The sequence below is a fragment of the Acomys minous genome (assembly GCF_964271855.1).
Source record: "Acomys minous genome assembly, chromosome: 20".
Classification (NCBI taxonomy): domain Eukaryota; kingdom Metazoa; phylum Chordata; class Mammalia; order Rodentia; family Muridae; genus Acomys; species Acomys minous.
Window position 1 is genome coordinate 21,067,869 of NC_140502.1, and position 137,357 is coordinate 21,205,225.

The 137,357-nt window shown below is 52.6% G+C and overlaps 7 protein-coding genes and 1 long non-coding RNA gene across 18 annotated transcripts in view; 5 read left to right on the plus strand and 3 right to left on the minus strand.

The window, feature by feature from the left end:
* Positions 1 to 6,693, plus strand: part of IRGQ (immunity related GTPase Q) — a 9,547-nt gene extending 2,854 nt beyond the window's left edge. For both annotated transcript variants that reach the window (XM_084771393.1, XM_084771392.1), the window contains one exon: positions 1,040 to 6,693. In XM_084771393.1, the coding sequence (XP_084627519.1) occupies positions 1,040 to 2,264 (1,225 nt within the window). In that variant the 3' untranslated portion in view covers positions 2,265 to 6,693. The remainder of the gene's footprint in view (positions 1 to 1,039) is intronic.
* A 2,698-nt stretch (positions 6,694 to 9,391) lies between these two features.
* On the minus strand, positions 9,392 to 16,686 carry PINLYP (phospholipase A2 inhibitor and LY6/PLAUR domain containing). Of its 3 annotated transcripts, none has more exons than XM_084770682.1 (6): positions 16,542 to 16,686; positions 16,165 to 16,314; positions 15,136 to 15,252; positions 10,151 to 10,303; positions 9,903 to 10,046; positions 9,392 to 9,688 (listed from the first exon to the last, which is right to left on the minus strand). In XM_084770682.1, exons 2-6 carry the CDS (start codon positions 16,232 to 16,234, stop codon positions 9,534 to 9,536), a joined length of 639 nt encoding a protein of 212 aa, XP_084626808.1. In that variant the 5' UTR covers positions 16,235 to 16,314; positions 16,542 to 16,686; the 3' UTR covers positions 9,392 to 9,533. The 3 variants fall into 3 exon arrangements, with proteins under 3 accessions (XP_084626808.1, XP_084626810.1, XP_084626809.1); XM_084770684.1 differs by having other exon boundaries at positions 16,626 to 16,644; XM_084770683.1 differs by lacking the exon at positions 16,542 to 16,686 and having other exon boundaries at positions 16,165 to 16,477.
* A 1,049-nt stretch (positions 16,687 to 17,735) lies between these two features.
* XRCC1 (X-ray repair cross complementing 1) lies at positions 17,736 to 51,254 on the plus strand. Of its 2 annotated transcripts, none has more exons than XM_084771389.1 (17): positions 17,736 to 17,932; positions 18,378 to 18,470; positions 31,788 to 31,904; positions 42,699 to 42,857; positions 43,300 to 43,374; positions 43,470 to 43,581; positions 44,143 to 44,252; positions 44,324 to 44,429; positions 44,526 to 44,802; positions 45,557 to 45,673; positions 47,904 to 47,997; positions 48,144 to 48,273; positions 48,730 to 48,781; positions 48,874 to 49,010; positions 50,015 to 50,105; positions 50,795 to 50,870; positions 50,967 to 51,254. In XM_084771389.1, the coding sequence occupies exons 1-17, from the start codon at positions 17,882 to 17,884 to the stop codon at positions 51,078 to 51,080; spliced, it is 1,911 nt and encodes a 636-aa protein (XP_084627515.1). In that variant the 5' UTR covers positions 17,736 to 17,881; the 3' UTR covers positions 51,081 to 51,254. The 2 variants fall into 2 exon arrangements, with proteins under 2 accessions (XP_084627515.1, XP_084627514.1); XM_084771388.1 differs by having other exon boundaries at positions 17,737 to 17,932; positions 48,727 to 48,781.
* A 5,712-nt stretch (positions 51,255 to 56,966) lies between these two features.
* On the minus strand, positions 56,967 to 65,248 carry ZNF575 (zinc finger protein 575). Of its 5 annotated transcripts, none has more exons than XM_084771461.1 (5): positions 64,833 to 65,248; positions 63,333 to 63,522; positions 58,684 to 58,789; positions 58,179 to 58,346; positions 56,967 to 57,670 (listed from the first exon to the last, which is right to left on the minus strand). In XM_084771461.1, exons 4-5 carry the CDS (start codon positions 58,255 to 58,257, stop codon positions 57,024 to 57,026), a joined length of 726 nt encoding a protein of 241 aa, XP_084627587.1. In that variant the 5' UTR covers positions 58,258 to 58,346; positions 58,684 to 58,789; positions 63,333 to 63,522; positions 64,833 to 65,248; the 3' UTR covers positions 56,967 to 57,023. The 5 variants fall into 5 exon arrangements, with proteins under 5 accessions (XP_084627587.1, XP_084627585.1, XP_084627584.1 ...); XM_084771459.1 differs by having other exon boundaries at positions 63,333 to 64,543; XM_084771458.1 differs by lacking the exons at positions 63,333 to 63,522; positions 64,833 to 65,248 and adding an exon at positions 59,063 to 59,286.
* Positions 65,249 to 65,345: 97 nt separating this feature from the next.
* On the plus strand, positions 65,346 to 81,406 carry ETHE1 (ETHE1 persulfide dioxygenase). Its single transcript, XM_084771457.1, has 7 exons — positions 65,346 to 65,514; positions 65,831 to 65,975; positions 66,281 to 66,429; positions 78,719 to 78,848; positions 80,418 to 80,507; positions 80,899 to 81,015; positions 81,233 to 81,406. Exons 1-7 carry the CDS (start codon positions 65,434 to 65,436, stop codon positions 81,283 to 81,285), a joined length of 765 nt encoding a protein of 254 aa, XP_084627583.1. The 5' UTR covers positions 65,346 to 65,433; the 3' UTR covers positions 81,286 to 81,406.
* Positions 81,407 to 83,124: 1,718 nt separating this feature from the next.
* PHLDB3 (pleckstrin homology like domain family B member 3) lies at positions 83,125 to 104,125 on the plus strand. Of its 3 annotated transcripts, none has more exons than XM_084770864.1 (16): positions 83,125 to 83,565; positions 83,847 to 84,306; positions 85,185 to 85,373; positions 85,576 to 85,716; positions 90,661 to 90,780; positions 91,285 to 91,443; positions 93,082 to 93,192; positions 93,360 to 93,449; positions 94,037 to 94,150; positions 98,516 to 98,615; positions 98,740 to 98,830; positions 98,921 to 99,008; positions 99,259 to 99,315; positions 100,878 to 101,103; positions 101,731 to 101,816; positions 103,689 to 104,125. In XM_084770864.1, exons 2-16 carry the CDS (start codon positions 84,067 to 84,069, stop codon positions 103,821 to 103,823), a joined length of 1,947 nt encoding a protein of 648 aa, XP_084626990.1. In that variant the 5' UTR covers positions 83,125 to 83,565; positions 83,847 to 84,066; the 3' UTR covers positions 103,824 to 104,125. The 3 variants fall into 3 exon arrangements, with proteins under 3 accessions (XP_084626990.1, XP_084626988.1, XP_084626989.1); XM_084770862.1 differs by having other exon boundaries at positions 83,126 to 83,565; positions 90,661 to 90,789; XM_084770863.1 differs by having other exon boundaries at positions 83,126 to 83,527; positions 90,661 to 90,789.
* On the minus strand, positions 99,322 to 107,694 carry LOC311591361. The gene is made up of 3 exons (XR_014777083.1): positions 107,210 to 107,694; positions 106,488 to 106,567; positions 99,322 to 99,820 (listed from the first exon to the last, which is right to left on the minus strand). It is a non-coding gene; the product is annotated as an uncharacterized lncRNA (long non-coding RNA).
* A 5,721-nt stretch (positions 107,695 to 113,415) lies between these two features.
* LYPD3 (LY6/PLAUR domain containing 3) lies at positions 113,416 to 118,019 on the plus strand. Its single transcript, XM_084770877.1, has 5 exons — positions 113,416 to 113,611; positions 114,018 to 114,149; positions 115,096 to 115,266; positions 115,604 to 115,765; positions 117,059 to 118,019. The coding sequence occupies exons 1-5, from the start codon at positions 113,518 to 113,520 to the stop codon at positions 117,547 to 117,549; spliced, it is 1,050 nt and encodes a 349-aa protein (XP_084627003.1). The 5' UTR covers positions 113,416 to 113,517; the 3' UTR covers positions 117,550 to 118,019.
* The last annotated feature ends 19,338 nt before the right edge of the window (positions 118,020 to 137,357 follow it).

Sequence of the window (137,357 nt, forward strand, 5' to 3'; positions counted from 1 at the left end):
GCTTCACTTGCCCCACCAGTACTGTGTGAGATCTCTCCCATCGCATGCCCTTCCTAAAATCCACTCCTCAAGAAAACGCCCTTGGGGACACCATAAGCCACACTGCAGCTGCTGTTACGGCCTTGCCTTCCTCTAAGCCCCAACCCGTAGAAAACTTGTCCTACCCAGCACATATTTGGAAAAGCCCTGGTCGGGCAAAGTCGTTTTTATTTGTTTATTTTGTTTTTTGAGACAGGGTTTCTCTGCGTAGACTTGGCTGTTCTAGAACTTGCTCTTTAGACCAGACTGGCCTTGAATTCAGAGATCCGCCTGCCTCTGCCTCCCCAGTGCTGGAATTAATGGTGGGAGCCACCACCCACCCCGTTCAGGAGGAAAGTCTTAACAGGGTCTTCATCTTACGGTCTGTTGGAAACCTGACCTCAAGGTTAGCTTCTGGATCAGACCTCTGGGTAGCCTTAAGCTCCTCCCTTAACTTTATGGTCATGCCCCACTTTATTTAGGTGTGTGTGTGGTTTTGTTTTTATCTTTTCTTTCGTGGTTTGTTTGTTTGTTTGTTTGTTTAGACCTGGTTTCTCTGTATCTCTGACTGTCCTGGAACTCGATCCGTAGACCAGGCTGGCCTTGAACTCACAGAGATCCGCCTGTCTCTGCCACCCTAGTGCTGAGATTAAGGGCGTGCTCCACGGCGCCCGCCCCACCTGGTTTGTATTTGCTTTAGTTCCCTACTAAACTTCCCGGGATTCAAAAAGCCAGGTCCTTGCTCACCCAGGCCAGCTTTTCCTGCTTTTAAAGGTCTACTGCCGTGCCCGGGCCTGGTGGCACACGCCTTTAATCCCAGCACTCGGGAGGCAGAGGCAGGCGGATCGCTGTGAGTTCGAGGCCAGGGCTACACAGAAACCCTGTCTAAGAAAGAAAGAAAGAAAGAAAGAAAGAAAGAAAGAAAGAAAGAAAGAAAGAAAGAAAGAAAGAAAAGAAAAGAAAGAAAAAATCTCTACTACCTTTGACCGTTTCCCACCCTTTCTCCCCACAACTTCCGCAGGCTCCTGCCTCCTGCCCAGGATGGCTTCGAGGTGCTGGGCGCAGCAGAGCTGGAAGCCGTGCGAGAGGCCTTCGAGACTGGTGGCCTGGAGGCGGCGCTGTCATGGGTGCGCGCTGGCCTGGAGCGCCTGGGCAGCGCACGACTGGACCTGGCTGTGGCCGGAGCCGCCAACGTAGGCCTTGTGCTGGATATGCTACTGGGGTTGGATCCTGGCGACCCAGGTGCTGCGCCTGCCTCGATGCCCACTGAGCCCACCCCTTATCCGGCTCCAGAGCGCCCCAACGTAGTGCTCTGGACTGTTCCCCTGGGCCCCACGGCCACATCCCCTGCCGCCACCCCTCACCCGACTCACTACGATGCCCTGATCCTCGTCACCCCTGGGGCTCCCACGGAGAAGGACTGGGCCCAGGTTCGCTTATTGGTGTCACCAGAAGCTCCACTCGTCGGTGTGCGCATGGACGGCCAGGGCGAGGATCCACCCGAGGCTCTGGAAGAAGAAAAGACCAAGAGTGCTAGCGACGGGAGCTCTGGGGATGCAGGCAGAGAAGGAAAGGAGAAACCTAGAGTCGGGGACTCGGGGGACACGGACGCACGGAGCCCGGTGGACGAGCCATGGGAGGTGCTGGAGGAGGCGCCTCCGCCTGTGTTCCCGCTGAGGCCAGACGGCTTCCCGGGGCTGAGCACCTGGCTGCAGCGCGCCCTGCCCACCGCTCAGGCCGGGGCACTGCTGCTGGCGCTGCCACCCGCATGTCCCCGCGCGGCGAGGAGGAAGGTGGCAGCTCTGCGGGCAGGAGCGTGGAGGCCAGCTCTGCTAGCCAGCCTGGCGGCCGCTGCCGCCCCAGTACCAGGATTAGGCTGGGCTTGCGATGTGGCGCTTCTCCGGGGACAGCTGGCTGAGTGGCGGCGCGCGCTAGGCCTCGAGCCCGCGGCCGTGGCACGACGGGAGCGCGCCCTGGGCCTGGCACCCGGGGTATTGGCCGCGCGCACGCGCTTCCCGGGCCCGGTGACTCGAGCCGAGGTGGAGGCCAGGCTGGGGTCTTGGGCAGGCGAGGGTACCGCGGGAGGCGCGGCGCTGGGCGCGCTCTCCTTCCTATGGCCCGCGGGTGGCGCTGCGGCAACAGGTGGCCTGGGTTACCGTGCAGCCCACGGTGTACTGCTGCAAGCCCTGGATGAGATGCTGGCTGATGCTGAGGCGGTGCTGGGCCCCCCAGAGCCCAACCAATGAGGGGTGTGGTGGGGGCTAAGGAGGTGTCTGGTGACTTGGTTGCTGGCCCCACAGCCTCTGGGATTGAGGGGTGAAGAGTGGTACACCCAAACCCGGGGACTTGAAGGAGACTGACTTCTCGTTGAAATCTGCGACTCACGGTCACCTGATTTCCTGGGTTCTGACGCCAGAAGCGTGTCATTCGGATGCAAATATAGCAAAGGGAGTTTGGGGGCCTGGACTCCTAGAAATGGGAGCCCCGTGGCCTCCAGCTGGTCCTGGATCTAGAAGCCTTGATTCCTGCCTGTTTAGCGGACCTAGGGCTGCGGAGCCAGTGCTGGCTGCAAGGCGTTGGAGCCCTTGGAGTGCAAGGTACCAGAGTATGCTGGCAAAACAACAACAACAACAACAAAACAGGTCTGTGGGAGCCATGCGTCTCAAGTGTCCGAATCCTAAGGCGGCTCTGGACGTTGTCAATTCTCTAGTGACGGGGAGTCAGTCCTGTGGAGATCAGGGACCTGCTGCAGACCCTCTGGTCTCTTGGAGTGTGGAGGGTTGTCCACCGTTTGCCCTCCAAGGCTTCGGTGTGGAGAACACTGTCCCACAAAACTGAAGGGATGGGACAGGAGGTCTGGGCAAGGTAGTCTAGGATGGGGTCTTTAGGGTGTGGAAGAATGGAGCCGTTGGTGTATTGGGATCCCGGCCATTGCTTTTGCTCTATTTCCTGGGATGGGGTGTGACGCCCCCACTTCACAGGTGCTGGGTGACTCAGGGTCTCCGGCGTGTGTGCTCCTGGTCCGCTTTAGCTATAACTGGTTTCTTCTGTCACACTGACCTTAACCCCTGGGCCTCAGGAGTCCTGCTGTAGCAGCCTGGCTTTCTGCGTGGCCTCCAGTTTCCCCCAGCCTGCACCTGGTCTATACAGGACACAGCTGTGGGCAGGGCCTCCCACAGGAGAGCCAGGCAGGGCCTGTGATGCCGTGGGAAGGGTTCCAGGAGGGGGAGGCAAAGGCTTAGAAGCCAGGGTGCCCTCAGCTTGGTGTAGGTGGGACGTGCCATGGGTGATGCTTCGGTGTCAAAAGCGAAAAAGGAAGGCCTGGTAGATGCGACCACCAGGGGCTCATCAACACAGCAGGGTAGCGTGTGGCTGGCCCCTGCCTCTTTTTCACCCCAGCCTGTCTCCAGCCAGCCTGGTTTGTTTTTCTGAGGCTTAGGTCCCGCCTCAGAACTGTTGTTTTTCTGTGCAATGCTCTGCCTCCCCATCAATTTTTTTTGATACTGTGTCTGCATCTATCAGGTCTCCCTGAAATGGCCCCTCTGGTCATCCTAAGTAGGTAGTGCTGATTCCGGCCACCTGATCCTCCATGTGGCAAACATTACAACCAATAATGGCCTCATTCATTCGTTCATTCATTCATTCATTCATTCATTCACTTGCTTGTTGGCTCTTGCCTCTTGCCTGTCCTTTTTTTTCCTTAGGTACACCCTGGTGCCCAGAGCAGTGCCTGATGCACTGTAGGTGCCTCGGATTTATTGTTTCAGTTTATTGGCCATTGGCACATGGTCTGGAATTCGGATTGTCGATATCTTGTTACAAAAAGGGACAAGCTAGGGGAAAAAGATGTGAGCACCTGCTTGGAGAGCAGATGGCAGCAGGCACAGCCTGGCCACTGTCACCACCTGAATGAGTGCTGTATATGTCCATCTGGTCGATAAAAGGACCAGTCATGAACTGTAAAAGCCGAGGGCTAGTAATCAGAGGGCTGCATAGTTCGGGGGTCTTTATCCCCATCCAACCTTGAACTCTCACCAAGGACACCATTTGCCTCCCCCATGGAAGTTGAGGCACCTGGTGTGGTGATGCATGCCTGGGACCCCAGCTCTTGAAAGGTGGGGGCAGGAGAATTAAAAGTTTGAGGCCGTCTTCGGTGACAGAGGGTGGCAGGCCCACCTGAGCTACATGACCGCTCTTCACTGCCTAGACTGGCCTTGAACTCCATGCAGTCTGGCCATTGCCTCTCCTCATTCCTTGTCCCCGCTCATCACCCACCAGCCTGACACCAGGCCCTCGGATGCTTGAGCTGGCCAGCTTTGGCCCTGCCTCGACCTCCCCAGGGCTGGGGTTACAGTTACAGATAGACCACAGCATCTGGCTCCCATCGCAAGGCTCTCCGTGAGACCTGCCTGGCATTCCTCTCGCTCAGCCGTCAGAACCAATGTGTCGCCTCTCACCTGAGCACACCTCGGCTCCCACGAGACGCTTGATTAGAAATACTTGAATTCACAGGTTGGGGAACCCAGTTCACAAACCCATGTTGCCTCAACCCAGGGAGTGCCTGGCATATTCGAGGCGAACACCGTATGCTTGAACCATGTCCCTAGCCCTTCACTGGGGGTGGGGTGGGGGTGGGGCTTGGGGAAGGTGTCCTACTACTGAGCCACACCCCCAGCTCCTCACTGGTGGATTCTAGGCAAGTGTTCTACCTCCTAGCTACGTCCTCTCAGCCTGCTTCTTACCTTTCCTTTTGAGATTAAGGGTCTCACTTAGTTGCCCCAGGCTAGCCTTGAATTTGGGATACCTTCTCCCTCAGTCCCCTGCAGAGCCGGGATCACAAGCCAGCACCACCTCATGGCTCCGAAGTCCTCCCAGACCCGCTTACGTGTCGATGAGTCTAATACAGATAAAGTTTGAGATTGACTTTCACAGTGGCCTTAGCCACAGGTGGTTAATGGCCACGGCGAGTGACAGCCCAGTTGTGGGGCGGCGTTGGTATTGTGGGAGTTCTAGAGACAGGAGGCAGGGGCAGAAGGTCCTACTGAGTTGGGGCAAGTCACCCAGCAGATGCCATCTTGTGAGGTGTATTACGGTTTTGTTGTTGTTGTTTTTCCTTTTTCTTGTTGCTGTGTCAAAAATGACCTGAGAAAAGCAATTACTGAAGAAATTATTTTGGCTCATAGTTCAGGGACACAGGCCCATCATGGTGGGAAAGCTATGGCAGGCAGCCACATTTGGGAAGCAGAAAGCATTGGTTGGCATCCCGTCTGCTTTTCTCCATTGCCTTTGCCCTGGGACCACAGCCTTTGGCCCTGTTCTTCAAACAGTAGGTGACGTCACCTCATTTAACCGAGTCTAGACACCTCTCCATAGCCATGTCCAGCCAGCGAGTGTAGATCCTGTCAGTGAACGGTACCAGCCATCACAGACGGCAGGTCACTGGGAATTGGCTGCGTTGCACGTGCACTGTGTCTGAGCATGCGCACCGACACATGAACGGGCTCAAACACACACACCCACCTCACGAGTACTGCAGCTCCTCCTGAGAAGCTCTGAACACAGATGTTAGTCCTCTACTTGCCTGGGCCCCCACTTCCCTTGGCCTGGCGACCTGGGCCACCTGGGATTTCCTCTCAAGTGCCCTGCTGTAACACCGTGGTCCTTTGCTTTCTTGTGTGTGTATGTGTTTTTGTTTTTGTTTGTTTGTTTTTTGATGTCTTGTCATAGCCTAGGCTTGCCTTGAGTTAGAGATGTAGAGGGTGATGGCCTTGAACTCCTGATCCTCCTGCCTCCACCTTTTAAGTGCTGGGATCACAGGCATGTGGTACCCAACCCCAGCTCTGACTGTGTCTTGCTTTGGGGCCCCCTGGCGTCCCTTCTCTGGGCAGCAGGCATATGCTAGATACATCAGAAAAAGCATGTTGTAGCCATGGCGTGTTCTGGTCAGCTCCGTAGATGTGTTTTGTGACTCCTTAGGGGACAGATGCTCATCTCCTCTTGTTTTGTTACCTGGAGACGGGGGTCCAGGCTGTCTCAAACTCTTGAGGCCAGGTGGTCCTCCTGCTCCAACCTCTCGCATCCTGGATTACAGGCAAAGGTGGATGCCTTTTGAACTATTGCCTGCTCTATCTTTCTTTCTTTCTGTCTCTCCATCTCTGTCTCTCTCTTTCTTTTCCTGAGATAGGGTCTTACTCTATAGCTCAGACTGGCCTCAAACTCATGATGTCTCCGCCTCTGAAGATCTGGGATCACGGGTGACTACGTACGGTGCCTGCATAAGGATTTTCAGGCCTTTCCAGGGTGTAAGTAAAGCTGAAAAAGAAAGAGGCCTCTGGAAATCTCCACACAGAAGCTCAGTCTCCCTAGTCACAGGCCACTTGCTGCCAGCAGGGTGCTCCCATGAGGCCCCTCAGGTCTGGAAGAGCCTGGGCACAGGAATTCTGGGAATTGTCAGCCTTCCGTGCTGGCCTCGCAACTGTATAGTGAACCTTGGCGTTGCTCTTGTCAGAAGCGCAGGGTTCTGAAAACTGCTGAGGGGACACTCCACTTGGGGGGGGGGACGTCTTACACTTCCGGCTCATGAAGGAACTGTCTGTTGGAATGGGAGACAGTTCTAAGAGTCTGCTCAGCCTGTGCTGTGTTTCAGAAAGATGAATTAAAAGAGTAGAAATCCTACTGTTTGTGTCTTTTTAAAATTTTTAATTTATTATCTTAAGCGTCCGTGTGTGGGTATGTGCCGTGGAACGTGATTTCGCCTGCTGAGCCTTGACCTTAGTGATTCTCAAATGCTTCCATGTCCGTGATGGCGGGCGGGCGTGCAGCTGAACTCTGGAGCCAGGGTGACCCACTGCTCCCCAGTTTGGCCTCTCCATTGATAAGCACTTGGAGGTGCCCTCTTAGCCTGACTGGATTTTAGCCGCTGGGACAACAGCAAACATGATGCAATCCGAGGCTTGAGAATGACTCATGGATTGGATTTCCTGTCCAGCTGGCCTTGGGCTCCCTGGAGGCACTGCCACACTGAAAACCCTAGGCCAAGCCAGGTGTGGTGGCGCATGCCATTCGTCCCAGCACTCGGGAGGCAGAGGCAGGTGGATCGTCTTCCTGAGTTCAAGGCCAGCCTGATCTACAAAGTGAGTCCAGGATAGCCAAGGCTCTACAGAGAAACCCTGTCTCAACCCCTCCCCCTCCAAAAAGAAAAGCCCAGTCTAAGGGCTGGGATGTATCTTCTTAGAATCCCCCAGTAAGGGGCTGGGGGCATGGCTCAGCGGTAGAGCCCCTGCCTAGAATCCCCCAGTGAGGGGCTGGGGGCGTGACTCAGTGGTAGAGCCCCTGCCTAGAATCCCCCAGTGAGGGGCTGGGGGTGTGGCTCAGTGGTAGAACCCTTGCCTAGAATCTCCCAGTAATGGGCTGGGGGTGTGGCTCAGTGGTAGAGCCCCTGCCTAGAATCCCCCAATGAGGGGCTGGTGTGTGGCTAGTGGTAGAGCCCCTGCCTAGAATTCCCCCAGTGATGGGCTGGGGCATGGCTCAGTGGTAAAGCCCCTGCCTAACATTTTTGAGGCCCTAGGTCTATCCCCAGTACTGACAAAAAATTGATCAAAGCTTCTGGTATGTAGCCTGGACTTTAAATTCATCATTCTGCCTCGGCTTCCCAAGCATTGGCTTTACAGGTGCACTGTAGAAAGGGATTACTCTGAGCTGGCCAGTGGTGGCACAGGCCTCTCAGCACTCAGGGAAGCAGAGGCAGACAGGTCACTGTGAGTTCAAACTCACTGAGATCAGAGTGAGCTCCAGGACAGCCAAGGCTACACAGACAAACCTTATCTGGGGGCGTGGAGCTCCGTTACATTTGAGCTGTCTGATCTTCAAATTAACACACACACACACTCACACCTTAAGACTCATCTTCCTGAAAACAAGCATGAGAATGCTAGTTAGTGCCCGTTTTGCAGTTGCCAAGGAGACAAAAGGAGAAGCAGGCCCTTGGCGGCCGCGGTGATCACTCTCGCTGCTTCTGAAGTCGCCCAGCTCTCCTCAGCCTTCTGACTGGGGAAGGAGTGTTCTCTTCGTTAGGTGTGGCCGTGTGAGCAGCTCCACGTACGGAGCTGAGACTGTGGTCAAGTCACTTCAGTGCTTTGTCATATAGGTGAGGCAACCCTAGGCACTACTCTTTGGCAAAGGAATTGGCTGATCCGTAGCTGGAAAGGGCAGAAACCAGCTTTGGATTATGCTGAACTTGTAGAGTGAAGGAAAGCACCAGCCTTTTGTGGACGGGTGCTCACTCAGCAAGTACACAGCCCGCCCTCCCACTGAAACTCCCCGTGTGAATGTTGGCTTTGACCTTGGGAGTGAGGGCTACCAGGATTAACCTCAGCAACAACAGAAACCCTACGTGCACTTGACTTTCATGCTATGCCAGCCAGGGAAATTCATGAAGGAGCCAGTCAGTTCTAAATCCAGAGCCATCCCAGGCAACCTCCACGCCCTTGGAAACAAGAAGGCTTGTTGTCTTAAATCTTAGTTTGGGGATGGTTTGTTACGTGGCATTATTGCAGCCCTAGCTGACTCATACACCTTTGTTGTTTACAGCTACTGAGATTAGGAAGTTATTACTACAGCATAACCTAGCCTGCCCCCCCCCCCCGTTGGTGCCAACGTTAGCACCTGCCAACTAATGGCCACTCTGTAAGTGGCAGCTGCCACAATGATTAGTGTTTACTGAGGTGTACTGTCTGCCTAAAGGTGGCACCCACTGCTGTAAGTGCTTTCTGCGTAGCATTTTTCACTGTACAACCAACGAGTCTGAGGATCTGGCTGTTGATAAGCCATACGCTGCGGAATATGACATGGAAACTTCGAAGTGTGTCACAGACCAAGGTTCAAAGCAGGGTTCACAAGCATCCTAGCTATTTGACTCAAGGCAAATGCCATCCACAGCTGGCCTCAGTTTTTCCACGTGTAAAGTGGGATAACCTAGGATCTCTCTCTCTCTCTCTCTCTCTCTCTCTCTCTCTCTCTCTCTCTCTCTCTCTCTCTCTCTCTCTCATTGTATGTCTCTGGTTGTCCTGGACTCGCTTTGTAGACCAGGCTGACCTCGAACTCACAGAGATCCGCCTGCCTCTGCCTCCCGAGTGCTGGGATTAAAGGCGTGCGCCACAACACCCGGCTTTATTTTTATTTTCTTTTTTTCTGTATGTTTGTTTTTGAGACAGGATCTGGCTGTGCAGCCTGAGTGTAGGCTGGGTCCTGAACTCATGGTCCTCTGACCTCAACCTCAGCCACCACATAGGGACCCTCTCCTCTTTGAATTGGGGACGAGGGGTTAGAAGAAGAAAAAAAACAAAAAACAAAAAACAAAACACCAAGACCTGTACTGTGGTACAGCCCACCTTCCCAAGATGCCTCGGGGCATAATGAATGAGGTTTGCTCTTTTTATCTGTTTTAATTTACAGGCACGTGGAGAGCTGCAGGCTGAGAACAGACAGGCACCTCAAGTCACGCCCTCTTCAGTTCTTCATTCACCCCTGCCAGGGGGGTACGGGGCTGGAAGGCAGTCGGCCCGGCGCAGGAAGTACACATAGTAGGCGGAAGGTACCTCAGCTCCTACCTTGGTGTGGCAGGCGCTCTCCGTAGCACAGCCCCTCGTGGCAAATTTCGTGTTAATAATACCTATGACGACATTTCAGAAGGGAGTCAACACAGAAGTCTAACGCGCACATGGACGCAGAAGCGCATGCGCGTACCCACACACCACCCGCCCCCTGCCCCCCCCCCCATCATTTCATCATCCTGGTCTCCCGAACTTTCTCATCACCTGGAAAGGGGAGTGTGGGGGCTCTATTTCTGAGACACCCCCTCCCATCAAAGTCTATGCATCGCTCACCAGCCTGCACGTTGCCAGCGAAATAGATGCAGTGTGTTTCCGGGCCCACGCACCGGGCTGCCTCGGTTCCTGGGCACGTCTCCTGGAAGGGCACAATGCAGGAGGGACACATCAGGCCGTTCTCGGTTCGATTGTTCTGGGGAGCTGCGAATGAAAATAGAGAATAAAGCATGTTGGGAGACTTGAAGGAAATGGAGGCCCGAAGCCACCAAGGGCATTGCCAGATGTCACAGGATAGGCACACTTACGGGGCACAGGGCCACTGTTGCAACCGTCACTTTGACAGCAGTAGGCGTTGGACACCATGTAGTCATTGGGGCTCATGGTAGTGGATACGAAGCCAGAGTAACAGTCTTTAAACTTCGAGCAGGCCTTGAAGGTGGTCACTGACTTCCGGCCCTCTGCAGAGTGGAAACAGGAGCGGAGGGCAGGTGGTGCCGTCAATCGTTGCCTGCCTCCCCCATCGGTCACCATCTCATCGCTCCCTAACAGAGTCTCGTGCCTCCCCTCCGCCCCCCCCCCCCACAGACACTGGGGCTGGAGAGCTGCCTTGTTGGTTAAGCGCACTGGCTGCTCTTCTAGAGGAACCAAGTTCGGTGCCCAGCGCCTACACCTGGCAGCTTACAACTGTCTACAATTGCAGTTCCAGGGAACTGTCACCCCCTTTCGGCTTCTTAGGCATCTGCACTCATGTGCACATACGAACACACACACACACACACACACACATATATACACGTAAATGAAAATAAAACTTTTCGAGACACGGTCTTATTATGTAGCTCTGGCCATCCCAAAACTCACTACTACGTTGCCTTGACCTCACAGTGTGCCTCTGCCTCCCTAGTGCTGGGATTGAAGGTGTGCGATGCTAAAAAAAAAAAAAAATAAGTAAAAAAAAAAAAAATTAAAGTTTGTGTATGACTTCAGGCCTGGAAGGACGCTGCAGCCTCCTGGTCAGCACCATGAGCTCCACGGGCACAGAGACCTGTTGGGCAGCTTCTTATCTCCTGATGGAAGAGTTTTCACACGTCAAGTATGCCGTGAGGCTGGGGGAACAGTGAGCAAGCGGGATGAGCTGTAAAAGACAGCACTGTCTTTGACTTAGGAAAGCTAGTCATTCCTGGAGTTTAGGAAGCCCTCCTCATGTTGATTGACAGCTTGGAACAGCGGCAACAGGCCCGTTGGCAGATGCTCGTCGGGTCGCAGACATAGCAAGAGAAGACGCAGTCGACCTGAGATCTAACTTTGCCTATAACATTCCTCCAAAGCATCTTGCTGTCACGTACACGCTTACACATGCCATGGTGCCGTCGGGTCTTTGGACCGCAGTTTCCTGTTAAGGGTCTGACAGTGTGCATGATGGCACACACAGCTCCACAGGACCGACCCATCCGGCGTTTCGTTATTGCGGTTGTGACATTGGCAAAGCCAGGCAAACCGCAGACACAGAAATAGAAGGGCTTCGGGTGAAACAAATGACTTGCCGCGATGGAGTTCAAGAAGTTGCAAAAAGAGTTTACAGAGTGCGCGATGGAGTTAAGGATGGGGCTTTTGAACACGAACTCAGCAGGACTGGTGAATGGACTAAAGAAAATTGTGAAATTCTAAAAGATATGGGGGAGAAGAAGGGGAACGGGGGAAGAGGACAGAAGGCCTGCAGAGAAAAGAAAAACTGTGCACGGGAGCATTTCTGGGACAAGCTGCAGACCTAAGTCAGGCCAGGTTCCTGGGAGGACATGAGGGGGGCTCTAGCAGAGACTCTTAGTAGCAGGGACCATAGACACTGAAGAGGACATGTCAAACAGGGAGGGGAACACCGACCCACGCACAAAAATTTCAACCCAAAACTTACCCTGCCTACGAGATGTGCAGGGATAAAGATAGACCAGACAGAGTAGAGATTAAGAGAAAGCCCAACCAATGCCTGGCACAACCCAAGACCCACCCAAGGAGAGAGAGAGCCAACCCCTGATGCTGTTAACGATGCTCTGCTATGCTTGCTGACAGGAACCTAACAGAATTGTCCTCTGAGGGGCTCCACCCAGTAGTGCTTTGAAACAGACGCTGAGATTCACAGCCAAACATTGGGTGATGTGTAGGGACTCTTGTGGAAAAATGGGGGGGGGGGCAGGAAAAAAAAAAGGACCTGGAGGAGACAAGGGTTCCACAAGAAGACCAACAGAGCCAACTAACCAGGTCCTGGAGGGGCTTGCCGACATTGAAGCATCACCCAAGGACCACGCATGGACTGGACCTCGGCCCCCTACACAGATGTAGCTGATGAGCAGCTCAGGCTTCATGTGGGTCCTCTAGTAAGGGGAGCAGGGGCTGTCTCGGACATAGATGCTGTTGCCAGCTTTTTGATCATCTCCCCCTGGTGGGACTGTCTTGCCAGGTCACAAGGGGAAGAGGCTGTTGCTGAAGAATTGGAGTGGATTGGAAGTGGAGCTCCCTTTTTTCTGAGGAATAGGGAAGGGGGAAGAGGAAGGGTGGGTGGGGCTGGGAGGTGAGGAGGGAGGGAATGGGGCTATGACCAGGATGTAAAGTTAAGTCATTCATTCATTCATTCATTCATTCATTAAAAATTCTAAAAGATATAAAAGAAGAGGCAGAGAAGCAGGCTGAGGGATCTTTGAAGGGACCAGAGGGGGACAATATTTAACATTTTCTTCTACACCATCCGCTCTGTTTTACATTCCTATGACAGTCCCCTGTGACTGGCACCAGGGACTGTACATACCCGCCAGCCAATTTTCATTAAATTTTTGTCATATATATATATATGTATATATATATATATAAAATAAGCCAGGCAATAGTGGCACAGACCTCTAATAATCTCAGTACTCAGGAGGCAGAGGCAGAGGCAGGCGGATCTCTGAGTTCAAGGTCAGCCTGGTCTACATAATGAGTTCCAGGACAGCCGGGGCTACACAGAGAAACCCTATCTTGAAAAACCAAAATAAATAAATAAATAAATAAATAAATAAAGTGTACGTATGTGCACACATGTCCCGGTAAAATAAAGTGTACATATGTGCATACCTGCCCCCAGTGAGTAGGTTAAGAGGCCAGCTCCCAGGAGTCATTTCTTTTTCCATCACCTCGTAAACTCAGGTCCTCCACACCTGGGTCTCTACCTGCTGGGTCTCTATCTCGCCCCCCTGCTTGTCTGACCTGGTCCCTTCCCAAGCCACCTCAGTCCACCCTGCGTCTTTGTGAGGTGGGCTCTTCCTACCTTCAAGGCATTGCCTTATTGTCCCTCTTGATAAAACCCTTCTGGCTTACAGCACTCAAAGCTTTCTCTAAAGTCATTCACCTGACAAAACTGCTGGCCTGGCAGGGCGGAGTCGGCCTTCATTCCCACCTTCCTTTCACACCTGCCTTCTGAATAGGCTTTTATTGTCCTGCCTTCAAAGATGCCCTAGGGCTGGAGAGATGGCTCAGTGGGTAAGAATACTGACCATTCTCCCAGAAAGGCCAGGGTTCAGTTTGCAGCACCCACATGACAGCTCTGTCTGTAACTCCAGTTTCAGGGGATCTGATGCCCCACAGCAACGCACATAAAATAAAATAAATTATCTTTTCTTTTAAAGGTGACCTCAGGACTGTCAATATGACTCAGTAGATAAAGGCGCTTGCACCAAGCCTCACGGTCTTCCGAGTTCGGTCTCTGAGAACCACACGGTGGAGGAGAGAATTAATTCCACAAGTTGTTCTCGGACCTATACACACACACACACACACACACACACACACACACACACACACACACACTCGTGCGCGCGCACACACATACACACACGCACATGCACACACATAACACACATACATACATACACACACATGCACACACATAACACACATACATGCATACACATACACACATGCACATACCTATACATACATACACACATACACACACACACACACACACACACACTTTTAATGTTAAAAAAACAAAAAGACATGGCCCTCATTTGTTAGAGCCTGCAGTCCCTCTCCTGGCTGGGAATCAGCCCTCTTATAGTTAATGCTCTATCTTTCCACTGAGACTAAACACCTGCCCCACGTTTTTCTATTTCCTCCTCATCTCTGAGGTCTGGGATGCTCTTTTGGATTTAGGCCAGGCTCTCCTCACCCCCCTCCCCTTTCTTCAGCCTCCCCTCCACCTCTCCCTTCCCCCTTTCCCTCTCCATACCTTCCCTTCCTTCCTTCCCCCCTTCTCCCCCACCCCCTTCTCTCCTCCCCCCCCCTTCTCCCTCCTCCTCTCCTTTTCTGCTTGCTCTTCAGTCAGGATCTGGTTGTGCAGTCCACGCTGGCCTCAGACTTGTGACCATCCCCCTGCCCATCACTGTGTCCCAACATCTCTGCTTTCTCCAGACTGCTCCATCCCTCAGGCCTATGGTCCCCCTGACCCCTCCTGTCTCTCCTGGCTTCTGCCTGACCCTCCCCTCTGCCCTTCCCTTGTGCTTGAGAGATGAACTGCATTTCCAAACGACTCAAGGTCAACTCGCATCGCCAGTATCTCGGAACCGCCTTTAACTATTCCCGCCTTCCCAGGCACAGCACTTACTCGCATGGCGCCCCTCCCCCCATAATTACAAATAAAATCTTTCTTTAAAAAGACACTCTTTTGGGGGGGGGCAGGCGTGGTGGCGCACGCCTTTAATCCCAGCACTCGGGAGGCAGAGGCAGGTGGATCGATGTGAGTTCGAGGCCAGCCTGGTTTACAAAGTGAGCCGAGGCTACACAGAGAGACCCTGTCTTGAAAAATCCCCCCCTCAAAAGACACTCTTCCCTCCCTGCTAGTTTCTTGCATCCTCTCATCTTTTCCTCACTCAGCTCTCTACCCACCCCACCCCCATCCATTTTATTTTATGTGTTTGGGTGCTTAGCCTGTGTGCGTATGCGCACCACAAGTGTGCAGTGCCGGTGAGGGCCAGAAGAGGGCGTTGGATCCCCTGGCATATTAGTTACAGACCAGTGTGAGCCACCATGTGGACTTGAACACAGGTCCAGTGCTCCTGACTGCTGCGTCCATTCTTCATTCCCCCATCTTCCTTTGTTTAGGACCGCCTCAGTTGCAGAGTCTCTGGCGCACCACAACCCTCCTCTGAGCTTCTTCCTACGTCATTGTGACCACCCCCCACCCTACAGGGTGGGATCTTCTACCATGAGGGCGCCCCCAACCCTCTCCACCCCCTTGGCCGAAGCCACACCCTCCTACTTGTGCTGGATTCGCTCACGAGAACCACGCATGCGTCTTTGCCGGCATCGCAGGTCTTCATTTTCCCGCTGCATGTGTGCCCCGAGCCCCTGCACACCTCGCAGCTTAGAGGGCACCCTGCAACAAGGAGAGCAGGGAATAGGCCGTGTGGTCGTGGGGGCGGGGGCGGGGTGGGGTGGTCTCCAGATCATGACGTGGGCATTGGATCTCACAGGGGACTAGGAGAGATGACTTTTGGGGGGAGGGACCCGTGTCTTGCTAGGTTTTCATGGGCGGGGCAGCAAGGAACTGTCTGGAGTCTGATAGTCAAGCGGTGGCAATGCCAGCGAAGTGGCTTCCAGGGCGGGAAATGACTCTACCACAGAGCCTGTTTTACTTAATAATTACAAGGCTTGGGGACTTTGGACGCCAGGGTCCTCTGAGAAAGCTCAGAGGCAGGGAGGGGTCGCGGCAGAGGTTTCTACGGGGCTTTTTGTAAAATTTCAGGTCCAGCTGGTTTTTGGGGTGTGGAACTCGTCTCCTAGAAGGTACCACGGAAGTCTGGTAGCTCAGGCGGGGGTACCTGACTCTGAGGTCTGTGTCCTAAGTCAAAGAGGAAGACAGACGGCCAGAGGGATTCACGGGCGCCTATACCGTGGTCCTGGCAGAGGAGGAGCCAACCATCTGAGTCTCAGGGACAGTGAAGAAAGAATCTCTCTCTCTCTCTCTCTCTCTCTCTCTCTCTCTCTCTCTCTCTCTCTCCTCTTCTCTTCTCCCCCTCCCTCTTATGAATTAGTTACATTTTAAAGATTGCCTCGGGATAGTCAAGCTGTCATCTGCTTTCCTAGGATTCAGATGTCATGTTTTGAGTCCCTTCCTAGGGGACAGCCCATGCAGAGCCCATCAAACCTTCTCAGACCCCAGGTTTTCTCCTCCCTACCTCCCCCCCCCCAAATCTGGTTTCTTAGGACACTCCTCTCTCTCTCTTGAAGACTTTGCTCAATGCCATCTGAGGCACCAGGAACAAGGCCAGGTCCCTTTGTCACTTACCGAGACCCAAGAGGGTGCAGAGCAGTGTGCCAGCCAGCAGGAAGGTCCTGTGTCTCCTAGACAGCCTCATGGTGGTGTGTGAACCTGTAGTCCCAGGTCGGCTGCCCTTATAGGAAGCCGGGGAAGGGCGGGTCTGCTCCCACCTTCACCCTGGGGTGAGAAATAGCTGAGGTCAGGATCCATGGCAGTCCTCCACAGCCTCCGGCTTTGGAGCCATGGAATCGCAGGAAAAACTGAACCACTTGGACCCAGCACTTTCCTGCACTGGGACCCAAGGACTCTAGATTTTTGGTGTCTCTTTCCACTGGGACCCAGAAGGTTATTTATGTATCTACTCCCCCCCACCCCCAAGGTTGGAGTTCGGGTCACGTGATTACTTGCGGATGCAGCGCAGCTTTGGAGGCTGGCATCCCCCTCTTCTCTTTTCCCAAGGAGGCGCCCAGCGTGGGTTGGGTCCTAACCTGGGAGCGCCCAGCATGTCTAGGCGCGTCCTGCGGGGGCCGGGCGCCTTGGTCGCCTTTCCTTTCCCTTTCGTGTGTGGCTGCCTCACACTCACTCTTCTGTGTCTGAGCTCTGAACAGCTCCAACCCCGCCCTGGGTGTTGAGGGGACCGAACAGAAGACAGCCTGTCAGCGGCCGGCCGGGAGACGGGAGAAGAGGGAAGACAAATGCTCTCAGAGCTTTAGGAAACCAAGGCACTCGTGGAAGCATGCCGGGCTGGTTGTGCGCGCACGCGAGTAATACGTGGTGCATAATTTTTAAAATACATTTTCTTTTTAAAAAAGATTTATTATTTATACAGTATTCTGCCCACATGTGTGCCTGCTCACCACAAGAAGGCACCAGATCTCATTACAGGTGGTTGTGAGCCACCATGTGGTTGCTGGGAATTGAACTCGGGACCTTCAGAAGAGCAGCCGGTGCTCTTAACCTCTGAGCCATCTCTCCAGCCCCCCCCCCCCGTGGTGCATAATTTGTGTGCAGGGTCTGTCTCCCTCTCTTTTGGTGGTCAGGTCAAGGTCTGAGATCTCTGTCATCTATGTATTCTCATTCTCTCTCTCTCTCTCTCTCTCTCTCTCTCTCTCTCTCTCTCTCTCTCCCTCCCTCCCTCCCTCCCTCTCTCTCTCTCTCTCTCTCTCTCTCTCTGTGTGTCTGTCTGTCTGTCCGTCTGTCCGTCTGTATGTCTGTGTTTGGAGAGAGAACGGGAAAAGAGCGTGTCCGCAGCAACAGGTGGGAGAGATCGCATCGCAGGCAGGATACAGGCTCCGGGACAACTCTCAGCTAGAGCTTCGGCGTTTCTAAGGGCTTCGGTTTGGTTGGTAACCGCGCGGTCCAATGAGGGCGGCAAATTTCCCGCAGGGACCCAATCAGTGAGGCCGCCCCTGTTGCTAGGCTCCCGGAAGCCGAGTCCCTACGTCATCGGGAAGGCAGGCCTGGGAGTGGTGGAGTCAGAGAGAGGCGGGGCCGGAGGAAAAGCTTGTTGCTAAGGGGACCGGGCGCCTCGGCTGGAGAGGCTCAAGCGAGCATGCGCAGTGCCGACGTGTGCGCCCGCGCGCCGCGGTTTGAAAGGCCCGAGCCCCGTGCGCTTGCGCAGTGAGTCCCGTGCAGGGCGAGCTTCCCTCAACCTTCTCCTTTGCCTTGCTTTCGCCCCCCGCCCCCCCCCTCCATAAACTGGAACCCTTCTCCTCTGGTCAGTCGCGCGTCCACGGGCGTGGACATGCCGGAGATCAGCCTCCGCCACGTCGTGTCCTGCAGCAGCCAGGACTCGGTGAGGGGCTGACGTGGGAGCGGCGGGAAGACTGGGGCTTCCCCAGGGAGGCTGAGCAAAGGGGGGGACGGACTTGGTAGGGTTGCAAGGGGGGCCGTGCGTGGGGTTTCCACAGGCTGCACATGCAATCCGGGAGAAATGGGCAATCAGGGAAGTTTGGGGCCACTGTGGAGAGTAAGGAGAAAGGGGGGCCCTGGGCAACTTCTGGGGGGCGGGGGGGGAGCTGAAGAAAAGCTCGGTGTGAAGAAAACTGGGGGGCAGGGGTGTGAGCGGGTGTGGGTGTGTCTCTGTGAGTCGGGGGGGGGGCGTGGACTGGCAGGAAGTTAAGTTGTGTAGAGTCGTGTAGCTCTTGGGAATTTCAAGTTTGAAAAGTTACTACTATTAAGTTTTAAAATGAGCTTTATTTAAAGGCCGTCCACCTTTCTGTTTCTGCTCTTGCCTGCAGACCCACTGTGCAGAAAACCTCCTCAAGGCCGACACTTACCGGAAGTGGCGGGCAGCCAAGGCAGGCGAGAAGACCATCTCTGTGGTCCTACAGGTGATGCTGCCCTCTCCCAACCCTCTCTCCCACGCTCCCGGGGCTGTGAGCCCCTGACACTCCCGAGCTGTAGGTTGAGTCATTTTCCCTTCTACGGTAGAGAGTACTTGCACAGCTAATTTGCCTGGAAAATAGGCTTTGGAATCCCTGTGCCCCCTCCACCCCCACCCCAGCGGAGGAGAAAAGAGACTGAGCCCAGAGAGGACTAGGTATCAGTGGGTGCTCCTGAGTAAATTGATTCTACCTCTGGGCCTCAGTTTCCCCCAGCAGGGACAGTGTCAGTCATAACTGTGTTTCCTGTGACCTCAGGGGCTAGAAGGTGGTCATGAAAAGTATCTACATAAGTCAGTGTCATTGTACGAGGGCAGACTTGGAGGGGCTGGTGGCTCAGGCCTATAATCCCAGTTGCTTGGGAAGTTGAAGTAGGAGGGTCACAAGTTCAAGGCCAGCCTGGACCATTTCGGACCCGTCTCGAAAATAAAAAGTAACTACCCCCGTGAGGATTACTAACAGAAGGGTTAGAATATAGCTCAGCCGTACAGGGCTTGCTGGAACATGTGAGACCCTTTGTTCTGTTCCTGGTACCACAAATAATAAGTAAATGGGACAAGTGCAGGGAGGGGAAATAAGTAGCCAGCTGGCTGGTTTCTTTCTTTCTTTCTTTTTCTCCTGTTTTGTTTTGTTTTTTTTGAGACAGGGTCTCCCTGTGTAGTCTTTGCTGTCCTGGACTCACTTTGTAGACCAGACTGGCCTCGAACTCACAGTGATCCACCTGCCTCTGCCTCCTGAGTGCTGAGTAGTTTTGATTTTGAGACAGGGTCTCTACCCACCCCAGGCTGACCTTGAATTCAGAGATGTGCGTGCCTCACCCTCCCGAATGCTGGGATTAAAGGCGTGCGCCAATATATCCTGCTTCCCCACCCCCCTTTTGGTTTCTTACATTGAAGCTAGCCTTGAACTCCTGATTCTCCCGTGACCGTCTGGGGCAGAGGGATTCCAGGTGGATACCATCAAGCTAAACACCTGTTGTTTGTCTGTCTTTCCTTTAACTTACAACACTCTCACACTCACTATCACACACGCTCACGCAGTACTGAGGTACGAACTGAGGGCCTTGGACAGGCTAGGCAAGAAGTCTACTCACTGAGCCATGTCCCCCAGACTGGCTGACTTCTTTCTGACTGCTTTTTACATTTTTTATTTATTACAAGCCAGGCGAGGTTGTGCACGCCTCTAGTCCCACCACTTGGGAGGCAGAGGCAGGCGGATCTCTGTGAGTTCAAGGCCAGCCTGGTCTACAAAGTGAGTCCAGGACAGCCAAGGCTACACAGAGAAACCCTGTCTCAGAAAGAAACACCAAACTACTACTACTACTAAAAAAAACCCAAACAACAACAACAACAACTACTACTACTACTATTATTACTAAACAGGCTATGGTGGTGGTATTATTATTATTATTATTATTATTATTATTATTATTATTATTATTCTACAGGCTATGGTGATGCATGTCTTTAATCCCAGCACGTGGGAGGTAGAGGCAGGTGGATCTCTTGAGTTCAAGGCCAGCCTGGTCTACAAAGTGAGTCTAGGACAGCCAGGACTATACAGAGAAACACAGTCTTATAAAAACAAACAAAAGGGTTTTTTGTTTTGTTTTGTTTTGTTGTTTTTTATTTTAGCTTGTGTGCCTGTGTATGGGTACTCATGTCCCAGGGCGTCATACATGCGGAGGTCAGTGGGCAGCCTGTGGGCATTGTTTTCTCCTCCTGTTGTTGTGTGGGTCCTGGTTCCCTGGATCACACTACAGGTCATCAGTGTCACCTCAGACTCAGTCTGTTGCAGTCACCCAGGCGGACCCAAGGCCTAGCGTTTGCTTTTATAACGCTCCCACTGAAGCCAAACCACAGCTCTGCGGGTTGGGAGACTTTTCCTTTCTTTGTGTGTTGATAGGGGATAGAGGTAACTTTTCCCCGCCCCACCCCCCTTTAAGACAAGCTGGTCTCAAAACCCCAACACTTCCTCCATCCTGCTACTGAGGGTCTGGCATCAAGACGTGGAAATAATTGGCTAAGGAGTCTGTTCCTGACAAGTAGGCGTGGTGGTGCACTCCTGTAACCCCAGCAGGCAGGAGGCAGAGGCGGTCAGATCTCTGAGTTCCAGGACACCCAAAGCTACACAGAGAACCCCTGTCTTAAAAAGAAAACAAACAAACAAACCTAAGTCCCTCCCCTCCCCCCCCAAAAAAAACCCCTGTTTCTGACAGGAAGTATAAATCTGGGTCTCTGGTGAAGAGAGCAAACTGCTCCCAGCACCTGTGTGTGATGGCTGACGTAGCCCAAATGTCACTCCCCTGGGGAGCCTGACGCCTCTGCCCTCAAGGGCTACACCCTCCTCCAATACATATTTTAATAACAGGGCGGAGACTTGAGTGTTGGTGCTTTCGACAGTGTTGTCAGTCTGTTTTGTGTTCATACACCGCCCAGCTCAGGCCCCGCCCCCACCTCTGCCACCACCACCACCACCACCACCACCACGGCTGACTCTGCCCCTCCCCCCTCCCCAGAATGCTGAGGTCCATCCTACCCCCCACCCCCACCCCCACGTCACGGTGTCCAGCTCTCACACTGTCTCAGGGGGACAAGGCTTACCTGACTTTCTAATACTGGACATATACTTTACCTCTTTCTTAATCAGTAGTTCTGGGTCACAGAGTCTTTTGAGGATTGTACAGAATTTAAAAAAAAAAAAAAAGCCAAGCAAACATGGATCCATGACATTTCCTGGCAAATTTTAGGTGTTTAATCATTTTTTAAAATTTAATTTAAAATATTTTATTATTTTACTTTTCTGTTGTAAGATACAGTTTCTCTGTGTAGCCTTGGCTGTCCTGGACTCGCTTTGTAGACCAGGCTGGCCTCGAACTCACAGAGATCCGTCAGCCTCTGCCTCCCAAGTGCTAGGACTACAGGCGTGTGCCACCACGCCTGGCTGTGTTTAAGCGTTTTTAAAATCCCTAATCAGAGACTGGTAATGAAAACTAACATTATTCCCCATGATAACCTGCGAGTTAGTATCGTACACACCTCACATGGCTTGATTCATTCGTAAAGCCCCACGACCTACAGACTGTCATTATCCCCATTGTACAGATAGGGAAACTGAGGCCCAGAGAGATGACACAGCCAAGAGGCTGCCTTCTGAACTGTGTGAGAACCAGGTTGCTTATCACTTAGTCTGAGGATCTGGATTCAAATCCTAGCTCTCCCTCTTACTCACCCTGACCTCGGGCGAATGTTTTCATTTCTCTAAATGTACCCATTGAGAATAAAAACACCCAAGGCTGGGGTGGTTGTAAAAACCTGGTGACATCATGTCTGCCCGAGTGCCCTGTCAGCCTGTAGGAGTTGGTATGTGAAGGGAGGGATTGGTGATCTCACTATGGTATGGTGATCCTTCAGGCCTGTCTACCATCAGGTGACGCCCCCCCCCCCCCCCACATACACACACCACACTCAGGAAAATGATGTTCAGTTGTGTAAGAAGCATTTGGTGGGACTCAAAAAACTAGGGACAGAGGAAACAGGACTCTGATGGTTAGGGAGCCAGGGACGGTTTGGCCTGGGGAATTAGGAAACCAGGGTAGAAGCAACCAGGAAGAGCATGCGCTTTCTTTGGGGCTGTGACTCCGGGACTTGGAAGAAGCAAAACACCCAGGGCCGCCAAAAAGGCTCGGTAGGGAAGGGTACTCGCCTCCCAGCCTGGCAACCGAAGCTCAGTCGTTGGACCCCGCTTGATGGAAGGAAAGAACTGACTCACAGGGCTCATCCTCTGACCTCCTCATGCATATGCCGTGCGCGGGCCCCCACTTACGTACATTAGACAGATAAATGACGGGATAAAGGTGCTCGGTGGATAGGAGCACAGGCTGCCCTTTCTGGGAACCTGGGTTTGATTCCCAGCACCCACATGGAAGGTCACAACTTTGTGTATCTGCAGATGCAAGGGATCAGATGCTCCGGGCCTCCGAGGGCACCAGCCGTATGCTGCACAGGCACACATGCAGGCAGAATACCCATACGCTTGAAAACAAAAGCTTTAAATGTAAAAGAGACTAGGAAAAGCAATTAGAAGTCGCTTGCGGACCTGGGGACAGGTGGAGAAGTTGGTGACCTGGTGTGGTTCCTTCATCGCGTCTCAGCTCTTTGGCTAAGGTCAAGCGCAGCATCCTTTGTCTGCTCATCCGCTTACCCCGGAAGCGTGTGTTAAGTGCTTTCTCTAAGTGGACACTGAGTGGTCCTGGGTCTGTACAGCAGTGGGCAGTGTGTAATGAGCATATTGGTACCTGAGGCTGGGAATGTTGCTGGGTGGAGGAGGCTTGCCTAGCACACCCTAAGCCCTGGGTGTGAACCCCTGCAACCACGAAAACTGGGAGTCCCTGTCATCCCAGTACTCAGGCGCAGGAGGGTCAGAAGTTCAAGACCATCTGATACGCAGTGACCTGGGCTACATGAGACCCCGGCAGGGAAAGGCTGACAAAGGCGAGGGGCCGTGAATGCTGTGGAGGGAGTGGAGCAGGGCGGGTAGGCGTGTCCAGCCGGAAATGGTGAGGTCAGGATTTTACTTAAATATGAGATCTGGTGACTTTAAAAAAATACATAATTTAAAAAAAAATCTGGGTGTGATTGTGTATGCCTTTAAGCCCACTTGAATGGCAGAAGCAGGCTGATCTCTGAGTTCAAGGCCAGCCTGGTGTACATAGCAAGGTCTATAACAGCCAGGGGCTACATACATTGTGAGACCTGTCTCAAACCACCCCAAATTAAATATATATATGTTATGTGTAAGAGTGTTTTGCTGTATGCATGTACATGCGCCAGGGGCGTGCCTGGTGCCTTCAAGGCCAGAAGAGGGCTTTGGATCCCCTGGGCCGGGAGTTAGGAATAGCGGGATGAGCTATGTGGGTGCTGGGAACCACACCCCAATCCTCTGCAAGAGCAGTGAGTGCTCTTAACCACTGAGCCGTCATCTCCAGTCCCACTGGTGGCTTTTAAAAACTTTTTTGGTGCTTTTTTTTTTTAAAGATTTATTTATTTATTATTTATACAGCATTCTGCCCGCATGTGTGCCTGCATCAGATCTCATTATAGATGATTGTGAGCTATTATGTGGTTGCTGGGAATTGAACTCAGGACCTTTGGAAGAACAGACAGTGCTCTTAACCTCTGAGCCATCTCTCTAGCCCTTTGTGGTGGTTTTTAAGACAGGGTCTCTCTGTGTAGCCCTGGCTGTCCTGTGACTTGCTAGGTAGACCAGGCTGGCCTCGAACTCCTCTGCCTCTGTCTCCTGAATGCTAGGACTAAAGTTATAAAACTTATTTTTTAACTATGTTTATTTAATGTGTGTTTGTGTGTGTGAGCATACGCGTGCCATGGCACATGTCTGTGAAAGTAATTTTATTATCCTGACTCAATTGTTGTCTGGGAGGCTTACTACTTCCTTCTTCTAACCTAGGCCTAGTCCTGGAAACTTCTAGCCTCTGTACAACCTAACCTAGGCTTAGAATGTTTTCAGCCTCTGAGACTTACTGCTTAATAAGCTCACCCTTACTTGTTCTTTCTGAGCTCTGGGCTGCCTGGTTCCACTCAGCTGTTCTGGCTCAAACTCTTCTCCCCACTGACTTGTTCAATCTGGCTTCTCTCTCAGCCCAGAATTGCTCTGCTTGGTGTCAAACTAACTCAGCAATCTGCTCTAATCTTCTGGCTTCTTCTCGTTTTCTGGTCTGTTCTGTCTTCACCTGAGTTCTCTTTCTGCAACCCATCTCTCTATTACTGTCCTGGTAAAACTGCCTCTTAAGTAGCTTCCCTTTCCTCTCTCCTGTCATGGGAGTTGGGCATATCCTATTCTGTGAAATCACCGATTTTTCACCTTTTCTACCACTCAGCTGGACATCACTTTCAAACATGGGTGCTTCCTTCTACAAGCTAACTTTACCTTCGTTTGGGATTAAAGGCGTATACCACCATGCCTGGACCTAAGCTTTTCTTTACCTGATACTTGCTCTATCCCAGGCTGGCCTTGAACTCAGATCTGCTTGCCTCTGTCTCCTGGATGAAAGGCGTGTTTGTATTCCCTCTGGATCACACAGACCTAGAAGGTCTTTGGATGTGATCTCTTGCCAGAGCAGCTGTGTTCTGAATTAAAATTCTCTACCCATGTGCACAGTTTTAGAGGTCAGAGAGCAACATGTAGGGGTCGCTTTCCTTCCACTGTGTGGGTTTTCAGGCCAGCATCTTTGCTCACTGAGCCATCTCTGCAGCCTGGAGCCTGGCTACTGGGCTAAGGAGGCTGTGCATCCATAGGGAGGAGGCAGAGAAGTCATCGGCTGTGTCCATCTGGCACATGAGAGGTAGGTCAAGGAGGCTAGGGAGCTAGGACCACCGTTCCCACCAGGGAAGGGTGGGAGCCTCAGCACTCAAGGCTGGGAACGGACGGGTTGAGATAGGAGTCCCCGGGCCTCTCTGCAGAGGGAAGATAGGACCCTACTTACGCCTGTGCGGGCTCCTACTTGTTCCCTGTTGAGGTAAACAATAGGGCGGGGCTCAGAGGCAGAGAGGTCAGCTCCGCCACAGTGTTTGATTCCATCACATCAGAGACCCCTGAGAAAATCCAGTTACCCTTGGGGGTTTGTGGGTGACTCTGAGTTCATCCATCACTAGCCTTAGTTCCTTTCAGTGACAACAAGGGAGAGATTTCTAGATGCCAAGACAGTAGACTCTGTGTGCTCTCTGATTTCCCTGTGTGTCCTCCAAACACTGTTACTCAACACTGGTATTGCCACACAAGGCCCCTGTCAGCTCCACAACACATCTTTTTGTCAGCCGCGGCTACTCTGTGCCCAGCTGGTCACCTGCTTCCAGCCAGGGAGTTGATCCTCTCTGTCAACCGCGCCTGGCCTGGAGGGGACGCTGGGATAGGTCCGGACTGGTGTGTCACCTGAGTGTCAACAGCACGGTGGAACACATCATACCTGCTCTGTTTTGTTATTGTTGTTTGAGACGGGGTCTCATTGCGTAGCCCAGGCTGGTTCCAACTCTCATCCTCTGGTCTCTCGCCTCTGCATCACAAGTGTTGGGATTTCAGGCATGAGCCACTAACTTGGTGTGATTTTTTTTTTTGATATTCATTTTTTTGTTCTTTTATTATTTTTTTTAAAGGGTTTATTACTATTCTTCTGTATACAGTGCTCTGCCTGCATGTACATTTGCAGGCCAGAAGAGGGCACCAGATCACATTACAGATGGTTGTGAGCCACCATGTGGTTGTTGGGAATTGAGCTCAGGACCTGTAGAGGAGCCGCCAGTGCTCTTAACCTCTAAGCTATCTCTCCTGCCCCCATGTTTTGTTTTGAGACACAGAGTCTTACTATGTAACTCTGGCTGGCTTAGAGCTTACTGTGTAGACGAGGCTGGGCTTGTACTCACTGAGACCCTCCTGCCTGTTTTCTGAAGGCTGGGAGTAAAGGCATGTGCCACCAGGCCCGGCAGATTTTTATCTCACATGTAAGAAAATCAGAGATACAAACAAACATGCAGGTATAGAATACGGGGTTGGGGCCGTTTGTGTCGCCCGCTTGGGATGGTGCTTACCTGGCGTGATTTTGAGCCCTAGCACTGCCTTATCCTGGGAAGAGAAGGAGGCAGGATCACAAGTTCAAGGACATAGTTGGCTACATAGGAAGTTTGAGGCTAGCCTGGGCTGCATGAGACTCAGTGTGTAAAAAAAAAAAAGTTGGGGCTACAGGTATTGGCTCAGTGGTGTGGCCCCGGGACGTGCCCACCACCACAACCAAAAGCCCAGACTCCAGATCATAGTAGTGGAGAAAGATGAAGCAGGCACAGGAAGAGAGGGACCCCCTTGTGGGAGGTGACAGGGGCCACTTTGGTCTGAAGCGTTGCCATCTGAATCCTGTGCAGAAGGCATGGCCAGTGGCGAGCTGTGAAGAGCGTTCCGGACTCTGTCTGAGGTAGCGGCTGCGAGCGCTCGGATTCAGGATGGGTAAGCTGGAGAGGAATGGCTGAACACACGGGGTGTCTGCTGGGCTCAGTGTCCGGACAGTCCCGTGCTGGCCGGCGCTGTCTGCGTCAGTGCTGTAAGCCCAGGACTGCGTGGTTGTCTTTCTGTTGGCCTTTGCCTGCACAGCTGTGGCATGACCACTTCCTGCCCAAGGCCGCTCGTCTGTGCACTTGCCCTGGTAGGATAGTAGCTCTTGCATTGTTTCCGTTGCTAAAGCACTTGGTTTTGCCTTGTTTTCTTTGGTGGCGCTGAATAGTGAACCCTGGACCCTGTGCAGGCTAGGCGAGCACTCCACATCCCGGGCCACCGTTCTTGGAGACAGGGTCTTGCTAAGTCACGCCTTCTGCTCTTGGACTCACTGCGTGGCCCATGCAGGTTGTGAACTCTGGATTCTCCCACCTTCACCTACTATATATATTTATTTTATTTTATTTTATTTTATTTTGAGACAGGGTTTCTCTGTGGAGCCTTGGCTGTCCTGTACTCCCTTTGTAGACCAGGCTGGCCTCGAACTCACAGCGATCCACCTGCCTCTGCCTCCTGAGAGCTGGGATTAAAGGCGTGCGCCACCACACCCAGCCACCTACCATATTGATGGGGTTGCTGAGCTGGCTGCAGTTGTTCCTCTGGGACATCTAAGCTCCCTGTGGGAGGGACGCAGCCACCGCCACCACCAGGACTCCCCACTCTCACCCAAGGAAACTGCCTCTCGGAAGTACTGCCTGTGGTTTAGGAGTGGCAGGGCTGTGGCTGGGGAGATGGCTCAGTGGTTAAGAGCACTGTCTGCTCTTCCAGAGGTCCTGAGTTCAATTCCCAGCAACCACATGGTGGCTCCCAACCATCTATAGTGAGATCTGGTGCTCTCTTCTGGCCTGCAGGGGTACATGCGGGCAGAACACTGTGTGTGTAATAAATAAATAAATCCTTTAAAAGAAAGAGGAAAAAAAATGGCAGGGCTGGGTTTGAACACAGACCACTTTGCTCAGGTCAAGGCTCCTTCCTGCCGTGGAGCTATGGCATCGTGACTGGTCTGACTGAACAGAAGGGAGCAGCAGATGGCCCCAGGGCAGAGGAGGGCCGTGCTCAGTGGTACTAGATAGTTAAAAAAGAAATTTATTTTGAAATCTGTGTATGAGGAGTAGATGCATGCTAGTGTGGGTGCCTGCAGCGCCGCAGGAGGCTGTGCGTCCAGCTGAGCCATCTCTGCAGCTCTGACCTTGAACTTCTGATCCTCCTGCCATTGTAGCCAGGCTGTTCTCATTCAAGAGAAGCACACCAGGGCAAACTATGAAAAAAGTTTTTATTGAGATTTTTATTGAGCCACAGACCTGGCTTGGGCTGGGGGAGGGGGCTTGGACATGCTCCTGCGGCTGCCGGCATGTCTGAAGAGGTGGCCCCTAGCGCAACAAGGAGGAGGTTATAAAGGTAACAACTACAAGTTGGTACATCCTGTCAGTGCAGCTGTGATGGCTGTTAGCACGCATGACAGGATATGAACAGGATATGAGCTTCCTCCCGCCCCCCCTCCCCACCAGACAGGGTCTCTCTGTGTAGCCTTGGCTGTCCTAGGCTGGCTTTGTAGACCAGGCTGGCCTCGAACTCACAGCGATCCACCTGCCTCTGCCTCCCGAGTGCTGGGATTAAAGGCGTGCGCCACCACGCCCGGCTAGGATATGAGCTGTTAGTAAGAACAGGGCACATCTGTGTCGCCGAGAGAAGCCGAACAATGGCGAGCAAGTTATGGTTCCCGGAAATCGCTCCGCAAACCCGAAGGTCAGGCTGACCTCAGCTTTAGCCAGAGGTCAGGTCAGGATTGAGCAAATGCGGTTTTCTCATTTCACGGCCTCCTCATTCAGAGTGCTGGCATGACAGGTGCACTGTGCTGAGCTCAGGGCTTCCTGGATCCTAGGCAAGCACTCCACCAACTGACCTGCACCTGAAGCCCAAGGCCACCTCTTTGAGGGCCCTAAGTCTTCGTCCTAGGACCCTATGAAAGAGCCCCAGACCGGACAGCTGGAGACATCATTGCCTCTCCTGAGCGCTCCACCCCCACACCCCTATCTGTGTCTTCAGCCCTCAGGCCAGAGCTGCGGTTCCTCTGGGGAGGCTTCATAAATAGCTCTTTCTTTCATCAAATAATGAGCCTGTATCAGCTAACACTCCTGCTACTGGACACCAGGTTCATTAGGAAGCCTGGGGCTGTTCTAGGCCAGCAGCTGACAAAACAGCTCCAGACAGAGGGAACCGGGCCAGGCAGAGTGGCTCCTGCCTGTAGGCCCAGCACTTGGGAGGTGAGCCAGGAAGATCCCCACAAGTCCAAAGTGTGCTTGGGGTGCAAGGTGAGAGAGACTCTAACACCACCACCCCACCACCCCCCCCCCCCCGCCAACACACACACATGCCAAAAGAAAACTAAAAATAAGCTAAAAATAAACTAAAAAAGCAGCTGAGTGAGGTAGCTCATGCTTGTAATCCCAGCTTTTGGGTCATATTTAGCCTGGAGTACTGTGGCCATGTCTAAAAATGAAAATGGAGGCTGGAGAGTTGGCTCAGCAGTTATAAGCACTTGTTGCTTTTATGGAGGACCAGGGTTTGACTCCCGGCACCCACGTGGCAGCTCACAACCATCTAACTCCAGGCCCCAGGCTCTGCTGTCCTCTTCTGGTCTCTATGGGGCCCAGAAAGCACATGGGCCCAAGGCAAAGTGCTCATAGACATGCACTCATAAATACACTTAGAAAGAAAAGGAGAACTGCAGCTTCATGTTGAAGTGGATGGCTGTCTGGGAGAGAGGACTTTCTGTGCTATAGGAGAGTGAACTCAGCCACCTCTAACTGTCACCTGTAGCCAGTTCTCTCTCTCTCTCTCTCTCTCTCTCTCTCTCTCTCTCTCTCTCTCTCTCTCTCACTCACTCTCTCCTTTTCTCTCTCTCTCTCTCTCTCTCTCTCTCTGTCTCTCTCCCCCTCTTCTTCCTTCCTTCTCTATTTCTTTTTCTTTCGTTTTTTCGAGACAGGGTTTCTTTGTATAGCCCTGGCTGTCCTGGAACTCACTCTGTAGACTGGGCTGGCCTCAAACGCAGAGATCCACCTGCCTCTGCCTCCTGAGTGCTGGGAGGTGTGTGCCACCATCCTGGCTTGATGTTTTTGCTTATTATTTAAACAAGTACTAAAATTGGCTTTGCTCTTTGTTTATTTTTAGGTCTAAAATCCTTAGCAGAACAAAAATATCCTTGAAAGCTTTTTTATTACGTTTTTGGAAGAGTACTTTTTATTTATGTGTGTGTATGTTTCTGCATGTATGCCACATGAGTCTTGTGGACAAAAATTCCTGAAAAGAAGCTGTGTCTGTAGAGATGTGGCATTAGAGGGTGGGATTTTGTAGGCTCAGAGGCTAATTAACTACTTTATCTTGGGTTGGTTTTAGCTTCTGGGACATGCATGCCTTGCCCCACTCTCTATCTGAACTGATACCTCGGGATAGTAAGTAAAAACCTCTTAGACGCTTTAACTTAGTAGAGCACTAGCCTCGTCCAGTCCTAGAGCAGAGTCATCAGATGGCACCTTGGGCCTAGCAAACAGTTCCCCGACTCGTAGCCACCTCTCTGGTGAGGCCACCAATGTATTTTGAAGTCATCTTAGTTTATGCCTTTCTTTGTTCTGCAAAACTATAGTAAACTTAGCGAAACTGCTTCCACGTCAGACCATGGAGTTGCAGTAACCCGAGTCTGTGTTCCTGGGCCATGGTCATTCCTAACGGCTCCAGATAACCCACTTCTTCTTCCCTCTAAGCTGAGAGCTGTGGTTTTTACATCGCCTCCGTGTGTGTGTGTGTGTGTGTGTGTGTGTGTGTGTGTGTGTGTGTGAGAGAGAGAGAGAGAGAGAGAGAGAGAGACAGCACACAGAGGACAACTTTCCTTCCTCCCACCGTATAGACCTTCGTGCTTGACTTCAGGCTTGGTGGCAGGTGCCTTGGACAGTTCTGGACCTGGGGATGGCTCAGTGGGCAAGGAGTGGGGACCAGAGTCAGGATCCCAGTGCCCTAAGGAAAGTTGGGTGGCCACAGCAGCCTTCCTGAAACTCCAGAGTGTCCCTGGGACAACCTGGCTAGGCTGCTCTAATCTATGAGTGGTGGATTCAGCCAGAGACCTACCTCAGTAAAAACATGGAGAGCCACTGGGGAAGCCTTCTGTCGCCAACCTCTGGCCTCTGTGTGTACTCAGATGTGAACACAGACATGCACAGTACGCGCATGCACCCGCTCACCACTTCAGTTTTGTTTAGTCTATTCCTACTGCTGTCACCTCTTTTGCGCTCTCTCTCTCTCTCTCTCTCTCTCTCTCTCGCTCTCTCTCTCTCTCTCTCGCTCTCTCTCTCTCTCTCTCTCGCTCTCGCTCTCGCTCTCTCGCTCTCTTGTTCTCTCTCTCCCCTCCCCCCTCTCATGTGCTGTACAGCCGAGGATGACTTAAGCTTGTGTTACTCTGGCCATCACCTCCCACATGCTGGGGTTCCACATGGGTGACACCAAGCCTCAGCTTTATCCCCCTCCATGTCTTTTTCAGTGAGAGAGTAATGTCACAGGAGTGACTGACATCACAACAACTCCTGACTGACAGCTGTTAAGTGCCTACTGTGTGCCCTGGCCTGTAGCTGTGCTAGTTATATGGGCGGCCCTCGATTTGGTGAGCCCTGATTTATAGATGAGGGAGTAGGGGCTCCCGGAGGTTAGCCAGCACGGCACACAGCTAGTGTGTGGCAGAGCTGGGATTTAAGCGCAGGACGCGGTGGCGAGCATGCCCCTGGCGTGCATCTGTTCGTCCAGGAGCCTCTAGTGTCCGTCCTTTGTATGACAACTTTGAACATAGCTGTGCCTTTGGCTGTTGCCACCAAGGAGGGCTCCGTGGCAGGCAGTGAATGGACTGGTCAGTGTCGGAATGTGGAAATGTTTTTTGGTGAAGCAGGTGTGTAATGGGGCTGGTGTGTGTGTGTGTGTGTGTGTGTGTGTGTATGTGTGTGTGTGTGTGTGTGTGTGCATGCATGCACAAGCGTGCACAGCCACTCAGTGAATCCTTGGTGTCATGTCCCAGGCTGCCTGCCAGAGACACGATGACCAGACTCAGTTCTGGTCCTGACACACAGGCTGCGTTCCAGCCCAGGTGGACGTCATCCCTTTCTGCCCCTCATTCCAAAGCAAGCCCGGGGCGGAACCAGGCACTCACGCTGGCCTCTCTTTGCCCCGCAGTTGGAGAAGGAGGAGCAGATACACAGCGTGGACATTGGGAATGACGGCTCCGCCTTTGTGGAGGTGCTGGTGGGCAGCTCGGCTGGAGGGGCCACAGCTGGTGAACAGGACTACGAGGTAAGCAGGGCTGGGAGGTGCTGACACCCCCGTATCACCGTCACACTTACATGAGGGTGGAGGTGAGCCACGCAACCTGACTTTGGAGGGTCCTGGGTGTGCAGAGGAGACAGAGCAGGCACGGGGTGTGGGTCTCCACATTGTGGGAGAGCCATGCTGTCTGGATCATGGTTGAATAAGGAACAAGAGGCGCTCGCTCACTGGTTGTAAGATCCAGTTGCAGGTTAGGCCTCAGAGTCTCTCACAGGGGGCCTGAGAACTGGTCCCACATTGTCTGTCACGTCTCTGGGTAGCCTGTCTACTTGAGAAAAAAACGCAGCGTCTTTGTGACTAACACTTTAACTTTCCACTTGTTTGAGATGGGTCTCCTCTTTTGTCTAGCCTGGCAGTCACTCCTAGACCCCTGCAGCTCCCCTGCCTCACCCCCCAGGAAGCTGGGATGCCAGGCGCACTCCGCCAAGCCTGGCTCGCAGGACCTTCCTGACTGGTGGACTTCACTGTAGCTCAGAGCCCACTGCTTTACCAGTGAAGTGATGGCGGGTGAAAGTTAAGCTCACCGGGATGGCATTGACAAGCGCGAGTCTAAGCCAGTTTCTACAAGATGTTTTCTCTTTTCAGTGAAGATTAAAGTGTGCGTGTGTAGTGAGGGTGTCTGAGCCTTCCAGATCTTAGGCTATACCAGCCTTGGTCTTTGCCACACAGACCATGCAGTCAGTTGGGCCATCTGCCGCCCCAGCCGGGTTCTGTAGGCACCTACACTCACACGCCCACATCCACGCACAGACACCTAATTATAAATAAAATAAATCTTTAAAACCTTACTTGGGGGGCGCTAGAGAGATGTCTCAGAGGTTAAAAGCACTGGCTATTCTTCCAAAGGTCCTGAGTTCAATTCCCAGCAACCACATAGTATTTCACAACTATTTATAATGAGATCTTGTGCCCTCTTCTGGCCTACAAGTGTACATGCAGACAAAATATTGTATATATAATAAATAACTTTAAAAACAAACTAACGTCTAGGACAGCCAAGGTTACACAGAGAAACCCTGTCTCGAAAAAACCAAAAAAAACAAAAAAAACAAAAAAAAACAAACTAACAAAAATCCTTACTTGGTTCCCTTCACAAAACAGATCGGAAATACTTCATAACAGCAAACACAGAACGGGGTGCACTTTTCACTGCACTGTTCGATTTGCATGTGGGCGTTCATTCAGTGTTTGTCCTTCTGGAAGGCGGTGTGGCCAGCTCAGGCCTTCGTGTTCCCACGGTCTGGAAACAGCTGTACTCAAGTCTTCACTTGCTGGGATAAGTTACAGTCACAACTAAGCTCAGGGGCTTAAAATGTTTGGTTTCCACCCAGGAACTAGAGACAGCTGGAGGAGCAAAGAAGGAAGAAAACGGGCGGACCGAGTGGTCAGTCACGGCGGCCACTGCCACCTCCTCCTCCTCCTCCTCCTCTTCCTCCTCTTCCTCCTCCCAGACCGTGCAGGGAAGATGGGCTTGGGAGAAGAGGGCTGCCAGCCAGCACCAGTTTGGGCTACTACCCAGAGAGAGTGCTTGAGGCCAGCTTGAGAAACTTGGTCAAAAGTTTCAAAATTAAAAACAAAGGAAAAATGAGGCTGGGATTCAGGCTATGGTTCCATGGTGGAGCGAGCTTGCTTAGAAGTCTTCAGTGGGAGCCAGGGGTGTCCCTGAGCAGCACTTTTCCCTTTCTCTATGTTTGTGCCTAAATTTCCTTTGTGTTCCTGCTTCTCATTATGTACATGTTACCTGTCTCTCAGTTCAATATAAAGTAAATGGAGTCATAGATTATTGAATTGGAAATAATCCCTGACTGCAATGTAGTCTCAGTGGTAGAATCCCTGCCTAGAACCCCCCAGTGGGGGGCTGAGGTGTGGCTCAGTGGTAGAGCTCCTGCCTAGAATCCCCCAGTGGGGGGCTGAGGTGTGGCTCAGTGGTAGAGCCACTGCCTAGAATCCCCCAGTGAGGGGCTGGGGGTGTGGCTCAGTGGTAGAGCCCCTGCCTAGAATCCCCCAGTGAGGGCCTGGGGGTGTGGCTCAGTGGTAGAGCTCCTGCCTAGAATCCCCCAGTGAGGGGCTGGGGGTGTGGCTCAGTGGTAGAGCCCCTGCCTAGAATCCCCCAGTGAGGGCCTGGGGGTGTGGCTCAGTGATAGAGCCCTGCCTAGAATCTCCCAGTGAGGGGCTGGGGGTGTGGCTCAGTGGTAGAGCCCCTGCCTAGAATCCCCCAGTGAGGGGCTGGGGGGTGTGGCTCAGTGGTAGAGCCCTGCCTAGAATCCTCCAGTGAGGGGCTGGGGGTGTGGCTCAGTGGTAGAGCCCCTGCCTAAAATCCCCCAGTGAGGGGCTGGAAGTGTGGATCAGTGGTAGAGCCCCTGCCTAGAATCCCCCAGTGAGGAGCTGAGGGTGTGGCTCAGTGGCAGAGCACTTGTCTAACATGTGTGAAGGTCTAGCTTTCATCTCCAGAAGGAGACCTGTGGCTAGCGTTACCGTCTCATCAGCAAGAACGACGCTGCACACACAAACAGGATCCTTCTGCAGTAAAGCTTTACTGCCTCTTGAGAGGAAGGGCATAAGCTTACAACACGAAAAACGGAGACAGAGAGCGCAAACAGCAGAAACCCCTCCCTCATATAGGAAACTGTCCTCCGCTTAGGATGTCAGTCCCTGATTGGCTGTTGCTCATCGGGCGAGATGATGCCACGGGAGAGGCAGAGCACAACGAGTGGAAAATCCCTTCGCACATGCGCAGATTAGTTGTTTGTCAGCATGGGACACAGGGTGTCAGCGCCATCTTGTAATGGCGAATGTGGGCGCGGCTTCCCACATCTCCCCCTTTTCATTTTATTAAGAAGCAATAAGACACCCAATAGGGAGAGTGGAGACAGAGGTCAAATCCCCAAACAAAATATCAGGCCTGCATACAGAACTCTCCCCTAAGCTCTTTACCCGGAGAGGTCATAGCCTGGCCCTGTGCCGTTTTTTCTGGGGGAAGGACACTGGGACACGCAACCTTCATGCAAGATGACATGCCTCCCTAGAATTAGCTCATATATGCCGCAGAGCCATTCTACTGCAATGCTTCGCTATGCAACTCTCCAGGGCTGCTGAAGCTTACTCACTCTACCTCGTGCAATGAGATGAGACTCTGAGGGTGCAAGAGCTGAGCAGCCAGCGACTTATTGCTTAAGCATGGTTAACCATATATCAGGGGAGGTCCCAGACTCTAAAGCAGCAAGTGCTTGGGTGATAACCACCTTGTCTCTTTTTGTTTGAGCCCTGAGTTTACAGACCAACCATAGGGTCAACACTAATCCACAGCAGATTACAGCTCCAAACAATCCAACCCCAACCCATTCTTTAAAGAAGGAGAAGGCTGAGGATATCCACGACGAGAATCCCTCAGTAAGTGACAGATCCAGCCGTGTGGAATTGACTTGAATGATAGCAGTCCGCAATTCTCTTAAGGTCTGTTCAAACTCCGCTGTCCAATTCTGTAAAATAAACTGAGAGAGACTCTTTGACAGATTAGCTGCTTTAGTGAAATTTTCATATTGAACCGAGGTAACACATAGTCCAGGGAGTTTTTGTTCACAGCCCAGTTGGGCCAGTTAAAACCACTTGTCGGCGCCGGACCGTCCAGCGGAAATAAGAAGCCAACAACCAGACTTCTCGAGATCTTTACTCAGGATTAAGCTCAGTGGGGATGGCCCCGAAGAAGGGAAGGGCCAAGCTTAAGTACAACTCAAGGGCCAATCAGCTCATGCCAGGTGTCACCTCCTCATAGGTCCGTGTCAGAGCAGGACTGCTCGTCATCAGATCACCAGTTACCCTTGCACAGCCTTTTGCCACATAAGGACTTGTTTATCTTAGAGAGCGCTCGCCTTCGGGATGGCGGAAGGCGGAAGCCTGCGCCTTGTTAAGGCATGGCACATCGCAGCTCTCCACAGTCCCCCCTGTTTTATTTTGTAAGAACAGGACGAAACGGGTGAGAGTAGAGGTCTGATCTCCAGAGGGCACTGATGTATGACCACCCATAACCCAGGTTATTCACCTTGATCATGTGCGGAACCCGCCCTGAAGTTTGGCCACTGATGTACAACAGAACTCAGCTAGGGGCTCGGCCCCAGCCTAGCTCTGGACCCGACCGACACCTTTTTCTGGAGGTGGGATTTTGGGTGTCAGCCCACATGCAATCAGATGTGCTCTCCAGGAAGCCATTAACTGCAAACAATGTACCTCCTGTGCAGTGCTTCGCCTTGCACCCCGAACGTGATGAGGATCAGGACTTAAAGGCCGCCAGCCAAGCCTGAGGGGACTGTCCAGCCTCAATAGCATAGAAGGCTTGTGCAATTAGGGCACGGTCTCTGTTTCGGGATATGACCAAGCGCCGAAGGAACACAAGGCAGAGGAAGCTGATAATCAGAAGGGCCATAGCTAAAGCCCCGATACCTGCCCACTCCTTAAGATGATGCATAGCTTGTTGAATCCAGGAGGCAAGGCCTTCAGCGGTGGATACATCCACGCATGTAACAATGGCGGCAGTGCGCAGATCTCTTCAAACTCTGCGGACCAGTTCCCCTGGAGATAAGCTGAAAGACTCTTAGACAAATTAGTAGCACGTGTAATATTGTTATATGGCACAGATGTAATGCATAACCCTGACATTTCCATTCGCATCTGAGCCGAACCACCTGTTAGAAGTTTCAAAAAGGTCAGATGTATTCCAGCTGAGAGTAGCATTACCAAATGCTCTTCCATTAATCATGGCCATTGGTATTGGCATCCTCAAACACTGGGAAGGTGGCTCGAGCCTGTTTCCAAACCTCTGGGCACAGAGAATGATAGTTCCCCTGTGGTGCTGATAAAGGTGAAGTGTCCGCATAAGGCGGCGGTGCCAGTTCCGAGGCACGCCAAGATGGCGGATTATCTCGTTTGGGCGCGGCCTCTTCCGCCTTCTTCCTCCTCCTACCCTCCTTGTGCTGTTTCTGCGCGAGCGACTCCATTTTTAGCATGAGTCTCTCAAGTCTTTAGTTTTCAGCAGCCCTTTCTGAGCCGCCCTGATCAGACATGACGAAGAGTTTCCCACTTTTAAAGGGTCTCCGAACGTCGCCCGCTTTACCGCGGACTGAAAAACTTGTCTCAACAACCTGAGAACCCTCCCCCGCTCTACCGAGGACTGAAAAACTTGTCTAATTGTAGTTTGTGAAATCCGAGCATAAGCTCCCCAATGGTAATTTACCTGATTTGCAGTAAATTGACCTTGACCTGTTAGCAAATCAAAGGTCCAATCCCTCTGTTCAGGGGTAAGTGCAAGGACATTGGCCCGAGCCTGTGTTTGAGCGGCCTCGAACCACAGGGCTCTCCATTCCATATATTGGCCCATATCTGGAAGTGCGGCCTTGGCCACCATCTGCCAATCAGAAGGAGTTAGGGCACTAGCGCCAATTCTTTCTAACATTACCAGGGTGAAATTTGCATTAACCCCATATTTGCGAACAGATTCAACCAAGTCCTTTATTAGATTGAACTCCACTGGAGCATGGACTCGACCCCTATTCTCTGTTTCAAACAGAGGAAAAAAATTATGTAATTTTTTACGAATCTTTTTCGGCCAGAAGGAAAATCCAGACTGCAGTTCGTAGGGTGGAGGAGCAGTGGGCACCACCCTGCGAGATAAATTGAGGGAGGGTTGTTTATTACCCTCTCGTTCGTCTAGGTGGTATCTCTCTTCCTCATACCTGACTGCCTTTTCCTCTAATTCGGCTTCTTCCTCCGAATCAGGAGTCTCATTGTCAGAGGTATTAAAGCTTGTAGAGCTATCAATATTCAATGCCTCAAGATCCTTTAAAGGATAAAACCTTTGCGATATTTTTCTCGGCGGTGAACTAGGTCCTGAGGGGGGTTGCACTCCTTTTACAGGAGGGTCCTGAGCTTTTTTCTTTTTACGGGCATTCTTCTTCCCGCCCGCTTTTTTCTTTTTACGGGCATTCTTCTTCCCGCCCGCTTTTTCCTTTTTACGGGCATTCTTCTTCCCGCCCGCACCCAGCCTCTCACTACGTTCGGTTTCTGACATGCTATCCTGAACTTCTAGGGTGACCTGTCCTTCATCTACTGCCCTCTTAACAATTACGGCAGCAAATATTACAGCTAGAATCAGCCCAAGAATTTCAGAAATATGCATACCTCTCCGAACTTACCAACCCTGCAGTTCTGAATCCTCCCTGTAGTCAGGGGCTCTCTGAAGGTGCTGACGATGGTGTAGTCTTCCCGGGTTTCGGCACCATATGTGGCTAGCGTTACCGTCTCATCAGCAAGAACGACGCTGCACACACAAACAGGATCCTTCTGCAGTAAAGCTTTACTGCCTCTTGAGAGGAAGGGCATAAGCTTACAACACGAAAAACGGAGACAGAGAGCGCAAACAGCAGAAACCCCTCCCTCATATAGGAAACTGTCCTCCGCTTAGGATGTCAGTCCCTGATTGGCTGTTGCTCATCGGGCGAGATGATGCCACGGGAGAGGCAGAGCACAACGAGTGGAAAATCCCTTCGCACATGCGCAGATTAGTTGTTTGTCAGCATGGGACACAGGGTGTCAGCGCCATCTTGTAATGGCGAATGTGGGCGCGGCTTCCCACAGAGACCCATTATATTTAGAGATAGCCCAGACTGGAGAGTTAAGGTTAACGTTGGGAGCCTAAAGGCAGTATGACAACCAGAGAGGTATTTACAGTGAATAAGATGACATTTGGGATCCCTGCCACTTAGTGTTGGTAGCATCTCACAGCTGTCAGTTGCATTTCTGTGTGTGTACAGACACACACACACACATACACACACACACACACACACACACAGACACACACACACATACTCTCTCTCTCACACACACACACATACACCTCTCTCTCTCTCTCTCTCTCACACACACACACATACACCTCTCTCTCTCTCTCTCTCACACACACACACACACACACATACACACACACACGAGTGGCTTTTGTTCTGTATGATTTCCTTTGTCTTTGTTGTCTCTTTGTCATGATCAGAGCTGGGCACTGAGAGATATATTGTTGTAATCTGCTTTTTTTTTTTCCCTCAGTTAAAAAAAAAACTTTATTTTCTAACTTTATAAATTTTACAGTATATCAGTTATAAAAGGGATGAAATAAATAAAATAAACACATGGGAACATTGCTTGCAGCATCAGGAAACAAATGTGTTCTCCCCTCAGGAGGTAAGCCTAGCTAGCCTTAGGCAGACCCAGCTCTGAGCTGACAGTTTGGGGCGGGGAAGGAGGCTTGGTTGACACTTTTCTTTGGATTTGGCCGAGTGGTCAGAAGTGATTGTTGTTGCTCTGGCTATCACCAGTCCTTTGAGCAGCAGCAAGTACAGGAAGTGGCCTGGGGGAAGTAAGATGGCTTTGATTCGCCTCTTCCCCTTCCCGGCCTCCTCTGACTCGCCCTCTGAGATTTTGAGGAAAGGTCTTCTGTAGCCCAGGCTTGTCCCAAACTCACTGTGTTACTAAGCCCTGCCTTACTCATGGCAGCCCTCCTGCTGGCACCTTCCACGTGCCAGGGCCAGGCTGACAGGGGCATGCCGCCACACCCGGCTCCCAGCCCCTCCTGTGCTGACTTCAGACCTTGCTATGTAGTTAAGAGCGACCATGCATGCCAATCCTCCTGCCTCTACCTCCCAAGTACTAGGATTACGAGTGTTTGGTAGCGCACCCAGTTTTATGCTATACAAGAGACTGAACTCCAGCTTCCTGTGTGCTTGGCAAACCCCTGCCAGCTGAGCCACACCCCCGTTCATGAGAGAGCTTCTCTCTATGCAGCTCGGGCTGGTCCTGAACTTACGATCTTTCCATAACCTCCTGAGTACTAGGACTACGGGCCTGAGCCCCCACCACACGTGCCTGGCTCTTCCCAGAGCCCCCAGCAGCCTTGTGCTCTCTCTGATTGGCCAGAGCTATGCCATGGTCCAGCTCCTGGCAAAGGGGCGGGGCTCGCCTTGGACCAGTCGTGATTTTTTTTCCCATTGTGTAGGGCACACAGCTGTCACTGTTCAGAACTACTTGGTCAGTTTTGATTGTCATTTGTTCCTTCATCTGCTCTCAGTATCTCCATTTATTTTCTTGAACTCTAAGCATGCCAAGTGCATGTTTGAATATATGCTGCCTTCCTGAGTCAGAGTTTTCAGTTTGTGGGTTCTGGGACCCCTGTCATGGCAGCTATGTCCTCATAGGTGTGTGCATTTGTTTGTTTATTTCTTCTTCCTCCTTGCTGTATTATTACTACTACTACTGCTACTACAACAGAGATTCTCACTCTGTAGCCAGTGCTAAAATTATAGTTATAAACCACCATTCCTCCTTATTTATTTATTTTTTTAAGATAAGGCTTCACTAAGTAGCCCAGATGGACCTCAAACCTTTATCATCATCATCATCATTATTAATTATTATTTAGGGTTTTTTTTTCAAGACAGGGTTTCTCTGTGTAGCCTTGGCTGTCTTGGACTCGCTTTGTAAACCAGACTGGCCTTAAACTCACAGAGATCCGTCTGCCTCTGCCTCCCGAGTGCTGGGATTACATGTGTGTGCTACTGCGCCTGGCTCAAATTTTTTAATCCTCCTGCCTCAGTTCCTCAGTGCCAGGTTCGTAGCAGCATGCCATAGGGCTGTTTGGAAGAGCACCCTTCCCAGGAAGAGTTAACCCAGGTGAGGCAGCTCCATGCTCATGGAGACACCAGAAATAGTCACTTACTGAATTCTCTGTTTATATATTATATTTTCCTTGTTTATTATGTATGCTAATGTATGTGTGTGTGTGTGTGTGTGTGTGTGTGTGTGTGTGTGTGTGTAGGTCAGAGAACAGCTTTCGGGGTCCATTCTCTCCTACTGGGTGCCACCCAGGGAGGGTCCTTGGGCTCCTGCCCTGCTGAGCCACCCCCGCTGCCCTGCCTCTGTGAGGCTGACACAAGCAGCCCTTCTCCACCGCCCACTGACTCCCAGAGACACGGTCCCCTGGCTTAACTCCTGCGGCTGCTGCCTTCCCCCAGCTCCCTGCCAAGTGCTAAGGGTCCCTAAGGAGCCAGGACCACCCCAGGAGGCTTCTAAAGTCTCTTCAGGGGCCACCCTGGGCGGCTACCCATGTTCTTGCTTCTGCGGTGGCCCCACCATGACTTGGAGCCAGAAACTGCCCATTATTTTGGGGACACAATTTTATATAAGAATGTTGTCACCAACTGTTACTGTAAGATTGGGGTCTGATGAAGAAAAGGCAGAGCAGCTCCCCACTAGGGTGAGGAACAGAAGGCAGGTGGGGATGGCGGACCCCTCTGTCACAGTGCGGCAGCGTCATGGGGACGAAGCAGAGCTGAAGAGCAGCTGTGCCCCACTCCTTCTACTGCTGGTGTCCCCAGGAGAGAGGGGTTGGCATGGGAGGCTGCAGACCGGGCTCATCTGTGCATCAGAAGACCTGCAGGGGGCAGGCAAACCCGCTGTCCTGTAGTGTGCAGCTTCTCCGATTCCTCCTCCCGGCACAGCCGGGTATGGCACAGCCGGCCCTCAGATGCCCTCCAAGCTGGCACCTGCCTGTGGGCGCGGGCGGGGAAGCACCACTTAATAATTGACGCCGCTCTGCTCCGTCTTCGGATGTGTATCTCTCTCTTTCGGCATCCTGTAATTCTCATGGCCCTCGAGCTGACGCAGCGTGCGTTACCCAGGGGCGTTTGACTGCGCCTCTCACCTGGACTCCTCAGCTGGGAGGGGCTCTTAGGGCCCCTGACCCTCTGTGTTGCCTCACTTTACATGGAACCTTTAGGGCCCGGTGATCCCACTTCTGGGAAGTAAGATCGTGTGTCTGGTGGATAACCCCCAGCAAGGAAACAGACCCGCTAAGCTCAGCAGGCCATAACAAAGACATGGAGTCAGAATTCGTTAGGAAGAAAAAGGGTCCAGAGGGAGCGGGAGAGGATCAAGGAAGGGTGGAGGTGAATATGGTCAAAATAAATTGCATACATGTATGATACTGTGTTGGAGGTTGGTCTGATGTATTTTGATGCTAATTAATAAAAAGCCATCCCACCTGGGCAGGGGAGATGTAATAGGTGTGCCTATGTTTCCCGGGCTTAGAGAGACAGAGAGGAATCCTGGGAAGAGGAGGAAAGACCCCAGGGTCCCGAGAAGGGAAGAGAGGAGGCCGCCATGGGTTAGATGGAGGAGAAGCAAATGGCCGGCGTGGATGGAGGATTTGGCCCAGATGAAGAACATGAACAAGTATTTGGGATTATGGATGGGAGGTAGCTTGATAGAAGTTATTAGAAGCAGATGGCGTGGGATTGGGCCAGGTATGTGATACCTGCCTCACTATGGGAGGTAGTTCAGGGGATTGATGTCTGCCCTGCCCAGGTTAACTAGGGCTATTTTAAAATATAACAAGTGTCTGTGTCTAGATTGATTGCTAGCCCTGCATACTGATAATACAGATAATAAACAGTTACTAGGCCTGTACTGATAATATTGGCAATTTTAAAAACAACAATATTATCCAAGAACACATATAAAAATTGGAAGAAAACTGTCATGGCAGCAACGTGCGTGGGCGCGGAGGACATGAAGTTGTTACTAAAGTCTGACCTGTCAGGCAGAGAGCAGTGGAGGAGGGCCCACACACACGTCTCCCACCCCGATTGCCCCCCTGCCCAGCCCCCCGCCCCCAGGTGTCACGTAGCTCCTGCCCTCATCGCTGCCTTGTCTTCTACCTAGGTCCTTCTGGTCACCTCCTCTTTCATGTCCCCCTCCGAGAGCCGAAGCGGCTCAAACCCCAACCGCGTTCGCATTTTTGGACCTGACAAGTTAGTCCGGGCAGCAGCAGAGAAGCGCTGGGACCGTGTTAAAATTGTGTGCAGCCAGCCGTACAGCAAGGTGCGTGGTGTGGAAACTGAGGCATGGCCCAGGATGGGGGCGGGGCAGCTGCTGCCCCTGTCGGGCATGGTCTCTACGGTGCCGGCAGTGGGTTCGAGACCTTCTTGTGGCAGGCAGCTTAGTTCTCCAGAGGGAGTGTTAGGGTTGAGCTGAGGCCCCTCAGGCTCTGTTCAGTGTCACTGTCTTTGTCTGTACTGGGGACAAGAGCTCAGGCTCCTCCTACCTTCTGGTTCTATGTTCCAGAAGTGACTCCAGACAGATTGGGGCCACAGAAGTGGATCTGCTGCTCTCCGCCATTTGCAGTGAGGTTTAATATTACCATCCCCACCATCCTTACCGGGCACCAGCTTCAACTCTGCCCGAAGGGGCTTCCCAAAGTGAAGGGACGTGAGAGCCCAGCTCTGTCCTACCCAGGCCCCTCACAGCCACCTCTGTGTTCCAGGACTCACCCTATGGCCTAAGCTTTGTGAGGTTTCACAGCCCTCCAGACAAAGATGAGGCCGAGGCTGCATCCCAGGTAAGCTGCACCTGTCCCCCCCCGCCCCCCCCAGAGCCTCTCCACCCCTGCCAGCCAGCAGCCTGCCCACAGCACTGACCTTGCGGGGGCCTTAGAAGGTGACAGTGACCAAGCTTGGCCAGTTCCGTGTGAAGGAGGAGGACGACAGCGCCAACTCCCTGAAGCCAGGGGCTCTCTTCTTCAGTCGCGGCAACAAGCCGTCTTCAGGTGCGTGTGGGACATGCGGGTGCTGGGGCTGGCAGGGTCGGCAGAGCGCTCACCTAGCGTGGAGGGCTCTCAGCACAGGGGAGACGAGGCAGGAGAAATCAGGCGTGCGTTCTTCCCTGGGTAGGTAGAGACTCTGAGTTCAACCTAGGATGGATGATGCCTGGCTTGTCTTATTATTTTTTTTTTAATTATATATTTATTATTATGTATACATTGCTCTGCCCACATATACACATGCAGGCCAGAAGAGGGCGTCAGATCCCATTATAGATGGTTGTGAGCCACCATGTGGTTGCTGGGAGCTGAACTCAGGACCTCTGGAAGAGCAGTCAGTGCTCTTAACCTCTGAGCCATCTCTCCAGCACCGCCTAGCTTGTCTTAAAAGCAAACCTGGGTGCCGAGGGGCATAGCTAGGGCTGGGGGCTGGGGGCTGGGGCCCAGGGGCATAGCTCGGAACCCTGGGTCACATCTGGCTGTGAGAGTCATATGCTACCCTGTAGGTAAGGCTGAGGTGTCCGCGGCCTTGGCCTCTCACCCTCGGTCCACTGTCTCCCTCCACAGCCTCTGCGAGCGACCCAGCAGGACCCAGCTATGCAGCAGCTACACTGCAGGCCTCTAGTGCAGCCCCCTCGGCCTCTCCAGTCTCCAAGGCTGTGGGCAGCTCTTCCAAGGTGAGATCCTCAGGCCCTGGGGCAGTGGAGAGTGAGGAAAGGCAGTAGCCAACCCCTCCCTACCTCCTCAGCCTCAGGAGTCTCCCAAAGGGAAGAGGAAACTGGACTTGAGTCCAGAAGATAGGAAGCCTCTCAGCAAACCCTCAGCAGGCCCGCCCACCCTCAAGAGACCCAGATGTAAGCAGACTGCCTTCCTTGGCTCTGTCGGGACCCTCATTTCCTGTATGGACAGCCCCAGGGTACTAACTGAACTGCCGTTCTTTGACTCCCCAGTGCCTGTTCCTAGCCATACTCCAGCCGCAGCCCCGGCCTCTAGCCCAGCACAGAAGGCCGTCCCAGCACAGAAGGCTGCCCCAGTGAAGCCCCGGGGAGAAGGCCCGGAGCCCAGGGGAGCCCGCCCTGGCCCCCAGGAGCTGGGCAAGATCCTGCAGGGTGTGGTGGTGGTGCTCAGTGGCTTCCAGAACCCCTTCCGCTCAGAGCTCCGGGACAAGGCCCTGGAGCTGGGGGCCAAGTATCGGCCAGACTGGACCCCGGACAGCACACACCTCATGTAGGCCTCTTGTCCTGCCCCGCCACACCCTCCATGCCCGTCCTGCTTCCACTCTGTCCCTGTCCTGCTGCCCTTTCTTTCTCCCTGCCTCCTTGTTTCTCTGCGTCTTTGCCTCAGTTCTCTGCTATCTGTCTCTTTATTACAGTTTTTTTTTTTTTTTTTTTTTTTTGGTTTTTCGAGACAGAGTCTCTCTGTGTAGCCTTGGCTGTCCTGGACTCACTTTGTAGACCAGGCTGGCCTCGAACTCACAGCGATCCGCCTGCCTCTGCCTCCCGAGTGCTGGGATTAAAGGCGTGCGCCACCACGCCCAGCTATTACAGTTTTTTTTAGTTTATTATAATTTACTCACATTACATCCCAATTGTTATCCCCTTGCTCATATCTTCCTGTTCCCGCCCTCCCTCCCTCTTCCACCCTACTCCCCTCCCCTAGGCCTCTGACAAGGCGGCCCTCCTCCCCCACCATCTGACCACAGCCTATCAGGTCTCATCAAGATAGCCTGCATCCCCTTCCTCTGTGTGCCTGCAGCCTCCCTGCCAAGGGGAAGTGATCAAATCTCAGGCACCAGAGTTCAAGTCAGAGGCAGTCCCCGATCCTCCAACCTCCCCACCCCCCACCCCACCCCACCCCCCGACACACAAACACATACACACACACACACTGCCTCCTTCTCTTAGCTCTGCTGTCTCTCTCTCTAACCCTGTCCCACTTGCCCATCAGATCACATCTGACCTCCATGTTTTGCGTTCCCCAGCTGTGCCTTTGCCAACACCCCCAAGTACAGCCAGGTCCTGGGTCTCGGAGGCCGTATTGTGCGTAAAGAGTGGGTGCTGGACTGTTACCGCATGCGGCGCCGGCTGCCCTCCCGGAGGTGAGACGGCACACTCTGCCTCTCAGGCAGCACACACACCCCTGCCCCTCTGCCCGAAGCAGGCAGTGAAGAGCTGGTGCCTGCTACACAAGTTCAGGTGGTCTCAAACCAACATATGCTGCTTTCAGTGATGGGGGCGGGGCCTGCAGGCCAGACGGGACTTGCTTGGGTGGGTCACCAATTCTGCTGCGTGCAGAAGGGAAAGGACACTGCTGGGTGTGGCTGTGCAGTGGTAGATGCCAGGAGCTGGTCAGGAAGCTTCCACAGGGCCAGGCAGAGCTGTGACAAGCGATGAAGACCCGGATTTTGAGCCGTGTGCTAACAGAGCCACTTCAGTGACGGGTCGGAAATGTTAGAACCCAGCTCCGAGGGGCTCAGGAAGGCCGCAGTGAGAACTGTGGATAAGAGGCATGTGAGGCAGTAGACAGAGGGCACGCTGGGCTACAGAACAGGCAGAACGGGGCAGCCATGACACGGTGCAGTGGGAGGTGGAAAACCCACCGGGCTGCCAACAACATGAGCTATGGAAGACTTGAGAAAAGCGGATCCCAGGCTGAGGACCGCAGACGAGACCTGGGTTATGTGACACGGCTTGAGTTGTGTCCACAAGCAGGGCCAACCCTGGCATATTTGTGTCAGGGCCTGAGATGGGGAAGGTGGTCATGTGAGTCAGCTGGGTACCAAGCTTCAGTCTTGATCACAGCATCACGACCATCCTGAACGGATGTGAGGGTGTTCGTGGGCTTACCCACCCCCTGAGCTGTGTCATGATAGTTACCCAGCATGTCACAGGAAAGGCTTGGTTTCGGGACACGCACACAGTCTACTGACGATGAAGAATCTGAAGGTGGCTGGTTAAGGGCACTGCTTGTTCTTCCAGAGGACCTGGGTTCAATTCTCAGCACCCACACGGCAGCTCACACTGTCACTTCCGTCTCAGAGTATCTGTTGATTTCTGGCCATTACTGGCACTAAGCACACATGTGGTGCACAGACACACTTATAGACAAAACACTCATAAAATAAAAAAACTAAGTCTTTAAATATGCATATGCACAAACTGCTTATACAAAGTGACAGTATTTATATAAAAACTGCACGTACTTTACAAAAGATGTGTTGTTAAGTTATGTGCATGTGTATATATCTGTTGGGGAGGGGTATGCACATAAGTGTGTTCAGGTACCTGAGGAGGCCAATGGTGTCAGATCCACTAGAGCTGAAGTTACAAGCAGTTATGAGCTCCCTAGTGTGGGGCTTAGGAACCCAAACTTGGGTCTTCTGTGAGCAGTGCAAGCGTTCAACCATTGAGCCGTTTCTAGCCTCACATACATGTGTGCATGCGTGTGTGAGTGCGTGCATGTTGCTAGGCACTGAACCCAAGGCTTGCCATATGCTAAACAACTGCTAAGCCACGCCCCGCCCCCAGCCTCTCACTGTTGATTCTAGTCAGAGACCCCAGCACTGTGCCTTTTCAGTTTCTGTTTTGAGGGAGGAGGGTCTTACTAACTTACCCAAGCTGGGCTTCAGCTCACTCTGTAGCCCAGGCAGGCCTTGAACTTGCAATCCTCCTGCCTCAGCTTCCTGAGTAGTTGGGATTATAGACCTGCTCACCAAGCCGGGCTCCTCTCATGTTTTGAACCACCTCTAGATGGTTTGGTTTTTTTTTTTTTTTTTTTTTTTTTGGTTTTACGAGACAGGGTTTCTCTGTCTAGCCTTGGCCATCCTGGACTCACTTTGTAGACCAGGCTGGCCTCGAACTCACAACGATCCGCCTGCCTCTGCCTCCCGAGTGCTGGGATTAAAGGCGTGCGCCACCACGCCCGGCCTCTAGATGGTTTGTAACCAGCACTGCGTAAATGCACGTAAACCGTCCTCACAGCGTATTGTTAGGGAGCAATGAGCAAAAGACGTCTGGGCATCTGGTACAGCTGCAGAGACCCCAGATCCGGAGTTGCACCGAATTTGCTTATGAGGATTTTCCCCTATTACTTGGCATCCTCCTGTGATTTTCAAAGGAAAGACCGCCTCCCATTGCTCTTTTTACTCTCAAATGGAACCAGACCTTCCCCCACAAGGAAAAGAGCCTGGGGTGGCCAAGCTGTCTGGCATACTGTGGAGCCTCTCTGGGGCTGGGAGTGGACAGGAGGCAGTGGGAGGGTCCTACTATACCCCCCCCCCCCCCCGCCGAGTTCTCAGTTCTGTGCCTGAGCCCCAGTTCCTCCCCTAGGTACCTCATGGCAGGCCTTGGATCCAGCAGTGAGGATGAGGGAAACTCGCACGGTGACAGCGGCGAAGATGAAGCTCCCAAGCTTCCCAGAAAGGTCTGGTGTCCCTGCTTGGCCAGGAGAGAGTGCTGGGAATTAACCAGGGTCTGCTGAGCTACCTCAGCCTCCCCACCTCTGCCCCCTGCTGGTTGTCCACAGCTTCACGCTGCCCTGACCTCACTTACCCAGCCCTCCTTCCTTAGCGGCCCCACGCCAAAGCCAAGACCCAGGCAGCAGGACCCGGCTCACCCCAGAGGCCACCAACCCCAGGAGAGACCAAAGCACCATCACCAGGACCCCAGGACAATAGTGACACTGAGGGGGAGCAGTCAGGTTAGAGTCTGAGTGAGGGAGAGGTCTCTATTCATATCTCAGAGGGAGAAGGACTCTGATGTCGTAAGTCCTGGGTCTGAGGGAGGAGGCTGGGCCTGGAGCCCTGGGTCTGAGGGAGGAGGCTGGGCCTGGAGCCCTGGGTCTGAGGGAGGAGGCTGGGCCTGGAGCCCTGGGTCTGAGGGAGGAGGGCTGGGCCTGGAGCCCTGGGTCTGAGAGAGGAGGGCTGGGCCTGGAGCCCTGGGTCTGAGGGAGGAGGCTGGGCCTGGACCCCTGGGTCTGAGGGAGGAGGGCTATACCCAGATGAATGGAGTGGAGGAGGAAGGCATTGTGTATCCAGAAAGCCGGGTTGAGAGGGCAGCTGAGGTTGAGGTCACAGGCCCTGGCTATATTCTGGGAGGGGAGTTGCCAGACTTCCCAGGAGATAAGCATGGCTGACTGAGTTGCTGCTGGCAGAAGGACAGGACAATGGGGCAGAAGATTCCGGTGACACTGAGGATGAACTGAGGAGGTAGGCTTGGAGGGGTGAGGTGCGGCTTGGCTTTGGTGTCATGTGTCAGCTCCCTGAGTGAGTGCTCACCCTGCACAACTCTGACCACTCAGGGTGGCCAAGCAGAGGGAGCAGAGGCAGCCCCCAGCCGCAGGGGAGAATGGCGAGGACCCATATGCAGGCTCCACAGATGAGAACACCGACAACGAGGCAACCACAGAGGCAGACCTGCCAATTCCAGAGCTCCCAGGTTAGAAACCCCTCCCCTCTGATGTGTCACCTAGTCCCCCTGCTCCTTGACTTGGCCACCTCAGTGCCCTCCTGCCCTGCTTGCTCCCTTTCCTGTGACTCCCTCTTCACCCCCTGCTCACAGCTTCCTGCTCTCCACTTCCCTTTCTGGCCTGCAGTGTGACCTTGCTGTGGTGACCCTCCCAGGGTGAGCAGGACTCCCTGCCCCACCCCCACACTCAGCTCTGTTAACTCAGCCCCTGCACACCTGAGTGCCAGGCACGTGGTCTGCTTAGCCCCCATCCCTGGTCCTGTTAGGCCAGCTCTGTGTGTGTGGGTGCCCTCTGCAGCAGGCTGCTTTCCTGTTCTGGTTTTTGAGACAGGGTCTCAGGTGTGCCAGGCTAGTCTCAGACTTGTGGCTCTCCTGCTCAGCCTCCCAAGTTCTTAGATTACATGTGTGGAAGGGTCAGAAGGAGAGGCAGGTGTGGCGGTGCTTGCCTGTAATCCCAGCACTCGGGAGGTTGATCACAACTTTACAGCAGCCTGAGGATGACTCCTTTTCAAAAAAAGAAAGAGGAGGAGGAGGAGGAAGGAAGGAAGGAAGGAAGGAAGGAGGGGCAGGAGAGCACGGGAAATCAGGATGAAAGAGTTATTTGCTGGGCAATGGCAGAAACATAGTTTAAACCTCCCAAAATGAGGCCAGTGAATCAGTGACCTGGGACAGCGTGTGAAAATGGAGAGAGAACCAGCTCAGAGGCCAGAGTGGCAGCCAGCAGAGGCAACGTGGTGGCTGCCTCTGGGCCAGCCTGGGCCAGGCCAGCTGAGCAGCTGTGGCCTGACTATGTTTAGCCCCTGCCAGCTTAGATGGTGCTAGAGTAGACCGTACTGGTCAGGGGCCCGCACTCTCGGAGCACTTTGCCCTCAACTCTGGTGCCTCGCCCTCCCTCTCTTCCAAGCACTCAGTGTTCCTGGTCAGTGTCCCGGGACTTGGCGCCTCATGTTTGCCTTTCCCCATCTCTCCCACAGACTTCTTCCAGGGCAAGCACTTCTTCCTGTACGGCGAGTTCCCTGGGGATGAGAGGAGGAAGCTCATCCGATACGTGACAGCTTTCAATGGGTCAGTTGTGGGGCTGGGGCTGGGTCCAGGGACAAGCTGGCATCTTTGCAGAGGGCGTGGGCTGTGAGCTGAGGATGGCACAGGCTGCAGGGTGCAGCACAGCCCTGGCTACTGTGCCCGTAGCCCTGAGGGCTGCGCTTCTTCCCCCCTTTTGAAGGGTTAGCACTGTAGGCATTGCTGCCGTGGCTTGTCAAGGCTGCTTCGTGGGAGGTGCAGGTCTCACAGGCAGATCCAAGGGCAGGGATGAAAAACAGAAAGAGGAAGAAGAGGGAAAGAAAAGTCCAGACGGGACAGTGCATACAAAAGTGGAGAACAGCTATTGGGTTCATGCTGGAAATCCTCAAGCAGAATTGGGCTGTTAAAATATACTTAAGAAAAAAAAAAAGATTGATTGATTTATTATGTACACAGTGCTCTGCCTGCATGTACACCTGCAGGCCAGAAGAGGGCACCAGATCTCATTATAGATGGTTGTGAGCCACCATGTGGTTGCTGGGAATTGAACTCAGGACCTCTGGAAGAGCAGCAGTGCTCTTAACCTCTGAGCTATCTCTCCAGGCCAAAAGATACTTTTAATAGGGATCTCAGCATGGGAGCTAAGAGAAAGACGGCACTCTAGCACACAGCCTGACCCACCTGAGAGTGCGGACAGGCCGCTCACAGTCACCCCACCTCTCCCCTCCCACCAGTGAGCTCGAGGACTACATGAGTGAGCGGGTACAGTTTGTCATCACCGCCCAGGAGTGGGATCCCAGCTTTGAGGAGGTGAGCCCTGGAGGGGCAGAGACGGGGAACACCAACCCATTTTGTGTTCCTTCTGTCCTCTCATTATATGTTCCCGTGTGGGACCCCTCTCCCCAGGCCCTGATGGACAACCCTTCTCTGGCATTTGTCCGGCCCCGGTGGATCTACAGTTGTAATGAGAAGCAGAGGTTACTCCCCCACCAGCTCTACGGGGTGGTGCCCCAGGCCTGAGAGTACACCTGGGCACATGCGTACACCTGCACACGTGAATACACCTGCGCAGTGCATACACCTGCACATGTGAATACACCTGCGCACGTGAATACACCTGCGCACGTGAATACACCTGAGCACGTGCAAATACTTGTGCACACAGATGAGTTTAATAAAGGAGACTTTGACTCAGTTGCTCTTTTCTCTGAAGACTCCAGCTTAGGTTCAGCTGGATTCTGCTTGCCCTCAGTGCTGGCCTGGGCTTGGGCCTGCTCCCTGTCGCTGTCCTAGGGTCTGGGAAGAGGTGAGTGGGGCCCTCCACCGGAGATCTGCCAAGAACCAGCACTCTCTCTCCTAGCTCTATAGTCCTGTGCTGATAGGAGGCAAGGAATTGGAACTGCAACTCAGCCCTGCCGTGTGAGGTGTCTCTGGGGGCTCTGAGTGCTCATCACATGTGCCGGACACCCAGGCTCCTTCCCTGGTGTCACTGTAGCATTGCCAGCATGGTTCACATCCAACCTGGGAGGCAGGACAGGCAGGAGGAAGGCTGTTCTCACCAAGTTGCCCAAATCCTGCAGCCCCTTTCAAGGCTCCAAGTGGAAGCTGGGACTGGAACAGAGCTGTTAGGGATCAACGCAGAAGAAGATGAATTGGGACCGGCCAGGGCGGTAAGAGTGGCCTACAGCTGCTCTGAGGGAGGGGCTCGGGTGGATAGCCTGGAAATTGAGCACCACCTCAGATGCTGACCTTTGTGGTAGCCACCAGAGGTGGCCATTGATGTAAAGGGATAAAGGAATATGACCCTGGCGCCGGGCGTGGTGGCGCATGCCTTTAATCCCAGCACTCGGGAGGCAGAGGCAAGCGGATCGCTGTGAGTTCGAGGCCAGCCTGGTCTACAAAGTGAGTCCAGGATGGCCAAGGCTACATAGAGAAACCCTGTCTCGAAAAACCAAAAAAAAAAAAAAAAAAAAAGGAATATGACCCTGGTTCTTAAGTGCGGAGGCAGGAGGATCACTAAGCATTGGAGGCCAGCATAGCGTGCGTTGTGAGACTGCCCTCAATAAGAAGCCAGGAATAGGGAGTGAGAGAGAAAGGCAGGCAGGGAGGCTGATTTCCGGTCCCAGCTCCCAGGGTCACCAAACACTGTCTCTGGGGAAAGTTCCTTTGGATGGGGCTGCCCTGCAGTGCTGTGAACTCAGGCTGAGGGGGTTGGACTTCGTTCTGGGGTGGGACCAGAAGGGCCTCTAAGCAGGCAACGGTCAGGGTCAGTCAGAATTGAGACCAGGCCCTTGGGTAACCTAACATTGACCAACCGAGGGTTACCGATCTTCTCCGCCCCGTCTGTCTGTCTGACTGACTGGTCACACTAAGCTTCGTGCACTCGGTCAGCAGGTCAGCGGGTTGGCGCCTCATCCATTCCAGCTGCACTGGCTGCTCTCCTGGCATCGCAGCCAGGTGCCACAAACTTGGCTCAGGCGGACACATGTTCTCCAGCGGGCCTGGCAGGCTGAGATCTGGCATGGGTACCTGGGCTGGCACAGGTGTGATTGGAGCAGGCCTTCCGGAGGCTCCAAGGTCCAAACTGCCTGTATGTCCAGCTTCCAGGGGCTGCTCACGGTCTCTTCTCTGCTCAAGGGCAGCTGTGGCTGCTGCGTCTCTCCGCGTTATATCACCGGGCCCTTGTCTTACCCACCATGTGGGGTGGTGCTTATTTGTGTAGGAGCAGGGGGATCTGGAGTGTACGTTTGCAAGGGGCTTCCCTCGAGGGCTGTGTTAGCATCTTTAGCTACATAGCAAGTTTGAGGCCAGTGTGGATGACATGAGACTCCATCTCAGTGAACCTAAAAAAAAAGAAATACCAAAAGCCACTAGACCCTTGGTGACATGATCCCCTCCTAGACTAATTAGTATTTCTGTGACAGTACTGGGAACTGAGCCTCTATTTAATGACCTTTGGTTTCTTTGTGGTTGGTTGGTTGGTTGTCTTCGTTTTTCGAGACAGGGCTTCTTTCTGTAGCCCTGGCTGTCCTGGACTCTTTTTGTAGACCAGGCTGGCCTTGAACTCAAGAGATCCACCTTCCTCTGCCTCCCATGTGCTGGGATTACAGGCGTGCACCACTGCTACGCCCATCTGGCTTCTTTGTTTTTGAGGCCATCTCAGCCCAAACCATATGTAGCTGGGCGTGACTTTGAACTCCTGATCCTCCTGTCAGAGACAAGAGGCAGAACCTCACAAGTGCAGGCATAAAATATGCGCCACCATGCCTCACTCGAATGAGTTTACTTTTGTGCAACCACTGCCACTGCTGTGGGAGCCGCAGCCAGTCCTCTTAACCACCAAAGCCATCTCTCCAGCCCCCTGGAAGGACACTTTACCAGGGCAGGTCTCTGTCACCCCAGATAAGAGGCCCCAATGCTGGGATGGGGCAGGGAGGATCCTGACCCCTCCTCCAAGGCCTTCCCCAGCAGCTTACAGCACAGCATCCTGCTCACTTCCGGAACATTGAGAGCTCCAACATCACCTGAAGACTTTTCCTCACCTTTCCAAGTCTTGGGGTACACTAACTAAAATGCTCCTGGAGCGAGCCTGCTCATGGATGTAATAACTAACCTGCTTGTGGTCAGACTCACTGAGCCTCTGTTCACAGTGTTTTGGCTTCAGATAACTCTCTGCCTCTGGTCTCTTAAAATAATTCTCCTTTCCATCTAAGTATTTTGGGATTTTACTCTTTAGATTTGTTTCTTAACCCAGGTCCAGGTGGCATAGATATGCATTTAGCGGGCAGACTGTGGGCTTGGTGCTGGCCTGGACTACATAGTAACATACCATCTTTGGGCGGGAAAATAGAACTTGGGCTGGAGAGTTGACTGTGGTTAAAAGCACTGATGACTCTTGTAGAGAACACAGGTTCAATTCCCACAGTCATAGGCTCACAACCACCTGTAACTCCAGTTCTGGGGGATCCGATGGCCAAAGGTGCCAGGCATACACTTGGTGCACAGACATGCACTTGCTATGTGACCCTGACAACCTGACTTTGATCCCCAGAAGCCACGTAGAGGTACAGGCAGAGAGCTGACTACACAAAAGTGTCTTCTGACCTCCGTGTGCATGATGTGGCACACTGTCTCTCTCTCTCTCTCTCTCTCTCTCTCTCTCTCTCTCTCTCTCTCTCTCTCTCTCTCTCTCTCTCTCTCTCTCACACACACACACACACACACACACACACTAAATTAAATTTAGCCAGGCATGATGGCTCACGCCTTTAGTTCCAGTAGGCAGATCTCTGGATTTTAGACCAGCTTGGTCTACATAGTAAGTTCCAGGCCAGCCAGGAGTATATGGATGAATGAATAGTCCCACTTACCTACATAATGCATTTCAGACCAGCCCCAAGACAACTGTCTTAAACAAAACAGCTCTTGCTTCTTGATCCAGGGAGAGCACATAAGCAGGCCGTGCTACAATCTTGAATGTTCTCCCTGCCACGGACCTACCACCCCTTGACTGCCTCAGTCACCCTACCTTAGCCGAGAAAACCTCTCCTCTCTTTTCTTAAACAAAACAAACAGATGGCCTGGGAGATGCCTCAGTGGGTAAAAAGAGCTTGCTACCAAGCCTGATGACCTGAGTTCAGTCCCTCGGCCCCTCGTGTTAGAGAAATACAACTGATCCCTGCAAGTTGTCTGGCTCCTCACGGGAAGATTTTGCTCTCCCAGGCAACAGGTAGGGCCCAGCATATGTCAGTGCAAGCTTAGGACTGTAAGCTTTTGAGACCTGGGAAGGTGTGTGCCAGGCTGCGCAGACTTGTTCTTGCAAATAGGCCTAGCATGTGTGCTGTCAGTATGTCTTATTGACAGGCCCCCACACGATAGCCCTGCATGGCCTGGAACTTACTATATAGGCTAGACGGGCCTTAATATGCAATCCTCCTGCCTCTGCCTCTTGAGTGCTGGCACTACAGGTGTGTGGTGCCACTCCCAGCTTGGTTTTTTGTAACATTTATTTATCCAGCGTGTGTATGGAGAACATGTGCCACAGCATGCATGTGGAGGTCAGAGGGCAACTTATCAGAGTGGATCCTCTGCCCACCTCATGAGGGTCCCAAGTCTGTGTTGGTAATAAGTGCCCGCCCTTTCTGACCGATCTTACCAGCCCCATCTTGTTTTGACTTTGGCCACTACTTGACTAGTGTTCACTGTCTCTAGACCAGGTCATCACTGTTGTACCCTTAGCACCCCATGCTGGGCTCAACACACAGTAGGTGCTTGATTCAGATCTACAGGACACAGCTATAGGCAACATCAGTTCTACAGACTCCAGGTTTCAAGAGAGAACCCAACTGTGCTGAGGTGACAGTGCCCCTTCCCCATGACCTACAGCAGCCCTGTTGTGCCAAAAGCGGTGGCAAGCCCGAGGACTGCCATAAACGTAAGGCCAGCCTGGGCTACAGAGTTAGCCTAATCTTAAAACATCAAAAGGGAGCCAGGTGCATTGGCCTTTAATCCCAGCACTTGGGGAGGCAGAGACAGCCTCTGGTCTAAAAGAGAGTCCAGGACAGCCAAGGTTACACAGAGAAACCTTGCTCAAAAAACCAAAACAAAACATCAAAAGTGGGACCCACTTTGTTGGCCACACTTAGGAGGCAGAAGCAAGCAGGTCTCTGAAACTGAAGGCAGCCTGGTATACATAGTGCATTTCAAGTCTACACAGTGAGACCCTGTCTTAAAAAGTTGCCAAGGGTTTGTGTGTGCGTGCTGGAACTTAACAGATGGCTCTGTGATTAAAAGCACTTGTTGCTGGTCCTGGGTTCTGTACCCAGGACCCACACGGTGGCTCAAACCATCCCTAATGTCCCAGGGAATCTGACACCCTCATATCAACAAGCACCAGGCTTGGACACATACACAAATGCAGACAAAACACCCAGATACATACAAATCAAGAGAAAATAAATGCCCCAAAAGTGTGTGTGTGTGCCTGCATGTGTAATGCTTGCCTAACATGCATGAAGCCCTCAGCACCATGTTAGTTCAAGGGCAGCCTGGAGATATGAGGCAAACACTCCACAAACTCAAAGTGCTTTCAGATAATGCACCCAAGGTCTGAGAAGTCACAAACCTTGTCCAAGGTTCCCAAGAGATTCGGAGGCACTCCAGCCTTGAGCGCTCCTGTATGCGCACCCTTTGTTCTGCCCCCCCCCCACCCCTTGCACACACACACACACACACACACACACATACACACACACACACTGCCTCCTGTGCTCACGGCTCTACATTTGCACAGTGCAGGCCTCTTTCCTGTAGCCACACGTTCCCCTCGGTACATTGGTCCCTGGTGGTGGGCATGTGATGGGCTTCCCCCAGTGCAGCCACACTACAGTGTTGTGGTGGGCATCTCATGCCTTTATCACAGGCTTGGGTGTGCAGGATAAATCACTGCCGCAAATAAGGATGTGTTGTAAATGCCTTATGGCCAAGCAGGGGCACTGAGTTCGACTTTCTTTTGCCTCCCCAACCAAAGATGCCAGCAGGCTTTTTACCTTTGCCATACGAATGTGTGTGTGTGTGTGTGTGTGTGTGTGTGTGTGTGTGTGTGTGTAGAGGAACAGGCCTGACTAGTGTCACCACAACTCCACAGTGTCCCCACAACAGGGATCAAGATTTGAACACAGTGCCAAACCGACAACGCTTGCCTCTGCCCATAAACAGAATTCCTCAACCTTCTAAATCAGATTCCAGTATCGCCGATCCCAAATGACCCTGGGTACTTAAACGAGAACACGGGATGTGGACGGCTGCCGCAAGAGGACAAGTTCCAGGCCAGCTTGGGCTACTTGTATCATGACCCGACCCTCTCTTTTTCCCTGTTAGAGGGAAGTCCACACAAACAGCCGCGCTTAGAAATCCCAGGTCTTTATTGATAGGCAATGGAGGCCGAATGGAGGCTAGGCCAGCTCACTCCCTCTCTCCCTGGCCCTCGGTCTGGTGGTGGCTTCGTTGATGAACCAGGAGGAGGCGTCTCTGGCCAAAGGCCTGGTCGCAGCTGGAGCATCGGTGGCTGCCAGTGGCCTGGCTGCTGGGCGCGGTAGGGGGGTCGTGACACAGGCGATGGGCCGCCAGCTTGGAGGGAAACGAGAAGGATTTGGGGCAGTGCGGGCAAGGGTAGGGGCGGGCGTCGGTGGCGTGGTGCGTGTGGCGGTGGGCCGCCAGCTTGGACGGGTAGCAGAAGGACTTGGGGCAGTCGGGGCACGGGTAGGGGCGGGCGGGCGCGTGGGTCCAGAGATGCGCCGCCAGCTTGGAGCGGTGGCCGAAGGCCTTGGGGCAGTGCGGGCAGGAGTGCGGGCGAGCTCCACTGTGCGTGAGGCGGTGCGCAGCCAACTTGGACGGGTAGGAAAAGGCCTTGGGGCAGTCGGGGCACGGGTGCGGGCGGGTGCCGCCGTGCGCCAGGCGGTGCGTGGCCAACTTGGACGGGTAGGAGAAGGCCTTGGGACAGTCCGGGCAGCGGTGCGGGCGCTGGGGCGGTGGGCGCCGGCGGGGCCGGGAGGGCACGCCGCTCCCAGATACAGCAGGCTGGCTGGGCTTCGGCAGGTCCTGGTGGGGGCCTGGGGGACAGGAGAGCTGGTGGGTTTCCGGAAAGAGGCACGCCCCGGACCCAGGTCTGGCTCTGCATCCTCCCCTCACCCTCTCTGAAACGGGGCCTCACTATGTAGCCCTGGCTGGCTTGGAACATGCTCTGTAGACCAAATAGCCCCAAGCTCACAGGCATCCCCCTGCCTCTGCCTCCTGAGTGCTGGGACTGAAGGTGTGCGCCGCCACGCCGGTCCCTGCCATCTCTTAATACTAGAAGGGCATCTCAAGGTTTCTGAGCAGGCAAGTGTCACACTGGTGTCCCATTAAAGCACGTTTCTGCTGGTTTCTGCTCGTCCTTTGACCTTACATTCTATGAGCGCCTCAAAGAGGTGCCAAGACGGTCCTGAAAGCTTCCAGGACTACCCATAATACCCCACAACCTGCTGGGTAGGGGGGTAGGGGAGTGTACCAAATGCCCATAGCATAGATTCTCCACAGCTCCTGGGGATTGATCTCTCTGAGAACGCGGGCTGCTCTCACCTCCTTGGGCCACTGAATCCTGGCAAGCGGGACTAGGTTCCGAGACTCTGGCCTCGGACTTCACGCTTCCACCCAGCATCTTGCTAGCAGAGGAACCGAGGAGCAGTCGGGCAGGGGGCGAGGATGACAGCCGGTGATAACCAAATTCATGGAGACAGGGGTGGCGGCCTAAAATCAGAAGGTCAGTCTGTTTAGGACCAGGGTTTTGGATAAGTCTGATCCTCACTCAAGAGGGCTGGAAGATGGAGCCTAAGCGCACACTGGGACGGGTGTGTGAAAATAAAACCGAGGGATAGTCTTTTTGCTAGGTGAGGTGGAGGCATTTCGGAATGGGCTGGGACCGCAAAACCTGAGATGGGCGGGGCTATACAAAAAGGACCACAGTCAGTGACCAGGCCACCCAAGCGCTGGGGCGGGTCTTTGAGCGCAGTGGGCGTGCCACTCTGTCCCAGTCGTGGGCCCTCTGAGTGCAGTGGGAGGGATTTAAGCGGAAAGGGGGGCTTACCCTGCCTTTAGTCTCAGTCTATTGATGCGTTTTCCGCCCTGTCCTCCTGGTCGCTAAATCGCATCTCTGGCGTAGAACTGGGGACCTCAGAGAAGACTGGGGAGACCTGGAAAAAAAGACGAAAGGAAGGTGTGGTGTGTAGAGCCACCTGGAGACCCAGAACGGACGTTCACTGGAGGGAGTCCCAAATGTTTGGCGTCGCATGCACTCCTCCAAAACCAGGGCACCCAGACTTATACCTACGCCCGGAGAGATCCTGGCGTCCAGTCCCCAATGCATCTCCGAGGGACCAGGACCCTGCCCTCCTCACCTGCAGGCTGCCCCTCCCCAAGGGTAGGGCTCCGGAACCCTCCAGTCTCGACTAAGCCTCTAGAGCTACCTTTCAGCCCTCGGATCTGCACCGCCCAGCGGGAGCCAGGAGACGCCGCTGCCGTAGGGAAGGAGAGCCGGGAACGGAGCCCCGCGAGCCGCCGGACCCAGCCTCACTTCCATCCCCTCCTCCCATCCGGGGCTGGAGGGGGCGTCGGCACGCATGCGCAGTCATGGCCAGCAGGAGGCTGCAGCTAGGGGAAGACCCCGTGGCTGAACCACCCAGCTGCCAAGTTCGTCTGTCCGATAGCACGAAGCTATCGGCCAAAGGAACCCAGGGAAGTGCACAGCTGGAAGGAGAGAGAGAGAGAGAGAGAGAGAGAGAGAGAGAGAGAGAGAGAGAGAGAGAGAGAGAGAGAGAGAGAGAGAGAGAGAGAGAGAGAGAGAGAGAGATGGGGGGTAGGGGGGTTCAAGTAGCCCAGGCTAGCCTCGAACTCTCAACATAATCGAGGATGGCTTTGAACTGGTGATCCTCATGTCTTTACACCTCCCAAGTGCTGAGACAGCCGTGCACAGTAACGCCCTCCCCCAACACTTCTTTTTGTTAACGTCCCTGTTATTTTCTTTCAAAACTTTATTGCATTTTATCCATTTATTTGTTGTATATGAATGTGTTTGAGTGTGGAAATCAGAGGACTCAGTTCTCACTTTCCACCGTGTGGGTCCCAGGGATCGAACTCAGGCCTTAAGGCGGTTGTGCCGCAGGCCTTTAATCCCAACACTCGGGAGGCAGAGGCAAGCGGATCAATTTGAGTTCGAGGCCAGCCTGGTCTACAAAGTGAGTCCGGGACAGCCAGGGCTACACAGAGAAACCCCATCTTGAAAAACAAAAACAAGCCGGGCGTGGTGGCTCACGCCTTTAATCCCAGCACTCGGGAGGCAGAGGCGGGCAGATCGCTGTGAGTTCGAGGCCAGCCTGGTCTACACAGTGAGTCTAGGACAGCCAAGGCTACACAGAGAAACCCTGTCTCAAAAAACCAAAAAAAAAAAAAAGAAAAAGAAAGAAAGAAAAAAAGAAAAAGAAAAAAAAAAAGAAAAGAAAAGAAAAACAAAAACAAAAACATAAAACAAACAAACAAAGAGCTTTGGGTCCATTCTACTCCACTTCTCCAATCATTTACAGAAAGTCTGGCAATTTCTTCCAGAAAGGGAGAAAGGGCAGGGATCAGGACACTGGGCTCAGCGAACTGGGTGATACCCAAAAGCATTTGCATAGTACTTTGGGCACCCTTCACCCCTGGGTGACGGGAGTCTCAGGCCACACCCAGGATCTGGTACCACCTGCCTCCCTTCCCTAGCCTGGATGGTCTGGGAGCGTCAGGCCAAGGGTGACATTGAGTGCTTGGCCTTCTTCCAGGCTATGATGGTGCAATTTCCTGCCCAGCGTTGGTGTGACTATGGAGTGTTTGTAAAAGTCCTCCATACTGGTAAGTCTCCAGCAGAATGACCCACAAGATCTGGCCAGCCCTGGGAGCCAGAGGAGTTATTTGGCGGGGCTGAGTTACTGGTTTGCACTGGGCTCTGCCACTTTCTAGTTGTGTGACCATGAGGAGGTCATTTTACATTTCTGGGCCTCAGTGTCCTCATATATAGCATGGAGGTCTCCCAGGGTTAAATAGTCAGTGGAAACTGCTTACAAAGTGCTAGTATTCAATCAATATTGCCTCTTTTTCTTTTGTTTTCCTTTTTTTGTTTTTGTTTTTGTTTGTTTGTTTGTTTTGTTGTTGTTGTTGTTGTTGTTTTGGTTTTTCGAGACAGAGTCTCTCTGTGTAGCCTTGGCTGTCCTGGATTCACCTTGTAGACCAGGCTGGCCTCGAACTCACAGCGATCCGCCTGCCTCTGCCTCCCAAGTGCTGGGATCAAAGGCGTGCGCCACCACGCCCGGCTGTTTTGTTTTTTTTTGAGACAGGGTTTCTCTGTGTAGCCTTGGCTGTCCTGGACTCACTTTGTAGACCAGGCTGGCCTTAAACTCACAGCAATCCACCTGCCTCTGCCTCCGGAGTGCTGGGATTAAAGGTGTGTGCCACCACACCCAGCTTTCTTTTTTCTTTCTTTCTTTCTTTCTTTTTTTTAAAACAGGGTCTCACTACATAGCTCTGGTTGTCCTGGAACTCCCTCTGTAGATCAGGCTGGGCCCGAACTCACAGAGATCTGGCTGCCTCTGCCGCCCAAGGGCTGGAACTAAGGACATGGGGGGGAGGGGGTTAAAGAGATGTGACACTACACCTGGCTTTTGCCAACATTTTTTTTTTAATTTTTTTGAGACAGGGTTTCTCTGTGTAGCCTTGGCTGTCCTGGACCCGCTTTGTAGACCAGGCTGGCCTCGAACTCATAGTGATCCACCTGCCTCTGCCTCCCAAGTGCTGGGATTATAGGCGTGCACCACCACACCCGGCAACATTTTTTTTTTAAAGATCTATTTTTATTTTTATCTATGTGTGTCTATGGAACGTGGGGTATTGAATGCCCTGGAGCTGGGGACACTGGTGTTTGTGAGCCATGTGACATGGGTGCTGGGAACCAAACTCTGTTCTACTGGAAGACTGGCAAGCATTTTGTTTTTGTTTTCTGTTTAGTTTGTTTGTTGTTGTTTTTTGAGACAGGGTCTCTCTCTCTCTCTCTGTAGCTCTGACTGTCCTGGAACTCGCTATGTAGACCAGGCTAGCCGCAAATGCACAAATGCCTGCCTGCCTCTGCCTGCTCAGTGCTGAATCAAATGTATGAACCACCAAGCTATGATCTATCCAATGCTGTTAGGCTCTGTTAAGCGTTCTCTCTCTCTCTCTCTCTCTCTCTCTCTCTCTCTCTCTCTCTCTCTCTCCTTCCATAATCCCAGTGTCCCCTGATTGTACCCACTGTTTCTCTCTGCAGTGTGTCTGGTGACTGTCTTGTGGGTCCTAGCTTCTTCAAGCGCGGGCCAGGCCTTCCTGAGTCCTTGGAAGGATAAACAACGCTCTCTGCCTCTTGGGTCATCTCTTCTTTCACCCCTTTATGACTCCATATTTCTTCCCTCTCTGGTCTCCTCTATTTGTCCATCTCTCACAGTCTTCCATACCCCAATTGTTACATTTTGACATAGAGTCTCTCTCTGCAACCCAGGCTGGCCTCAAAATCATGGCAAAGCTGAGCATGGCCCACATCTATAATCCCAGCACTTGGGAAGCAGAGGCAGGTGGATCTCTGTGAGTTCGAGGCCAGTCTGGTCTACAAAGTGAGTTCCAGGACAGCCAAGGCTACACAGAGAAACCCTGTCTCAAAAAACAAAAAACAAAAAATCCCAAAACCTAAACAAACAAAAAACAAACAGACAAGCCACAATAACAACATTTTACGGCCGTCCCACTTTTGCCTCCCGGTTGCTGGGATTACGCAGGTCAGTCAGTGGCCACCCCTGGCTTCTCAGTCTTCTGGGGTCAAGTGAACCTGGGTGTCTTTATTTCACTGTTACACATCCCATGGTCTTCTCTCCATTCTTTCGTGTGTCTCTGTAGCCCTCTGGCTTCCATCTTCCTGCCCCATTCCAGTTTCTAAGCATGACTGCGTCTCTTCAGTGATGAAGGCCACCAGGGAGTGCTGAGGACTACAGCAATGGTGCCCTGTGTGTGTGTGTGTGTAACAGAGGTTTAGGGTCAAAGCAAAGTTGGCTGCGTAAGGGAGTTTACGTTGTCAGGTCCAAAAGAAACAAGTGGTACCTATTTGCATAGGAAACAGATGCTGGCCTCCAGGCTCCCTCAGCATCACAAGCTCTTCTCGCCCTGCCCTCAATGCTAACCGTCTGCATCTCACAATCTTCCCTCCCTCAGCATCTCTTTCTTTAACTATTCCGGCCACATGTTCCTCCCTCTCTCAGTCTCCTTTGCCCACACTTTTTGTCTTCCTCTCTCACTAACACCCCACCCGACCACCACCACCACCACCCTATCCCCCCCACCCCACCCCACCAAGTCCAGTCTCTGGGCCATGTTTTTTCCAGTCTGTTCTTTCTCTATCTGCTCTGAACTCTTGTAGATGCCTCTGGCTGTACTCTCCCTTGTATCTACAATAAAAAAAAAAAAAAAAAACCTTCCCCTCAACCATACTTTGGAGGGGTCATGTTCTTTCTTTCTTTCTTTTTTGGCTTTTTGGTTTTTGGAGACAGGGTCTCTCTGTGTAGCCTTGGCTGTCCTGGACTCACTTTGTAGACCAGGCTGGCCTCGAACTCACAGCGATCCTCCGCCTGCCTCTGCCTCCCGAGTGCTGGGATTACAAGCTTGTGCCACCACGCCCAGCTATATACTTACTTTCCACGTGCAGGGTTTGCATGGTGAGAGCCCCAGGGTGCAGATAAAGGTGCAGTGTTGTTGCTGGACCCTCTCAGAATTTCAGTGCCTAGACTGCCTAGACTAGGCACCATGGCTGCATCTCTGTGACAAAGGGCACTGTGACTTGGTCCATTGGAATGGGGAAGCCTTGGGTGTCTCTTCCTGGCTGCTGGGGATGGAAAGCAGGGCTTTATGCACGTTACTTTATGTTACACAAGGGTTCTGCCGCTAAGCCACGCCCTTTGCCCTTACCCTAGGCGTGTCCCCACTCTGGATAGGTTCCAGGAGCAGAATGAGGTCTGTGCACTGAGATAATGTAGTTTATCAGCTCTAAGTTCCTTTGTCTTTGAGACAGGGTTTGGTGGGTCTGTGTGCTGGCTAGTTTTATGCCAACTGGACACACTCTAGAGTCATCAAAGAGGAGGGAATCTCAGTTGAGAAAATGCTTCTATAAGATTGGGCTGTGGTGGAGCACGCCTTTAATCCCAGCACTTGGGAGGCAGAGGCAGGTGGATCTTCATGAGTACAAAGCCAGCCTGGTCTATAAAGAGTGTCCGGGACAGCCAATGCCACACAGAAAAACAGTGTCCCCAAAAACCAGAAACCAAAACAAATGAACATACAATAAACAAACAAACAAACAAACAAACAAATCGGGCCACAGGAAAGCCTGTATGGCATTTTCTTAGTGACTGATGGAGAGGTCCCAGTCCATTGTGGGTGGTGCCATCCCTGGGCTGGAGGTCCTGGGTTCTATAAGAAAGCAGGCTGGCCAGGCGTGAAGATTAGTATGTAGCGTGTGTGAGCGCGCGCGCATGCGCGGCGTGCTCACAAGCGCCGGTCCAGGTCATTCTATTATATGGGAATTTGAATCCAGCTTGGGCTACAAAGACCCAATCTAAAACAACGACAGCGGGGGGTGGGGGGGTGGGGGGAAAGAGGGAGGAGGGAGGAGAAAGAGAAAACAAACAAAAAGAGAAGAAGGAAGGAAGGAAAAAAGAAAAATAACTATTTCTGACAAAGGTGCTTAGGTAACTGTGGTGAGGACCCAGCAGATGGCTCTGTTGCTAAGCAACCATCGCTGCCAATCCTGAGGTCCTGAGTTTGGTTCCTGGAACCCATGTGAAGGTAGAAGGTGGAAACTGACTGTACGAAGTTGTCCTCTGACCTCCGTATGCACACATGTGTCCCTTCAAAAAAAGAAATTAAAAAAAAAATTAAAGAACTTTGGGCTGGAGAGATGGTACATACATAAGAGCATGTAGTGCTTTTTGTAGCGGACCCAAGTTCTGTTCCCAGCACCAACGCTGGGCAGTACACACCCGTAATGTCAGCATTTGGGAGGTGAAAATGTGCGTGTATGTACACAACCTCTTACGATTCCAGCTCCAGGGGATCCAATGCAGTCACATGCTGTCATCCGCACACACCCCAACACAGACATACACATAATTTAAAATAATACAAATAAAACCTTACATTTCGTTGTTGTCGTCGTCATCACTGGAAGGCGTAGGAAGAATTGCCACGAAGTTGTGGACAGCCTGGGCTATATAAGACCGTGTCTCAGTTGGCATGGTGAATGCTAGCCCTTAATCCTAGCACTCAGGAGGCAGAGGTAGGGCGATCTCTGAGTTCAAGGCCAGTCTGGTCTACAAAGCGATTTCCAGGACAGCCCAGGCTTTGTGGTGAGAACCCGTGTCAAAAAAAGGGGTTGTAATCAGACACTTATCCAACAGTTCCTCAAAACACTAGTGATCTTGAATTTCAATTTTTTTTCCCTTTCGCAGGATGACTAGCCCACCACGTGTTTTCCTGGAAAACGTCCCTTGTCTCTAAGTGTCTGGGGGCTTTCTTCTTCTCTCCCTGTCTCTACGGCAGCATGGCAGCATCTCCGAATGCCTTGAGCCTGTGGTTTCTGGGTCTACCCGTCACCCTTGCCCACTGTTTTCCTGAGTCTTGTCCTATGCGTCTCCTTTAAGGCAGGCCCCGCCCCGGCCCGCCCTCCCGGGTCAGCCCCGGTGCGCAGGGCTTTGGCGGGGGACGCAGCTGGGCTCAGTGCTGAGCGGGCCCTGGCGCGATGGCGAGCACGGCCCTCAGTGTCGCCGGGCGGCGGCTGAGCCAGCAAAGCGCATCCAGAGCCCCGGTCTTCCTTCGGCAGGTGCAGTGAGGCGGATACCCAGCCCGGGGCGGCGGGAGGGGCAGGACTCCTTTAAAGGAAGTCTGGAGTGTCCTTCATGCCTGGCTGTTAGGGGGGAAAAAAGCACCCGATCTTTTAAAGTGGGATGGTTAAGGGGACCCTGGCTTGGAGACGTGGTCTGATGCCTGTTACCGGAGGAGGGCGGGGTCCTTGACTTGGGGCTTGTTTGAAGATGGAATTCCTTGGTTCCGCTGGAGGGAGCTGGGTGGGGAAGCCTGCCCAGGCATGGTGGGTCAGGTCCTGGAGCTCTCCCCGGTGCCACACCCCTCCCTCCCAGATGTTTGAACCCAAGAGCTGCACCTACACCTACCTGCTGGGCGACCGGGAGTCCCGAGAGGCCGTTCTGATCGACCCGGTTCTGGAGACGGCGCAGCGGGATGCTCAGCTGGTTAAGGAGTTGGGGCTGAAGTTGCTCTTCGCCGGTTAGTCCGTGGACCAAACTTGGGCATGAGAGAGGCGGGGCCACGGAGAAAGTGCGTCCACCCGGAAACCAGCGGCCTGAGTTTGGGGGAGGAGGGCTAGAGTCTGGACCCCTGGGTGAGGGAGGAGTGCTGGGGGCTAGACCCCAGGGTCTGAAGGAGGGTTAGAGTCCGCATCTCTGAGTCTCGGGGGGGGGGGGAGAGTTGGGGTCCCCGACCTCAGGGTTGTGAGGGTCTGCCTCCTTGGGTCCGAGGTCTGGGTGCTGCAGGCTGAAAACACTAATTTTTCTATGCCCTGTTCTTCTTAGTGAATACTCACTGTCATGCTGACCACATCACCGGCTCGGGCGTCCTCCGGTCCCTGCTCCCGGGCTGCCAGTCCGTCATCTCCCGCCTCAGCGGAGCCCAGGCTGATCTGCACATTGAGGAAGGTGATTCCATCCGCTTTGGACGCTTTGTGAGTTGCGTGCTGGGGCTTAGAGACGAAGGTGTGGGCCTGGATTCCTTAGACTTTGAAGAGAATTAGGTACTGGGGAAATGGGCTGCTGCCACCCCACCCCCCATAACCGCCCCCCCCCCCGAAGAAGTTTCAGTAGGATGCAGGCTCAGACTCCTCTGCTCTGTTCTCTGTGAAAAGTACCATAAACCCAGGTGGGGCACCGGGGCGGGAGGCTGTAACAGACAGGTGTGGCTCTAGCCAATCCCCCTAAGTCAACAGTGATGGAGGTTTCCTGAGGCCTTGAGGCGCGCCTTTTTTATTTTTATTTTCCTAGCCATTTCCATAAAACTTGCTTGGGGTTGGACATTCTGAGTCGAGGGCTGAGGGAGGCACCTACCCTTTTAGTACGCCCTGTGGTCCAGCAACAGGTCTGGGGGTGGGGTGGGTCTAGTGAGGTCCTTGGGACTAACTGTTTAAGGTGGCACTCACTCGCAATGGTGGTATAAATTCAGGGTCAATGGGGGCATCAGTGGGTTCCTCCTTAAATGTTGGCCTTGACACCTCACCCTAGCGCAACCGTGTTGCTTCACCCTGGTGAGGGCTGAAGGTTCTTTGCTTGCCCAGCTTGCTACAGGCTTAATCAGCAGGTTCCCAGGGCACTGTGGACCAAGGTTGGGTGGGGTGGGGGAGGGGCGGGGGGATAGGGATTGCACCCAAGAGCGAGGAAACAGGTGATCAGAATTGCCAAAGATGCAGTTTGTCTGACGTAGGGGACAGGAAGTCTGCTGACAGTGTGAGGTCCTGGCCTCTAGCCTTGGGATGGGAACAGTTCATTTGTGGTTAGCGATTTGGGGTTAGCAGGGAGCTGTGTGCTGTGTTGAGAGGGTGTAGCTGCTGTTCCAAGGGTCGTTGATTTCAACCCTGTGTTCGGAAGATGGATGAAAGACACATTGCTAGCCAGGCAGTGGTGGCACACACCTTTAATCCCAGCAGAGGCAGAGGCAGGTGGATCGCTGTGAGTTCGAGGCCAGCCTGGTCTACAAAGCGAGTCCAGGACAACCAAGGCTACACAAAGAAACCCTGTCCTCGGAAAAACCAAAAAAAAAAAAAAAAAAAAAAAAAAAAAAAAAAAAAAAAAAGGACACATTGCTTATTTGTGTCAGCCCTACTAGGGAGAGAGTAAGAAGTGTTTCTGGGTTTTGCGAGGAATGTGGAAGGGTTTGTATGAACGGGAGCCCTTAGACCAGTGATCCTCAACCTTCCTGACGCTGTGACCCTTTATTTTATTTTTATTTTTTTTGCTGTGACCCTTTAATACAGCTCCTCATGCTGTGGTGACCCCCTCCCCGAAACCATAAAATTACTTTTGTTGCTACTTCAGAGCTGTGATCTTGCTACTGTCACGAAACCACAGTGTAAACATCTGTGTTTTTCTGATGGTCTTAGGTGACCCCTGGGAAAGGGTTGCCCCACCCCCAAAGGGGTCTCGACCTGCAGGTTGAGAATCGTGGCCTTAGGGGCTGGCTAGATGATTGCGCAGTTAAGAAGAGCTCTTGCTGTTCTTCCAGAAGGACCCAAGTTCGGTTACCAGCACCCATGTCAGGTGTGGCTCATGACTGACTGTCCTGTCAACTCCAGGAGGACCCGGCGTCCTACCTGGCCACTGCTCACACACACATGCCCTTGTGCAGATGCACACTCAGATACACAGACATACACTTAAATAGAGACCCTACCATCTTCAAAACAAGCCAGTCGTAGTGGCACTCGCCTTTAACCCCAGCACCGGGAGCCAGATGCTGCGGCAGGTGGATCTCTTGTGAGTTCAAGGCCAGCCTGGTCTACATAGAGAGTTCCAGAACAGCCAGGGTTCCACAGGGAGAATAAAAAAATAAATAAAATAAAAATAAAAACAGCAACAACAACAAGGAGGAGCCTTAAAATGGGTGTGATGCGCACACCTGTGATCCTAGTGTCAGGAGTTCAAGGTCACCCTCAGCTGCGTATCAAGTATGAGACCAATCTAGGCTACATGTGACCCTGTACCAAAAATATTTTTTAAAAAAGAAAAGAAAAGAAAGGAAAAGAAAGCACACTTTTAATCTCAGTATTGAGACAGAGACAAGAGGGTTAGGAAGGTTCATGGCCAGCCTGGTCAATGTGAGACCCTCTCTCAGAACAAAAAAAGACAAAACAATAAATAAAAAGGTCCTTTACGCACAGTGATCGACACCTTCCGTGAGCCATTATGGAAAGGCTTAGCTGTGTTTGGATTCCATGTTTACCGTTATTGCGTTTTATTGCTATAATCCACAGACCACATGAATCACCCAGGGGAAGGCTGTAAGTCGATGGATTGTAGCAGAGTGCTCTGCCCATCATTACAGGGCATTTCAGGGTTTTTTCTTTACTTCCTCTTCCTCCCCTTTTCCTCCCCCCCCTCCCAGCGTTAGGTAAATCTCTCTGTTTCTTTCGTTCTTCCTTCTCTTCTCATATGTTGTTATGGAGACCAGGCTGGACTTGAACCCATCCTCCTGCTCTATCCCTTACCTTGGTAGGGTTGCCTGTTCCACAACACCCAGTCTTTAGGCAACACTACCCCTAAGTACTGGGAATAAAACCTAGATCTGATTCATGCTGGTAAGAACTCTACTCCTGTCCCACGCCCCCAGCCCCTCACTGGGGGATTCTAGGCAGGGGCTCTACCACTGAGCCACGCCCCCAGCCCCTCACTGGGGGATTCTAGGCAGGGGCTCTACCGCTGAGCCACGCCCCCAACCCCTCACTGGGGGGTTCTAGGTAGGGGCTCTACCGCTGAGCCACGTCCCCAGCCCCTCACTGGGGGGTTCTAGGTAGGGGCTCTACCACTGAGCCACGCCCCCAGCCCCTCACTGGGGGATTCTAGGCAGGGGCTCTACCGCTGAGCCACGCCCCCAGCCCCTCACTGGGGGATTCTAGGCAGGGGCTCTACCGCTGAGCCACGCCCCCAATCCCTCACTGGGGGGTTCTAGGCAGGGGTTCTACCGCTGGGCCACGCCCCCAGCCCCTTACTGGGGGATTCTAGGCAGGGGCTCTACCACTGAGCCACACCCCAGCCCCTCACTGGGGGATTCTAGGCAGGGGCTCTACCACTGAGCCACGCCCCCAGCCTCTCACTGTGGGATTCTAGGCAGGGGCTCTACCGCTGAGCCACACCTCCAGCCCCTCACTGGGGGATTCTAGGCAGGGGCTCTACCGCTGAGCCACGCCCCCAGCCCTTCCCATTTTTGTTTGTTTTTCCAGACAGGGCTTCTCTGTGTTGCCTCTGGCTGTCCTGAAACTCACTCTGTAGACCAGGCTGGCCCTGAACTCAGAGATCTACCTGCCTCTGCCTCCTGAGTGCTGGGATTAAAGGAATGCACCACTGCTGCCTTTTTATTTTGAGAGAAGGTCTTAGTAATATTTTTCAAGTTGACCTTGAAGTCAGTCTATATGCCAGGCAGGTCTTGAACTTCTAATCTTCCAGCCTCAGGGCCCCTAGTAGTCGGGACTACAGGTCCACATGCCACTATTTTTGGTCTTTAAATCACTTTATTGTCCTTTCTGTCTGTCTGGATTTTCCTGTCTGCACGTTTCATAGAAACGGAAGCATAACAGCTTGTGATCTTTCTAGCTGCCTTCTACTTTCATCAGTGCCTTCTTAAGGTTTCTCTATGTCCTAGCCCACATTGATATTTCATTTCTCTTTACTTTTGAGCAGCATTCTCGTGTATGGACCTACCACAGTTTGCTTCTTGGTTCATCGGTCGATAGGCAATTGAAGGGCTTCCGCCGTAGGGCTACCATGAATGCTTGCATACAGGCTTTTGTGGGATAAAGTCTCAGTCTTGATAGCACCGTGAAGGTTCTGGGTAGTCTGCAGCCGTGTCAAGGCCTGTTGGTGTCGGTGTTTGTTACTGTGGGTCTGGCTTCGTGTCAGTTCTTTGCTGGTCTTGTGGGTCTGTTTTTTGTTTTTTGTTTTTTTGTTTTTTTTGGTTCTTACTTTTTTTGCCCCTTTATAAATTGAATTATAGCCAGGCAGTAGTGGCGCACACCTTTGATCCCAGCACTCGGGAGGCACAGGCAGTCGGAGATCTGTGGGGTTGAGGCCAGCCTGGTCTACAGAGTGAGTTCCAGGTCAGCCAGGGCTACATAGAGAAACCAAAGAAAGAAAGAAAGAAAAGAAAAAGTAAGAAAATTAGACCTTTAGTTGAATTATAGCTGGGAGTGGTGCCACAGGCCTGTAGTCCCTGCAGAGGGGTATCAGTATTTCTGGGTCATCCTTGGCTAATAACGAACTCAAGGCCAACCTGAGCTCCACTCTTACAAATCGTCCTCTGACCTGGACCTGTAACAAAAACATTAGAAGCAAGACAGAAGACTGCCGCAACCTTTAAAACAAACCAGAAGGTTGTGTGATACACGGGACAAGGAAAGGTGTGCACACACGGTGCCTATATAGCCCGCTTGTGATCTTACGGGGCTGTTCCTGCTTTCCTTCCTCCCGTATCCTTACACAGAACAATCCTCGTTACCCTAGCAACCCTATTCTTCCTGGCTTCTGATTCCTCGTCACCGGGGACCATCCCGACTTACACAAGTACAGATGGTTTCCCTTGGCATTCAGCTTGGGAGATTTACAGGCCTGCTGAAGCAGCCCTCTAATCTCTGCTCTAATGCAGAGAGAGCTCTTGATCTTGTGACCAGCCTAGGCTACTAGCAAGTAGCAGGCCAGCCGGGGCTACAGAGTGAATCACCATCTCTAAAGAAAACAGAGACAAGAAATATGCAAAGTGTGTGTGTGTGTGTGTGTGTGTGTGTGTGTGTGTGTGTGTGTGTGCCTGAGTCTGTTTTCATTCCTTCTACTTGAGGTTGGCAGTTGTAAATTGGGTGTTTTGTTTTGTCTTGTTTTTCGAGACACGGTTTCTCTGTGTAGCCTTGGCTGTTCTGGACTCGCTTTGTAGACCAGGCAGGCCTCGAACTCACAGAGATCCGCCTGCCTCTTGCCTCCCCGAGGGCCGGGGGTTACAGGTGTGTGTAATTTTTATTGTAGGTTTGGCCGTGGTCTCTCTATGTTGCCCTGGTTAGCACTGTTTAGATTAGCCTCAGGCTCACAGAGGCTCCTCTGCCTCTGCCTTCAGGGGTTGTAATTCTTTCTCTTGGTTGTCTAGTGAGGGCTGGCCAACTTTTCCTGTGAAAGATCAGGTAGTAAATCTAATCGTTAGAGGGCCACCTGGCATGTGTTGTGGTGACAAAGCTCTCCCCTTTGTGGTGTCAAAGGCGTTGGCACAGATGGAGGAGTCCAAAGTGTGACTGTGAGTTCAATAGTTTCACTTACGCTTCCTAAAATTTGAGTTTCACAAGGCACTGCCCTCTGGTGTTGCCCTAGCGGGCCTGGAACTCACAGAGAGCCTCTTGCCTCTGAGGTATGCGCGACTATGCCTGGTTAAAAGCCAGCCCCACACTCCTCCTAACAGGGTCGCACATAGCACAGGCTGACTTTGGACTTGCTCTATTGCTGAGGGGCACCTTGAACTCCTGGTCTGACCCCTCCTGCCTCCGCCTCCGCAGTGCCCGGGTCACAGGCGTGCACATCCACGGTCTGCCCCAGCCGAGAGATAATGTAAAAACCTCCACTCAGGATAGAGGGCTTAAAAAGAGGTGCTAGGTCAAAACTGAGCCCTTCACCACAGTTTGCCAGCCCCTGCTGTGGGTTTGCTTATTCAAGGTCTAATTATTCATGCTCCTTTGGATGGCTATCCTTGGTTTTCACAGCGGTGAAGAATGTGAGTGTCAATGTTCCTGTCTGTACAAGTCACTTGGCAGAAGTTCTCCTCCGTTCCTAGGAATTGCGTTGCTGAGTCACAGATTGGACATACCTTTGACCTTAGTGAAATTGGCAGATCCTGTTTTTCTCTTGCAGTGCTGGGGATGGAACCCAGGACCCGGAACACGCTAGGCATGCTGCCTACCACTGAGCCACACCTCCAAACCCCTCACTGGGGGACTCTAGGCAGGGGATCTACCACTGAGCCACACCCCAGCCCCTCACTGTGGGATTCTAGGCAGGGGCTCTACCACTGAGCCACACCCCCAGCCCCTCACTGGGGGATTCTAGGCAGGGGCTCTACCACTGAGCCACACCCCAGCCCCTCACTGTGGGATTCTAGGCAGGGGCTCTACCACTGAGCCACACCCCCAGCACCTCACTGGGGGATTCTAGGCAGGGGCTTTACCACTGAGCCACACCCCCAGCCCCTCACTGTGGGATTCTAGGCAGAGGCTCTATCACTGAGCCACACCCCCAGCCCCTCACTGGGGGATTCTAGGCAGGGGCTCTACCACTGAGCCAGGCCCCCAGCTCCTCACTGGGGGATTCTGGACAAGTGCATGTACCTCAGAATTACATCTGTAATCCTGGGTTGTTGTTATTAACCCTTTTTTTATGTTTCGTTTTGTTTTTTTCAAATCAAGGTCTCTCTGTGTAGCCCTGGCTGTCATGGAACTTACTCTGTAGACCAGGATAGCCTCACACTCAGAGATTCACCTACCTCTGCCTCCCAAATGCTTCCTGGCCACAACCCATCCTGGCCTCATTAGTCATTTTAGTTGAAAATTACATGATTTATTTATTAATGTTTGTCCAGGGTGCGTGTATGGAGGACAGACAGCCTTTGGGACTCAATATTTTCCCTTCGCAGTTTAGATCCCAGGGATTCAACTCAAGTTATAGGCTCTGGCAGCAAGCACCCTGACCTGCTGGGCCAACTTGCCAGCATCTTTTTTATTTTTTTAAAGATCTTTTATTTTTGTTTTATATGTCTGCATGTATGTAAGTATACATGCCTGGTGCCTGTGGAGGCCCAGAGAGGGTACGGGATCCTCTGGAACTGATGTTAAGGACAGGTGTAAGCCTTCATGTTGGTGTTTGGAACGGAACTGGAGTCCTATGCAAAAAGTCCTTTTTTTTTTTTTTTCCTGAGACAGGATTTCTTTGTATAGCCCTGGCTGTCCTGGACTCAACCTGCCTCTGCCTCCCGAGTGCTGAGATTAAAGGTGTGCGCTATGCAAGAAGACTTAACCGCTGGTCCATTCAAATACCTTTTCTTTCACAAAATAAAGCAAAGGTTTTGGCTGATGCAGACACAGCCATTTAGTGAGATCTGGGCTTTAAACACCCAAGACGTAAGAACAGCAGAGGGCGCCAACACCTCACCTAGGGCTTGAGAACGGAGGCAGGAGCCCAGAGGACCTGGTGCCAGGAACTGGATGACCGCTAGGGGGCAGTGCAGGCTGCGCGAGCTGCGCGTCTGCGGGGAGCCTGGGAAAGGAGCCTGTGGGTGGAAATAACGCCCTATGTTTTATGTATCTTGGAAAGAAAGAGGTATTGTTGATGGATGGATGGATGTGTCAGGCCGGCCCCTGGCCAGCTGTTGCTAGGCCTGCAGGGCTCTTCCGGAATATTCTGCAGCTGAGGCGATTCATCTGTCAGCAAGCTTCACAAACAGCGGAAGCTGTCCTCTGTATGTTGAACAAGGGTCTTTCTTTTTAATCCATGAAGCAAGTGCTCTACCACGGAGCTCGGTCCTCAGCCTTATTACTATAAATGTACCATGTTGCTTTCTCTATGAAACATGATCTCACACTGCGGCCCAGGCTGGCTTGAAACTACCACAGTGTGGCCCAGGCCAGCCTGGAGCTCATGCTGGGGTCTTTTGACTTCTAGGATTACCCGGGTCATGAAAATTGGCCCAAGCTCTTTCTACTTTTTTTTCTTTTCTTTTCTTTTCTTTTCTGTTCATAAAAGACTCTGACCAGGCGGTGGTGGTACACGCCTTTAATCCCAGCACTCAGGAGGCAGAGGCAGGAAGATTGCTGTGAGTTCAAGGGCAGCCTGGTTTTTTTTCAAGGCAGGGTTTCTCAGTATAGCCCTGGCTGTCCTGGAACTCACTCTGTAAACCAGGCTGGCCTCAAACTCACAGAGATTGACTTGCTTCTGTCTCCCAAGTGCAGGGATAAAAGGCGTGTGCCACCACACTTGGAAATTTATTATTTTAAACATTTTTTTAAAAAGTATTTTGCTGGGCAGTGGTGGGACACACCTTTAATCTCAGAACTCAGGAAGTAGAGGCAGCTAGGTCTCTGAGTTCTAGGCCAGCCAGGGATACAGTACACACACACACACACACACACACACACGTATATATATTTATGTATGCGTGTCTTGCCTGCATGTATGTGTTTGCATCATGCATGTGCCTGGAGTTACAGCCACCATGTGGGTAGTTTGAACTGAATCAGGATCCTCTGGGAAAACAGAACTTGCTCTTTCTTCTTCTTTTCTTCTTCTTCTTCTTTTTCTTCTTATTTTTTTTCCTTTTTCTTTTTCTTTTTTCTTTCTTTCTTTCTTTTTTTTTTTTGTTTGTTTTTTCGAGACAGGGTTTCTCTTATAGTCCTGGCTGTCCTGGACTCACTTTGTAGACCAGGCTGGCCTCGAACTCACAGCGATCCGCCTGCCTCTGCCTCCGGAGTGCTGGGACTACAGGCGTGCGCCACCACGCCCAGCTCAGCACTTGCTCTTAACCACTGAGCCATCTCTCCAGCCCCCAGTCCCTTATTCTTATTGTTACTGTAAAGCACCAATTGTGTGCTGAGGTTTTTCTCCTAAGTACGTTATATACATGAAGCAGTTTAATCTCCATGGCATACCATGGGGATGGGGGACAATATTTATGTATATTCTGCAAATAAGCGGATAGGTCTGAGATTAGGACCTAGCCTATCTTCTTCTGAGAATTTTGCAGTGGGTGGTGGTGGCGCACGCCTTTAATCCCAGCACTCGGGAGGCAGAGGCAGGCGGATCGCTGTGAGTTCGAGGCCAGCCTGGTCTACAGAGTGAGTCCAGGAGAGCCAAGGATACACAGAAAATCCCTGTCTCGGATATCACGCCCCCCTCCAAAAAAGAGATGTGAAAGGCCTGTAATCCCAGCTGCTCTGGGTGTTGCAGAATGGGCTTCTGGGCAATTTTGGTGCTACCTGGCTGCATGAGACCCTGTAAAAGGAAACCAAACAAGTTGAAAAGAGGTCTGAGGACATTGCTCAGTGGAATCCCTACCTTAAGTCCTCCAGTGAGGGGCTGGGGGTGTGGCTCAGTGGTAGAGCCCCTGCCTAGAGTCCCCCAGTGAGGGGCTGGGGTGTGGCTCAGTGGTAGAGCCCCTGCCTAGAATCCCCCAGTGAGGGGCTGGGGATGTGGCTCAGTGGTAGAGCCCCTGCCTAGAATCCCCCAGTGAGGGGCTGGGGGTGTGGCTCAGTGGTAGAGCCCCTGCCTAGAGTCCACCAATGAGGGCGTGGGGGCGTGTCCCAGCACACAAATAGTGAAGATTGATTTAGTAGTAAATAAACGCCATAAGGCATATGAGAGAGTCACTCAATACTGAACTGAAACAACCATGCCAGAACTAGACAAAGTGTTTCAGCACTTGGAGAAGGAAGAAAAGCCCCTAAATGCCTTTTATGAGACCAGCATAAGTTTTACACAGCCACTTGGTCACGTATTATTAACTGGATTCCAGCAGTCCTGCAGCCCACCTGATTTCTGGATTTACCTCTGTGTATGTGTGTGTGTGTGTGTGTGTGCGTGCGTGTGTGTGTGTGTGCGCGCGCGCGCGCGCGCGCGTGGTTGTATGTTTGTGTAGAGGAATGGCACGCTACACCTACTGTCTGTGTGGAAGTCAGGGGACAACTTGTACTGGTTGGTTTCCTTCTACCACATGGGGGCCTGAGATCAAACTCAGGTCGTCCGTCTTGTTCGCGAGCCCCTTTGCTCAATAAGCCATTTTGTTGGCCCTCATATATTGATTTTTTTATGCAACATATTTAATTGGGGGGGGCGGCTGGAGAGCTGGCTCAGTGCTTAAGAGCACTGACTGCTCTTCCAGAGGACCTGGGTTCAATTCCCAGCACCTATATGGCAGCTCACCACTGTCTGTGACTCCTGGCCCAGGGGATCCAACACCCTCACAGAGACATACATCCAATGTACATAAAAGAAAATTAAAAAAAAAAAAAAAGAAATGCCATTAAGTTTCTTTCCAACAGTATAACTTAATTTTTAAATTTCATTTATTTAGGTGGGCGGTGGTGGCGCATGCCTTTAGTCCCAGCACTCGGGAGGCAGAGGCAGGCGGATCGCTGTGAGTTCGAGGCCAGCCTGGTCTACAATGCACGTCCAGGACAGCCAAGGCTACACAGAGAAACCCTGTCCCGAAAAACCAAACCAAAAAAAAAAAAAGTCACTTATTTATTTGCATGTGTGTACGTAACATGGTGCATACGTGGAGGTCAGAGGACAGTTTGAGTGAGCAGGTTCTCTTCTAGGCGTCTTGGGGATAGAACTCAGGTCCTCAGGCTTGGCAGCAAGCACCTTTACCCCTGAGTCTTCTCAATAGTATGACTCTTGATTCTAACTTAGTCTTTGTTTTATTGTGGTACCAAAGATCCAACCCAGAACCGGTGTGTGCACAGCCTGCTGATACACCTGGCTCACCTTACCCTTGTGTGTGCACAGCCTGCTGATACACCCGGCTCACCGTACCCTTGTGTGTGCACAGCCTGCTGATACACCCGGCTCACTGTACCCTTGTGTGTGCACAGCCTGCTGATACACCCAGCTCACTGTACCCTTGTGTGTGCTCAGCCTGCTGATACACCCGGCTCACCGTATCCTTGTGTGTGTGCACAGCCTGCTGATACACCCGGCTCACCGTACCCTTGTGTGTGCACAGCCTGCTGATACACCCGGCTCACCGTACCCTTGTGTGTGCACAGCCTGCTGATACACCCGGCTCACCGTACCCTTGTGTGTGCACAGCCTGCTGATACACCCGGCTCACCATACCTTTGTGTGTGCACAGCCTGCTGATACACCCGGCTCACCATACCTTTGTGTGTGCACAGCCTGCTGATACACCCGGCTCACCGTACCCTTGTGTGTGCACAGCCTGCTGATACACCCGGCTCACCATACCTTTGTGTGTGCACAGCCTGCTGATACACCCAGCTCACTGTACCTTTGGCCTTGTGCTTATTTGTCCATTTTCTTACTGAGATGCCAGCTCTCTTGATGCCAAGTGCATGACCCCTGTGGTACACTCCTGTTACAAATGTGTGTCTCTGGCTATCTGGCTCCCTTCTCCTGGGAGCCCGTCTGTGGTATTTTTGCTCTTCGGAACTTCAGGCTGGGCTGTGTTAGCTGCCAAAACACTTGGCTAGCATGCACCAAGTCTGGATTCCACCCCCAGCACTGAATAAACCAAGCCCCATGGAGCAAGCCCGGAACTGCAGAGCTCTGAGGTGTGGGAAGGAAGAACGGAAGTTTTAGGTCATCAGTGATTTTATAACAAGCCTGAGTCCGCTCTGCGTCTAGGAGATTCTGTCCCAGAGGGAGAGAGGGAGGGAGAGGGCTGGAGAGATGGCTCAGTGGTTAAGAGCACTGTTCTTCCAGAGGTCCTGAGTTCAAGTCCCAGCAACCACATGGTGGCTCACGACCATCTATTAAGTGGTCTGGTGCCCTCTTCTGGCCTGCATGTGTATATGTGGACAGAGCACTGTATGCATAATAAATGGAGGGAGGGGGCTGGAGCGATGGCTCAGAGGTTAAGAGCACTGGCTATTTTTCTAAAGGTCCTGAGTTCAATTCCCAGCAACCACATGGTGGCTCACGACCATCTATAATGAGATCCGGTGCCCTCTCCTGGCGTGTAGGCACACATGCAGGCAGAATATTGTACAAATATTAAATAAATAGATATTAAAAAACTAAAATAAAATAAATGGAGGGAGGGAAGGAGGAAAGAAGACAAGCAGATTGCACATCTCAAGTTGCCTGCCCCCCACCAAGGGAGGGTCTTGTCTTGTGGCTCAGGCTGGCCCTTGAATGTGCATTCTTCCTCCCCCTGTCTCTATCTCATGTATTTACCACTGCTTCCGGCCTTCAGATTAACTTTATTTTTATTTATTTATTTTTGAAAAGATTTATTTATTATGTATACAGTATGCATCAGATCACATTATAGATGGTTGTGAGCCACCATGTGGTTGCTGGGAATTGAACTCATGACCTCTGGAAGAGTAGTCCGTGCTCTTAACCACTGAGCCATCTCTCCAGCCCCAGATTAACTTTAAACCAAACAATTCCTTTGTCCGGTTGTGTCCCTCGGGTGGGCGGGGTTTTTGGGGGGACCAGGGGAGCTCCCTGGTGACTGTTTTCTGTATGCTGAATCCCTGGCAGGCTCTGGAGACTCGGGCGAGCCCCGGCCACACCCCAGGCTGTGTCACCTTTGTCCTGAACGACCACAGCATGGCCTTCACTGGGGATGCCCTGCTGATCCGAGGGTGTGGACGGACAGACTTCCAACAAGGTGAGCCTCTCTCTTATCCAGCCCTAGATTCTCAGTGTGATGATGGTGTGTGTGAGAGAGTGGTTAAGAGGCAGCCGCAAGCCAGGCGTCGTGGTGGTGGTGGTGCGCCTGTAATCCCAGCATTCAGGGAGGCAGAGGCAGGTGGATCTCTGCGAGTTCGACGCCAGCCTGGTCTATGAAACGAGTCCAGGACAGCCAAGGCTACGTAGAGAAACTGTCTCGAAAAACAAACAAAACAACAACAATAGAACTACTTAGTGAGTTCCTAGTCAGCCAGGGCTCTGTAGAGAGCCTCTTCTTATAAGGGGGAGGGCGGGGGCGGGGGCGGGGGGCGCGGGAGCTGGGGGGAGGGGCGGGAGCTGGGGGGAGGGGGAGGGCGGGGCGGGGGCGGGGGGCGGGCGGGGGCGGGGGGTGCGGGAGCTGGGGGAGGGGGGAGGGCGGGGTGGGGGCAGGGCGGGGGAGGGCGGGGGCAGGGGGCACGGGAGCTGGGGGGAGGGGGGCAGGGGAGGGCTGGAGGCGGGAGGTGGGGGAGCTAGCGGGAGGGGGGAGAAGAAACAGACACAAGAAAGAATGAATGTGGTGCTGGGGCTGTATAGCTCAGTGGGTAGAGTCAGTGAAGCGCAGGCCTCAACGCTCATACTTCCTCACCTGGCTTTGCTGAGCCATGCCTCTGGTCCCAGCACTCAAGAGGTGGAGGCAGGGGGATCCAGAGTATAAAGGCACTTAGGGTAACATAGAGCGTGTGCGCCTATTCATCTGAACCCAGGACTCAGGAGGGATGTCAGGTGCCCTGCTCTCTGCGCCTCCCCGTGTTTCCCTGACGCAGGGTCTCAGCGAGCCTGGCCCAGGGCTGGCAACCAGCAGCCCCTCAGTGACCCTGCGGCCTCTGCTGTCTGCAGTGCACAGACCACACCCTCTGCCTTGGGTGCTGGGGGGATCTGAACTCAGCCCCTAGGCTTGCATAGGAGACACTTTTACCCCCTGGGCATTTCTCTAGCCCCAGGCCTCAGGAGGTCTTTAGGTAAATCCCAGTCTCTTCCCGTTGTTCTCCTCATGGCTTCAGTCTTGCCTTTAGCCCAGAGCCCAGAGCCGTGACTTTACCTCCCCAGGGAGGATGTCGAAACCTCTAGTACTTCAGGGTCTCAGCCCTGACCTTACCGAATCACAAATTATCCAGACGGGTCTCTCACCATTTCCCAGTTCTTCATGTATGCTGGCCCATCCCTCTTTGTGTCTCCAGACACAGTGTGTGTGTGTGTGTGTGTGTGTGTGTGTGTGTGTGTGTGTGTGTGTTGAGACAAGGTTTCTCTGTGTAGCCTTGGCTGTCCTGAACTCGCTTTGTAGACCAGGCTAGCCTTGAACTCACAGAGATCCTCCTGCCTCTGTCTCCCAAGTGCTGGGACTAAAGGCGTGCGCCACCACACCTGGCTCACAGAGGTATTGTTGGCAGGAGATGAAAGGCAGCTTTTAGCCTTAACGCTTCCATCCTCCCGCCCTCCTCTGGGAGACGGTGTCAGGGGGCTCCTCTTGTCCCTCTGGCTGGCTGACCTCTACGCTTTCTTTCCTCAGGTTGTGCTAAGACTTTGTACCACTCCGTGCATGAGAAGATCTTCACACTTCCAGGCAACTGTCTAATCTACCCGGCTCACGATTACCACGGTGAGGGCTTGCCGGAGGCCATGCCGGGCTGCTGTCACTTACCACAGGGAATCCCCTTTGCCTGTCCTCCTCTTGAGGCACGGAGGCTACAAGAACCCAGAAATTCCTGTGGCTGAAAAGATTATGTGCTTGGGCGTGCTGTGTGGATGTAGAAACAATAAGACACCTCTGCAGGGCATAGGTTTTCCTAGGACGGCCTCAGAGAGCGTAGGGAACTACATTTCCCATAGTGCCCAAAGAGAGGCGGGACAGTTTCTCGGGACCATTCAGAGAAGAACCAGTTAGTCCTGGGCTCGGGGCACGCCCCCATGGCATCCTGGGAAATGTAGTTCCGAGCTTCCCCAGGCAATGGGCCCTTGAGTACTTTTCTTCCCCTCCCCTTTGTGGACAGGGCTCACCGTCTCTACTGTGGAGGAGGAACGGACTCTGAACCCACGGCTCACCCTCAGCTGTGAGGAGTTTATCAAGGTCATGAACAACCTGAACTTGCCCAAGCCGCAGCAGATAGGTGAGCTAGCCAGGGTCAGAACCCTGGGGTCTGAGGAGAGAATGGTGGGGGTTTGAATCAGGGGATCTGAGGGCGGAGGGGCCTGAACTCCCAGATCTGAGAGAAGAGCTGGGACCTGGAGCCCTGATCATTTCTGGGCGTTGGGGGGTGGGGGAAGGGAGGAGCGGGGGCATGAGGCACTCCTGGGTCCTCAGATTCATTTGAGGCTTCTTTTCAGACATTGCAGTTCCTGCAAACATGCGCTGCGGGGTCCAGACTCCACCTTCCTGACTCGGCTGCTCATATCCGTTAAGAATGCACTAGGTGGGGTGAGGGGATGGCGCCTCTCTCCTCTCCCGTCCCTACCCCCACAGCTATTTGAGCTTCTTAAATAAACTCTACTTTGTTGTTATTGTTTTGGTTTGTTTGATTTTTTTTTTTTTTTTTTTTTTTTTTTGCACAAATCTGAGTTCTGCTTATTTTCTTGGAGAAGGAATTCTGCTTCCAGATAAATGTGGGACTCAGTCCCGGTCCCTCAAAAAGCCAGGGGTGAGCGTTGGTAGAATGCTTCCTAGCATGTATGAAGTCATGTGTTCTGTCCTTAGCGATGCATAGTACTCAAATCCCTGCACTTGGGAAGCTGGAGGCCAGCCTGGGCTATGTAAGACCCTGGGGGGGAGGGGCGCTGGAGAGATGGCTCAGTGGTTAAGAGCACTGGCTGCTCTTCCAGAGGTCCTGAGTTCAATTCCCAGCAACCACATGGCGGCTCACAGCCATCTATAATGAGATCTGGTGCGCCCTCTTCTGGTGTGCAGCTGTACATGCAGGCAGAACACTGTGTACATAATAAATAAATAAATTTTAAAAACACACACACACAACAAAGCAAAAAAGGAAAGAAAGAAGGGGGAGGGGGCTGGAGAGATGGCTCAGCTCTTGCAAAGAACCCAGGTTCAATTCCCAGCACCCAGATGGCAGCTCACAAACATGAATAACTCCACTTCCAGGGGATTTGGCCTCTATGGGCACCAGACATGCACAGACATACATGAAGGCTAGACACCTATACACATAAAATAAGAGGAGGAGGAGACCGAGTGGTGAGGGTGAGGCATGAAGGTCCCGGGAGCCCAGGAGAAGACGTGTGTGTGTGTGTGTGTGTGTGTGTGTGTGTGTGTGTGTGTGTGTGTGCACTCTGATGTCGGGGGCCGGGGAGATGGGGAGCTAGTCTCACGGCCCTGCATGCAGCACATAATTAACTCTGTGTGAGCCTGCCTCCACCCCAGGAGTCCCAGGGCCAGGGGAGCCCCTCCTAACCTTTAGCTTCCTGATCTGTAAAATGGAAATAATAACAACAGACCACCACCCTTTCAGATGTGTGACTCCTGGCGCTCTGCCTGCCACTGCCCAGCTCCCTGCCGCTGTTGCTGCTATTGTCCTTCGTGGCTCCACTGAGCAATGGTTTACCTAATAGTTAGGAATACAGATTTTGAGGGACAAAGTGAATAGTAACATACGGTGGCCGTTGAGATAGCTCAAGAGCCCGAAGGCTCTTGCTAACCTGATGACCTGAGTTCCCTGCCTGAACGGTGTGGAAAGAAACAGCTATCCAAAGGCGTCCCACGGCCTCCACGTACACGAACGGGTAGTTGTGAGCCTGTACTACCTTTCCCATACACAATGTTAACAAATTAAATTAAAAAGTCCTTTAGAATAATTGTAGATCCTTGGAGCCGTTTGTATCCCTCGGCCTCAGTTCCCATAACTGGAGACTGTCCCATCTCTCTCTCTATATATATATATTTTAACCAGCTTAGTGGAATGACACTAAGGTGTGTCAAATGTTTTGCACAGCTCCTGCTGTCTAACAATCGGGTTTCGCCTACCAGAGGTTTTCCTGTTTCTGCCCAGAGAGGAAAGGGTCTGGCCGTGACCTTTAACTCTCCACCTCATAGTAAACTGTGTGTTGTAGGGCACTAGTCTCTGGGCAGATCGCTGACTCAGCTCGGGGTACCCCCCCCCTCCCCTTGTCCGGCTCCCTAAACCGGTCAGGGCCCTTCCAAAGGGCTTATTAGAGGGGAGAGGCCCCCACTTCATTCCTATCTTCCTTTGAGGATTTCCTGGGCATTGGCCTGAGGGAGGCTGTTGTGTACAGGTGTCCAAGACGCCTGGCCCTCCAGGGGCACAGGAATGGGGGCACAGGAGGCTGAGTGGGAAGCCTGGGCACAGGGCTCTTGCTGGGTGGGGCCTGAGGGGCCGGGATGGCTAGGTGCCTAGGCTGCAGGCGGGGCAGGCTGCTGCTGACTCCCTCCTCCCAGGAGAGCTGTCGGACCTGTTGGTCCCCCCCCACCCCTCCACTTCCGGGCTGCTAGGAAGGGGGACGGGGCGGCCTCTCTCTCCTCCCTCCTCCCCAGCCACCTGTTTCGCGGCAGAAGCAGCAGTTGCCCAGCACAGAGAGGAGGCTGGCGACCTTCGGGCAATCTCCTCCCGGGAAGGAACAGAGGCGTCGGGGACCCCAGGCGCATCCGGAGAGGTAGACACTGCGGAGCTCAGGGAGTTCTGGATCCTGGGGTGAGGAGCCTTAGACTCTGCTATCTTGCAAGGGGATCGGTACCCAACTGTGGAGCTCCGGAGAAGAGGGCCTGGCCAGTCCGGGGTGGTGGTGGTGGTGGTGAAGGAGGAAATGGGGGTGAGGGGGGTCTCTAGAAGGCAATCCGGGAAACTGAGGCGGGCTGCAGGGAAGTTTCAGGAATGACACCTGGAGCAAAGGGAAGGCTCAGTGTGCGACGTCCCAACACGAGGCGAGCAGGGACGCCCCCCCCCCCCGACTCAAATTCCCTTCCCACCTCCAGGTGTTTCCTGTCACCCTCGGAGCCGCCCAGCCTCGCCCCAGTCTCGAGAGGGTCCCCAGGAAGCTTCAGGCCACGCCCTCGGAATGTTCAGAGCCAGCCTCTGAACCTTTGGGTCCCGCCCCTGGGCACGCTCACCGCGTTCCAGACCACGCCCACAAACCACCAGACCACACCCCCGGAGCCCTGACCACGCCCACCCCCATAGGACTCCAAAACGGCTATGGGGACACCGAGCACCCCTGAGGAGGGCTCCTCGTCGCCGCAGGTTCCGGAATGCGCCGCCGAGGTCCAGCCTCAAGGGGCCGTGCAGCCTCAGGGGCACCCCGAGGAGCCCCAAGAGCAGCACAAGGAGTCCGAGGTCCCAGCGGAGCTTCTGAGCTGCCAGGGAGCTGCTCAGCGGCCGGCCGAGGAAGAGGAAGAAGTGGGAGAAGGTAGCAGCACCGAGAGTTGCCGCGAAGAGGTGAGGGGGGGGGGGGTCGGAGGACTGGACAGACAGACAGACAGACAAGACAGACAAGACAGACACCCAAGCCCGGGGTGGGGACGCACACTGAAGGACAGACGGAGAGAGACCAGGCGGAGGCCCAGAGTCAAGGAGAGACACTCAGAGACAGATAAAACCCAGAATTAGACAAAGTTGGATTTGAAGCCAGAGAGAAACAGTATAGAAACTAGGTACGACACAGGGACTCGGGGAGTGAGCCAGAGACCCAAAAGAGAGACACACAGATCCAGGAAAGAGAAACAAAAAGAAGAAAGAGACGAAGTCAGAGAGACAAGGGAAGGAGAGAGACCCAAGAAGAGACAGTGATGCCAAGAGGTTGATACTCAGGTGAGCTCATCGGGTACAGAGGCATTTGCTGTCAAGTCTGATGACCCGAGTTCGATTCCCAGAACCCACACTGATGGAGGGCAAAGAGTCTTCTGACCTCCACTGGCACTCAACGACCAAAAAAAAAAAAAAAAAAAAAAAGAAAGAAAGAAAGAAAGAAAAAGAAAAGGAAGGAAGGAAAGACAGAAAGTAAAAAAAGAAAGACAGACAGACAGACAGAAAGGGAAGGAAGGAAGGAAAGCAAGCAAGCTCATACAGTTTAGCTTTAAAGCTCTATGGCTTTGTACCAGTCCTGAACCTACTGCCTGACCTGCCCAGCCGCCCCCCCACACCCCCTTTCTGGCCGTCCCTTTCAGGCCAAAGTGGGGGGGGGGCAAGTTGAGTTAGGCAGTCTGTGACACCCCACCCCCCCAGAGGCGCACCTGAGGTGGGGACCAGACCTGTTTGGTGACTTGTAGGTGGTGGGGCGAGCCTTTTTTCTCACCACACACCCTCTCTCATTTCAGCCTGAGGCTACGCCTGCCTCGCAGATTCCAGCCACACCTTCCCCTTCCCCGTGCCTCCCTGCTGGGGAAGGGATGCGAGGGGCGGCGCGCCGGCTGCGAGGGCAGCAGCTGGAGGCCCTGACTCGCGTGACTCTGATGGAGCAGCGCGTGAAGGAGTTACAGCGCCAGAAGAAGGAATTGAGGATCGAGGTGGGGGGATGGAGAGCTCCCTGGAAAAGAACCGTTGGGAGAACTTGCAAGGCCAGGCTCCCAGTCCATTCTATGCCTTAGGATCCCCCTTGATAAGCAGGGGTTCAAACCCCCCCCCCCCGCCGCCCGCCCCGGGGCCTCATCTCTTCTCCTACCTTCCTCCACTGGCTACTGGACCCAAACTCTTGCTCTTCTTTCGCAGATGGAGGTGGAGGTGGCCCTGCTCCGGGGTGAACTGGCAGGGGAACGGGTAGCCGCTCGGCGGGAAGAGGACCGGCTACGTGAGCTGCTAGGCCAGCAGGCGGAGTCCCAGCAGAGCAGCCAAGAGCTGCTGCGGGAACAGGTTGGTGTGAACAGAGATTTCCCCATCATATTTTTTTTTTCTTTCTTTCTTCCTGGCTCCATCTTCCGGGTCGGAACACCCGCTGTTCAGACTGGGTTCCAGTACCCTGTCTTCCTCTTCTTTCCAGGGCCTGAATTTGGGTGCCTGACTAGTGAGGTCTCTTTCTTGGCTGTCGCTCTAATGTCACACTTTGATAGCACACTTGAAACATTTAGAACCCTCAAAAACTGAACACTCAGTCGGGCTGGTGTCTTCTGCTCTCCAGCTTCAGTAATGTTTAAGTTAATACCCTTGTTTCACACCCCCCCATTCTTCCCTGTCTCAATATCCCTAGAGACATACTAAGAATCTAAATCAATGCAAACATGCGAGGCCGAGCCACGCCCCCAGCCCCTCACTGGGGGATTCTAAGCAGGGGCTCTTACCACTGAGCCACGCCCCCAGCTCCTCACTGGGGGATTCTAGGCAGGGGCTCTACCACTGAGCCACGTCCCCAGCTCCTCACTGGGGGATTCTAGGCAGGGGCTCTACCACTGAGCCACGCCCCAGCCCCTCACTGGGGGATTCTAGGCAGGGGCTCTACCACTGAGCCACGTCCCCAGCTCCTCACTGGGGGATTCTAGGCAGGGGCTCTACCACTGAGCCACACCCCAGCCCCTCTCTGGGGGATTCTAGGTAGGGTCTCTACCACTGAGCCACGCCCCCAACCCCTCACTGGGGGATTCTAGGCAGGGGCTCTACCACTGAGCCACACCCTCAGCCCCTCACTGGGGGATTCTAGGTAGGGGCTCTACCACTGAGCCACACCCTCAGCCCCTCATTGGGGGATTCTAGGCAGGGGCTCTACCACTGAGCCACGCCCCCAGCCCCTCACTGGGGGATTCTAGGCAGGTGCTCTACCACTGAGCCACACCCCCAGCCCCTCACTGGGGGATTCTAGGCAGGGGCTCTACCACTGAGCCACACCCCAGCCCCTCTCTGGGGGATTCTAGGTAGGGGCAAAGTAAGCTACACCACCAGCCTATCCCAAATGTTAAATGCTCATTGCAGAAGTCATATTGCCTGTACATCCTTTAGCAGGTGCTACTGAGAAATGACAACTTTCTTTTGTGTGTGTGTGTGTGTGTGTGTGTGTGTGTGTGTGTGTGAGAGAGAGAGAGAGAGAGAGAGAGAGAGAGAGAGAGAGAGAGAGAGATGTTATTTGAGACTTGGTTTCCCTCTGTAGCCCTGACTAGTCTGGAACCCATGATATGATTCTCCCAGCCTTCTGAGTGCTGGAGTTACAGGGGTGCATCAGACCTGTGTGTTGTAATTGGTTTTCTCAAGTCTTGTTTTGTCTCTAATGGGTCTAGTGGGTCTCCCCTAATTGCCTGCTTATTGCTTGTTGAAGGAACTAAGTCTTCTGGGTGACTTTTCTTTTTTCTTTTCTTTCTTTCTTTCTTTCTTTCTTTCTTTTTTTTTTTTTTTTTTTTTTGGTTTTTCAAGACAGGTTTCTCTGTGTAGCCTTGCCTGTCCTGGACTCACTTTGTAGACCAGGCTGGCCTTGAACTCACAGCTATCCACCTGCCTCTGCCTCCCGAGTGCTGGGATTACAGGCATGCGCCACCATGCCCGGCCTGGGTAATATTTTATGGTTGCTTTGTTCTGTGGGGGTTTTTGTTGTTGTTGTTGTTGTTGTCTCATTACCTGTAGCTGGTCTGGAATTTGCTATGTAGACTAGGCTGGCCTCAAACTCATGACTCTACCTGTTTCTGCCTTTTACGGCCTTAAATTTTTATTTATTTGTGTGTGTGTGTGTGTGTGTGTGTGTGTGTGTAACGTGTATGTGGGTGATCTCAGAAGCCAGAAGAAAACCCCTGAAGCTGGAGTCACAGGTTGTCTGCTGCCTGACATGCGTGTGAGAAACCAGCTCAGGTACAAACTGGTCCTGTGCAAACGCTGCGTGCTCTTAACCTCTCCAGCACCATTGTTATGGTGTTTTTGAGATAGTACCTCAGATAGCCCAAGCTGGCCTTGAACTCAGTTATGTAGCTGAGGATGACCTTGAACCCCTGATTTTTCTGCTTCCATCTCCCAGGTCCTGGGATTTCAGGTATACATGTGTAGGCCCAGCTGAATTATCTGTAATCCTTATAGCAAAGGCAGCTGGTGCTGCCTCCTACTTCCCTTCTTTTCCTCTTCCTCGTCCTCTTCCTCCTCCACCTTACTTAGGATCTGTACCCTGGACTGGTGCTGAACTTGTTATGTTATTGAGGATGGCTTTGAACTCCTGATCCCTTTGCTTCCATTGCCCACATGCAGGGGTCACGGGCCTGCGCCATGCCTCTAGGCAAGAACCTGAGTCTTCTGTTCGTAGGCAGGATGTGGCTGACCATGTGCCTGTGGGGACAGTCAGTGCCCCTCTGTTCTGCAGGAGAGCACATGGTCCCTTGGCTGTAGAGGCCTGGTGAGATTGCGGCGTGCTTTTACGCGTGCCCAGTGAGCCTGAGGGACGTCAGCTCTTGGGTGTGCAGACCTCAGTGAGTCACCCTGATCTTGAGACTCTTTTATCTAGAGCTGTTAGCATCCCTCCAGGTCATGGGTTGGATCAGTCGGGAGAAGTCAACACCAACAGCTCCACCGACATTATCAGATGTGACTCTGTATGTCCAAGAACTCTGGCCTGGCCTTACAGTCCGAGAGCCCCGTCACCCTCAGCCTTGGTATCTCTCAAGGTCTGGGTCTGTTGCTTTAGGATTCTGAGTTCTAGTCTTTTTTTTTTTTTTTAAATCTCAGACCCAGAATATGAGCCCTGAGCTTTTCCTCCCTCAGACTCAGGGGTCAAAGGTCCTCCTCCCTCAGACCCATGAGGCCCAGCACCAGCCTTTCTCCCTTAGACCTAAGAGTCCAGGTCCCGGTTTCCTCCCACAAACCCGGGAGCCTTGGCCCCACCCCTCCTCCCTCAGATTAAGCACCAGCCTTTCTCCCTCAGACATGGCGTCCAGGTTGCGATCCTTTTCCCTCAGTCTGTACCTGTCGCTCACCTACCAGATCCAGGGCTTTTCTGAGAAACCTCCTCCGTTAGGATCTTGGTGTCCCTGCATCTTGTACTGCCCGCCCCGCCCCCCCCGCCCCAGGCTCCCCCCCCCCCCCCCCCCGCCCGTCATCCCTGGCACCAGCAGGCGCCGAGGTCGCTCTTCTCTCCGTGCTTTCTCATTGCTCTCCCATCCACGCTTTCTCAGGGTCGCAGCCTTTCCTGCCGAAAGTCCTTCTGACCACGGAGATCGGCTCTAGTCCTTCCGTGGCTCCACGTTAACCCCCAGCGATAACGTTGGACCAGACCAAACACGACCCGTAGACACGGCATTCTCCATGTATTCCCCCTGCTCAGCTCTTCTGACTTCTCACAGCCACAACCTCCTCCACACGGGGCCATGATTTGCCTCCAGGTTGTTTTGGACTTTTCCACAGATGTACCCAAAATTCCCTTGCAGTTCCCTGTACCTCATTAGCTTTAAATATTACTTGGTTTCTGCTCACTGTAGAGTGATTACTACATCAGAAGTAATTCCTGGGTTCGGGGTGTGGCTCAGTGGTAAAGCTGCTACCTAAAATCCCCCAGTGAAGAGCTGGGGGCGTGGCTCAGTGGTAGAGCCCCTGCCTAGAATCCCCCAGTGAGGGGCTGGGGGTGTGGCTCAGTGGTAGAGCCCCTGCCTAGAATCCCCCAGTGAGGGGCTGGGGGCATGGCTCAGTGGTAGAGCCCCTGCCTAGAATCCCCCAGTGAGGGGCTGGGGGCGTGGCTCAGTGGTAGAGCCCCTGCCTAGAATCCCCCAGTGAGGGGCTGGGGGCGTGGCTCAGTGGTAGAGCCCCTGCCTAGAATCCCCCAATGAGGGGCTGGGGTGTGGCTCAATGGTAGAGCCCCTGCCTAGAATCCCCCAGAGAGGGGCTGGGGGCGTGGCTCAGTGGTAGAGCCCCTGCCTAGAATCCCCCAGTGAGGAGCTGGGGGCGTGGCTCAGTGGTAGAGCCCCTGCCTAGAATCTCCCAGTGAGGGGCTGGGGGCGTGGCTCAGTGGTAGAGCCCCTGCCTAGAATCCCCCAATGAGGGGCTGGGGTGTGGCTCAATGGTAGAGCCCCTGCCTAGAATCCCCCAGAGAGGGGCTGGGGGCGTGGCTCAGTGGTAGAGCCCCTGCCTAGAATCCCCCAGTGAGGAGCTGGGGGCGTGGCTCAGTGGTAGAGCCCCTGCCTAGAATCCCCCAGTGAGGGGCTGGGGGCGTGGCTCAGTGGTAGAGCCCCTGCCTAGAATCCCCCAGTGAGGGGCTGGGGGCGTGGCTCAGTGGTAGAGCCCCTGCCTAGAATCCCCTAGCATGGAGTCCGTGCTACAGGTTCCCGTGGTTGCATGTCTCAGTGCTCTTACATTTTTCAGCTTGTACTAGCTTTGTCCTCTACTGGAGGGCAGAGCCTGGGGCTGACCTGCCTTGCTCTGCCTTGTCACACAGCATGGCTGTTTTTACATTCACGCCTTCATTTGTTCCTCCCTCTTCCTCCCTCCCTCCTCCTGTTCCTCTCTGCTCTCCATATCTCTGGCTGTTCCTTTCTTCTTCCTATTCACTTTCTCTCTCCCGCTCCCTCCCCCCCTCCCTCCCTCCCTCCCTCCCTTCCTCCTTCCCTCCCTCCCTCTTTGTCTCCTACCCTTCCTTCCTAGGGTCTGGCTCTATGACCCAGGCTGGCCTTGAACTTGCCATTCTCCTGTCTCCACTGAGGAAGTGCTGGGATTCTAGGCCTATGCCACCATGCCTGGCTGTCACTTGTTTCTTACACTGCTTCCTTGGTGACTCCTCTGGTGTGGGGCCATCAAGCAGACCTGTGGGTCCTGCCTTGAGGAGCAGTCGCCCCCGCAGGGCCTGGGTCCTGGTTGCGTTGTGTTTCTTGCCCGAGCCCAGGCCCTCAACCTGCTTGTTTCCTTCAGGAGCAGAGGCAGCTGAGCCAGGAGCGGGATCATGTGGAGAGTCTTCGCCAGAGGCTCAGGGAGGCCCAAGGACAGCTCGATTCACAGCCGGAGGACCAGAGAGAGCGGCTCCTGCAGGGAGTACAGGAGGTTAGGGCTCTTTGGACTTTCTTAGACACTGGATTCCATAGCCAGGCGTGGTGGTGGACGCCTGTGATTCCAGCACTGGGAGGCAGAGGCAGCCAGGCCTATTACACAGAGAAACCCTGTCTCAAAAAACAGAGGGGGGGGGTGGAGAGAGAGAGAGATAAGATAGAGGAGAGAGAGGAGGGGGAGAGGGAGAGAAAAGGGAGGATTCCATGTCTATCTTTCACTAGGACCCAAAAGTCCTGCCACAGAACCTCCCTCCTGAGATGTGGGCTTCTAGGACCCCTCAGACAATGGGGTTCCAGGCTTTCGTCCTCCCTCAGGTGTGGGGTTCTAGGCTCCAACCCTCCTCCCTCGGGTCCATGAGTCTAGGCCCCAGGCCTTCTGACCTAGCAGCGGGTTCTGACCCTAACCCTCCAATCCAGGAGTCAAGGCCACCAGCTCACTCCTTAGGTCTAGCGATCCTGTCCCCCCAGTCCCGTGTGTCCCCACCCTCAGATCAGAGAGCAGCTAGACGCAGCCCAACGCGCCTACGAGGATCTGGAGTTCCAACAGCTGGAGCGCGAGAGCCGCGTGGAGGAGGAGCGGGACATCCCTGAGGTCAGGGCTCCAGACTCCAAGGTCCGGGAACTTCAGGCCAGTGTGGCCCAACACAAGGTGAGTCGCCCCCCCAGGCCCCCCCCTGTGCCCCCCCCCCCGACCAGGCTTGCCTCCTTCTCCGTTCCTCCCCAGAACATTCACTGTGTGTCAGACTGTCCCTGAGCCACCGACTCCTCACAGCAGGTTCTGAGGCTCACCCTGTTGCAGGCCAGAAGAGGGCATTGGATCACATTTTAGATGGTTGGGAGCCACCGTGTGGTTGCTGGGAATTGAACTCAGGACCTCTGGAAGGGCAGTCAGCGGTCTTAACCACTGAGCCATCTCTCCAGCCCTGTTCCTTTTTCTTAACCTGTCACTGAAGGCAGGTGAAGGCTGAGAAAGATGCTGACGTTATCTTTCCCACCTTGTTGATATAAGGGAAGAACTGGGGTCCGGTTTTTCCTTTTAAATGAGGGTATTTATATGTGTGTGTTAGAGCACCTGTGCCACGGTCCTCATGCAAGGCAGACAGCGGGAGAACACTGTCTCCTTCCACCACGTAGGTCCCCGGGATTGAACTCAGATCGTGAGGCTTGGCAGCAAGCACCTTTACCTTCTGAGCCCTCTCGCCGGCCCCAGCCAGTCATTCTGTCAGTTTTACGTTCAGAGTTTGGCCTTGTCCTGTTGGGGAGTGAGGCAAGCGTGGCTGCGCAGCTTAGCTTCCCACCCGTGGTGAAAAGTTCCAGTTGGCGTCTCCTTCCCACACCTCTTCTTCCCAGCAGATTGCTGTCCTTTTTCTTTCCTTTTTCTTCCTTTGGTTTCTGTCTGCATGTGGTCCAGGCTGCCTGGAACTCGCTCTGGAGCAGAGAATGACTTTTAACTTGTAATCCTCCTGCCTCAACCTTTGGAGTGCAGGGACGGCAGGCCAGTTTAGGCAGTGCTGACGGTGGAAATCCCCCCAGGCAAGCACTCTGCCAACTGTACCACACTCCCAGCCCCCTCTGTTTGTTTGTTTTTGAGACAGGGTCTCACTCTGTAGCCAAGGCTGGCCTAGGACTCACCATATAGCCCAGGCTGGCCTCATAGCTGAGGCAATCCTCCTGCCTCAGGCTCTTGGGTGTTGTAATTACAGGTACGGCTCTCTTTTCACTGTTCTTTAAGATTTATTATTATTTTTTTAACATTTATTTTTTATTATGTATATAGCGTTCTGCCTGCATGGACACCTGCAGGCCAGAAGAGGGCGCCAGATCTCATTATGGAAGGTTGTGGAGGCACCATGTGGTTGCTGGGAATTGAATTCAGGACCTGTGCAAGAGCAGACCGTGCTCTTAACCTCTGAGCCATCTCCCCAGCCATAAGATTTATTGTTATTTATTTACTTTAACTATGTGTGCCAGTCTGTACGCAAGTGTGTGCGGCGTGTGTGTATGTACGCAGGAGCCCATGGAGGAGAAGAGAGCATTTGAGCTGGACTTAGAGGTGGCTGTAGCCAACCGTTGTGGGTGCTGGGAACTGAACTTGGGTTCCTCTGCGAGAGCCTTCTGCTCTCTTAACCTCTGAACCCCGAAGAAGGTTCAGGGGGCTTAATGGCAGCTCTCCCTTCTCGGTTCCTGAGGTATCTGTGAGGGGGTGGGGTAAATGCCAGGCACTACGGAAGGGTGGCCTGGAATTCCAGGCTGCCTTGTGAGTGACCAGAGCCGGGGTCCCCTGCAGCGCCGCATCCAGGTCTTGGAGGAACAGCTCAAGTCTCTCGGGGAGCAGATGGCAGCGGAGAGCTGGGGGCTGAGCAAGAAAAAGGAGGAGGCTGTTCAGGCTCTCACACAGGTCAGTTTCTCCCCACGAGAGCTGCCCTACCCCCTCCCCTCCTTGCCTGTCCCAGCTCCCTGAGCCCCGCCCCCCCCCATCTCAACATCAGAAGAGCTATGGGCGGGGCCCTTTTGCGCCTGCGCATGCGCTGTGAGGTGGTGAGGTCTTGCGATGCCTTCTCTTAGGAAAGGAGCCGGCTGTTCGAGCTCAACTGCCTTCAAGGAAGATGTGGTGGGGACTTCTCTGAGCCCGACCAAACCCAAGCGCTCACTAAGGTATGGGGTTTCGTGTACCTGCTAGGCCCTCTCTCTCACACCTGGGGGCCTGGGTCCCAGCTTCTTATACCCACAAGAACCAGGAGTGTGAGCCTCTGGCCCCTGTCCCCCCCCCCCCCCAAGATTCGCAGGGGTTGAAGCCCCAGCCAGGCAAGACTCTCTGTGCCCCTAGCCGTGGCTGTCGCTGGGAGACTGGGTGGTGAGGTCTTTCCGTCTTCATCTGAGAAATGGGCTGGGGCTGGCAGCCTGGGGCTAGAGCATCTGTGATGCTGGCAGCGGCTCCTGCATCTCTATTTCTGTATTTATTTTGTGTGTGTGCGCGTGCGCAAGTGCGTGTGCGTGTGCGTGTGCGTGTGTGTGTGTGTGTGTTCTGCCTGACTGTCTGCATAGTACCTAAAGAGGCCAGAAGAGGGCAGTGGGCAATGCTTTGTCCAGTCACAGACAGTTGTGAGCTGCCACGTGGGGTGCCGGGAACTGAACCCCGAGTCTTCTGCCAGAGCAGCCAGTACTCTTAACCACCCGAGCCAACTCTCCAGTCTCATCCCCCCAGGGCTTTCTGTAACCGCTGTCCCCCCCCCCCTTCCCAGCTGCTGTTCACACAGAAGACAGACCGCCAGCTGCTGGTGCTGCAGGACCCCACGGCGCATGCTGCTGCCGGCTCAGCGTCTTCATGCCTCTTCTCCGTGCACAGCTCGCTGCAGGTGCTGAGCTTGTGCGTACTGGGGTCGGGTGGGGGGAGGCCGGGAGGGTGGGCGGGCAGGGGGGTGCCCAACACAGGGGTCCCTCAGGAACCAACGCCAGTGCTCTGAGCCCAGGGATGAGAAGAGGGGAGGACTGATGGGAACATTTGCTCACAGGATATTTAGATGACTTTGATTCTTATTAATTTTTTTTTGCATATCTGCATTACATATGACAGCCATTTCGTCCTTGCCTGTAACCTAAGAGTGGTTTTTGTTTTGTTCTTTGATTTTCAAGACAGGGCTTCCCTGTGTAGCCCTGGCTGTCCTGGACTCACTTTGTAGATTGGGCTAGCCTTGAACTCACAGAGATCCACCTGCCTCTGCCTCCCAAGTGCTGGGATTAAAGACGTGAGCCACCGTGCCCAGCCTAAGAGTGAAATTTAAAAGTGACCAACAGGCTACTTTGATGAGGTCTCCTCTCTACCCCTCCTGGCCCAGAACTCTTCCTCAGTTTCATATATATATATATATATATATATATATATATATATATATATATATATATATATATATATATATATATTTTTTTTTTTTTTTTTAATTTAAGTTACCATGTACAGATGTGTGTAAGCCTAGGCACAGTTGTGCCACAGACAGAGTCTGTTGTATTTGGTACCTGTCTGCTTCACTTGTCACCACTCCCTTTCTATATTTATATCACATTTTTTTTTCTAGTACCTTCTCCTTCTTTAAAACCTTATTGCCTATTCATTCTTTAAAAACATGCTATTTTGAGCTAGGTGTGGTGCCACACAGCTTTAATCCCAGCACTCAGGAGGCAGAGGTAGGTGGATCCTCTGAGTTTGAGGCCAGCCTGGTCTACAGAGAGAGTTCCAGAACAGCCAGGGCTGCATAGAGAAACCCTGTCTGGAAAAAAAAACAACAAAATGCTTGTCTGTCTGTCTGTCTGTCTGTCTGTCTGTCTATCTAATGTGTCTATGTACCAGGTACATGCCTGACATCCTCAGAGGTCAGAAGAGGGCATCAGATCTCTTGGGACTGGCATTACAGATGGTTGTGAGACACCATGTGATTGCAGGCAATCACACAGGGTCCTCGGGAAGAGCAGCCAATGCTCTGCAAACTGCTGACCCCGCTCTCCAGCCCTACTGACCACCCTTTCTTCTTCTTCTTCTTCTTTTCTTCTTCTTATTCTTCCTTCTTTCTTCTTTCTTCTTTTCTGGTTATTTTTAGAGACAAGGTTTTTCTGTGTAGCCCTGGCTGTCCTAGAACCCCCTTTGTAGACCAGGCTGGCCTCGAACTCAGAGATCTGCCTACCTCTGCCTCCTGGGTGCTAGGGTTAAAGGAGTGTGCCACCACCTCCCTGTCCATTGACCATTTTAAAAAATATTTATTGACAATTTTGTTTTCTCATCTGAGAACTGTGTGCTCAGCTCACTAAGCCCGTTCTGGTTTGGCAGTGTTTGGTGTGTGTGTGTGTGTGTGTGTGTGTGTGTGTGTGTGTGTGTGTGTGTGTGTGTGTCTATTCTAAAGCCTGGACTATAGAATCTAGATACCAGTACATCTGAAGTATGCTGGAGAGATGTCCCTGGTTCTGTGGCTATCTCTTCACTGGGCTGTACAAAGGGCCTTTTAATCCCAGGAAACTCTGTTTCTCACTTCTTGGAATGAGTCCCTGTGTTGCTGGAGTCCTTTTCACCTGTGCCTCCTGTGTCTTGAGTGTTTTCCTCTAGCATTTCTAGTGTCCCAGGTTTTATTTTAGATTTATTTATTTTATGTGTATGAGTGCTCTCATGCATACTCCATGCATGCAGTACTTGTAGCTGCCAGAAGAGGGCGCCATATCCCTTGGAACTGGAGTTACAGACTATTGTGAGTTGCCAGGTAGGTACTGAGGATTGAACCTGGGTCCTCTAGCAGCCTGTGGTCTTAACAGCCGAGTCACCTCTCTAGCCCTTACTTATGAACCCTCTGTAGCTCGGGCTGGCATCCCGTTTGCACATCCTCCTATATACTAGAAAACATCATTCATATGCGTTTGATGGTGCATGCTTGTAACCCCCCCCCCCCCCAGCGCTCTGGAGGCAAAGGGAGGGGGAGGGGAGTTCCCATGCCAGCCTGGGCTACATAGGGAGACGCTGTCTCAAAATAATAGAAATGAAGCCAGCAGAGGTGACAGGCCCCTGTAGTTCCAGCACTTAGCAAGTGGAGGCAGGAGGATTGTGAATTTGAGGCTAGCCTGAGCTACATAGCAAAATTCAGGGTCAGTCTATGCTATACAACAAGACCCTGTCTCTAAGTGAATAATGAAATAAATAAATTAAAATAATATATATAAAGCAAATACTCTCTAGGTGACTCATAAACCCCAGTGGGAGACATGCTTTGACAGTGGCTACCGTATTGTCCAGAAGCTGTCATGATGTCTTGTTTGGAAGTTTCTGTCCACTGTGTATTGGGGTCTGGAGATACAGAGCCACGGTAGTCCTGGCTGTCTCGGACTCACTTTGTAGACCAGGCTGGCCTCAAACTCACAGCAATCTGCCTGCTCCTGCCTCCCAAGTGCTGGGATTCCAGGCATGCGCCACCACGCCTGAAATATTGGCTATTAAAAAATATTTTTTTTGAGACAGGTTCTTTTTTTTTCCCCAAGGTTTGTTTGTTTGTTTATTTATCTATTTATTTATTTAGTACAGTGTTCTGCCTGCATGTGAGCCAGCAGGCCAGAAGAGGGCGCCAGATCTCATTATAGATGGCTGGGAGCCACATTGTGGTTGCTGGGAATTGAACTCAGATCCTTTGGAAGAACAGCCAGTGCTCTTAACCTCTGAGCCGTCTCTCCAGCCCTTGAGACATGTTCTTATGTAGCCCAGGCTAGCCTTAAACTCACTGTATAGCCAAGAATGGGTTTGATCTTCTGGTTCTCTTGCTTCTTCCTCCCGAGCGCTGGGAGCAGAGGCTAGACCACCATGCTCAATTATATCCAGTGCTGGGAATCAAACCCAGGTTCGGTCCTGAAGCAAGGCATTATGGTGGCAGGGTGTGAGAAAGCAGGGGCTGCTCACCCCATGTCAGCCAGGAAGCAGAGAGCACAAGAGTGGGTGGGTGGGGGACAGCATAAACCCTTCCAGGAATACCCCCCGAAAGAGCCCATCTCTTGTACGTGTTCATGTTTATGTGTGTGAGGATGCATGCGTGGATCTCGGACATTAGCCTCTGTGACTGTGCCTAAGGGGCTGTGCGCCTTGTTGTACTTTGAAGATTTTTTTTTCCTTAGCCAGGTGTGCTGGCTTGTACCTTTACTCCCAGCACTCCAGAGGCAGAAGCCAGGGTGGATCTCTGTGAGTTCGAGGCCAGCCTGGTCTACATAGACAGGTTCAAGCCCCTGGAAGAGCCACGTGTATTCTTAGCCACTGAGTACGTTTTAAAAATAGCTTCTAAAACGAACGTGTGTCTGTGCGTGGGTGGGTATGTGCACATGAGTGCAGTACCCACGGAGATCAGAAGAGGGCGTTTGGTCCACCGAAGCGGCAGGTACTGATGTTTGTGAGCTGCCAGACATGGATGCTCAGAACCAAATGTGGGTCATTTGCATGAACAATGAGTGCTCTATAACCTCTCACCCATCTCTCCAGCACCCCCCAAACCCCTTTATTTTTTAATGTGCCTACGTGAATGACTGTGTGAGGGTGTCAGATCTTGGAGTTACAGACAGTTGTGAGCTGCCATGTGGGTGCTGGGAATTGAACCCAGGTCCTCTGGAAGAGAGGTCAGTGTTCTTAACCGCTGAGCCATCTTTCTGTACCGCCCCCCACTACCACCTTGTATTTTGAGGCAGAGTCTCTCGCTGGATTCTGAGGCTTACAGATCAGGCTAGGCCTTACCCCAGCCCCTCCACCCGGCCCACAGTTGTTTATTTACTGACCGGGGTGTGGGGTGTGGGCGTGTGGGGGTGTGGGGAGTGGAAGTGCACAATAAGGCATACCCTGAGTATCAGAACAGCCGGTGCACATCATCAATTCTCTTTCCGCCCCACAGGGCCTGAACTCAAAGCATTAGCGTTTGGCAGCCTATGCTTGGGCGACCTTGCTGGACAGTGCTTGGCTTCCTATGTGGCTAGCTGTCTGGCAAGCGCTTTCTGAGCCGTGTCCCCAGCGTTCACGGGGGTGGGGGGGGGCAGTCCTGTAGTTTCCACCGCCTCCAAGTGATGACAGTGAAGTCACGATCCCACTCACGGGTTGACCGACTGATAGTGTTGGACCAGTCTCCCCTCTCCAGCGCGCCAGCTGTCAGCAAGCCCGTTCTAAGCCCCTTTGGGGGACACTTCCCTTTCAAATACTCTTCACCACTGTGTGTTTTCAGGGCTCTATTGGTCTCCAGAGGACAGGGAGTCTGCCCCGGAGGAAGGGAGAAAGGGCCAACCAGAGGGGGTCCCCACGACCCCTGTCCCTCCACTGTACAGGTGAGGCGGCTTCCGTTCCCCGCTCCTGCTCTCGCCCTCACCCATCCTGAGGCAGAGGGTGGAAAGGCGGCTTGGGGGTTGGGGATGGACATCTGCCTTCCTCATCCTGTGCCCTCTTCCTCAGGACCCCTGGAGGCCTCTGCTGTTGTGCAAGCTGCGGGGACCCCCGGGAGACACCCCCTCTATCAGCTGCTCAACTGTGGCCCTGGGAACAGGTGAGGCGTGAGAGGGAGGAGGAGGACGAGGAGGGCGGGGAGGAAGAGGCCGGCCATGGTAACCATCGCACCTCCGCTTCGTCCACCTAGACACCCGCCGCTTCATCCAGACATCGCCCATATGGAGCGACTCTTACAGCAGGCTGTGGCGGAGAGGGAACGGCTGCTCAAGGCCAGGGTAAGACCACAGGCCCTGCTCCTTAGCAAGGGGGCTTTGACGCCAGCTCATTCCTTTATGTGCAGGAGTGTGGACCCAGCCTCCTCCCTCAGATCCAGGGCTCCAGGCCCAGCCTCCTCCCTCAGACCCAGGGCTCCAGGCCCAGCCCTCCTCCCTCAGACCCAGGGCTCCAGATGCCAGCCCCCTTATCCAGACATTTCACTGTCTTACGGCTTGGGACCCTCACTGATTCTCCCTTATGAATCCACAGGAAGAGATGAGAAGAAGCCCAGAAAGTTCCGCAGGACCTGCCATTCCTGCTATCATGGTTTGTCTCCTCTGTCCTCTCTGGGTTCTTTCTCTGTCTGGCTCTTGCCCGTTACTACAGCTCACTGTTTCCTGTCCTGAAACTCACCCCAAAAGGGTCCTGCCTGACCCCTGGAGAAAAGATCTTAGTTCCCAGTTTCTGCTCCTGCTTTTCCCTCACTGGCATCCACGGCTTTTGCTTGGGTCACTAACTCCATTTCTTTGTTCTTTGTTTTTATTTTATTTTATTTTCCTAACAACGGATTTTACTTCAGTTGTGTGTACTGAGGCGGGCAGGCAAGCGTGTGCCGCGGTGACACGCAGAGGTCAGAGGACTTCTGCCACGTGGGTCCCGGGGATGGGACTCAGACCGGCAGGGTTGGTGGCGAGCGCCTTTTGCCAGCCGAGCCATCACATCCATCCCCTTGTTCTTGTGTTTTTGTATGTCTGTCTTGTTTGAGGGCCTTGGGTGTTCATCACAAGGTGCATCCTGAGCTCCGATCCCCGGTCTTTCCATGTGCCAGTAACTATTTCAGCAGTTATTATAGACAAAGAGCAAACATGTGTGGCGGTTAGAAAGATCCATTTAAAAATTTAACTATAGGCCAGGTGTGGTGGTGCACGCCTTTAATCCCAGCACTCCGGAGGCAGAGGCAAGTGGATCGATGTGAGTTCGAGGCCAGCCTGGTCTACAAAGCGAGTCCAGGACAGCCAAGGCCAAGACAGAGAAACCCTGTCTTTAAAAAAAATTTTTTTAATTATTGAAAGAGTCAGCAGAGTTCAGCCCTGGCACCACATAAATTAGTTGTGGTGGCTCGTGCCTGTGATCCCGGTACTTGCGAGGTAGAGGCAGGAAGATCAGAAACGCAAGATGGACCTCCAGAGCCACCATGGGCTACAAGAGGGCCCCCTCCCCTGCTTGTGCCCCCCCCCCCCCCCGCAAACGCAAGGGAGCAGGAAGGACTACGGATTCTTCTGGGTTGTTCTGCACAAACTTGTTCTCATTAAAAATGCAGCACCAATAGCATCACTTATTAAACAGCCCCTGATGAGTGCATTGTTCCCTTATGCGTGCCCCACCCCCACCCCCCATGCTTGTGTGCACAGGCAAGCACGGGCGGGGGGGGGGGGCTGCAGCCAGCTCTAAGGGGGAGGGTGCTGAAGTACCCATGTTCACTGCAGGGAACGGAGGCGCTCAGGTGGAGAGAGTCCACGAAAGTGACTCACTTAGGAGGGTGAGGTCCTAATCCCACCTCACAAATTTTGGGACCTAGTGTGACTCTTCTGTCAAATGGAGACTACTTTGTTTTTGGGTTGGCCTTTTGAGATGCTGTCTGTAGCTCGGGTTGGCTCTGAACTTACTATGGAGCCCAGGATAACCCTGAACTTCTGATCCTCCGGTCTCCACTTCCCTAGTGCTGGGAGTGGTGGGTGCGAGCGTGCGCTTTTATCAGCATCTATGGCCCTCGGCATCACGGTCGGTTTTGCAAAGGCTGTACAGGGCTGGCCCCTTCAGCCTCTAGGCTGCAATCCTTCTCTCGGCTCCTGGTTCCTGGTCAAGCACCCCTTCTCTGTGCTTTGCAGGGCCCGCCCCCGCCCCCGCCCCCACCGCGCCCTCCAGGTCCCCGAGTCCTGGACCTCCCACAGCATCTGGAACGTTGGGGTCACAATCCGGAAAGCTGCCCCCACTTGCGGGTGTCCGGGGGCTGCTGTCGCGGGCCCCTGGTGAAGATGGGTGGCCGCATCAAAACGTGGCGGAAACGCTGGTTCTGCTTTGACCGGCAGGCGCGCCGGCTGGCTTACTATGCGGGTAAGCTGGGAGGCCTGGCAGCCCCTGCTGCCACTAGGACCCAGGGGTTAGGCTCCCAGCCCCGACCATACACTATGGAGTCTAGGCTAAAGCCACTCTGTCCCCGAAACCCATCTCCCAACCCCTTCCTCCCTAAGACATCCCAAAATGCCTGCTCCCCCCCCCCCCCGTGCCCCCCGCCCCGCCCCGCCCCGCCAGTCCCCGTTTCTACTCAGTAACACAGTTGACACCTAATTCAGTTCAGGCTCCAGATGCAGGTTTCCTAAGACAGGAGACTAGACCCCCCGGACAGTGCCCAGACTTGCGCAAACACCGGGGCCCAGAGCGTGGGTTCTTTCTAGAGGAACCCGGGCTGCGCCAGCTCTCCTTGGTTCCTTCTCTTCTCAGGGACCCGGGACTTTGGTTCCTGGACCCACCTCCAGGCTTATGTAGTCTCTAGACCTGTGTTCCATCTAGGACAGACATCACCTCCCTCCAGCCTTGGGATTATCACCCTGGTCATAGTGTCCCCCACCTCAGATGGTCTTGGAACTAGGGCCCAATGACACACGTACACACACACACACACACACACACACACACACACACACACACACAGAGTCTCTAACAAGATCTGTTTCCCACCAGACAAGGAAGAGACCAAGCTCAAAGGTGTCATCTACTTCCAGGCCATCGAGGAAGTCTACCACGACCACTTACGCTGTGCCTTCAAGGTGACACCCTTGCTCAGTGCCACGCTGAGCCCCTACAGTCGGTCAAACCTCACGGCATCTCCTGGGGAAAACCACTCTTGCTGTACCCACACGGTCCAGCACTGGAGAGTTAACCAGAGTTCCCAGCTGGGGCTGCGCTCTATACTCAGTTGATAAAAGGGTGTTTGCCGGGCATCACAGAGCGTCACACCAGGAAGGCAGAGGCAGGAGGATCTCTGTGAGTTTGAAGCCAGCCTGGAATACATAGTGAGTTCCAGGACAGCTACATGGAGACACTGGAGAGAGAGGGTAGTGTCACAGCCAGACTTCTAATTCCAGCACTCGGGAGGCTACAGCAGAAGGACCTCAAGTTGGAGACCTGTTACAAGGAGGCAAACTGCAAGGCCAGAAAAACATATTGGCCAACCATGCTGGTTTGGTTGTTTGAAACAGTGTTTCTCTGTGTAGCTTTGGCTGGCCTCGAACTAGCACCTTATCACAGGCTGGCCTCGAACTCACGGAGATCCACCTGCCTCTGCCTCCTCAGTGCTGGGACTAAAGGTGTGCGTCACCATCACTCAGCTATTTGTTTTAAAATACTTTTGTTTTTTGTTTTTTTTAAAGATTTATTTATTATGTATACAGTGCTCTGCTTGCATGAACTCCTGCAAGCCAGAAGAGGGCGCCATATCACATTACAGATGGTTATGAGCCACCATGTGGTTGCTGGGAATTGAACTCAGGACCTTTGGAAGAGCAGGCGGCGCTCTTGACCACTGAGCCATCTCTCCAGCCCTTGTTTTTGTTTTTGTTTTTTTTGAGGCAGGGTTTCTCTGTGTAACCTTGTCTGTCCTGGACTCACTTTTGTACTGCAGGCTGGCCTCGAACTCACAGAGCTCCACCTGCCTCTGCCTCTCCGGAATGTGTGGTTAAAATATGTTTTATAGATTTGTTTTGTGTCGTGTGTAGGAGTGTAATGCCTGCAATATATGTATGTGCTTCCGCACAGAGGTCAGATGAGGCCATCTGATCCTCTGGAACCGGCTCACATGATTGTGAGCACCATGTGGGTACTGGGGATCGAACCCGAGTCTTCAAGGGCAGCAAATTCTCCCAACTGCTGATATATCTGTCCAGCCCAAATAGGGGGTTTTTAAAGCCAAACTGGAATCCCAGCTGTTTTTTTTTTTTAATCTCAAGTCTGAGTTTTCTCTTTAAAAGCCGGGAGAGGGACATATTTCAGCCCCTTCCCATGAGGTTAAAAACATAATAGATAAAACAGGCCGTGGTGGCGCATGCCTTTAATCCCAGCTTTCGGGAGGCAGAGGCAGGCGGATCGCTGTGAGTTTGAGGCCAGCCTGGTCTACAAAGCGAGTCCAGGACAGCCAAGGCGCCACAGAGAAACCCTGTCTCAAAAAAACAAAAACAAAACAAAACAAAAAACATAATGGGTAATAAGTAAGGGGTTTACCCAACTCAGACGTGCCCAGTTGGTGGTCAGTAAACGTACCTCCAGTTGGGAATGGTGTAATCCCAGCCCTCAGGAGGCTGAGGCAGGAGGCTTGCAAGTTAGAGGCTAGCCTGAGCTATGAAGTAAAACCCACTTTCAAAAAATAGGGCAGGGTAAAAACAAAATAATAATAATAGTAGTAGTAATAATAACAACAACAATAAAAGCCAGGCATGGTGGCACACACCATTAATCCCAGTACTGAGGTAAAAGAGACAGGTAGATATATCTGAGTTTAAGGCCAGCTTGGACGAGCTCCAGGCCAAGCAGCAAAATCTTGTCTCCAAAAACAAAAAAGAAAGAAAAGGGAGCAGGCATGCTAGACCTGGTTTCGGAAGACACCTGTGAAAACTGACTCAACCACCCTCTCCTCCTCACTCCAGAGCCCCAATCCCCGCCTGACCTTCTGCGTCAAGACCTACGAACGCCTTTTCTATATGGTGGCCCCCAGCCCGGAAGCCATGCGTATTTGGATTGACGTCATCGTGACTGCTGCGGACGAGAACCACGCCCCTTGAGCGGCCCCGCCGTCCGAGAAAGGATGTCCCGGCAAGCTCCGCCCCCACGCGCAGGTTCCGGTCTTTGGGGGGCCCCGCCCACTTCAGGAAGCTCTCGGCCCCGCCCCTTTGGCATTCTCCTGGGTGTCTGCAGCCACTCCAGCTCAGCTGGCCTGAGCCGCGGAGGTCTGGGCTGCAGGCGACTTCCCGCGGCAGCATCGCCAGGCCCTGGAGGTCCTGCTTGGGGCAGGAGGAAGATTACAGGGGCGGATGGAACTATTTATTGGTGCTCCTCTGATACCGAATTAAACATGGTGGAAAAACCGGGTTTGCTGGTGTCGATTCCCGCGCTGATGCCCTGGGGCCCCTCTGCCCCTAGGCACGACCCCTGAGCGGAAACGGTTTCCCTAGCAATGGAGACTTTCAGTCCCTAAGGTCGTTCATTCATAGGGGGGCAGACATGTGGCCTTAGTCTTCTGTGATTTGCAGTGTTTTAGTCTGTAGATTTATCTGCCTCCACGCATTTTTGGCCAGATGGCTTTGAGCAGGCTCCAGAAGCTTCTGCCCCGTCCTCCCTCCTGGATTCCTGCCCTCCTCTGCCCTCTTCCCTTCATAAGGTTTTAGTTTGGTGGCCTCACCTGGAAGCTCCCCTGGCCTTGCCCCCCCCCCCCCCCCGCCACTGCCCCACTACCCAGCCGGCTCAGGCACCTCTTTTTTGAGCTGTTCTATCCTTCCTTGTGGCCTCCTGAGGACCAGGCCAGGACTGTTCTGGTGACATCAGTGTCATTCTGTGAAAGTCAGAGGAGAGAGGCCTCTGCCACCTCCTGGGTCTTTGCTTATTCAATTTGTCTCCCATTCCTAATTTGTTGTTTTTGGGGTTTTTTTGTTTTGGTTTGGTTTTTTTGGTTTGTTTGTTTGTTGTTGTTGGTTTTTTTTTTGTTTTTTTTTTTTTTTTTGAGCCAGGGTCTCTCTGTGTTAGCCTTGGCTGTCCTGGACTCGTTTTGTAGACCAGGCTGTCCTGGAACTCACAGCGATCCACCTGCCTCTGCCTCCCGAGTGCTGGGATTAAAGGCGTGCGCCACCACGCCCAGCTCCGTTCCTAATTTGTATCTTGGACCCTGTGACATGCTCCCTTTTCCGGGAAGCCTTCCCTGGTTGCCTTGGCTGAGTCACGTAGTTCTGTTTGCCCAGTGTCATCACTACTGTGTCCATGCCAGTGGCAATGTCTTGGAATGGCGTTGAACGCTTGAATCGGTTTGTGAGAAGGTGACGGTGAGGATGACAGACAGCTGAGAACCAGGCTGTCAGAAACCCCGGGCTGTTGTCTCTCTCTGTACTCTCAGTCTCATCCGGGGTGTCCTTTCAGAAGAAACTCTCGCTTGTCCCCAGGCTGAGTGAGACGCCTGTGAAGGGGCCAGCTTTAAGAAGCCTGGTGGTCAGTGTAGCCTAAAGGTCTGTTAAGAAGGGTGCTTCAAGCTGGGCGTGGTGGCTCACGCCTATAATCCCAGCACTCGGGAGGCAGAGACAGGTGGATCGCTGTGAGTTCCAGGCCAGCCTGGTCTACAAAGTGAGTCCAAGACAGCCAAGGCTACATAGAGAAAACCTGTCTTGAAAAACCAACCAATCAAACAAACAAAGAGACTTTACCTACCTTTAGGCTCAGTTCTTAATTTAGTTATAGATTTGTGCTTTGAAAGTCAAGAGTGGGGGGGGCTGGAGAGATGGCCCAGAGGTTAAGAGCACTGACTGCTCTTCCAGAGGTCCGGAGTTCAATTCCCAGCAACCACAAAGTGGCTCACAACCTTCTTCTGGTCTGCAGGTGTACATGCAGGCAGAGCACTGTATACATAATAAACAAACAAACAAACATAAATAAATAAAAAAGAAAGTCAAGAGTGGGGAACAATGGGGTGTAATGGGTGAGATTACACGTTCGGTCACCTCTTCCCTGACACCTCGGAAAGTGTTTCCCAAGGAGAATGGATCTGAGTTTCAGAGCCTGGCCCCAGTCTGAGAGGATCAGAAAACCATCCCAGACAAGGCCCCAGGCATGTTAGAGGCTTGCGTCAGGTGGCTGCCTCTGAAGAGGCCTCTGTGTTTATGTGGGAACCCCTCTGTGGATCTCAGTAAGCGAGAATCCCCATACTCCTCCAGTGAGTGAGGAGCTGAGTGGCTCACTTGGCCTGGAAGGCACCAGCCCGGAGCTCCATCCTCATTTACCACAACAAAGATAAAAACATTGCAAGAAAACAAACGCATAAACAAACATGCAAACCAACCAGACAAATATGCAAATTGACCAAGGGAATATGCAAATGAACAAAATGAATATGCAAATAGACAGACTAAGTAGCTATGCTAGCCAACCAAACAAGCCTAGGAACAAACTCCTGTTCCTGGCTGGGGCCAGGCTCAGGTCAACAGCCCATATCCAGACAGGCCTGAGCAGGAGCAGACTCCGCACCCGGGTCCCGTTCCCTCCCAAGATGCTTGCTCTTCTGGTCTGGCCAGTTGGGGTTCCTCCCATGAAACTCTCCCACACTCCTGGGGCCTGTGGGGCCTCCTGAGCCTAGTGCGCAGCAGTATCACTCTGTCTGCCACTCACGGGGACGTCTAGCTCTCCTAGGATTTCAGACTTAATTGGCAAAGGAAGTGGATGGAATTCAGAGAGGGAGATTCAGTTACCCGGAGCCACACAGCAGGATTAAAATGTCAGTCCGTCCAGTTCCAGACCTCGGTTCTTGGCTCACTGTGTCGCCTTTTTCCTTTATAATAAAAAGGACAGTTTGAGCTTGGTGGCACAGGCCTTTAATCCCAGCTCCCCGCAACGCCCCCTCCAGGTAGGCGGATCTCTGTGAGTTCGAGGCCAGCCTGGTCTACATAGTGAATACTAGCTAGGCAGGGTTATATAGTAGGACTCTGTCAAAAACAAAACAAAACAAAAACAAGAACAAAACAAAACAAAACCAAAGCAAAACAAGCCAAAAAGATACCTTGGAGCCTCAGAGAGGGCAGGACACTAACGCAGGGTCACACAGCAAAGCTGTAGGGCTGGGGTCCTGAGGTGGAGGCAGCGTAGCTGGAGCCGGTTTTGAATGACATCACAAGAATCACTCACTTTCTCTCCTGAGTCTTCCCTGGATGACAGGTAACCCCACCTGGGTGACTGACTTGCTTGTCATGGTTGGGAACAGGGCTGTTTCCTGGGCAGGGTCTGGGGAGCAGATGCCTTTCTGAACACAGCCGCTATTTTCCTACCGTCAGTCAGCCATCCGGCCAGCTGGGGCCTGACTGCCCCTCCACTGGGCTGTGGACTTCAGTAGCTTTCTCTCTGGGTCTCGGTTCCCCCCTCTCTGAGGAATGGCTACTGCTTTCTACCCCTCTGAACAGGCTGCTTATAAACGCACCTGTTGGTTCTCTCTCTGTAGAGAAGTTGGTACTCGCCTCCAGCGTGGGTCCTGGGGACGGAACGCAGGTTGGTCTACCCTCTAATCTGTCTGAATGACCCATCACTTTGTAGCCCGGACTGGCCTTGACCATGCAATCCTCTTGCCTTAGCCTTCTGAGTGCTGGGATTACAGCCTGCGCTATGACTTGTGGTCACAACATCCTGCCCAGGACACAGCTGGAGCGGAAGACCCGGGAACTATCCATAGCCGATAAAAAATATTAGCCAGGACGGGCCTGGTGGCGCACGCCTTTAATCCCCGCACTCGGGAGGCAGAGGCAGGCGGATCTCTGTGAGTTCCAGGCCAGCCTGGTCTACAAAGTGAGTCCAGGTCAGCCAAGGCTACACAGAGAAACCCTGTCTCCGAAAACCAAAAGGAAGAAGAAGAAGAAGAAGAAGAAGAAGAAGAAGAAGAAGAAGAAAGAAAGAAAGAAAGAAAAAATATTAGCCAATAATGCTTGCAATCGATTAAGTTAGCAAAACTAAGGCTTCCGTAGCACCGAGAACTGCACGAAGCTTTTCACATCACTGGACATCCCTCCCACATCAGCCCCTGAGATAAGTCTACCGTTTAGGTCTGCACTAAATAGATGAAGGATGTCAGGAGATTCCCACATACACACCTGGAACCTCAGTGCTGGGGCAGGCAGAGGCAGGAGGATTGCTGGGACTTGCTAGCCGCCAGCCTCACTCTAGTCTAGATTCAGGGAGAGACCTTGTCTCAAAGGGACAAAGTGGAAAGTGACAGAGCAGAACACTGGACATCTTCTCTGACCTCCAGAAGGATGAGTATGGGTGTGTTCACCTGCAGACAGGTGTGTGCGTGCGCCCTTCCCATGTGCATGCGCGCACGCATGCTCACACACACACACACACACACACACACACGCAGGCACAAACATGCAGGCATGTGCACACACACTCTCACACACACTCACACACACACGCAGGCACAAACATGCAGGGGTGTGCACACACACTCACACACACTCACACACACTCACACACACTCACACACACTCACACACACACTCACACACACACACACTCACACACACACACACACACACACACATACGAAGAGATATGGGGATGTGACTTCACAGTTGAGCCTTTGCCAAGAGTGTGTGAGGTCTGGGGTTTCATAGCCAGTATTGTCAACAAGCGAAACAATCTCCACACCGCAAACCAAACAAACAACAATAAAACTGACCAACCAAATAAACAAAAAAAGCAAAACTCCAGGAGAGACTCTGAGGGTGACAAGTGACAATAAAAGCCTTTGGGGACAGCTGAGCCTACGTCCCACACTTCTCCCATTCCAAAGCCTCTCCTAGCCCTGACTTTCTCTTCTGTAAAATGGACCCGATCTTGTCTATGCAGAACTTTTGTGGTCTGAGGAGTCTCCAGAAGTGCCGCGCAAAGAGACGGTGTCCCACAACAGCAAGAGATTGTGTCTCCTCATGGGACAGGACTGATGAGGACATGCGAGCTACTGTTTGGAATAGTCTCTGGCAGGAAGCAAATACTCAGTTCTCAGGTATTATTGTTATTGGGGTTGTGACTATTATTAGTGTTTGTGAACGGAATTTAGAAAGAGAAAGATAAGAAAATGGACTTAGAAGAGCCACGCCCCCAGCCTTTCACTGGGGGATTCTAGGCAGGGGCTCTACCACTGAGCCACGCCCCCAGCCCCTCACTGGGGGATTCTAGGCAGGGGCTCTACCACTGAGCCACGCCGCCAGCCCCTCACTGGGGGATTCTAGGCAGGGGCTCTACCACTGAGCCACGCCCCCAGCCCCTCACTGGGGGATTCTAGGCAGGGGCTCTACCACTGAGCCACGCCCCCAGCCTTTCACTGGGGGATTCTAGGCAGGAGCTCTACCACTGAGCCACGCCCCCAGCCTTTCACTGGGGAATTCTAGGCAGGGGCTCTACCACTGAGCCACACTCTCAGCCCCTCACTGGGGGATTCTAGGCAGGGGCTCTACCACTGAGCCACACCCCCAGCCCCTCACTGGGGGATTCTAGGCAGGGGCTCTACCACTGAGCCACGCCCCCAGCCTTTCACTGGGGGATTCTAGGCAGGGGCTCTACCACTGAGCCACACCCAGCCCCTCACTGGGGGATTCTAGGCAGGGGCTCTACCACTGAGCCACACCCAGCCCCTCACTGGGGAATTCTAGGTAGGGGCTCTACAACTGAGCCACGCCCCAGCCCCTCACTGGGGGATTCTAGGCAGGGGCTCTACCACTGAGCCACACCCCCAGCCCCTCACTGGGGGATTCTAGGCAGGGGCTCTACCACTGAGCCACACCCCCAGCCCCTCACTGGGGGATTCTAGGCAGGGGCTCTACCACTGAGCCACACCCCAGCCCCTCACTGGGGGATTCTAGGCAGGGGCTCTACCACTGAGCCACGCCGCCAGCCCCTCACTGGGGGATTCTAGGCAGGGGCTCTACCACTGAGCCACGCCCCCAGCCCCTCACTGGGGGATTCTAGGCAGGGGCTCTACCACTGAGCCACGCCCCCAGCCTTTCACTGGGGGATTCTAGGCAGGAGCTCTACCACTGAGCCACGCCCCCAGCCTTTCACTGGGGAATTCTAGGCAGGGGCTCTACCACTGAGCCACACTCTCAGCCCCTCACTGGGGGATTCTAGGCAGGGGCTCTACCACTGAGCCACACCCCCAGCCCCTCACTGGGGGATTCTAGGCAGGGGCTCTACCACTGAGCCACGCCCCCAGCCTTTCACTGGGGGATTCTAGGCAGGGGCTCTACCACTGAGCCACACCCAGCCCCTCACTGGGGGATTCTAGGCAGGGGCTCTACCACTGAGCCACACCCAGCCCCTCACTGGGGAATTCTAGGTAGGGGCTCTACAACTGAGCCACGCCCCAGCCCCTCACTGGGGGATTCTAGGCAGGGGCTCTACCACTGAGCCACACCCCCAGCCCCTCACTGGGGGATTCTAGGCAGGGGCTCTACCACTGAGCCACACCCCCAGCCCCTCACTGGGGGATTCTAGGCAGGGGCTCTACCACTGAGCCACACCTCAGCTTCTCACTGTATTCTAGGCGAGCACTGTACTGCTGATCTAAGTGAAATCGAGCCACACCTTTCTTTAGGCTTCCCTCCCATTTGATTCATCAGTAATCCCTGCTAATTCTTCCTCTTAAAAAAAAATGTTTTGGCCACTCCTTTTTTTTTTTTTTTTTAAATCTCCAGTGTCTCATGTAGCTCAGGCTGACCTAGAACTTGCTATATAGATGATGAACTCTGTATTTACCAAGTGCTGGGATTCCAGGCTGGACCACCCCTCCTGGCTGGAGAGACCTTTGTCAAGATATGGGCTCCTGTGTGGTGGCTTGAGGGGGCGGTGGCAGTTCCAGGAAATGGGGGTTTGGCTTCTACACTGGATCATTGTCACAGAACAGGGCAGCATTAGGGTCACAGCGTGGTTGGTGCCATGACCTTGTTTGCTCCTATGTTCAGGTAGTCTGGGGGTGGTCTTGCTTTTGCCTAAAGTTCTCGTGGTCACACGTGACCCTGGCCTAGCTCTGGGCTCTGTGACATGTCCAATACACCTCATGGCTCCTACGTTAATAGGATGACACTCCCACAGTTACTGGCTCGCTCTTTCCTCCTATTCTTCCCTCTCCTTTGGCCCACCCCCTCCACAAGCTCTCATGTAGCACAGGCTAGCCCTCACATTCCCTACGTAACTGGGAGCGAGCCTCAGCTCCTCCTGCCTCCATCTGCATTGCATACAATTTTTGCAACTCTGGGAGGCAAATGACCAAACTTTGGGTTTTTTGTTTGTTTGTTTGTTTGTTTTCCTTTTTTTTTTTTTTTTTCATCTGGAAAACTGCCTAGCTGCTCCAATCTTCTGTATCCTTTGTCAAGGCCAGAGAGGAGTTTAAAATAGGTTTTCCCAGCAGGGCGTGGTGGCGCACTCCTTTAATCCCAGCGCTCGGGAAGCAGAGGCAGGCGGATCGCTGTGAGTTCGAGGCCAGCCTGGTCTACAGAAGTGAGTCCAGGACAGCCAAGGCTACACAGAGAAACCCTGTCTCAAGAAAACCAAAATAAATAAAATAAAACAAAGTAGGCTTTCCTATGTATTCCAGGCTGGCTTCAAACCCAATGCAATCTTACTGTCTCAGCTTCCAGAGTCTGGGATTTTAAGCATGAATTATTCCCCCCCTCTGTTTCTTTCTTTCCTTCTTTTTCTCTCTCTCCATGTCTTTCTCTCTCTCCCTTCCGCCCTTTCTCCCCCCCCTTCCGCCCTTTCTCCCCCCCCCATCCCCAACTCCTCTTTCTATGAAGCTGAGACTGACCCAGGTCAAACGTATGTTCCCACCTCAGGCTCCCAAGTGCTAAGACTGTGGGATTGTGCCACCCGCCCCAGGCTCAGCCTTCCGGTGTTTCTGTTGAAGTATCACGACTTCCAGTGAAGTGACTCCATACACACAGCTCAGCAGGTCGGTACCCGTCACACACAAGGCCACCTTTCCTAGGCGGCGCAGATGGAAGAGGCATCTTCTGGGGCGAGACTCACTCACAGCGGATCCCCGTTCATTTTCCTCTTGCTGTGGGTGAGTTTAGTCTGTCCCAGAACTCCATCTGAGCAAAATTACAAAACGCGTTTGCCTTATTTATGGCTTCTTTGAGTCACACTGTTTTAAAGATCTGTCTGTGTAGCTGTGTATACCGTCCATTGAACCGTTCCACTGGTGGGCAATACTGCATCGGATGAAGGGACTACTCTTGGTTTTTCTATTTGTTTCTTTTTTTTTTTTTTTTTTTAGGGAGGCGGGATTATATTGAGGATGGAACTCAGGGCATTTCATTCATGACAGGTCAGTGCTCTATCACAAAGTATTAAGCACTATCTCAGCCCCTCACTGGGGATTCTAGGCAGGGGCTCTACCACTGAACCACGCCCCCAGCCCTTCACTGGGGGATTCTAGGCAGGGGCCCTACCACTGAGCCACGCCCCAGCCCCTCACTGGGGGATTCTAGGCAGGGGCTCTACCACTGAGCCACGCCCCAGCCCCTCACTGGGGGATTCTAGGCAGGGGCTCTACCACTGAGCCACACCCCCAGCCCCTCACTGGGGGATTCTAGGCAGGGGCTCTACCACTGAGCCACGCCCCAGCCCCTCACTGGGGGATTCTAGGCAGGGGCTCTACCACTGAGCCACGCCCCCAGTCCCTCACTGGGGGATTCTAGGCAGGGGCTCTACCACTGAGCCACGCCCCAGCCCCTCACTGGGGGATTCTAGGCAGGGGCTCTACCACTGAGCCACGCCCCCAGTTCCTCACTGATAGACTATAGATGGGTATTCTACTGCTGACCCATTATCCTAGCTCTCCAATTACCTTTTTTTTTTTTAATTAAAGGACTTACTACAGTGCCTAGCACACTCGATAGGTGTTCAAGAATTGTTTTTTCCAATTTTCAATCATTCTTTGAGACTTTCATCTATGTATGCAAGGTATTTTATTCTATATACCTTCTTAGTAATTAATTGATATTGATATTATTTTCCAGCATTGACCATATGAAAATCATACTCCCATCTAAATTCCAACCCTGCTTGCAGCTCTTTATACCTGTTCCTCTATAGTCCCAGTCTCTTGGAAGTGATAATCGAGTTGTTTGTTTTGGCTTTCCGAGATTAGGATCTCACTCTGTAGTCCAACCAGGCCTGGAACCTCACCATGTCTCAAACTCACGGCAATCCTCCTGCCTCAGCTCCCTGACTGCTGTGATTACAGGCACGAGTCACCACACCTGACTTGTAAATAACAGTTTTCCCAATTATTTAATTAATATCTATATCTGCCATCAGACTGAGAGCCATCTCTAGACAGACAGTGGTTCGGCCTCAGTGTCCCCAGGCCCGAGGCCCAGGCAGGCAGGCACACCACACAAGCTCAGGACCAGAGCACTTTCTGAATGCCCCCGTCTCTCTTCGAGCCCTGGTACTCTCTCTACCTCCAAAACCCACATAAACATCCAGAGGGCTGGAGGGAAACCTCTACTCACGCCCTTTCCCTCCTTGGCAAGGGCACAAGGCAGAGGCCGCTCTCCTTGTGGGTGACGCACCTAGAGGCAGGCCCGCCCCACAGCGGACGCTGAGTTGGCCTGGTTGGGCAAGGCCAGGGTTGCCCCGGGGTAGGTTACTCATCTAGGGCTCAGGTAAGAGGGCCCGGGTTGGAAGGTGGCACACCCAGGGGGGACGCGGAGAGAGCAGGACACAACCATGGATGCTTCCAGGAGAGGAGATACGAGGACAACAGTGTGGAGCAACCGATGGCTGCTCCTGCTGCTGCTTCCGCTGTTACTGCTTCGTGAAGGTGGGTGAGCTGCCAGGAGGGTAGAGTCGGGGCTCCCAAGGAAGATAATCCCCCAGCCCCGTCACAGAAAGTTAAGACAGGCTGTGAGTTCTTCTGCCCTGGACAGAGAAAGGCTATGAGAAAGGTTCTCCCGCACTGAGCAGGCAACTAAGCGAGGCGCGACCCTAATCAAGAGACGGGGGGTTTGGGAGGCGGGGGTGGGGGTAGGGGTGGGGGGAAGGCTTCCACCGCATCATTGTGATTCGCACACTGAAACTTGTGGGAAGGCTTCTCCTACTGCTGTTTTGGGTGCACGGTGGGATCGTCTCACCCCGGGACAGAGGCCACTGGGAAAGAGTTTGTCTTTATGGGGGAGGAGAAGGCTTTAACAAAGAACACCCGGGTTCCACCCGGCCCGCACTCGCAGGAGCACAGGCCCTGGAGTGCTACAGCTGCGTGCAGAAGGCGGATGACGGATGCTCTCCGCACAAGATGAAGACAGTCAAGTGTGGCCCAGGGGTGGACGTTTGTACTGAGGCCGTGGGGGCTGTGGAGACCAGTAAGTGTCACTCAGTGGTCCCTGACCTACCCACCCTTTCCGGACTCCCGCAGTGTGGCTCCGCCTTCTTAGAGACCTTTCCGATTCCTGCCGCGCCTTTCCCTTTCAGTCTTCATTGAGACCCTGCAGCGTAGACTCGCCCTTTGTTCTTGTTTGGGTTTAGGCAGGTAGTTAGGCGGGGTATGGGGGCGGGGGTTTTGGGGGGGGGGTGCTCTGATAGTTGCAACCTGGACAGGATTGACTGGCGAGCCCAAGGCTGAGAGCGCACATCTCCCTACCCTTTCTGTCTGTCCATCACTGAGAAATCTTGACTACTTTGCGCTCACTCCCTGCGGGAATACTTAAACCCACCAACACAGATGGTTATTCAGTGGGGACTGAGGTCCCTCAGCCTCCCGAGTCACTGGCTTGTACCACCAGGTCGGGCTGGATCCCACGGTATTAGCTTCTCTTGTAGCTGGGATTTCAGGCTCGCATCACCATGGCTGTCTGCGAGCCTTTCCATATCTCTCTCTCTCTCTCTCTCTCTCTCTCTCTCTCTCTCTCTCCCTCTCTCTCTCTCTCTCTCTCTCTCTCTCTCTCTCTCTCTCTCTCTCTCTCTCTCGTCTCTCGTCTCTCAAAGCTGTCCTGTTTGTCAATGAGTTTGTTATCTTTGGGCTGTAGTGTTTGAAGTTCTTCTCTTTGAAAACCCCTCCCTCCCTCCCTCCCTCTCTCCCTCCCTCTCTCCCTCCCTTTCTCCCTCCCTCCCTCTCTCCCTCCCTTTCTCCCTCCCTCCTTCTCTTCCTCCGTCCCTCCACCTGTAGCTCTCTACCCAGAGATCTGCTCTCTTTGAGGTACCCACCCGCCGCCGACCCAGGCCTGGCCATCCCGGGAGTAATGTTCATTCAAAGACCCGCCCCCACGGAGGCCCTGTCTGCTCTGACCCCACCCCCTCCCCCCTCTGCAGTCCACGGGCAATTCTCTGTGGCGGTGCGGGGCTGCGGTTCGGGAATCCCCGGCAAGAACGACCGCGGGCTGGACCTTCACGGGCTCCTGGCCTTCCTCCAGCTGCAGCAGTGCGCCGAGGACCGATGCAACGCCAAACTCAACCTCACTTCGCGAGGCCTCAACCCTGCAGGTAGGTTGGCCTGGGCGGGCGACAGTAGGGCTGGGGACTGAGGCTACCGCAAAGCTGTGGCAGGGCTGCCCGGGGTGGGTGGGGTGGGTGGGGTGGGTGGGGTGGCGGGGTTGAAGACTGCTGACAACAACGCTGTATGCACCCCAGGTAGATACTGGGGGTGGGGCTAGGAGATTGGGGACAGAGTCACGGGCACAGCAGGCCACGCCTAGGGAGCGGGCCCTGTGGTTTTTTAGACCTCTCTGCAGGCCAGGCCAGCCTGGAACTTGCTTGTCTTTCTCCTATAGCTCCTCCGGGCCGCCCTTCTGATTTCCGCTCACCCCCTTACCTCCTGCAGGCAATGAGAGTGCGTATGAACCCAACGGCGCAGAATGCTACAGCTGCGTGGGGCTGAGCCGCGAGAAATGCCAGGGCACCATGCCGCCGGTCGTGAACTGCTACAACGCCAGCGGCCGCGTCTACAAGGGCTGCTTCGATGGCAACGTCACCTTGACAGCAGGTGAGCCTGGTCCTCTGAAGGAGCTTGAGACCTGTCAGAGTTGTCATAGTCGTTGGTAGTAAGGGGAGCGCTTCACGGAAAGGGTCACCTCCCCCTTCCTCCCCAACACACACACACACACACACACACACACACACACACACACACACACACACACACACGGAACTACTTTTGAGTTTGGTGCTTGTCTTGTCCCACAGCATCATGGGAAATGTAGTCCAGTACCCTATAGACCCCACGAGATATATAGGAGACCCAGAGGACTGTTGGGTACAGAATGCCAGACTACAGACTGAAATTTGTGTTTAAGCTCATTAAAAGCTTTTCGCCTGTGTGCCATGGAGAATCTGGTTTGAGCCCTGAAAACTTAGGTGTCCCATTTGTTCCACAATATTAGCAGGGCAGTAGATATGGCTCAGTGGTAGAGCCCCTGCCTAGACTCCCCCAGTGAGGGGCTGGGGTGTGGCTCAGTGGTAGAGCCCCTGCCTAGAATCCCCCAGTGAGGGGCTGGGGGCGTGGCTCAGTGGTAGAGCCCCTGCCTAGAATCCCCCAGTGAGGGGCTGGGATGTGGCTCAGTGGTAGAGCCCCTGCCTAGAATCCCCCAGGGAGGGGCTGGGAGTGTGGCTCAGTGGTAGAGCCCCTGCCTAGAATCCCCCAGTGAGGGGCTGGGGGCGTGGCTCAGTGGTAGAGCCCCTGCCTAAAATCCCCCAGTGAGGGGCTAGGGTGTGGCTCAGTGGTAGAGCCCCTGCCTAGAATCCCCCAGGGAGGGGCTGGGAGTGTGGCTCAGTGGTAGAGCCCCTGCCTAGAATCCCCCAGTGAGGGGCTGGGGGTGTGGCTCAGTGGGAGAGCCCCTGCCTAGAATCCCCCAGGGAGGGGCTCATACTCAGTCCATGAGAGGTGAAGTTCTTCAATTTCCTCTAGTGCCAGGTGTTTCTCAGGCGCTCTACTTCAGACTCTAAGACTAAACTTAGCCGGGAGCTGAGAGAGGCAACAGTGATGTTCTGTTTGGGTTTTGATCACAGAAGTGTCTCTTTTAAAACCTTTGTTCCAAGATAAATCTGGAGCTGGGGGTTCTACCCTATTCCTCTCAAAGGATTTTGCTGACCAGATGCCAGCAACACAGTGCTTTGCAGAAAGCGGGACCAGAATTAAGATGTTCCGACTTCTGAGCGCACAGCCTCCTTTCTCATTTTGGGGTTCGCTGCTCTTGTCTTGCCCCGGGAGCCCTTAAGCTTTATTCAGGCTGTGCCAAACCTTTCTGTCCAATAACCTTTCCGCGTCTCCCTCTTGCAGCCAACGTGACTGTGTCCTTACCTGTCCGAGGCTGCGTCCAAGATGAAGCCTGCACCCGGGATGGGGTGACAGGCCCGGGGTTCACACTCAGCGGCTCCTGCTGCCACGGGTCCCGCTGTAACTCTGACCTCCGCAACAGAACATATTTCTCTCCTCGAATCCCACCCCTAGTCCTGTTGCCCCCTCCGACCACTGCAGCCCCGTCCACTCGGGTCCAGACCTCCTCCAGCACGCCTACCACAGCCACCCCAACCCCGGCCACCTCTACCATCGTGCCCACCACCCCAGCCAGCCACACTCCTCCCCGTGTAGTAGAACGGGAAGGGGGGTCTCGATTGACTGGAGGCGCCGCGGGCCACCAAGACCGCAGCAATATGGGGTCGAACGCTGCAAAAGGCGGGCCCCAGATGCCCACTAACGAAGGCTCTGCGGCTCTGGGGTCCGGGTCGGCAGCTCTTCTCTTGACTGTGGTTGCTGCCCTGACGCTGTGAACTCATCCTACCTTGCTTCCCTGGCCCCTGGGTACCGACTCTTTCCGTTTCTCCCTGGACTGGACTGACCCAACCCGCATCCTCCGGGCATCCCCAGTTCCACTGCACTGGTTTGCAGCTTCCGGAAACAGACTACTGTTGTGAATATCCAGCTCTTTTGATTCAGCGACTGCATTCCCCCTGATGGTGACTCGGAGGGGACGGAGGGAAGAGACATCTACTGGCTACGGGAGGCCCCCCTCCTCCCCCCGAGAGTCCCCGGCAAGCCAGGCTGGGTGATGATGACCAGGCAGGTGGAGCACGGATTCATCCTCGGAGTGCGGCGCTTGCCTGGCATCTGTGCTGGAAATCTGGTCCCCTGTCTTCCTTAGGAGACTGTGAACGACTCCAGGGCAGAGTCTCTCGCCTCTGGCCTCTTTATCCTGTTCTGTCTGGCACAGGAAGGCATCAATAAAGATTTAGTTACTTTGTATAGTGAGTTAACTGACTCTCGTCCACCTCTTTGGTCTTTCACATCAAAGCCGCCTTCTTTCTTCTTCTTCTTCTTCTTCTTCTTCTTCTTCTTCTTCTTCTTCTTCTTCTTCTTCTTCTTCTTCTTCTTCCTCCTCCTCCTCCTCCTCCTCCTCCTTCTTCTTTCTCTTCCTCCTCCTGTTCTTCCTCTTCCTCCTCCTCCTCTTCTTCTTCTTGTTTGTCTGTTTCTTTTCCAAAAGGGAGGTAGGAACAGCCTATTGTTACATAGTGACTTCCAGGACAGCAAGGTTACACAGCAAGTCCTAGTCTTAAAAAAAACAAAACAAAAAAAGTTGTTATCTAAGATGGACCCCTGGGGTAACAGGTGCCCACTACCATGCCTGAAGCCTTCAGTTCAATCCCCGAAGCCCACATGGTAGAAAAAAAATCGCTTGTCCTCTGAGCCCCCCTTCCCTTGTGTGCCATAGCATGTGTGACACCCCCTTCCCAGAAACTAACTAACTAAATACATGTTGTAAGGAAATTAAACATGTACAGGAGGGAAGGTAGGATCTGTGAGATTTGAAAGTTCAGATAGGCCACGCATTCATTTAATCAACCTATTTTATTTTGTTGAAATTGGGTTCGGTAGATAGCCCTGGCTGGCCTGGACTTGTAGTATAATAACACTAACTCATAGCGAACTCTTGGTAATTCTCCTGCCTCAGCCTCCTGAGGGAAGGAAATGGAGATGTGCACATGGGTGGACATCAGAGGACAGTCTGCAGGAGTCTGCTCTCTCCTTACACCATTTGGTCTCCCCGGGGATTGAACCCAGGTCGTCGGGCTTGGTGGCAAGCACCTTTAGCAGCTGAGCCATCTCTGCGGCCCATCAATATATTTTGTTTTAACATAGTGCTCGGCGGGATGTGACTTTGAAGGTGAGCCTCTGATTCTAGGGGCTGCAGATGCCGTTTGCCAGGCTTCTGCTAGACCCTGGGTTCAGACCCCAGCCAGTCCTGAGATATAAACCGTAGCTCTTGACTTTACATTATTTATTTATTTTTGGTGCTAGAGAATTAAGCCCAGAGCCTATGGTATGCCAGGCACTGACCACCCCCACAGTCCTTATAGTGTTAAGAGGGTAGGGTGTTTAAAAATGTACAGAAGCTGTGGTAGGGTGTGTAATGGGTATGAACATGTTTTTGTTTTATTGTTTTTTTTTTTGTTGTTGTTGTTTTGTTTTGGTTTTGGTTTTTCGAGACAGAGTTTCTCTGTGTAGCCTTGGCTGTCCTGGACTAGCTTTGTGGACCAGGCTGGCCTCGAACTCACAGCCGTCTGTCTGCCTCTGCCTGTGCCTCCTTAGTATGTTTTTGTTTTGATCCCAAGTGTGGGATGGGGAACAGACCTGTGAGAGGTCAGGTGATGTTTATCCACTAGAAGACAAACCACCTCATGCGGGGGCTTGGTTTTTGCGGGCTGAAACACATCCCTGTACAGACTCTGAGAGGAGGTGTGTGTCTCCAGAATGCTCCTGGGCTCCAGGTTCCAGCTGCTGTTCCAGGTCCCAGGAACAGCTTTGGTTGAATTGCTGGTCAGCTGAGATCCTGACGACTACGCCAGGGGAATCGCTCTCAGAAACTGAGTCCAAAAAGGTCTACGTCTCCTGTTCCCATTAACCTCTTTTCTCTCCTGTCTAGGGCAGGTGAGTTGGAAGGGAGGTATAAGCACTAAAGAACCTCAAATAAAGTAGGGTTGGAAAAGATGGAAGCCTACAAGCATGGCTTGAGTTGGTAGCCTGAGATGCACCGTGAGTGCATCCAGACCAGTGTGGATCACACAATGAAACAGTGTCTAACCCCGCGGTTCCCAACCTTCCAACCACTCCGACCCTTTACTATAGTTCCTCATGTTGTGGTGCCCCCCCTCTCCCCCCACTTCCCCCAACCGTAAGATTTTTTTCATTGCTACTTCACCACTGTAATTTTGCTGCTGTTATGAGTCATAACGTAAATATCTGATAGGCAGGACGTCTGATGTGTGACGCACCCCCTTCCCCATGAAAAGGCCATTTGACCTCCAAAGGGGTCAGGACTCACAGGTTGAGAATCGCTGTTCAAAACAAAGACCTTCAATTTCAAATTATATCGCCTGAATTCAAATCAGGCATCATCAGGGAGATGGAGACAAATCATTATCTCATGTACATATATATATACACACACATATATTTATAAATATTTATTTATTATATTATATATAATACTATACTATAATAAATAAATATATATTTTAAAATTTATATTTTGATATTGAAAAAGAGTCTCACTGTGTATACTGGCTGGCTTGAATTTGCTTTACAGACTAGGCTGGCCTCGCATTCTTTTTTTTTTTTTTTTTGAGACAGGGTTTCTCTGTGTAGACCTGACTATCCTGGACTCACTTTGTAGACCAGGCTGGCCTCGAACTCACAGAGATCCCCCTGCCTCTGCCTCCCGACTGCTGGGATTAAAGGCGTGCACCATGCCCAGCTAGCCTCAAACTCTTGAGACAGAATTTTACCGTGTACCTTCTACTAGCCTTGGACTCAGTCTCCAAAGTGCTGGGATTATAGGTCTGCCCCCCCTTTAGATTGTTCATTTTTAAAAGAGGTGATCTACAGAGTACGGAAATGGGGGTTTGGAGAGACGGTCCAGTCAGTGAGGCGTTGGACGTGCTTGTGTAAGGATTCCAGTTTGGTCTCAGAACCTATGAGAAAAAGCTGGGTGTGGCGATCCACAGTTGTAATCCCAGCTCTAAGGACTACTCCTTAGATGAAGGACAGAGAACTCCTGCAAGGTTTTGGGGTCTGGAGAGATGGCCCAAAGCCTAAGAGCACTTGCTGCCGAGGACCCAGCTGAAGAGCGCACAACCTTCAGGAACACCAGCTCTAGGGGGAATCTGATGCCCTCTTCTGGCCACCATTGGTACTGCACACATGTGAGCCGTTCACAGAGAAGTGCAGGTAAAAAACACTAAATGCACATAAAAAATAAAATAAAAATAAATAAACCTTTAAAAACAACGGTGGACAGTGCCAGAGGAGGGCAGGTGAGAGAGAATGTGTGTGCACTCACACACAGATTAGGGAACAGTGAAAGAGGTACGGGGAGGGTGGGGTGCTGAGGGACCCTCTTGGAGGGGATCCCTATGACCAAATCTAGGGCAAATAACCATAGCAAAGGTCCTAGCCCACCAAATAAACAAGAATCCATATGGGGGGAAAAAATAACAACCCACGGGTTTGTATTAAAAGAGACAAGAGTCCATATTGGGAAATATGAGCCAACATTAATAAAAAAAATAAATAAGTTGGGCGTCAAAGTTTGTGTCGATCTAGGTAGATCTGAGGAGAAGGAACTGCAGTTGAGGGGTGGCCTCCATCGGATTGGCCTGTAAGCACGTCTGCGGGATACGTTTGTGTCTGCCGATGGATTTGGGAGGGGGGCAGCCCACTGTGGGCAGCAGCAGCCCTAGGCAGGTGGGCCTGGGCTGTAGAAGTCGGGCAAGCCATGGCGAGCAAAAGCCAGTGAGCAACACTCCTCCGTGGTCTCTCTTCAGTTCCTGTCTCCGGGTCTCTGCCTCGACTTCCCTCGATGGTGGGCTATAACGTGGAAATATGAGCTGAATCAGCCCCTTTCCCCGTCACGTTTCTCCTGGTCAGTGTTCCGTCACAGCGATGACCACAGTGGTGACTGCTGCACACCCATGAGGTGAAGGCAGGAGGATCAAGCATTCAAGGCTATATAAGACTCTGTCTCAAAAACAAATAAATGAAATGAAATCAAAGCCGGCTAGGGGGTGACATGACAGAACACCCCTCCTTGGTTTGCAGGAAGTCTTGGCTTTGAACCCCAGTTCTTAGTTAAACTGGATGAGTTGGTTCATGCCACTAATACAGGAAGTTTATGGCCATCCTTGGCTACCTAGTGAATTTGAGGACAGCCTAGGCTACAGTGGGATATTGTAAATTGAATTCCTGTAAAAAAAAATTTAAAAAAAAGAAAGAATTTTTTTCTTTCTTCTGGTTTTGTGTGTATCCCTGGCTGTTCTCACAGGCAGAGGTCTGTAGACCTCAACCTCAGAGACCCGCCTGCCTTTGCCTCCCGAGTGCTGGGATTAAAGGCATGCGCCACCACGCCCGGCTCTTTCATCTCTTTGTTGTTTTTTGTTTGTTTGTTTTTGTTTTTTTCAATACAGGGTTTCTCTGTGTAGCCTTGGCTATCCTGAACTTGCTTTGTAGACCAGGCTGGCCTCGAACTCACAGCGATCCGCCTGCCTCTGCCTCCCCAGTGCTGGGATTAAAGGCTTGTGCCACCTCTCCCTGGCAGGAAGTTCTTTCTTGTGACCAAAAGCCAACTAGTGATAATAGAACTACCCAGCCAGGCATGGGCACAGGACCTAATAGTCTCAGCTCTTGGGAGGCTGAGTCAGCAAGACTGAAAATTCAAGTCCTGTGCTGGTGACCCAGGGGCATGCTATATAAAAACAAAACAAAACAAGACAAAAAAAAAAAAAAAAACCCCAGCAAAGCAAGGATTTAGGTATACATGATGTATTAAGTTTGGATCCCCAGGACCCTGGCTGTGGTGTGCCCTGTAAAAGGGGAGGCGGAGACAGGTAGATTCCCTAACCTTGCTGGCTGGTTGCCAGGTTCAGTGGGAGTCCCTGTCTTAAAAACAAAGTAGGAGGGGCTGGAGAGGTAGCTCGGCCTTAAGAGCACTGGCTGCTCTTCCAGAGGTCCTGAGTTCAAATCCCAGCAACCACATGGTGGCTCACAGCCGTCTGTAATGGAATCTGAATCCCTCTTCTAGTGTGCATGAGGAAAGAACTCTTAAACAAACAAACAAAAAACCAAGTCAGGCATGGTGGCGCACGCCTTTAATCCCAGCACTTGGGAGGCAGAGGCAGACGGATTGCCATGAGTTCGAGTCTAGCCTGGTCTACAAAGTGAGTCCAGGACAGCCAAGGCTACACAGAGAAACCCTGATTCAAAGCTGGGGGTTCTGGGGGGTAGGGACCACTGAAGGAGGCAGTCTAAGCTCAGCACAGGCCACCATACCTTGGGTATACACTCACACGCACTTACACCCACATGAACACAAACATATGCATGCATTTACACTGATTACACACACACACACACACACACACACACACACACACACACACAGAGACACGCTGTAAATATACTGTGCTGGTGAGTTTGGGAACCTCAATTGATGAACTGCTTTCATCAGACTGGCCTACGGCACTGTGGGACGCTTTTTTCTTGGCTGATGATTACCGCGGGAGGACACAGGCCACTGTGTGTAGTGCCACCCTCGGGCAGGCGGTTCTGGTTATGTAAGGAGGAAGCTGAAGAAGCCACAGAAACAAGCCAGGAAGTGGCATTCCTTCACGGTCTCGGCTTCCGGTCCTGCCTGGAGTTCCCATCGTGACGGACAGTGTAACAAGTAAACGGCTAGTGTTTACCACAGTGACAGAAAGCAAGCTAGAACGCACACAAGCACAGGTCATTAAAAATAAAAAACATCTGGCCGGGCTGGAGAGATGGATCAGAGGTTAAGAGCACTGCATGCTCTTCCAGAGGTCCTGAGTTCAAGGTGGCACACGGTGGCTCACGACCATCTATAATGTGATCTCCTGCCCTCTTCTGGTCTGCAGGCACCCATGCAGGCAGAGCATTGTATACATAACAAAGAAATAAATCTTTAAAAAAAACAAACAAAAACATCTGGGCAGGTGTGGGTGGTGCACGCCTTTAACCCCTGCACTTGGGAGGCAGAGGCAGGGGGATCTCTGTGAGTTCGAGGCCAGCCTGGTCTGCAGAGCGGGTTCCAGGACAGCCAGGGCTACACAGAGAAACCATGCCTCGGAAACCAACCAAACAAACAAACAAGGAAACAAACAGACAAAAAAAACCTTGATGGAACAGCCCTCATCAGAACAATCACTAGCTCAGTCAAAAACTACTAACAGATGCCTGCAGCGTACGCAGGAAACGCCCACGGGCTCCATTTAGATCAACACTAGATGCTTCTAAATACCACAAATGGAAATAGTGATGTAAGAGGCAAAACATGGCCAGAGCCGTCTGAACCAAGTACTCAGGAACATGCAGAGCCAGGGCACAAAAAGACAGCATGTGGTTTGAACTGGGCAGAAGGACACGCAGAGCCTGACTGCAATCGCATGGCCACAGCAGACAGCGCAGGTAAGGATGGATAGTGGATCGCAGAGATGATCGAAAAATGATGCAAAAATGTTGGGGGCGGGGCCAATGTCAGAGCACATGTGCTTCACGCACACAATATTAGCATAAATAAAATTCAGTTTTAAAAAAATCTCAGCAGAGGGGCTGGAGAGATGGCTCGGTGGATAGGAGCACCGGCTGCTCCCGCAGAGAACCCGGATCAATCCCAGCGCCCACACGGTGGCTCCCAACCATCTGCGACTCCGGATTCAGAGGAATCGATGCCTTCTCTTGACCTCTGCAGGCACTAGGCATGCAAATCACTCAGACGGATAAAATAAATAAGCATATCTTTAAAACACCCAAGAGGGCTGGAGAGATGGTCCAGGGGTTAGGAGCACACTGTCTGCTCTTCCAGAGGTCCTGAGTTCAATTCGCAGCAACCGCATGGTGGCTCACAACCATCTATAGTGAGATCTGGCGCCCTCTTCTGGCCTGCAAGTGTACACGCAGGCAGAGCACTGAATGCATAGTAATAAATAAACCTTAAAAACAAAACCACCCAAGACCCTGCACTGAATTCATTTATGTTCAAGTATTAATTCCTATTGGGCATTGCAACATTTAGGAGACACACGCTGAAGTCTATTTAGAGCTAAAAGAGCGCTGTGTCGATCACTTTCAGGTTGTTCGGAATAAAAAAATATAATATTAGGGAACTGAAAAAGGGTATGTGATAATAACATTTTTAGATAGTCTTGCTATGTAGCCCAGATTGACCTTGAACTCAAGACCCTTCTGCCTCAGACTTCCAAATTCTAAGAGATATATAAGAATTCTTTGTTTCTTTTTAAAGAAAGAGTCTCACGGAACCCAGGCTGGCTTTGAACTCACAATGTACCATAGGGTGGCCTTGAACTCACAATGTACCTAAGGCTGGCCTTGAACTCACAATGTACCTAAGGCTGGCCTTGAACTCACAATCTTCTTGCTTCCACCTCCCAAAAGCTGGGGATTCTGGTGTTCACCACTGTGCCCACTTCTTTCTTTCAAATACCCTTTTTAAAATTTCCTCCATCACCTCCTTCCAGAATGAGTTGGAGCATGTTAAATGGTGTTTTTGGTTTTCAGCTTTGCCTCATCTTCAGAATTGTACATATCTCACAATATGGGTATGAAGATGAGATCCCGTAAATCACATAAACCAACGCGGAGTGCACCTGGTACCCAATCAATGTTAGCCTTATAAATTCCACACCGTCTGGCCCAGGCCCCACACATCAATTCTTGTAGTTTTTGTGGCTGTCCTGGAACTCGCTATGTGGACCTGGCCGGCCTTGAACTCACAGAGATCTGCCTCCCTCTGCCTCCTTAAGTGCTGGGAATAAAGGCCTGAGCACCATGGCTAGCATTGCTCCTGATTCGTTTTTTTTTTTTTTTTTTTTTTTTAATTATTTTCGGGCTGGAGAGATGGCTCAGAGGTTAAGAGCACTGGCTGCTCTTCCAGAGGTCCTGAGTTCAATTCCCAGCAACCGCATGGTGGCTCACAGCCATCTATAGTGAGATCTGATGCCCTCTTCTGGCCTGCAGGGGTACAAGCAGGCAGAGCACTGTATACATAATAAATAAATAAATAAATAATAAAATACAATACATTATTTTTATTTGTGCATATGTGTGTGCATCAGAGCTCCCTGGAGCTGGGATTACTGGTGGTTGTGAGCCATCCAATGCGGGTGTTGGGACCTGAACTCAGATCCTCTCAAGGATAACGTGTGCTCTTAAACACCGATCCATGTATCCAACCATTCCTTTTGGTGGTCTTTTTTTTTTTTTTTTTTTTTTTTTGTTACTTTGGACATTTCCTTGGTCCTCACAGGCAGGTTATTTTTTTTTTCCCCTAGACCCACCCGTGTAGGCCCTATCATTAAGATAAATTCAGTTGTCAGTGAACTGTAATCCTAATTGCCTTGATGAATGGCAGCGTAAACTTCCCGATGGGCAGGGCGGGGAGTTGCGTTTGTGCTGGAATCCGTGTCCATCCTAGGCTTGCATTAGATCAGAAGGGAGCTGGGCAAGCAGTTTACATCCTGTTTTTTACTGCCTGGGTGAACTGGGCAGGTGACTTCGCTTCTGGGTGCCCACGGTCTCCTCCTCTGTGCAGTCACATGGGGCAAACATGAGTGAGCCTCAGTGCGCTTGTTCTGCGGCCAAGGAGTGTGGACAGCAACTGCTGGTTCTGGCCTCTATCTTCTGTTTTCTCTGCTTGTATCTCCCAGGGAACACACACATTGCCTGCCCCTCAAACACAGGGAAGGAAGATCTAGCTGTTAAACTAGTGAGTTAGACATTTCCAGGGTAGGATGTAACTCAGTTGGCAGGGTACTTGCTTAGAGTGTGGGCTGAGGATATAGGTACAGCACCTTCCCTCAGTGAGGGGCTGGGATGTGGCTCAGTGGTAGAGCCCCTGCCTAGAATCCCCCAGTGAGGGGCTGGGGTGTGGCTCAGTGGTAGAGCTCCTGCCTAGAATCCCCCAGTGAGGGGCTGGGGGTGTGGCTCAGTGGTAGAGCCCCTGCCTAGAATCCCCCAGTGAGGGGCTGGGGTGTGGCTCAGTGGTAGAGCCCCTGCCTAGAATCCCCCAGTGAGGGGCTGGGGTGTGGCTCAGTGGTAGAGCCCCTGCCTAGAATCCCCCAGTGAGGGGCTGGGGTGTGGCTCAGTGGTAGAGCCGCCTAGAATCTCCCAGTGAGGGGCTGGGGTGTGGCTCAGTGGTAGAGCCCCTGCCTAGAATCCCCCAGTGAGGGGCTGGGGGTGTGGCTCAGTGGTAGAGCCCCTGCCTAGAATCCCCCAGTGAGGGGCTGGGGGCATGGCTCAGTGGTAGAGCCCCTGCCTAGAATCCCCCAGTGAGGGCCTGGGGAGTGGCTCAGTGGTAGAGCCCCTACCTGGCCAATTACCTAAAAAAAAAAACAAAAAAACACATGAGTGTTTATGCACACTATTCTGGAATTTTTGAGCTTGAGGCTGGAAGATTGCCAGGAGGTCAAGGCCCTAACTCGGTAAGGTGGTCAAGAGTTGTTTGAGGTCACACAAAAGAGGGCTGACATTATCTCTTCCCTTGTGTTTTTCCCAAGCTTTGAGCATTGAGGCCCAGGCATGAGGAACAGATTTCAACAGCAGGTAGGGATTACTGGGGACAAGGTAGGTGTGACAAGGGACAGGGTGGCTCTGCTTAAACTGGCCTTGCTGGTTCTCTTCTTCCCAGTGTGTGAGTTTAATGAAGGGTTTGTTCAATTTTAATTGTGTAAGCAATTCATGAATATCTTCTCGCTATAAAAATTAAACACATACAAACACATGCAGACACACGCACATGTACACATACATGCATATGCGTGTGCGCGCACACACACACACACACACACACACACACACACACACACACACACACACGAGTCCTTTGATGACTGGCCTGTCAACCAGTTGCGTTGGCAGGGAAGTTGGAATGTGGCTGCAAAGTTTTTTTGTTTTTTTGTTTTAGATTTGGCTCAGAGGTTAAGAGCACAGGCTGCTCTTCCAAAGGTCATGAGTTCAATTCCCAGCAACCACATGATGGCTCACAACCATGTATGATGAGATCTGGTATCCTCTTCTGGGGGTGCAGTCTTTACATGCATGCAGAACACTGTATACATAATAAATAAATAAGTGTTTAAAAAATTTATTTATTTTATTTTATGTGTATGAGCACTGAGACATCTCTATAGCCCACACATACCTTCCAGGGTTTTTTCTCTCCCTGTATTTCTTTTTTTTCTTTTCTTTCTTTCTTTCTTTCTTTCTTTTTTTTTTTTGAGACACAGTTTCAGTGTATATCCCTGCCTGTCCTGGAACTTGCTCTGTAGACCAGGCTGGCCTCGAACTCACAGAGATTCCCCCTGCGTCTGCCTCCCGAGTGCTGGGATTACATGTGTGCCCCACCATTGCCCACCCACGTATCTTTCCAAATGATGACTGCATGCCACTTATTAAAAATTATTAGTGTGCGTGCATGCACATGGGTGCAGAATGTGTGCGCAGGGGGTGCACGTGCCACGGCAGGTGTGTGGAGGTGAGAGGGCAGTTATGTGGAGTCGTTTTTTCTCTCTTTCCACCTTTATGTAGGTTTCAGGGATTGAACTCAGGACGGCAGGCTTTCAGGCGAGCGCCTTGTCCCCTGCTCAACCATGTAGCCAGCCCTGCCTGTAACTTCTTACCCATGGCGAGGGATTTTTCCTGCAGGCCTTGACTGACACATATGGATGGTGTGAGGCTGGACCGAGGGTAGAAACCGGGCTGGTCTATAAGGTCAAGAACAACGCACAGCCGGGCGTGGTGGCGCACGCCTTTAATCCCAGCACTCGGGAGGCAGAGGCGGGCGGATCGCTGTGAGTTCGAGGCCAGCCTGGTCTACAAAGTGAGTCCAGGACAGCCAAGGCTACACAGAGAGACCCTGTCTGGAAAAACAAAAACAAAAAAACAAACAAACAAAAAAAAAAAAAAAAAAAGAGCAACGCACAAAGAAACCAATCCAGGAATTGGGGGAGGGGTGGATGAGACGGCTGAGGGCCTGAGTGCAGGTCCCTAGAAGCCATGGAAAGCCAGGTGTGGCTGTGGCTATGTATGCTTGTAATTCCAGTGCTTGGGGTGGGGGGGAGGGGGGTGATGTGTGAATCCCGCCCCAGGCAGCCAAGCTTGTTTAGCAAGCCCCAGGTCCCGGTGTGAGACCACATCTCAAGAGTAAAGTGGGGCTGGGTGTGAGGACTCGCACCAACACTCAGAAGTCAGAGGCAGGTGCATCGGTGTGAGTTCCAAGCCAGCCTGGTCTGCATGGTGAGTTCCATGCCAGCCTGGTCTACAAACTGAGTTCAAGACAGCCAAGGCTACACAGAGAAACCCTATCTCGAAAAACCAAAACCAAAACAAAAACAAAAAAAAAGAAAGAAAGAAAGAAAGAAAGAAAGAAAATTCAGTTCGGGTATCTCTCTCATCAGACAACTGGGTCCCTCCAGTGGAACGTCCCCATGATTGTCACTGTCTAGGGGGGTGAACCCATCTCTGCCACTGGACGCTGTGTCTCCTGGTCCGCATTATACAGCTCCGGGCTGGGCACAGAGCGTTTCCCGAAGTGTCTGCAGGGCGAGTGATGGTCGAACTCAGACGCCTCCCTGCTGACCACTGTTCACCAAGCCACTGGTGAGAAGCGAGCTATGGTGCTTTTTTCTTTTTCTTTTTCTTCTCTGAGTGACTTTCTTCAGAGACCTGACAGCTAGGTTATCTTGTCCTACGTAGCTGTGACCTATGGAAAGTACCAGAGAAACCCCCAGTCCCCTTGGTCATCTAGCTAACTCAGCCCAAATTCGGCTTTCACAACTTTATTTTAAAATAATAATAATAATTAAAAAAAAGTGTGTACTAACATTGGGTGCCAATTGTAGCCAGACTGTCTCGACCCAAGTAATGACACAGACACGTTTTATTAATATGAAAGCTTGGCCTTAGCTTATTCCCAACTACCTCGTATAAACTTACATTAACCCATTTATACTGATCTCCGTTCTGCCGTCTGGCTCCTTACCTTTCCTCAGTACCAGCAGCTGTTTCTCCCTCTGGCAAAGCCCCACTCCTTTCCCCGCCCCCATGCCTATCTCCGCCCGGAAGTCCCGCCTATCCTCGCCTGCTTTACTATTAGCCACTCAACTCTTTATTAAACCAAGCAGAAGGCGAAGGAGACCTTTACAAAGCACCCTGACAGGCCATGTTCTATAAAAATAACAATATCAAAGGCTGGCCTGTTGTGTGCTCTCTGCGGGTACAGAAATCAGCATTTGACTAATAGAGAGACAAACTTTATACCGCTTGAGAGAGATTATCCCAATGTGTGCGTATGTGCCTGTCTGTCTATGTGAATTTATGGGTACTGTGCGAGTTTAGAGACCCAAACAGCCCAAGGGATGACATCAGATCACTCAGAGCTGGAGTCATGAAGTGGGTGCTGGGAATCGAACCCAGGTTCTCTGCAGGAGCAGCTATGGCTCTTAACTACCGACGCACTTATTTTTATTTTTTCCATTTTCCCAAACGTTAAAAAAAAAACCCTTTTTATTATAATTTATTCAGATTACATCCCTATTTCCCAAACGTTTTAGAAATTATTTCTATTGGGCTGGAGATACAGCTCCGTGGTTAAGAGCACTGACTGCGCTTCCAGAGGTCCTGAGTTCAATTCCCAGCAACCACACGGTGGCTCACAACCATCTATAATGTGATCTGATGCCCTCTTCTGGCCTGCAGGTGTACATGCAGGCAGAGCACTGTGTACATAATAATAAATACAATTTAAAAAATTTGTTTTTATTTTATTTTAGAATTATGTGTCTCTGTGTATGGCAGGAATAACTCCGGAGGCTGGGGACACTGGTTTTCACTGGAAATGGAGTTACCGGTGATTGCGAGCCGCCCGAGGTGGCTGCTGGGAACTGAATTCACATCCTCTGCGAGAACAGTGTGCGCTCTTGTCCCCTGAGCCGTCTCTCCAGCCCTCTTTATTTCTTACTCAGCTACACTCTTCACCTTCCCTTCTCTTGGCTCTCTTGGGAGAGGGGTCCGTGCACGCTGCAATGGCTTTTCCTCCTTTTCCTTCCCTTTCTTCCTCCTTTTCCTCCCCCCCCCTCGCTGCCCCTCACCTTTCCCCCCCCACTGTGCTCCACCCTCTTTCCCCCCACAGGGTCTTGCCGTATAGCTATATAACTCATCTTGGCTTTACTTGTAATGCAGCCCAGGCTACCCTGGAATCCAAAGCATCTCTCCACCTCAGCCTTCCAGCTGCTGAGGTTATAAGGTGTGTGTCAGCATGCTTGTCATGTAGCCCAGGCTGGCCTCACAGGTATCTGGAAATTCTCCTGGCCTCTACCTCCTGGGTACTGAAATAACTTCATGTGTCATAGTTCTGGGCTTACGAGGTACTAAGGATGGAACACAGGGCTTTAGGTATGCTAAAGAGCATTCTACTACTGAGCCACGCCCCCAGCCCCTCACTGGAGGATTCTAGGCAGGGGCTCTACCACTGAGCCACACCCCCAGCCCCTCACTGAGGGATTCTAGGCAGGGGCTCTACCACTGAGCCACACCCCAGCCCCTCACTGGGGGATTCTAGGCAGGGGCTCTACCACTGAGCCACACCCCCAGCCCCTCACTGGGGGATCCTAGGCAGGGGCTCTACCACTGAGCCACGCCCCCAGCCCCTCACTGGGAGATTCTAGGCAGGGGCTCTACCACTGAGCCACGCCCCCAGCCACGCCCCCAGCCCCTCACTGGGGGATTCTAGGCAGGGGCTCTACCACTGAGCCACACCCCCAGCCCCGCAGTGGGGGATTCTAGGCAGGGGCTCTACCACGGAGCCACACCCCAGCCCCTCACTGGGGGATTCTAGGCAGGGGCTCTACCACTGAGCCACGCCCCCAGCCCCTCACCAAGTCTCTTTCTAAAATACGTTTGAACTTGGCGTTTGTTTCCTGCTGAGCGTCCTAAGCAGGTAGCTGGTCCTGATACCAGCCCTCACTTGTGTCTGTCCCAAATCCTTTGTAGCTTATTCATTAGCCTGACAACCTGTAGAGGCAGAGGCCTGGCGAGGTTATGAAACCAACTCTAATTTTCAGAATGAAAAACAAAATGGCCCACCCAGAATTTGAATCCCGTGGGCGTTTTAACTGTTAATAATAGTTGTTGAGCAAGCCGGGGTTTGTGTAGGGTCTTTAAGCAGGGCGGATCGGATTGCGGCTGACACTGCCCTCTGGTGGACATTAGGAGTATTGCGGGACGAGAGTGCCCATCCAGCTCTGCCTTGGGCTGAATCCAGAGGCCACCACCTGCAAATAGAGACTCTGCCCCACTTCGCAGGGCGTCCTTTTGGAGGTGTTGTTGGAGTTGGAGCAAGGCCTCATGGGAAAAGTAGCACGTGCTGAGCCCTGAGGTGAGGTGGGGGAAGGGTGGCCACCATTTGGCAAAGAGCCTTAGAACTTTGTCCTGTAGCCTTGGTTGGAACAAATAAACTCCAAAGATAAAAACCGAGGGTTAGGATGAATTTAAAAACAATGAGCCAGGTGTGAAGTGGAACATGACTGTAATCCGAGCGCCCCAAAGCTGAGGTAGAAGGTAACGTGAAGTCAGGGGCATCCTGGGCTACATTTGGAGACACTATCTCAAACAAAACAAAACAACAAACAAGGGGGTAGCCTGTGGTTCAGGTGCACATAACTTGATATGTTGAAGGCTAAACTTGATCTCTGGCACCACAAAAATAGCTTCCCTTTGTTTATTCTGATATAGTGTCTCCTTGTGTAGCCCAGGCTGGCCTGGAACTCACTCGGTAGACCAGGCTAGCCTCAAACTCACGGAGATACACCTGCCTCTATCTTCTGAGTGCTGGGAGACTCTGTTTCTTATGCAGAGCTGTCATAGCCAGTTTCTATGGGGACAGCGCCCCCTTTTCCATCCCACAGCTTCCTTTCCTCAGTGTGACTTCCCCTCTGAGTGGGCGCAATGACACCTCTCAAACCAGCATCTCCCGCCCTTGCTCTGCCCCGGCCTCCCCAGAGCATGCATTTCTATGCAATGCCAAGCTCGGGAGCACTTTGTTTTCCGTGAGTGTGGAAATTTAGCATTTTTCTTGTTTGTAATGACAGAACATTCTTGTTGACCTTAAATAATGAGAGGTGGGTGGAGGATGGGAGAGCGGGGAGGAGAGACTTTTTCTCTTAAGAAACTGTATTCAAATCCCAGCACTTGGGAGGCAGAGGCAGGCGGATCGCTGTGAGTTCGAGGCCAGCCAAGACTACACAGAGAAACCCTGTCTCGAAACAAACAAACAAACAAAAAAGAAACTGAATTCATCTAAGCATGAGAAATAGAGGCAGATGGATCAGTAGTTTGAGGTTATCCTCAGCTATAAAGTGAGTTTTAGCCTAATTTATCTTAAAAAGAAACCAAACTACTGGGAGTTAATTTCTTTAACTCCAGCACTCGGGAGGCAGAGGCAGGCAGATCTCTGTGAGTCTGAGGCCAGCCTGGTCTACAAAGTGAGTTCCAGGACAGCCAAGGCTACATAAGCCCCACACCCCTAAAAAAGCAACCAAACAAACATTAAATCGGACGCAGTAGTGCACAACTTTAATTCCAGACAGAGGCAGGAGGATGTCTGTGAGTTCCAGGTCATCCAGAACTATATATTGAGACCCTGTGTAAAATAAAATAAACAAATAAGTAGGAAGTGTATTCAGCAATAGACAGGGCTGCCAGGCAGGTTCCCTGATGGCAGGCCAAAGACACATTCTAAGGATCAGAGACAAGAAGAGCTGAAAACAAAACAAAACAAACAAACAAACAAACAAACAAAAGCGGGCAGAAGGTATGGCTCAAATCCTAACGCACACACACACACACACACTCACACACACACTCACACACACTCACACACATCCTCACAGTCACACATACATTCACACACATACACACACTCTCACACGCAGTCCAGGTTTTCTGTGTCAGTTAGGTACAATAATGCTCCGTAACAAATTGCTCCAGCGTCCAGCGCCATCTGTTTAGTGCCCACACTAGCAGGTGGGTGACTTAAGCTGGGTTTGGCCAGGTGACTACACATCTGGATCCAGCTGAGCTGGCTCAGAAGTCTGTCAGCTGACCTAGGCTGGTCTTGGCTTCCATGACTGGACAGGTTTGGCTGAGCTCCCCGTGGCTCTCGCCTTTCAGTAAAGCTTGCGTGGGCTTGTCACACCATTCACGCCTCACCATCGACTCTTTTACCTCAGTGAGAGAGTAACATGAAGGGCAGAGACGACCCCAGGGCTTAAGAGCACTGGCTGCTCTTGCAGAGGACTTGGGTTTTCCAGAACCCACACTGGTGGCTCACAATTTTCTGTAGCTTCAGTTCCAGGGGATCTGATGCCCTCTTCTGCTGTCTGCCCATCGCCACCGCTCCCCCCTCGCAAGCACCAGGTCCATGTGTAGTTCACAGAGGCACATGCATGTAAAACACTACACACACACACACACACACAGACAGACAGAGGGACAGAGAGAGAGAGAGAGACAGAGAAAGAGAGAGAAAGGAAGAGAGAGAGGAAAGAGGAAGAGAGAAAGAGAGAGGAAGAGAGAGAGATGGAGAGAGACAGAGAGAAAGAGAAAGGGAGAGAGAGAGAGAGAGAGAGAGAGAGAGAGAGAGAGAGAAGAATTACATGGTGAAGGTCGTCTCAGATACGGGGAGTGGAGAACAGAGCCAACGGGATGTACCACCATGGCTGCTGCTCAGATTCTTTGGACCCTGCTGCCAGCCGGGCAGACCAGCGGCTATAGCAGGAGACCATCCTGAGGGCTCCCTGGAGGATTTCTTCGCAGGACATCCCCAGGCTCGGGGTGTGTATGGGAGGGCGAGCAGGCAGGTGGCAGGGTTTCGGCAGAGAACAAGCTCTGAAGTCTGAAGGGGTTCACACCTGCTGGGGGGGGGGGCCGGGGAGGTGAGTCAGGCGCTATGAGGTTGTTTTTGCCTTTCCTTACTGCAGCGCCTGTATGGGGTTTTAAAAAAAAACCTATCAGTCATCTAGCTATCATTAATTATCTATCAACCAGTCATCTATCTATCTATCTATCTATCTATCTATCTATCTATCTATCAACTATTTATCCTGATCTATCTATACATCTTTTTTTTTTTTTTTTTTTTTTTGCTTTTTCAGGACAGGGTCTCTCTGTGTAGCCCTGGCTGTCCTGGACTCACTTTGTAGACCAGGCTGGCCTTGAACTCACATCGATCCGCCTGCCTCTGCCTCCCGAGTGCTGGGATTAAAGGCGTGCGCCACCACCGCCCGGCACCAGTTTATGTTTTTTCAAGGCTTTATTTTATTCTTAATTATGTGTACTTGTGTGTGTGTGTTGCTGTGTGAGTGTGTGTGTGTGTTACCCTGTGAGTATGTGTAAGTGCCTGAAGAGGCAAAGGGTGTGTGTTTGTGGGCACACATGTGCGTGTGCGAGAACCCTGGAGTTACAGATGGTAAGGAGCTGCCCCACATGGGTGCTGGTCACTGAACTCGGGTTCTCCGGAAGAAGAGAAGGCTCTCTTAACTGCTGAGCCATTTCTCCCATCCCTGTCTTGAGGTGTGTGTGTGTGTGTGTGTGTGTGTGTGTGTGTGTGTGTGTTGCTGCCTTGGGCTGTATAAGAAAATTACTATTATTATTATTATTATTATTATTATTATTATTATTATTATTATTATTATTATTATTAGTTTTTGAGACAGGGTTTCTCTGTGTTAGCCTTGGTTGTCCTGGACTTGCTTTGTAGACCAAGTGGGCCTCCAACTCACAGCAATCTGCCTGTCTCTGCCTCCGCCACCACGCCCGGCAAGATTTGTTTATTTTTAACTTCTGTGTATATGTGTTTTTTGCCTGTATAGATGTGTGTGTGTGTGTGTGTGTGTGTGTGTGTGTGTGTGTGTGTGTGTGTGTGTGTGCATGATTAGTGCTTGTGGAATCCAGAGGAGGTTATTGGACGCCCTGGAACTGGAGTCCCGGACATTGTGAGTCACTATGTGGGTGCTGGGAATTGAGCCTGGGTCCTCTGGAAGAGCAGCAGCCACTGAGGCATCTCCTCAGCCCCTGTTTCTCTTCACTTTTGCTCATTAATCGTAGGTTTATCCACCAAGGTGCTGAGAGGAGCCTGGAGGCTATCCTAAGCTTCTGGTCTATCCTGTGTCTCGTCTCCAGACCTCACAAGGCTGGACCCATCTAGTCTGGACCCCCAGAGTGCAGAAGTTGTGGGGACGTGACAGCAGGCCCATGAAGCCGGAGCCGTGCTTATCTGAACTTTGCAAGCCAAGGACATGAAGTGGTTTGCAGAAGTCGCTGTCCCAGGAACGGCAGCTGCTTGTAAAAATAATCAGACCTAATCGTACCAGAACAGCGAGCTGCCAGGGCCACTTGTCACCAGGAGATCAGAGGCAGCTGTCTGTGGGTGGGAATACTCCCGCCTCCCTGCCCCACAGTGGGTAGGATAGAGGCTCTGGGCCGGTCCATTGCTGTCACTTGCATAGCGACTTTGGGTGTGGAAGTTTGCTGGTTCTTGCTCTCTGTTTCGGGCACTTCTTTACCATTGGGAGTCACCGGCCTCGTGGTGCCGTCTGTGACAATCATGAGGTATTTGCCGAGGCTATGGTAAATCCAATATGTCAGATGGAGGCCCTTACAGCCTCTCTCTGAGTTGTCACTAAGGACTTTAAAGTCTTTGTCCGCTGGAGACCATGTTTGAAAGACATACCATCTCACCAGATGTATTTGTCTCTAATCCCAGCATATGGGAGGCTCAAGCCCATGTTTAGGTTAGAGTGGGAGTCGAAGGCCAGATGGGTCGACGGAGTGAGTGCAAGCCTGGCCCGGACAGCTTAATTTTATCTAAAATTTAACTTGTTTATTCTTATGTGTATAGGTACTTTCCCTGACTGTATGTCTATGTGCTGTGTATGTACCTGCTGCTGAGGAGGTCAGAAGAGGTCTGTAGGACAGGAATTTCAGACAGTTATAAGCTGCCATGTGGGTGCTGGGTATTGAACCAAGGGCCACATTAAACTCTGATTGCTAAACCGAGAATTGAACAATTCAGATGCATTTATTTTGGAACTAGGGACTGAACTCAGAGCCTTGAACATGGTAGGCAAGCACTCTACCACTGAGAGACACCCCCAGCCACTCACTGGGGGATTCTAGGCAGGGGCTCTACCACTGAGCCACGCCCCCAGCCCCTCACTGGGGGATTCTAGGCAGGGGCTCTACCACTGAGCCACACCCAGCCCCTCACTAGGGGATTCTAGGCAGGGGCTCTACCACTGAGCCACGCCCCCAGCCTCTCACTGGGGGATTCTAGGCAGGGGCTCTACCACTGAGCCACGCCCCCAGCCCCTCACTGGGGGATTCTAGGCAGTGGGTCTACCACTGAGCCACACCCCCAGCCCCTCACTGGGGGATTCTAGGCAGGGGCTCTACCACTGAGCCACACCCCTAGCCCCTCACTGGGGGATTCTAGGCA

Bases quoted from the DNA above. Each gene is read 5' to 3' on its own strand.
- PHLDB3 (XM_084770862.1), top strand. From the start codon at position 84,067: ATGGGGACACCGAGCACCCCTGAGGAGGGCTCCTCGTCGCCGCAGGTT. The intron at 98,616-98,739 runs GTGAGGCGGCTT...CCTCTTCCTCAG, and splicing joins CCTGTCCCTCCACTGTACAG to GACCCCTGGAGGCCTCTGCT. The intron at 98,831-98,920 runs GTGAGGCGTGAG...TCGTCCACCTAG, and splicing joins AACTGTGGCCCTGGGAACAG to ACACCCGCCGCTTCATCCAG.
- PINLYP (XM_084770682.1), bottom strand. From the start codon at position 16,234: ATGAGGCTGTCTAGGAGACACAGGACCTTCCTGCTGGCTGGCACACTG. The intron at 10,047-10,150 runs GTAAGTGTGCCT...TTTCATTCGCAG, and splicing joins CAACAGTGGCCCTGTGCCCC to CTCCCCAGAACAATCGAACC. The intron at 9,689-9,902 runs GTGAGCGATGCA...ATGTCGTCATAG, and splicing joins CGCTGGCAACGTGCAGGCTG to GTATTATTAACACGAAATTT.
- ETHE1 (XM_084771457.1), top strand. From the start codon at position 65,434: ATGGCGAGCACGGCCCTCAGTGTCGCCGGGCGGCGGCTGAGCCAGCAA. The intron at 65,976-66,280 runs GTTAGTCCGTGG...TGTTCTTCTTAG, and splicing joins GCTGAAGTTGCTCTTCGCCG to TGAATACTCACTGTCATGCT. The intron at 80,508-80,898 runs GTGAGGGCTTGC...CTTTGTGGACAG, and splicing joins CCCGGCTCACGATTACCACG to GGCTCACCGTCTCTACTGTG.
- LYPD3 (XM_084770877.1), top strand. From the start codon at position 113,518: ATGGATGCTTCCAGGAGAGGAGATACGAGGACAACAGTGTGGAGCAAC. The intron at 114,150-115,095 runs GTAAGTGTCACT...CCCCCTCTGCAG, and splicing joins CGTGGGGGCTGTGGAGACCA to TCCACGGGCAATTCTCTGTG. The intron at 115,766-117,058 runs GTGAGCCTGGTC...TCCCTCTTGCAG, and splicing joins CAACGTCACCTTGACAGCAG to CCAACGTGACTGTGTCCTTA.
- ZNF575 (XM_084771461.1), bottom strand. From the start codon at position 58,257: ATGCTGGGTGGAAGCGTGAAGTCCGAGGCCAGAGTCTCGGAACCTAGT. The intron at 57,671-58,178 runs GTGAGAGCAGCC...CCTGTCCCCCAG, and splicing joins GGATTCAGTGGCCCAAGGAG to GCCCCCACCAGGACCTGCCG.
- XRCC1 (XM_084771388.1), top strand. From the start codon at position 17,882: ATGCCGGAGATCAGCCTCCGCCACGTCGTGTCCTGCAGCAGCCAGGAC. The intron at 43,375-43,469 runs GTAAGCTGCACC...CGGGGGCCTTAG, and splicing joins AGGCCGAGGCTGCATCCCAG to AAGGTGACAGTGACCAAGCT. The intron at 48,274-48,726 runs GTTAGAGTCTGA...TGCTGCTGGCAG, and splicing joins CACTGAGGGGGAGCAGTCAG to AAGGACAGGACAATGGGGCA.